We start from the raw sequence: 141,613 nt of genomic DNA, 5'->3' as shown, positions 1-141,613 counted from the left end.
CCTGGTTGGGGGGGCAGGGGAGCCAAGGGGAGGGACCAAGAGGGGCGTGGCAAAGAGTTGGGGGCGTGGCCGGTCAGGGCGGAGCATGCGCAGTGGCCCAGAGGAGGGCGGTGAGGGGTGGGGCAGGGTCGGGTCTGCCCAGGCCCTGCGGGCGGGGAGGGGGCGAGAGGCAGCTGCTGCTGCGGGGCAGCGTCTCCCGGCCCGGGGCCGCCCGGAGCCTTTAGCCGCAGCGCCGGGAGCTGCCGCGCCGGGACCGAGGGCTGCAGGCTGGGCAGAGCGAGTGGCCGTGCGCGCGGGGCAGTCGGAGCGGCCGTGGCCTGGCTGTGTGGCAGCAGCGGCTGGGGAAGGCCCGGCCTGGCCTGGGCCACCTCCGGCCCCCGGCAGCCCCCGGCTCTTGTGTCCTTTCTCCTTGTGGCCCCATGGCTCGGTGCTGGATGCTGTGGTGCCGGTTCCTAAGCACCATCCCAGCTGTGAGGAGAGGGTGCAGGTACAGTGGTGCTTGTCGTGTCTCGAGGCTGGAGGCAGGAGGCAGCCAGCGCCCCGGTGCCCCTGCTGACAGCCCCGCTTTCCCTGGGGCAGGTCCCCAGCTCCTCTCTGAGCCCAGCCCGGCTGTGGGCACCGTGAGGAGCAGGACGTGCGGAGGCTCCTGAGGGCCGTGGCCAGAGCCAGGCTCTCGGGTATTGCGGCAAAGCAACTGTGGAAGAGCTGTGCCCTTCTGGAGGGCGCTCACAGCCCCTCGGGACACCTCCCCAGAGACAGTCGAGGGTCTGAAGGTGACATTTCCTCAGGAGAGCAATGACCCACAGGCCCATCACAGCCCTGTGTGCTCAGCTCTGCCCCACAGACACCTCCTGGCAGCGAGGCAGTGTTGAGGGGCATCTGCATATTGGCAGGTGCTCGGGGTAGTGAGGACAGATCCAGCTGGGGTTGGCAAAGGTGCTGCTGGTGCTGTGCATGCCGGGGAAGGAACTTTGTGAGCTTCCTTCAGACCTGCTGGTCTCTCCATCAGCTTTGGAGTCTCAGGCTCTTGTCCAGGCTTGGCAGCTCCTCTCCCTTCCCCCCACCCCAGCAGCAGGGACCTGAAAGCAGAGATGTGGGGAAGCTCCTTGCCTTTGGTGTCATCCCTGCCTGGAGCTACCTTTTGAGAAGCCCCTGGGAAGTGTCCTGGGGGAGAGCAGGAGCTGTGAGGAACCCTACCCCGTGCAGACCCCTCTCCGTGGGGGAATGACCCTGCCCTGTGTGGGCCACTCCTTCACCCTAGAGCTTCCCCAGCCCGTGTTCAGCCTATTTGTAGTTATCCCTGTGTTGTCCCCAAACTGCGTTCTGTTACCTGGTGTGCAAGCACCCAACAGACACACAGGGTCCAGAGAATTGTTTCTTTATTTCTGCACAGAGATGGGTGCCAGGAGGTATACCCACAAAGCTAGCACAACTTCTCTGCTTCTTACTCTTCCTCCCTTGTATTCCTTGAGTCTTGTTTACTATTTGCAGGGTTTTTTTCACAGCATCGCTCAAACAAGGGTGGCAGCGTTTCTTTGGCAGGAGACTTGCCAAGTGCTGAGCTGATGGTGATTCAGCTGGGCAAGCTGGTGATGGAGCAACCTAGAGGAGACACTGACTGCAAGAAGAGTGAGGATTGCCATCCCATTGCCTGGGATGGCAAGCAAAGGTGCCAGGTGGTGTGGGGTAAAACAAGACCATCACGACAGCAGCAGTAATGCAGGGAGCTGTGGCGTGAGCTGCACAAGGAGCCACTGGAGAGGGCTGAGGATTAGCAGGCAGAGCGAGGGGTAGCCTTGGAGTGGCTGTGTGCTCTGGAGTGCCTGAAGAAGGGCAGCCTGTGCAAGGGGCATGGAGTGCAGGGGTGGAGAGAGGCAACTTGGTGGTGGTGCTGCCCAGCTGTCAGCTGCCAGGCAGGCTCCAAAGCTGAAAGCAGAGGCTTGGAGGCAAGGCCATGGGGATGGGTGTGCCCATGGGGACTGCCAAGGCATTGTGCTGGGGGTGCCCCCAGCGATCCCCGGGGCTTGGTGAGGGGTGTTGCCACAGTGAGCAGCAGGGCTTGGTGATGGTGGTGGCATGGTGCCTCCAAGGCCCTGGTGATGGGGCTGTCTCCATGGGGACTGTGTCCCTGCTGGGAGCAGAGCCCCCGGGGTCCTCCTTCTGAGGAGAGCCGCTCCCTGAGGAGGCAGCAGCTGCCCTTGGGGCCAGAGCAGCAGGACCCCAGGAGAGGATCCTGCAGAGGGATGAGGAGCAGCAGCAAACATCTGCTGCCAGGCTGCACACACACTGCCAGGCACGCCAGAGCGCAGGGGCGAGGTGAGCCATGCGGCCGGAGGCAGGGGCAGGCAGCAGGCATGGGAGCTGCCCGGAGAGCAGGCAGCTGGTTTGGCAAAGGAGCTGGGGTGAAAGAGGCAGGCAGTAGCTGCTGCGGCCAGGGGGGAATTTCTTGCCGGTCCTTGGGACTTTCCCTGGGACAAAGCACAGCAACCTGCGTGCTCCAAGGGCCCCACAGAGCCCGTGAGCTCTGCGTTGAGGGGCAGAGAGCAGGTCTCTGCCCAGCTCAGCCAGGCCACGTGCAGCCAGAGCTTCCCTTGCACACGGCCCTCAGGTTTCCTGCTCTTTACCAGCCACTCGGACCAAGTCAACCGCCTCCACCCTGTGAGTCCTTCTGCCCAGAGGTGGCCAGCAGCAGCTGCACGCAGCAGTGCAGCACAGCCGGAGCCCAGCTTGCTCCCACCAAAGGCACAGGCTGCCTCAGCTGCCCAGCGCACAGGGCTCACGGGCTTCTGCACGTGTCCTCGCAAAGGTGCAGAGATGACCATGATGGTGGCTTTGAAAGCCTCTGCCTGACTCCCCGGAGCTGCCGAGGAGCAGGTGGGAAGTGTTGGCAAGGAGCAGGAGGTCTCTGCCTGCCGGCAGGCTGACTGCATGCTCTGCCTGGCAGCCTGCAAGGACATATCTGGGGGTGCCCAAGGCAGCTGCCATTTCCTGTCTCTTGCCCCACACTGACAAAGCCTCTGCCCAGACAGCCTGGCTAGCAGAAGTAGCAGATCACCCGCAAGACTTCTGCCTTGCTCTCTCCTGCTCCTGCCAGGGCTCAGCTCCAGCCGAGGCTGCCTCCTGCAAGGCTTGGCCCTCTCCTAAGTGCTTCTTACAGCGAGGTGGCCCTGGCATCATGCACAACCAGAGGCACCAAACTCCACAAGCCTTCAGAATTGTTTAGCTTTGTACGTCATTTCCACTTGGCAGATTTTGGAAGGACGTGACTTCTTTGGGGTGTCTGACATGGCATTTTCATACACCACCTGCTTTGCCATCCCACTGCTGTTCATGCTGGCATCTCGTTATTTATTTTATTTCCCTCACATACACACCGCACTTAGGCTTTCTCAATCTTAGCATTCTGCTGGAGCAAAGGACAGGAACTGGGGTGTGTGGTAGCGGTAGGCGGGGAATACAGAGGGTGTTGAAAAAGTGCAGAAAGCAGGTGTGTAAAAGTAGGGAACTCTGCTGAAAGAGTGAGATTTTTCTGCTGCCTTGCTATGGGCAAAAGCAGGAAATGGAGAGCAAGAAGAGTAAAGAAACTTCTGTCTTCCACAGCATCTCTATGGAAAGAAGTGGGGACAGGATGCAATGGGACCACATTGGGGCCCCTCACCAGCAGGCAGTGGGGCAGGGGCTCATTGTAAAGGAGTTTTGGGTGCCAAACCAGGAAGAGCATCCCTCCTCCTCAGCTACAGAGGTGAGGCAAGGACAAGCAGCAAGTGAGAGGGAGGACTGCTGCACCAATACCATCAACCCAGAAAACAGTTCCATGTTCCCAACGCTCCTGCACCTCCCTGGGAGCCTTCAGGGGCTCCTGTTTGAGGAGGCACACAGAAACTTTGAACTGAAAAACTTGCTGTGGATCCCGGGCAAAATCCTGCCTGATAAGCTTGTGTGGCTTGGGAGACCATGTGGCAGCCAGGACTCCTGGGTCCTGGGGCTGGGGCTGCCCTGATGCCCAAGGCCCCTCTGGAGATGAGGGAATTTATCAGAAATGTTTGGGAAATAACTGGGGGAAGGGAGGGGATTGCTTTCCAGGACGTGGGAGGAAATCTCTCTGCTCCCTGGCTGGGCCATCTCCATGGCGACGGCATAGTGAGCCCCCACATGACACGAGCTGAGGTCACAGCGGGATGTGCTGCATCACAGGGTCTCCATGGTGCCGTGGGTGGGGGCCCTCACCGCCCTGCGAGGCCCAGGTGCTGCTGCACACTGCTCACGCAGTCCTCACCACTGTCCTTCGTGGTGGCTCCATGGCAATGATGGGGGACAGGAGGCAACGGGGCTGCACTAGGAGCCCTTGTTGACATGCGGAGGAGCAGCAGCATGTTGGAAAGGAGTATTGGGTGATGAGATGGGAAGAGCGTCCCTCGTCCTGGGCTTGAGAGGTGAGCTGAGGGCAAAGGGGCAAGCGAGATGGAGGACTGCTGCAGGGACACCATCAGCCAGGAATGCACTTCCTTGTTTCCAGTGCTTCTGTAGCTCTCCAGTGAGGATTGACACCATTTGTACCCTTTTATAACTGTAACTTGGCAGAGCAGATTTGGGGCTCTGAGATTTCATCCTGAGATGGCCACAGCCTCTGTCCTCCTGCAAAATGGGCTCCAACCTCTGCACCCAAAAGGCAGCCTGTTTGGGAGAGCACTTTGTGAACAGCTAGAGGCACCACTGTCACCCTGTAAGACCTGGCTACCCCAAGGACTTTTCTCTGGGGGGTGCACTGCTGGGGTGAGCCCAACATGGCCATCTCCCCCGATGCCCTTGGTCACCCCATACCTCCACTCCCTGGCACCAACAGGCCCAGAGCTGGTCTCCCCCTCGCTGCCCTGTGCCCCCATGGGGCTCCTCAGCCCTCTGGAGTGACCCCTCCAGGACCCCCTCCCAGCCCTGCCAGGCACAGCAGGAGGGCTTCCAAGCTCTGGGGCTACCCTGGGGAAGGGACTGGGACAGGAGGGCCGAGAGGACACTGCCCTGCCCTGGCGGCAGCAGCACGTCGCCCGCAGGCTCTGGCACCCCGGCCATTCCCAGGGCTTCATCACTGGCACCAGGGCTGGCACCAGGGCTGCCCTCCAAGCCCAGCACGGCCCCCAGGTCGCAGGGCAGCGAGGAGCCCCGCGGGGACCCTGTGGCAGAGCGGCCGCCCCCAGGGCCCTGCACTGCCCGGGCACCCGGCGCCGGGCTGTCCTGAGGCCCCGCCACGCCCCGTGCTGCCGCCCACAAGATGGCGCCGTCCCGCGGTGGGAGAGGAGGGGGCAGAGCTGGCTGCCAGGGCAGGAGGGCGCAGCGTTGCCATGGCATCGCCTGAGTGCGGCCCTCCTATTGGCTGTCCTGAGGAGGAGGGCGGGGATGGATTTGAATGATGGCTGTGTCAGCCAATCATAGTCCAGAGTGGGAAAAGGCCAAGAGAAGAAAGAGGTGCGAGAAGGGAGGGAGCGAAGCAGGCGAGAAGGGAGCGGGAATGAGAGCGGGTGCGAGTGGGGCTGGTGGGGGCTGCGGGTGCGTTCAAATGCCGGCGGGTGCCCTCTCGCTGCAGCAGGGGCAGCGGTGCTGGCGAGGGGGCTGCTTCCCTGCAGGGGCTCCCGAAGGGGCTGTTGGGGCTGTGAGCAGGGGACCCAGCGCCCTGTCACCGAGGGGAACTGACCTGCGAGCCAGGCGTGCCGGCCTGCGCCCAGCAGCTGGGCCTGGGCAGCTTGGTGGGGTTTGGGTGCAGGAAGCTTTGAACCTTTTGTGGGTCTGAGATGCATTTTCAAGGGTTTCCCTGAGTTGCTGCTGCCCCTGCAGCCCCCAGGTGCTGCTCAGAGCTGTGTTTGGGATCTGCTGGTCAAAGTGTGAGCAGGTTGCTGCTGTCCTCGCGAGGTGTCCTGCCCAAGTTGTTGTGCTTGCTCCATAGTTCTTGGTGTGCTCCAGGACCTGTGACCCTGGGAGCAGCCTGAAGGGTGTTTGCAGAAGAGCTCTGTTAAGTGTGAGGTGTTTTGCTTTTCAGGGGCCTTGGAAGTTGACGAAAGGCCATTTTCACACTCGCCGTTGTTATTCGCATAATCCTAGATGAGGATGAAGAGTTGCTGAATTCTGGCTCTGCTGGTTTCAGCAATTGAAATGTCCTGGATGGAGTCCGTTGCCATGTCTCAAATTGTCAGTGCGTAAAATAGGAGAGTGCTTGTCATGCTTGATGGGAAGAGGATTTGCTGTGCTTGTTCAGTATTTGGGAAGGAAGTAGACTTGTGAGCTGTGGGAAGGCTTCTCCCTCTGACTGGGACATGAGGCCCTGCTCTCTTGCTACATATAGAGACTACCTAGATGAAAGCTAATGTATTTTTGGGGGGTTGCAACTGCTACGTAATGGGTGCTTTGCGGCACTTGTTCAGCATTGGGAAGCCAGGAATTGAATCGAGGAGGCCATTTGGTAGGTGGCTCAGCCGTGGGAAAGGGCAGGGGGAGGTGCAGGCAGCAGCAGGGTGGGCAGTGAGGTCCCTAGTGTTTAAAAGGGCTGTATGAGAAAATGCCCTGTGTCCCATCAAGTATATCAGGTAGCTGGTGGGGCTGGAGGAGGCCCATGGCTCAGCTGTTGATGGTGAGGTCAGTTCTGCGCGAGTCCCTGATAGGCCGGCTGGAGGGAGAAGGCGTGGCTGTTGCTTGTGATGTCACTTCCCATGGAGCAGTGGATAGGGCAGCAGCAGGTCCGCACTGGGATGCGTTTTTGAGATGGTTTCTGCCTGAGCAGCGGATCAGCCAGGATTTGTCTGCTGACTGGGGAAGTTCTAGTGAGGTAATTCTGCCTTAGGGGCTTTTTGGCCAGTGACAGAGACCTGGTTGTGCAGGTGAATGTGAGGTCCCGTCTGTCTGAGTCCCTGATAGACCGGCAGCAGGCAGTTAGTCATGGGCGTTGAGTGTGAGGTCTCTTTTGTCTGAGTACCTGCTCGGGCAGCAGTGGCTCATGGCTGGGGAAGTTATGTTGAGGCAACTGGTGTCTCTGAAGCCTGTAGGCCATCAGCAGGCATGTGTTGGGGAGTTGCAGTTGTGAGCAGCTGACAGGTCAGGAGAAGCCACATAGTTGTGGTGAGGTGACTCCTGGGTTTGTTGCGTGTGCCCATAGGAGAGATTGACCCCTGCAGAGCTCTATAGCAGCAGAGAAAGGCAACAAATTAATCAAGCAGAAGTAGATGTCCCCCATCATCTGAGCAAATTCTGGTCTACTCTGTCATCGCAGTGGTGCTAGTAATCTCTTCTTCCCAGAGTGTGTGTTAGGCATGGGCGTTGAGTGTGAGGTCTCTTTTGTCTGAGTACCTGATCGGGCAGCAGCGGTTCATGGCTGGGGAAGTTATTTTGAGGAAATGTGTGTCTCTGAAGCCCGTAGCAGCTGTAGGCGTGTGTTGGGGGTTTGCGCTTGTGAGGTCACCTCTCTGAGCAGGTGGTAGATCAGGAGAAGACACGCAGCCTGGATGGTGGTGCTGAGGTGACTTCAGGGATTGTTGTGTGTGCCCAGAGGAGGGACTGACCGCTGCAGAGCTCTACAGCAATATGTAAATGTAACTATTCAGTCAAGCAGATGTTCCACATCATCTGACACAAATTCTGTTCCAGTCTGTCATCCTGTGTCAGTACTACTACATGAATAATGTGGGTGTTGTTCTCTGGTGAATATGGACATGGAGTTTGACTTTGCACTTGTTGCTAAGTAGAAGCTTGCAGGCTGCTCCCGGTCAGCTAGGGAGTCCAGACAGAGTTTTGAGGCTACTAAATCAATCTGATGCTGGTGTAAGTAGTGGTGTTAGTAATCTCTTCTCCCCATTGTCTGTGTGTGCTTTAGAAATTCCCCCTGTGGAAACAGCAAGGAGCTTGTGAGATGTTCCTGCAAGGTCTAAATGCTGTGTCTGTCCTTCAGGTGTCTACCTCCTTTTATGACACATTTGGATCTGTAACACCTTAGAGGTTGGTAATTTTCTGTCAGAGTATGCAGCCAGTGGAGAATGGGTGCCAAGTCTGTTGGAGGAGACAGAAGGCATGTCACCGTGAAACAGGGCAGCATTTTAAAAGAGATTTCTTGTTCAGGGAAGTTGAGGCACAAAGGAATGGCAAGAGGTGGCCTGATCAGGGCTTGTGAGAGCACTCCTCTGCTTCCTGGAGATGGGAAGTGACCATGTATAGGACTGTGAGTGGATGCTGAGAGGCAGTGATTGTTGCAAAGCCTTGGAGGACTAGAAGGTAACTGCAGAATTGGAGAGCTGGGCTTTCTGTGTTGTGGGGCACTTGGGGTGCCCTCTGTGTTGCTGATGCAGAGGTGCACGTTTGCTGGCCCCCGTCTGTCAGGCGAGCAGTGGTGTGTGCAGAGTGTCACAGTGCAGGGGTGCCGGGTGGTGGGTCCGGATGGTGGTCCCAGAGTTTTGGTGCTCAGCATGGGCAGTCAGTGCTGTGCACGGCTGCACCGAGGCTGCTCAACCTGCATTGGTGGGACTCTGTCAGTGGGTGCACAGCTGTACCGAGGCCAAGCCACCTGCATTTTTGGGACTCGGTGAGTGGGGTGCACAGCTGTACCGAGGCTGCTCCACCTGCATTGGTGAGATTTGGTCAGTGGGATGGACAAACGCACTGAGGCCGCGCTACCTGCATTGGTGGGACTCAGTCAGTCGGGTGCACAGCTGCACTGAGGCTGCACCACCTGCATTGGTGGGACTCAGTGAGTGGGGTGCACAGCTGTACCGAGGCTACACCACTTGCATTGGTGGTACTCGGTCAGTGGGTGCACAGCTGTACCGAGACTGAGCCACGTGCATTGGTGGGACTCGGTCAGTACGGTGCACAGCTGTACCGAGGCCGAGTCACCTACATTGGTGGGACTTGGTCAGTGGGGTGCACAGCTGTACTGAGGCCGAGCCACCTGCATTAATGGGACTTGGTCAGTGTGGTACACAGCTGTGCTGAGGCCGCAAGACCTGTTGTGGTGTGACTCGGTCAGTGGGGTGCACCGCTGTACCGAGGCTGCTCCACCTGCATTGGTGGGACTTGGTCAGTGGGATGGACAAACGCACTGAGGCCGCGCTACCTGCATTGGTGGGACTCAGTCAGTCGGGAACACAGCTGTACCGAGGCTACACCACTTGCATTGGTGGTACTCGGTCAGTGGGTGCACAGCTGTACCGAGGCTGAGCCATGTGCATTGGTGGGACTCACTCAGTACGGTGCACAGCTGTACCGAGGCCGAGCCACCTGCATTGGTGGGACTCGGTCAGTGGGGTGCACAGCTGTACCGAGGCTTCGCCACCTGTGTTGGTGGGACTCGGTCAGTTGGGTGCACAGCTGTACTGAGGCCGAGCCAAATCCATTAGTGGGACTCAGTCAGTGCGGTACACAGCTGTACTTAAGCCGCAAGACCTTCTTTGGTGTGAGTCGGTCAGTGGGGTGCACAGCTGTACTGAGGCTGCTCCACCTGCTTTGGTGGGACTTGGTCAGTGGGATGGACAAACGCACTGAGGCCATACTACCTGCATTGTTGGGACTCAGTCAGTGGGGTGCACAGCTGTACCGAGGCTACACCACTTGCATTGGTGGGACTCGGTCAGTGGGGTGCAAAGCTGCACCGAGGGCTCGCCACCTGCATTGGTGGGACGTGGTCAGTGGGGTGCAAAGCTGTAAAGTTGCGAGCCACATGCATTGGTGGGTCTTGGTCAGTGGTGTACACAGCTGCATCGAGGCCGAGCCACCTGCATTGGTGTGACTCGGTCAGTGGTGTGCAGAGCTGTACCGAGGCCGACCCACGTCATTAGTGGGACTCGGTCAGTGGGGTGCACCGTTGTACCGAGGCTGCACCACCAGCATTGGTGGGACTCGGTCAGTGGGGTGCACAGCTGTACCGAGTCTGCACCACCTGCATTAGTGGGACTCGGTCAGTGTTGTGCACAGCTGTACTGAGGCTACACCACTTGCATTGGTGGAACTCGGTCAGTGGGGTGCACAGCTGTAGTGAGGCCGAGCTACAAGTATTTTTGGGACTTGGTCAGTGGGTTGCACAGCTGTACTAAGGCCGAGCCACCTGCATTAGTGGGACTCGGTCAGTGCGGAACTCAGCTGTACTGAGGCCGCGCTACCTGCTTTGGTGTGACTTGGTCAGCGGGGTGCAGAGCTGTACCGAGGTCGAGCCACCTGCATTGGTGGGAATCGGTCAGTGGGTTACACAGCTGCACTGAGGCCTTGCCACTTGCATTGGTGGGACTCGGTCAGTGGGGTGCACCGCTGTACCGAGGCTGCTCAACCTGCATTGGTCGTACTCGGTCAGTGGGTGCACAGCTGTACCAAGGCTGACCACGTGCATTGATGGGACTCGGTCAGTACGGTGCACAGCTGTACCGAGGCTGCACCACCTGCATTGGTGGGACTCGGTCAGTGGGGTGCACAGCTGTACCGAGGCGAGCCACATGTATTGGTGGGACTAGGTCAGTGGGGTGCAGAGCTGTACTGAGGCTTACCCACGTGCATTGGTGGGACTCAGTCAGTGGGCTGCACAGCTCTACCGAGTCCTTGCTACCTACATTGGTGTGACTCGGTCAGTGGTGCGCACAGCTGTACCGAGTCCGAGCCACCTGCATTGGTGGGACTCGGTCAGTGGTGCGCACAGTTGTACTGAGGCTGCACCACCAGCATTGGTGGGACTTGGTCAGTGGGGTGCACAGCTGTACCGAGTCTGCACCACCTGCATTGGTGGGACTCGGTCAGTGTTGTGCACAGCTGTACTGAGGCCGTGCTACCTGCTTTGGTGTGACTCGGTCAGTGGGGTGCAGAGCTGAACCGAGGTTGAGCCACCTGCATTGGTGGGACTCAGTCAGTGGGGTGCATAGCTGTACCGGGTCCTCGCTACCTGCATTGGTGGGACTCGGTCAGTGTTGTGCACAGCAGTACCGAGGCCGAGCCACCTGCATTTCTGGGACTCGGGCAGTGCGGTGCACCATTGTACCGAGGCTGCACCACCTGCATTTGTTGGACTCGGTCAGTCGGGTGCACAGCTGTACTTAAGCCGCAAGACCTTCATGGTGTGACTCGGTCAGTGGGTGCACAGGTGTACCGAGTTCGAGCCACCTGCATTGGTGGGACTCGGTCAGTGGGGTGCACAGCTGTACTGAGGCTGCTCCACCTGCATTGGTGGGACTTGGTCAGCGGGATGGACAAACGCACTGAGGCCGTACTACCTGCATTGGTGGGACTCAGTCAGTGGGGTGCACAGCTGTACCGAGGCCTTGCCACCTGCATTGGTGGGACTCGGTCAGTGGGGTGCACAGCTGCACCGAGGCCTCGCTACCTGCATTGGTGGGACTCGGTGAGTGGGGTGCACAGCTGCACTGAGGCCGAGCCACGTGCATTGATGGGACACGGTCAGTGGGTTGCAAAGCTGTACCGTTGCGAGCCACATGCATTGCCGGGACTAGGTCCGTGGGGAGCAGAGCTCTACTGAGGCTGACCCACGTGCATTGGTGGGACTCAGTCAGTGGGTTGCACAGCTCTACCGAGTCCTTGCTACCTACATTGGTGTGACTCGGTCAGTGGTGCGCACAGCTGTACCGAGGCCGAGCCACCTGCATTGGTGGGACTCGGTCAGTGAGGTGCACCGTTGTACCGAGGCTGCACCACCATCATTGGTGGGACTCGGTCAGTGTTGTGCACAGCTGTACTGAGGTCGAGCCACCTGCATTGGTGGGACTCGATCAGTGGGGTGCACAGCTGTACTGAGGCCGAGCTACAAGTATTTTTGGGACTCGGTCAGTGGGTTGCGCAGCTGTACTAAGGCCGAGCCACCTGCATTAGTGGGACTCGGTCAGTGCGGAACTCAGCTGTACTGAGGCTGCGCTACCTGCTTTGGTGTGACTCGGTCAGCGGGGTGCAGAGCTGAACCGAGGCTGCTCCACCTGCATTGGTGGGACTTGGTCAGTGGGATGGACAAACGCACTGAGGCCGTACTACCTGCATTGGTGGGACACAGTTAGTGGGGTGCACAGCTGCACTGAGGCTGCTCCACCTGCATTGGTGGGACTTGGTCAGTGGGATGGACAAACGCACTGAGGCCGTACAACCTGCATTGGTGGGACTCAGTGAGTGCAGTGCACAGCTGTACCGAGGCGAGCCACATGCATTGGTGGGACTCGGTCAGTGGGTTGCATAGCTCTACTGAGTCCTCGCTAACTACATTGGTGGGACTCGGTCAGTATTGTGCACCGTTGTACCGAGACTGCACCACCTGCATTGGTTGGACTCGGTCAGTGGGGTGCACAGCTGTACCGAGTCTGCACCACCTGCATTGGTGGGACTCGGTCAGTGGGGTGCACAGCTGTACCGAGGCTTAACCACCTGCATTGTTGGGAATCGGTCAGTGGGTTACACAGCTGTACTGAGGCGGAGCCACCAGCATTTTTTGGACTTCTTCAGTGGGTTACACAGCTGTACTGAGGCCGCAATACCTGCATTGGTGGGACTTGGTCAGTGGCGTACACAGCTGCATCGAGACCGAGCCATTGGTGGGACTCGGTCATTGGGGTGCACAGCTGTACTTAGGCTGAGCTACCTGCATTGGTGGGACTCGGTCAGTGGGGTGCACAGCTGTACCGAGGCTTCACCACCTGCATTGTTGGGACTCGGTCAGTTGGATGCACAGCTGTACTGAGGCCTCACCACCTGCATTGTTGGGACTCGGTCAGTGGGGTGCACAGCTGTACCGAGGCTTCACCACCTGCATTGGTGTGATACGGTCAGTGGCGTACACAGCTGCATCAAGCCCGAGACACCTGCATTGGTAGGACTCGGTCAGTGGGGTGCACAGCTGTACTGAGACCGAGCCACATGCAATAGTGGGACTCAGTCAGTGCGGTACACAGCTGTACTTAAGCCGCAAGACCTTCTTTGGTATGATTCGGTCAGTGGGGTGCACAGCTGTACTGTGGCTGCTCCACCTGCATTGGTGGGACTTGGTCAGTGGGATGGACAACTGCACTGAGGCCGTGCTACCTGCATTGGTGGGACTCAGTGAGTGGGCTGCACAGCTGTACCGAGGCTACACCACTTGCATTGGTGGTACTCGGTCAGTGGGGTGCACAGCTGTAACAAGCCCGAGCCACCTGCATTGGTGGGTTTGGTCAGTGGGTTGCAAAGCTCTGCCAAGTCCTCGATACCTGTATTGGTGGTACTCGGTAAGTGGGATGCAGAGCTGTACCGAGGCTTCGCCACCTCTGTTGGTGGGACTCGGTCAGTGGGGTGCACAGCTATACTGAGGCTGAGCCACCTGCATTGGTGGGACTTGGTCAGTGGGATGGACAAACGCACTGAGGCCGTACTACCTGCATTGGTGGGACTCAGTCAGTGGGGTGCACAGCTGTACCGAGTCTATAGCACTTGCATTGGTGGGACTCGGTCAGTGGGGTGCACAGCTGTACCGAGGCTGAGCCACCTGCATTGGTGGGACGCGGTCAGTGGCGTACACAGCTGCATCGAGACCGAGTCACCTGCATTGGTGGGACTCGGTCAGTGGGGTGCACAGCTGTACCGAGGCTGAGCCACCTGCATTGGTGGGACGCGGTCAGTGGCGTACACAGCTGCATCGAGACCGAGCCACCTGCATTGGTGGGACTCGGTCAGTGCGGTACACATCTGTACTTAAGCCGAAAGACCTTCTTTGGTGTGACTCGGTCAGTGGGGTGCAGAGGTGTACCGAGGTCGAGCCGCCTGCATTGGTGGGACTCGGTCAGTGGGGTGCACAGCTGTACGGAGGCCTCGCCACCTGCATTGGTGGGACTCAGAAGTGGGGTGCACAGCTGCACCGAGGCCTCGCTACCTGCATTGGTGGGACTCGGTCAGTGGGGTGCACAGCTGTACTTATGCCGAGCCACCTGCATTGGTGGGACTCGGTCAGTGGGGTGCACAGCTGTACTTAGGCTGACCCACGTGCATTGGTTGGACTCGGTCAGTGGTGTGCACTGCTGCACCGAGGGCTTGCCAGCTGCATTGGTGGGACGCGGTCAGTCGGGTGTAAAGCTGTACCGTTGCGAGCCACGTGCATTGGTGGGACTTGGTCAGTGGCGTACACATCTGCATCGAGGCCGAGCCACCAGCATTGGTGCGATTCGTTCAGCGGGATGCAGAGCTGTACCGAGGTCGAGCCACCTTCATTGGTGGGACTAGGTCAGTGGGTTGCACAGCTGTACTGAGGTCGCACCACCTGCATTGGTGGGACTCGGTCAGTGGGCTGCACAGCTGTATCGAGTCTGAGCCACGTGCATTGGTGGGACTCGGTCAGTGGGGTGCACATCTGTACCGAGACCGAGCCACCTGCATTGGTGGGACTCAGTCAGTGGGGTGCACAGCTGTAGTGAGGCTGAGCCACCTGCATTGGTGGGACTCAGTCAGTGGGGTGCACAGCTGTATCGAGGCCTCACCACCTGCATTGATGAGACTCGGTCACTGGGGTGCACCGCTGTACCAAGGCCTCACCACCTGCATGGTGGGAGTCGGTCAGTACGGTGCACAGCTGCACCAAGGCCGAGCCACCTGCATTGGTGGGACTCGGTCAGTGGGGTGCACGGCTGTACTGAGTTCGAGCCACTGGCATTGGTGGGACTCATTCACAGGGGTGCACAGTTGTACTGAGACTGCGCGACGTGCATTGGTGGGACTCGGTCAGTGGGATCCACAGAGAAATACTGTTAGAGAAATACTGTGAGAAAAGCCTTGCAAATAGGTAACAAGACTCTAGGACAAGGGAGGTAGAAAAGCCGTACTGCAAAGTATAAGCAGCTCCAGCCAAATTAGTCTTGATAAAACCGCAGTGCTTCTAAGAATGCGATGGGTAGGTAAGACAAAAACAGCAGAGTAAGCCAGAAGTGACCTGAGGTTCATTAAGGCTTATTAACATATTAAACTTCACACCCCTAAATGAATAATGTGATTGAAATGACATGATAATGATGTTACCGCCTCTTCTTCACTTCCTATGCTAATTAACAATAGTGTGAAAGCGCAAGCACAGAGCAATTACCTGATGTAATGAAACTGTAACCAATAGAAAGATTTGTATAAAATACTCCCTGAAAAGTGTGTATAAATGAAGGATGTGAGCGGGAGAAGGTGTGCTAGCTTTGTGGATTTACCACCTCACCCATCTCTGCGCAGAAATGAAATAAACAAATATCTCGACCCTGTGTGTCTATTGGTTGCTTGCACACTGGGTGACAGAACCCATATTTTGGACAACAGCAGGACAAACACTTTCTTCTGAAATGGCAAAAGGCAGTGAGAGCTACATGGGGCTCCTCACCACCACCACCAAAAGCACAGGCAAAGTCCAGTCCCTTGCCAGGGTCAGCAGGGTCAGCACCTAACCACACCACACTTAGCACACCCATGGCTACACGTGGCTGCTTTCTTATTTCCCCGCTGCAGCACAGAAAGGTCACACTACAGCATGATGGTGGGGTAATTTGCAGAGACTGCACCTGGAAGGAAGAGAGACGTGGGCTGCACATCCCTTGCAGGGCACTTTTGCCTTGCTGCTCCCATTCAAAGGCACTCCTCCAAACAGATCTCCTACAGGAAGGACTCAGCCCCTTGACAGTCAGCTCCCAAGAACTCACCTGCCTTTCTCCAAAGACCACCACACCACAAGGCCTTCACTCCTTCAAAGGGATTCCAACAGGCTAAGGCCCAGACAGAAAAGCTCATCTCCCACAAAGTCTTTCCCTCTCAGCAAACACTGCTGCAGACCAAAGCTCTTATGAGCAAGAGGAAATGAGAGGAAAGGAGGGAAAAAGCAGGCTTGGTTCGCATCCCGGAGCAAGGAGATATACACTCCCTGGCCTTCAGGAAAAATCCATGCTGCAGATCCTGGAAATCGCTTAGCATCCCCAAGGCCTGAACCTCAGTGCATCAAAGGCAGCAGGCTGCCAGCAACTCTGGCCCATGACACCAGGGCAGCCTAGGCCCAGCCAGCATATTCACACCCTCACCTTGCAGTGCTCCCCAGCTCCCCACTCTGGCACCACTGCCCACACAAAGCACTGCCCTCGCCAGCTATCTCCTCCCATGATGAGCACCAAAACACTGGGATCACCACCTGGCTCCCCAACAGGGAACCCCTGCACTGTGACACCCTGCCCACACCACTGCTCGCCTCACAGAGGGTTGCCAGCAAAGTGCACCTCTGCATCAGCAACGCACAGGGCACCCCAAGTGCCCCACAACACAGAAAGCCCAGCTCTCCAGCTCTTCAGTTCCCTTCTAGTCCTCCAAGGCTTTGCAACACGCACTGCCTCTCAGCATCCACTCACAGTCCTACACATGGTTACTTCCCTTCTCCAGGAAGCAGACGAGTGCTCTCACAAGCCCTCATCAGGCCACCTCTTGCCATTCGTTTGTGCCTCAACTTCCCTGAAAAGGAAATCTCTTTCAAAATGTGGCTGGTACCTGTTTGGGGGTGACATTCCTTCTGTCTCCTCCAACAGACTTTGCACCAATTCTCCACTGGCTGCTTACTCGGACAAAAATCATCAATTTCCAAGGTGTTACAGATCCAAATGTGTCATAAAAACACGTGGACACCTGAAAGACAGGCACAGCATTTAGACCTTGCAGGAACATCTCACAAGCTCCCTCCTGTTTCCACAGGGGGAATTTCCAAAGCACAAACACATGCTGGCAATCAGAGATTACTAACGCTGTCTACACCAGCATTAGATTGATTTAGCAGTTTAAAAAGCCCAGCTGGACTCCCTAGCTGTCTGGCAGCAGGCTGCAAGCTTCTACTTAGCAACAAGGGGGAAAAACAAACTCCACGTCCATATTCACTAGAGAACATCACCCGCATTTTAAATGTAGTAGTACTAACTCAGGATCATGGAGTGGAATAGAATTGGTGTCAGACGATGGGGGACATCTGCTTGATTAATTAGTTGACTTTCTGTATTGCTGTAGAGCTCTGCAGCGGCATTTTCTCATACAGCCCTTTTAAACACTAGGGACCTCACTGCCCACCCTGCTGCTGCCTGCACCTCCCCCTGCCCTTTCCCACGGCTGAGCCACCTCCCAAATGGCCTCCCTGATTCACTTCCTGGCTTCACAATGCTCACAGTGCAGCAAAGCACCCATTACGTAGCAGTTGCAACCCTCCTCCCCCCCAAAAAAGATTCTCTTCTGCCTAGGTAGTCTCTATATGTAGCAAGAGAGCAGGGCCTCATGTCCCAGTCAGAGGGAGAAGCCTTCCCACAGCTCACAAGTCTACTTCCTTCCCAAATGCTGAACAAGCACAGCAAATCCTCTACACATCAAGCACTCTCCTATTTTACACGCTGACAATTTGAGACATGGCAACACACTCCATCCAGGACATTTCAATTGCTGAAATCAGCAGAGCCAGAATTCAGCAGCTCTTCCTCCTCATCTAGGATTATGGGAATAAGAACGGTGAGTGTGAAAATGGCCTTTCGTCAACTTCCAAGGCCCCTGAAAAGCAAAACACCTCACACTTAACAGAGCTCTTCTGCAAACACCCTTCAGGCTGCTCCCAGGGTCACAGGTCCTGGAGCACGCCAAGAACTATGGAGCAAGCACAACGACTTGAGCACGACACCTTGCGAGGACACCAGCAACCTGCTCTCAACTCTGACCAGCAGATCCCAAACATAGCTCTGAGCAGCAACTGGGGGCTGCAGGGGCAGCAGCAGCTGAGGGAAAAATTCAAAAATACATCTCAGACCCACAACACGAGCAAAGCTTCCTGCACCCAAACCCCACCAAGCCGCCCAGGCCCAGCTGCTCGGCGCAGGCCGGCACGCCTGGCTCGCAGGTCAGTTCCCCTCGGTGACAGGGCGCTGGGTCCCCTGGCCACAGCCCCAACAGCCCCTTCGGGAGCCCCTGCAGGGAAGCAGCCCCCTCGCCAGCACCGCTGCCCCTGCTGCAGCGAGAGGGCACCCGCCGGCATTTGAACGCACCCGCAGCCCCCACCAGCCCCACTCACACCCGCTCTCACTCCCGCTCCCTTCTTGCCTATTTCGCTTCCTCCCTTCTCGCACCTCTCTCTTCTCTTGGACTTTTCCCACCCTGGACTATGATTGGCTGAGACAGCCATCATTCAAATCCATCCCCGCCCTCCTCCTCAGGACAGCCAATAGGAGGGCCGCACTCAGGCGATGCCATGGCAACGCTGCGCCCTCCTGCCCTGGCAACCATCTCTGCCCCCTCCCCCGCAGGACGGTGCCATCTTGTGGGCGGCAGCGCGTGGCGCGGCGGGGCCTGGGGGCAGCCCGGCGCCGGGTACCCGGGCAGTGCGGGGCCCCGGGGACGGCCGCTCTGCCGCAGGGTCCTCGCGGGGCTCCTCGCTGCCCTGCGCCCTGGGGGCCGTGCTGGGCTTGGAGGGCAGCCCTGGGGCCTGTGCTGGTGCCGGCGCTGGGACCCTGGGAATGGCCGGGGTGCCGGAACCTGCGGGCGACGTGCTGCTGCCGCCAGGGCAGGGCAGTGTCCTCTCGGCCCTCCTGCCCCGGCCCCTTCCCCAGGGTAGCCCCAGGGCTTGGCAGCCCTCCTGCTGCGCCTGGCAGGGCTGGGAGGGGGTCCTGGAGGGGTCACTCCAGAGGGCTGAGGAGCCCCATGGGGGCACAGGCCAGCAAGGGGGAGACCAGCTCTGGGCCTGCTGGTGCCAGGGAGTGGAGGTATGGAGTGACCAAGGGCATCGGGGGAGATGGCCATGTTGGGCTCACCCCAGCAGTGCACCCCCCAGAGAAAAGTCCTTGGGGTAGCCAGGTCTTACAGGGTGACAGTGCTGCCTCTACCTGTTCACAAAGTGCTCTCCCAAACAGGCTGCCTTTTGGGTGCAGAGGTTGGAGCCCGTTTTGCAGGAGGACAGGGGCTGTGGCCATCTCAAGATGGCATCTCAGAGCCCCAAATCTGCTCTGCCAAGTTAGAATCATAAAAGGATACAAACAGAGTCAATCCTCACTGGAGAGCTACAGAAGCACTGGAAACAAGGAAGTGCATTCCTGGCTGATGGTGACCCTGCAGCTGTCCTCCATCTCAGTTCTCCCTTGCCCTCAGCTCACCTCTCAAGCCCAGGATGAGGGATGCTCTTCCCATCTCATCACCCAATACTCCTTTCCAACATGCTGCTGCTCCTCTGCGTGTCGACAAGGGCTCCTAGTGCAGCCCCGTTGCCTCCTGTCACCCATCATTGCCATGGAGCCACCACAAAGGACAGTGGTGGGGACAGTGTGAGCAGTGCCCAGCAGCACCTGGGCCAGGCAGGGCAGTGAGGGCCCCCACCCACGGCACCATGGAGACCTCCCTGTGATGCAGCACATCCTGCTGTGACCTCGGCTCGTGTCATGTGGGCTCTCACTATGCCATTGCCGTGGAGATGGCCCAGCCAGGGAGCAGAGAGATTTCCTCCCACGTCCTGGAAAGCCATCCCCTCCCTCCCCCCAGTTATTTCCCAAACATTTCTGATAAATTCCTTCATCTCCAGAGGGGCCTTGGGCATCAGGGCATCCCCAGCCCCAGGACCCAGGCGTCCTGGCTGCCACATGGTCTCCCAAGCCACACAAGCTTCTTAGGCAGCATTTTTCCCGGGATCTACAGCAATTTTTTTCAGTTAAGGGTTTCTGTGTGCCTCCTCAAACAGGAGCCCCTGAAGGCTCCCAGGGAGCTGCAGGAGCATTGGGAACATGGAACTGTTGTCTGGGCTGATGGTATTGGTGCAGCAGTCCTCCCTCTCACTTGCTGCTTGTCCTTGCCTCACCTCTGTAGCTGAGGAGGAGGGATGCTCTTCCTGTTTTGGCACCCAAAACTCCTTTACAATGAGCCCCTGCCCCACTGCCTGCTGGCGAGGGGCCCCAATGTGGCCCCATTGCATCCTGTCTCCACTTCTTTCCATAGAGCTGCTGTGGAAGACAGAAGTTTCTTTTCTCTTCATTTCCTGCTTTTGCCCATAGCAAGACACCAGAAAAATCTCACTCTTTCAGCAGAGTCCTCTACTTTTACACATCTGCTTTCTGCACTTTTTCAACACCCTCTGTATTCCCCGCCTACTGCTACCACACACCCTAGTTCCTTTCCTTTGCTCCAGCAGCATGCTAAGATTGAGAAAGCCTAAGTGGGGTGTGTATGTGAGGGAAATAAAATAAATAACGAGATGCCAGCACGAACAGCAGTGGGATGGCAAAGCAGGTGGTGTACGAAAATGCCATGTCAGACACCCCAAAGAAGTCATGTCCTTCCAAAATCTGCCAAGTGGAAATGACGTACAAAGCTAAACAATTCTGAAGGCTTGTGGAATTTGGTGCCTCTGGTTGCGCATGATGCCAGGGACACAGGGCTGTAAGAAGCACTTGGGAGAGGGCCAAGCCTTGCAGGAGGCAGCCTCAGCTGGAGCTGAGCCCTGGTAGGAGCAGGAGAGAGCAAGGCAGAGGTCTTGCGGGTGATCTGCTTCTTCTGCTAGCCAGGCTGGCTGGGCAGAGGCTTTGTCAGTGTGGGGCAAGAGATGGGAAATGGCAGCTGCCTTCGGCACCCCCAGATATGTCCTTGCAGGCTGCCAGGCAGAGCATGCAGTCAGCCTGCCGGCAGGCAGAGACCTCCTGCTCCTTGCCAACACTTCCCACCTGCTCCTCGGCAGCTCCGGGGAGTCAGGCAGAGGCTTTCAAGGCCACCATCATGGTCATCTCTGCACCTTTGCGAGGACACGTGCAGAAGCCCGTGAGCCCTGTGCGTTGGGCAGCCGAGGCAGCCTGTGCCTTTGGTGGGAGCAAGCTGGGCTCCGGCTGTGCTGCACTGCTGCGGGCTGCTGCTGCTGACCACCTGTGGGCAGAAGGACTCACAGGGTGGAGGCGGTTGACTTGGTCCGAGTGGCTGGTAAAGAGCAGGAAACCTGAGGGCCGTGTGCAAGGGAAGCTCTGGCTGCACGCGGCCTGGCTGAGCTGGGCCCAGAGCTGCTCCCTGCCCCTCAGCGCAGAGCTCACGGGCTCCATGGGGGCCTTGGAGCATGCAGGTTGCTGTGCTTTGTCCCAGGGAAAGTCCCGAGGACCAGCAAGAAATTCCCACCTGGCCGCAGCAGCTACTGCCTGCCTCTTTCATCCCAGCTCCTTTGCCAAACCAGCTGCCTGCTCTCCGGGCAGCTCCCATGCCTGCTGCCTGCCCCTGCCTCCAGCCCCATGGCTCACCTCGCCCCTACGCTCCGGCATGCCTGGCAGTGCGTGTGCAGCCTGGCAGCAGACGTTTGCTGCCGCTCCTCATCCCTCTGCAGGATCCTCTGCTGGGGTCCTGCTGCTCTGGCCCCAAGGGCAGCTGCTGCCTCCTCAGGGAGCAGCTCTCCTCAGAGGGAGGACCCCGGGGGCTCTGTTCACAGCAGGGACACAGTCCCCATGGAGACAGCCCCATCACCAGGGCCTTGGAGGCACCATGCCACCACCATCACCTGCTGCTCACTGTGGCAACACCCCTCACCAAGCCCCGGGGATCGCTGGGGGCACCCCCAGCACAACGCCGTGGCAGTCCCCATGGGCACACCCATCCCCATGGCCTTGCCTCCAAGCCTCTGCTTTCAGCTTTGGAGCCTGCCTGGCAGCTGACAGCTGGGCAGCACCACCACCAAGTTGCCTCTCTCCACCCCTGCACTCCATGCCCCTTGCACAGGCTGCCATTCTTCAGGCACTCCAGAGCACACAGCCACTCCAAGGACACCCCTTGCTCTTCCTGCTAATCCTCAGCCCTCTCCAGCGGCTCATTGTGCAGCTCATGCCACAGCTCCCTGCATTCCTGCTGCTGTCGTGATGGGCTTGTTTTTCCCCACACGATCTGGCACCTTTGCTTGCCATCCCAGGCCATTGCTTCCTCACTCTTCTTGCAGTCAGTGTCTCCAGGTTGCTCCCCCACCAGCTTGCCCAGCTGAATCACCATCAGCTCAGCACTTGGCAAGTCTCCTGCCAAAGAAACGCTGCCACGCTTGTTTGAGCGATGCTGTGAAAAAAACCCTGCAAATACCAAACAAGACTCAAGGAAAACAAGGGAGGAAGAGTCAGAAGCAGAGATGGTGTGCTAGCTTTGTGGATCTACCTCCTGGCACCCATCTCTGTGCAGAAATAAAGAAACAATTTTCTGGACCCTGTGTGTCTGTTGGGTGCTTGCACACTGGGTAATAGAACGCAGTTTGGGGACAACACAGGGATAACTACAAAGAGGCTGAACACGGGCTGGGGAAGCTCTAGGGTGAAGGAGTGGCCCACGCAGGGCAGCGTCATTCCCCCACGGAGATGGGTCTGCACGGGGTAGGGCTCCTCACAGCTCCTGCTCTCCCCCAGGACACTTCCCAGGGGCTTCTCAAAAGGTAGCTCCAGGCAGGGATGACACCAAAGGCAAGGAGCTTCCCCACATCTCTGTTTTCAGGTCCCAGCTGCTGGGGTGGGGGGAAGGGAGAGGAGCTGCCAAGCCTGGACAAGAGCCTGAGACTCCAAAGCTGATGGAGAGACCAGTAGGTCTGAAGGAAGCTCACAAAGTTCCTTCCCCGACATGCACAGCACCAGCAGCACCTTTGCCAACCCCAGCAGGATCTGTCCTCGCTACCCCGAGCACCTGCCAACATGCAGATGCCCCTCAACACTGCCTCGCTGCCAGGAGGTGTCTGTGGGGCAGAGCTGAGCACACAGGGCTGTGATGGGCCTGTGGGTCATTGCTCTCCTGAGGAAATGTCACCTTCAGACCCTCGACTGTCTCTGGGGAGGTGTCCCGAGGGGCTGTGAGCGCCCTCCAGAAGGGCACAGCTCTTCCACAGTCGCTTTGCCGTGATACTCGAGAGCCTGGCTCTGGACACAGCCATCAGGAGCCTCTGCACGTCCTGCTCCTCACGGTGCCCACAGCCGGGCTGGGCTCAGAGAGGAGCTGGGGACCTGCCCCAGGGAAAGCGGGGCTGTCAGCAGGGGCACCGGGGCGCTGGCTGCCTCCTGCCTCCAGCCTCGAGACACGACAAGCACCACTGTACCTGCACCCTCTCCTCACAGCTGGGATGGTGCTGAGGAACCGGCACCACAGCATCCAGCACCGAGCAATGGGGCCACAAGGAGAAAGGACGCAAGAGCGGGGGACTCCCGGGGGCCGGAGGTGGCCCAGGCTGGGCCGGGCCTTCCCTAGCCGCTGCTGCCACACAGCCGGGCCGCGGCGGCTCCGGCTGCCCCACGCGCACGGCCACTCGCTCTGCCCAGCCTGCAGCCCTCGGTCCCGGCGTGGCAGCTCCCGGCGCTGCGGCTAAAGGCTCCGGGTGGCCCCGGGCCGGGAGACGCTGCCCCACAGCAGCAGCCGCCTCTCTCCCCCTCCCCGCCTGCAGGACCCGGCCAGCCCCGCACCCGCCCCGCCCCTCACCGCCCTCCTCTGGGCCACTGCGCATGCTCCGCCCTGACCGGCCACGCCCCCAACTCTTTGCCACGCCCCTCTTGGTCCCTCCCCTTGGCTCCCCTGCCCCCCCCCAACCTGGCCCCTGAACAGCGCACGCGCACTGCTGCCTCCCTCCTGCCCCTCCCTGGGGTCCCGCCCCGCGAGGTCATGTCCAACGGGAGCCAATTGGAGGAGTGAGGGGTGGGAGGGTCTGTGGTGCAGGGGGCGTCACTTCCGGCTGTGGGGGCGGGGCCTGTGTGTCCCTGGCTGCTGGTGCTGGTACGTGGGGAAACGCTGCTGCCGGGCGCTGCTGCCGCAGGGCCCTGCTCTGCCCCGGGGCCTGGGCGAGTCTGTGGGAGGGGATGGGAGGGGAGGGAGGGGAGAGAAACCTCTGCGCTGTGCTGGGGGCAGCTGCTGCCCGTGAGCACCCTGGGGACACAGTGGGGGTTTTCAGCCTGCACTGCGGCCTGGCAGGTGCCGAGAAGCCCTGAGCTGTTAGAGCTGCAGCACTAGTGACCGCGCAGGCAGCAGGGCAGGAGGGAGAGGAACAGAGCAGCTGCTTCCTGTGCTGCTTCTGCCCCGGGATGTTCTCCCCTCCTGGAAAGCTGAAACACCCTGGCTGTGTGGGGGGGAAACTTGGTGAAAGCAGATAGGCAGGAGCTGCTGTTGTAGTGTGTGGGGGCAGTGCAGTATTCAGTTTTCTCGATCAACCTGTGAAAATGTGACTTCTTTCTTCAGCTTTCAATTAGGAACAGTTACAAGGTGTCATGTCCAGGAGTGGGGAGAAAAGAGGGCTGTCAAAAGAGCAGGGCCTGAGCCCTGAGGTAACTATATGTAGCACTCTAGAGCTTTGTTGAAAGCTTCCTCTCTTCCTGCAGTTGCTAAGGAAGAAAGCAACAGGATGGCCGCAAACGGGCACTGTCCTTGCTAGACCAAGGAGAAGGACTTGAACACACCCTTGCGTGGAGAGCGTGTTCCTTCCAGTACCTTCGAGCTGGGAAGTTTGGTCCATACCATCCCTATTGGTCCTTTTGGTTACTGGGGAAGGATTGACTTAATTCCAAAGAGTTCCAGACTTGGCAGGTATAAACAAAGAGTTACTGAAAAACCGGCAAGGATAGCAGACCTAATTCTTTTTGTCCGCGAGGGTGTGGTGTAGGTGTTTGCTCTCGCTGTAGCCTAATGGTGCTGCCCGCAGCCTACCACAGGCCTCAGCAGGAGCCAGGTGTTAGGCGCAAAGGCTGAGCCAGAGTGAACAGTCCCATCTCTGGTGACAGTGAAAGTACTCCTTTGGGGGGCAGTAGAGGTGTATACAGGGAATGTCTGTGTATGTGCTTGGTGTTCAGAGTCTATGTGGTTTAATGGTACTCCTTTCTAGGTGGAGATAGTCACTCTGCTGACTGGCCTCTAAAATGCAAGTGAGCATTTTGGAGACGTCCAGTTGTAACTCGGTGTGCTGGTCTTTACTTGGAGTGAGCTAACTGTGCTTGGAGGCAAGCATGCTTGGAAATGTTCCTGTTTTCCCTGGCAGGATAACATGCAGCTTGCAGTCTTCCTCCCCAGTAGATCACCAAGGGCTTTACAGAGGAGGTGCTGGTGGCTTCCCCCTTTTCCAATGAGTGAAAGTGACACAGCAAAAGAGAAAGGCTCCTGCCATGCGTTGAGAGAAGACAGTGGGAAAGCATGTGAGCTCTTCTTTCTCTTTTCTCTTTTTTTCTCTTGCTGCTCAGAAAGAATAGTGCTGGAAGCTGATGTGATGTTTTCCCTTGTCCATTTGTGCAATGGAGGATGTAGCCAGACTGAGCACTGCAAAAAGGGCACCTCCTAACCCTGAGGTGGATTCATCAGCACTGGAGGTGATGGCATTGAAACAACTCGTTGCTGTCTTTCTCTGCTTCTCTCAGGCATTACAGACCAGCAGAAAATGCTTGTGACAAGGGCAAAGCAGTGAAGCAAGCCAGTGCAGAGGTAAGCTAGTGTTCCTTATCATTTCATTTTTAGGGAATGATGGTTGAGTGTATTCAGCCATTGCACTCTTTGTATGTTGTAAAGAATGCTCTGCTGCCTTATTTTTTCCCCAGGGGGGAGGAGAGCATCCTTCTGCAAATGACACTTTCCCAGAGGTTGCCTGTTGTCACTTATTTTGTTTCCGTGCCATTCTGAGCACAGAAACAGTAGTACACAGTGGGGTAGTTTGAAAGCAACCATCCCAAAGAAGGACCTTGGGAGTTTGGAAAGGGAGGAATGTGCTGGTTGGTTGGGTGCTTTTGTGTGCTAAAGTATCCTTCTCGCTGTTTTATGCATGAGGAAGACTCTTTGCACTGTCTGCTAGTCAGACAGTCTGTCCTTGCTTGCTAGCACTTGGCTTTCAGAAGGCTAGGAAAACAAGGGCCTGCAGAGTCATGCTACAGCCTGAGGAAAAAGGGATATTGTTTCTTTATTTATTTTTTTTTGTTGTTGTTTTTTGTGAACCCAGCCCTATTGCAGATCCATTTGTTTTATCCTAACAGGCCCAGGGGTTGTTTGCCTTCCTTAAGCACACTTGGATGCCAACAGCCGTGTTGCAGCCAGTCTAATGCACACCGTGGTGTCTTTATTGCCTGACTCCAGTGTTGTTGTCTGTTCCCCTTTGGCTGTCAGCTCAGCTCCCTTTGGAGCTCACCTGCCTCCAGTTCTTCCAGACTCCTGTCTTTGGTGCCTTGGTCTGGAGAACGCCTGCTGTGGTTGTCTGAAACCTCAGTGTTGGGAGGGCTACAGCGTCATGTGGCACAAGAGGCCTTTGCTGTTCTCGTGTTCATTCCTGAGCTGCTTTCTTGTGTAGCCCTCCTGTTTTCAGTGCTAGTGCTAGTCCTCCTATGCTAGTCTTCCTGTGCTAGTCCTCCTGTTTTCTGTCAGCTTCCTCTCTTTCCCCTGTTACTGCTGAAGTGAGAACAGCCTGAAACAACTGTGCCCTTCCAAGCGAGGAGTGTGAAACAAAGAACCCGGCTGCTGTTGCTACCTGAGCAGCAAGCTGAGGAAGCCTGTGATCCTCTGCTCTGAAACACTGTGACAGTTTCCAAGGTCTAACTTGACCGGCTTTTTGGTGGGCCTTTTTTCAGGCGACTGCTCCATCCCGGTTCGTGCGCTCAGTGAGCCCTTTGCGCTTTCACTGTGTTTTTTCAGGCCACTGTGAGAGAGCTCACTGCTGCATCGGAGGAAGGCAAGCCAGAGGAGATCAGGAGTAGTGCTTTTGACCTCACTGCCACCCCTGAGGATATCCATAGACTAAGGAACCTTTGCTAGTTCAAGGATGAGGTAATGTCTGCTGCCGTGTAGTCATGTTCTCATACCTCTTGACTGTGTATGTGAAGTTTCTTTTCAAATTCTTTGCTTTTCTTTCACTGCACTCAGCAGGAGGGAAAATGGAATCTAAGTGCAGCATGTAATTGCAAGTTCTCAAATGCTTGTTCTTAATGATGTCTCCAAAGGGACCATTTCCTTCTTTTTTTCCTCTTTTCTATGGTTTTATGTACCTGTCTCAATTTCTCAGAGTGACACAGTCTCTCACACGCTCTCAGTGTCACAGTCAGAGAGAACTTTTATTATCCCTGTCTCATTATAACTTACAAATTGATAAGTATGGCCATACTAGAGGTATCCTCTAATCAGGGAGGACCTATCTTCTTCCTCAGAAAAACTGAAGGAATAGTGAGAAGTTGGCATATACACTTCATGCTCCTTTTTTTTCCACTCTAAAACTTATCCAAGCGATGGCTGGGGTTGAAAGAGGCAAGAAGACTGCTTGATGCCTTCCATCGCATAGGCACAAGCAGTTTTTAATTTGTTGTGGTTTGCTCCTCAGTTACTAAGTTGTCTTATTCCTTATATACAGAGGAACGCTGTGTGCTTGGGCAGTGGGGTTAGCCTAGAGGCTAAAGGGGCACTGCTTAGCTTCCTGTGCCTGTCGCTGTGACTCAGGTTTGGGTCCCTATTTGCCTGTTTTTCCTTGACATCTCATCCCCTCCCGAAGAATCTCCTGGGTCCTGGAGTTCAGTCACCTGCTCCAGGCAAATCTATCGCAGAATCGATTTTATAGATAGACTTAAGTTCCCTTGTGAGATATTTCCTTGATTGAGAGCCACATGCAGAATTTCCTTTTCAGGAATTTGAAGTCTTTTCAAATCCAAGTGGCATTTCCCGATGGCAACTTTATGGGTATTGCTCCTTGTGGCAGCATTGCTTGTGAGGGTAACTGATTCTCTCTCCATAAAGCAACTTCTCCTGTACAGAACAATCCTGTTTCCTCTGTCTTAGTTTGGCTATGTCAAACTGATTTCTCCGAGTGTGCTTCCGTGTGATTGGCACTTCACTTCTGGGGCATTTGCATAGCCTGCCTTTGTTGCTTTTTGTTGCAATCTCAGTTCCTTTTTTTTTCCAAGGAAACCAGAATTACTCACAGTATGTCATATGCTATCCCTCAAGTGCCATTAGGAATACTTCTGTATCTGCTGGGAAACTATTCCTTTCTTTGTGATTCTACTTGTAGATTATTAATCTGTAACTAGCTGATACGCTCAGCTTTGTGCCTGCATAAGAACTCGCAGCAACCTCCACATTTCCTGAATCCTGCTTTAGAGCAGAAATTCTTGTTGCAGCACGGCAGCCTGAGAGGTGCAGAGAAGCCCTGAGCTGTGAGAGCTCCATCACTAGTGAAACCTAAGGCAGCAGGTGAAGAGTGAAAAGAAGAGAGAAGCCACTTTCTTTGCCTCTTCTACTGCTTGATGTTCCCTCCTAATGGAAAGCTGAAACACTCTGGGTGGGTGGTGAAACGGACGGGGAAAGCAGAGAGGCATGAGCTGCTGCTCTACTGAATGGTGGAGGTGCAGGGGTAAGGAGTCAGTTTGTATTTGCTGCCAGGGATAAGATTTTTTTAAACAAACATTTTTTTTCCCTGATGTAATCTGGACGGTAGCTCAAAAGATGTCTGTCACGACAGAGAAGCAAAACAAATCTCCACAAGATTGTGCCGTCCTGCGGGTGTGTGTGTGTGGGGAGGGATTTGGGGGCTCTTGGAGCAAGCTATCTTTCTGTACAAAAGTCTGGAAAACATTGATGCAAGCCCCCAGAGAAGAGAAATTTTCTGGGCACTCAGAGCAACACAGGCAGGACCCAGCGATGTCGAGGGAAACCCATCCCAGCCATACCAAACCAACCACTCTCTCCAGAGGACATTCCTAACCCTTGGGCTGGGAGTAGGAGAGGAGATGGGGGAACAGTCATCCCAGACTTGCTTCCATCAGGCCCTCAGCTCCACAACGTGTCATAGGTTCAGCTGAGTTCTCTCAGGCAACTCTTCCCATGCCTCTGGTGCATGGAGAAGACTGGGTAGGCACACAGGAGACAAGGCAGAGAAAGGGCAGAGATGCCAGCAGGTAGAGTTGGGCTCCCTGCGTCACAGATGACTAGAGGCTGACTAAGGAAACTAACTCCTGTAGGGACTTGGAAAGGCACATCTCGGACAGTATTTAAGGGGGGTGGAGTCTCCCTCCTGCAAGACCTGCCCCAGCACTCTGCAGAGACTAGGAAGAGCAGGAAGGTTGGCTGTAAGGACGCTTGTAAGCTTTAGCAGCTTCAGAGCTGGGAGGTGCCCTTACAAACTTCTGAATGCAGGCCCTGAGGCATTGCAGTGCCTCGTAGGCTCTGCACCAGAGCCCAGAGAGCAGCACTGCAGTATGAGGGATGTCCTGAGAAGCCTTGAATCCTCAAATGTGGGAGATCCAGGGTGCCAGAGCTGTACAGATCGTGGGAGAGCAAGGGTGCCAGTGTGGATCCAGGGTGCCTGGGCTGCACAGATCCCTGGAGGAGCCAGGGGGCTGGTGTGGGGAAGGGCAGGGGGCTGAGGAGCGTACCCAGGGGAGAAGCAGAGCCCCAAAGTGACACTGAAAAGCCCAAGGACCATCTGAAGCCCAGAGTTGAGACCTGGCTTTCCTCAGGCTCACACAGAAGGAAAGGTGGACTAAGTTCATGGGAAATGGGAAAACTTCCTCCAATTGGCTACGTGGCCTGGCCCATGGCTTTGGAATCTGGCAGGGACGAGTCTCCTAGGCAAAGCCCTCTAGATGTTGTGTGTTTGCTCTTTTCTGGCATATCATCTCTATCTTAAGCACCACAGACCGAGAAACCTTGCTGAAGGCTTCTCAAATCAAAGAGCCTGCTTTGGTGCCTAAAGGAGGAAGGTTACGCCCTGTCCCTTATTCTCCTATACCCTACTTCAAATAAAAGAGAGATCCACAGTTTGGAGGCTCACCTAAGCATCTCAGCCTGTGGCCACCCTTTGTGCTTTTTCATCCCACCGGACTTTGATCCTGTAAAAATGCCAAACCCCAATCCAACCCCCAAACCCCAGATTCCTGCACAGAATCCTGTTGCCTCGTGCAGTAGCCAGGGAGTGCAGGAGCACAGCAGTGACCTCTCCAGGCCCCCACTTCAGATGTTTCCCTGACTTTGACACCACTTGGAGACATTCTTGAAGGATTTATCAGAAAGTTTGGGAAAATAGCTGGGGGAAGGGAGATGCCTGCTTTCCAGGAGGGGAGAGGAAATCTCTCTGCTCTCTCCCTGGCGGTGCCATCTCCATGGCACTGACCTGCTGTGCCCCCAGATGACACAAGCTGAGGTCACAGCAGGATGTGCTGCATCACAGGGAGGTCTCCATAGTGTCCTGGGGGAGGGCCCTCAGTTCCCTCCGAGACCTAGGCACTGCTGGGCACTGCTCGTGCCTTCCCTGCCTCTGCCCTTGTAGTGGCTCCATGGCAAGACTGGAGACAAGAGTTAATGGGGGCTGTGCTGGGATCCATCACTGACACGCAGAGGAACAGGAGAACGATGAAAAGGATTGTTGGGTGAAGGGAAGAACATCCCTCCTCCTGGGCTGCAGAGGTGAGCCGAGGGCAAAGAGATGAGATGGAGGACTGCTGGATGGACACCATCAGCCAAGACCACAGTTCCTTGTTCCCAAGGCTCCTGCAGCTCTCCACTGAGGGTAAGGGCTTTGGGTACTTCTTCCCGAGATGTTGCACAAAGATTGGTAACTGCAAAAACTGCTGTGAATCCAGGGCTGTGGGGGTGGCTGGACAGGACTGGGGGCTGCCACAAGAGTCATCTCTGAGGGTCCCATCTGTCTTAGTGGACAGCCAGGACTCCTGGGTCATGGGTCAGGAGATGCGCTGAGCCTCAAGGCTTCTGTGGTCCAGCTCCATTGCCTTTTGGGGTCTGTGGGGGGCATGGGAATGCATGGCAGGTTTTCCATGGATCGTGTCCCCCTTTGCGACCTGGCTCTGAGAAGAATTGGGGTCCTGCATCCCAGAGGCTGGTGCAGCCTGCTGCTCTCATGGGGCTCTCAAGAACCTGCTGAAATGTCCATGTACAATAAGGAAACCACCTTGTAATGACCCCAGGTCCCCTGCCTGTTTGAGAGGACCTCTGATCCTTTCATGCTTGGTACAAGTTGGTACAGCATGTTTTGGGCTCAGAGAAGCCATCTCGAGATGGTCATAGCCTGTGTCCTTGCGCAGATTGGACTCAAAACATCTGCATGCAAAAGAAAGCCTATTTGGGAGAGCACCTTGGAAATGGGTGGAGGCACGGTGCCCACTGCCAAGTCCTGACTGACCCAAGGATTTTTCTCTGAGCTATGGGGTGAAGTGCTGCAGTAAGCCCAAAAGAGCCATCTCCCCCAGTCCCTTCACGACCCCACACCTCCACTCCCTGGCACCAGCAGGCTCAGAGCTGGTCCCCAGCCTCACTGGCCTTTGCCCCATGGGGCTCCTCAGCCCTCTGGAGCGACCCCTCAGGGTACAGCCCGGCCCCACACAGAGCAGCCCCTGCTTGGCCGTGGCCCAGCCCTGCCAGGTGCAGCGGGAGGGCTGCCAAGCCCTGGGGCTGCCCTGGGGAAGGGGCTGGGGCACGAGGGCCGAGAGGACACTGCCCTGCCCTGGCAGCAGCAGCACGTCGCCCGCAGGCTCCGGCACCCCGGCCATTCCCAGGGCCCCAGCGCCGGCACCAGGGCTGGCACCAGCACAGGCCCCAGGGCTGCCCTCCAAGCCCAGCACGGCCCCCAGGGTGCAGGGCAGCAAGAAGCCCCACGGGGCCCCTGCAGCAGAGCGGCCGGGCCTGGGGCCCCGCACTGCCCGGGCACCCGGTGCCGGGCTGCCCCCAGGCCCCGCCGCGCTCCGCGCTGCCGCCCACAAGATGGCGCCGTCCCGCGGTGGGAGATGAGGGGGCAGAGCTGGCTGCCAGGGCAGGAGGGCGCAGCGTTGCAATGGCATCGCTTGAGTGCGGCCCTCCTATTGGCTGTCCTGAGGAGGAGGGTGGGGATGGATTTGAATGATGGCTGTCTCAGCCAATCATAGTCCAGAGTGGGACAAGGCCAAGAGAAGAGAGAGGTGCGAGAAGGGAGGGAGCGAAGCAGGCGAGAAGGGAGCGGGAGTGAGAGCGGGTGCGAGTGGGGCTGGTGGGGGCTGCGGGTGCGTTCAAATGCCGGCGGGTGCCCTCTCGCTGCAGCAGGGGCAGCGATGATGGTGAGGGGGCTGCTTTCCTGCAGGAGCTCCCGAAGAGGCTGTTGGGGCTGTGACCACGGCCGTCAGCAGGTCTGCGGCGGGGCTGTGTGTTTTTGAGATCATTTCTGCCTGAGCAGCTGATCAGTCAGGATTTGTCTCGTTGCTGAGGAAGTTCTAGTGAGGTAATTTTTGCCTCAGAATCTTCTTGGCCAAAGAAAGACAGAGACCTGGTTGTGCAGGTGACTGTGAGGTCCCGTCTTTCTGAGTCCCTGATAGACCGGCAGCAGGCAGTTAGGCCGGGGTGTTGAGTGTGAGGTCTCTTGTCCAAGTCTCTGCTAGGGCAGCAGTGGTTCGTGGCAGGGGAAGTTACTTTGAGGAAATTTCTGTCCCTGAAGGCCATAGCAGCAGCAGGCATGTGTTGGGGGTTTGCACTTGTGAGGTCCCCTCTCTGTGAGCAGCTGACAGGTCAGGAGAAGCAACATGGCCTGGATGGTGGTGGTGAGGTGACTCCTGGGTTTGTGCCCAGGGTAGGAGTTGACCCCTGCAGAGCTCTACAGCAATATGGAACTGCAGCTTCTCAGTCAAGAAGAAGTACATGCTCCATACCATCTGTCACAAATTCTGTTCCACTCCATCATCCTGCGTTAGTCCTGCTACGTTTAAAATGCAGATGATGTTCTCTGGTGAATGTGGACATGCAGTTTGACTTTGTACTTCTTGCTGAGTAGAGTCTTGCAGCCCATTCCTGGTCGGCTAGAGTCCAAGTAGAGTTTTGAAGCTGCTAAATGAATCTAGTGCTGATGTGCACAATGATATTAGTAATCTGTGATTCCCAGGGGGTGTGTGTGTGTGTGTGCTTTAGAAATTCCCCCTGTTGAAACAGTAGGGAGGCTGTGAGATTTTCCTGCAAGGTCTGAATGCTGTGCCTGTCTTTTAGGGGGAAATGCAACCACCTTTGCTGTGCCTGTCTGTGCCTGTCTGTTTTTTACGTCATCTGCTTTTATGACGCATTTGGAAGTGTAACACGTTAGAGGTCTCTGAGTTTCTGTCCGAGTATGCAGTCACTGGAGAAGGAGTGCAAAGGGTGTTGGAGGGAAATGAAGGCATGTCATCCCCCCAAAGTTATGGGCCCCATTTTCAAAGAGATTTCATTTTCATGGAAGCTGAGACACAAGCAAGAGGCAAGAGCTGGCCTGCTCCTCCCTTGTGAGAGCCCCTAGCTCTGTGCTTTCTGGAGGTGGGAAGTGAGCAGGCCCTGGGCTGTGAGTGGATGCTGAGAGGTAGGTAGTGCCTGTTGCAAGGCCTTGGAGGAGCAGAAGGGAGTTGAAGGCTGTAGAGTTGGGCTTTGTGTGTTGTGGGGCACATAGGGGTGCCCTGCCAGCTGTCATATGTGGTGCAGTGCTGTGTGTGTCGCTGATACAATTGTGGATGTTGGCTGACAACCCTTTTTAGAGGCGAGGGGCGATGAATGCGGTTTGCATCCATGTGCAGGCATGGCCTGTGGTGGGGCTGGGTGGTAGCTGCAATGTCTCGGTGCTCAGCATGGAGGAAGGTAGCTGGAGAGAGCAGTACAGTGCAGGGAAAGTGCTGCCAGGTTGGGGAGCTGAGGAGCCCTGTGAAGTAAGGAGGTGTTTGCTCAAAGGACCCAGGCTGCTGTGGTGTCATGGGCCAGAGATGCTGGCAGACTGCTGCCTTCAGTGCGCTGATGTCCAGGCCTTGAGCTTGCTAAGCTCTTGCCAGGATGTGCAGGTAGGATGCTGCCTAAAGGACCCGGAGTGTTTCTCCTTGTTCTGAGATGCAAACAAAGCCTGCTTTTTCCTTCCTTGCCTCTTGTTTGCTTTTCCTGATGAAATCTTTTATCTGCAGCAGTGTTTGCTGAGAGAGGAGGAGCAGGCGGGGGATGCTTGTTGGGAAGTGGGCAAGGGAATGCCGTAAGCTCTTTGAAGGAGTGAAGGCCTTCTGGCAAGATGGTTGTTGGAGGCAGGTAGGTATGTTCTTGGGAGCTGACTGTCAAGGGGCTGTGTTGTAGCTGTGTGGTGGCCCCAGTGGTTTGGTGCTCAGCCATGGGAGGAGGTGTCTGGACAGAGCAGTGCTGTGCTCCTAGAGCCCAGCCTGCGATCACTGTGTCCTTCTGGGAAACGTGGGTGAAGACTCTTGGTGACCGTGTTCTGACCTTAGAGCATCCTGGTGTGAGCCAGAGATGCTTACAGTTTGGTGATTTCTGTTAGCTGAGGTTCAGGCTTGCAGTTTTTGAAGGTCTTGTGCTTTCCTGAGTCTTTGAGATTTTACCGTTTCCCCTGGAGAAAGCAATCTTCTCACTCCTTCAAGGCTTTCTGTCCTTGGTCAGTGGTGGAGGCAGCATCTGCAAAGCCACTGGTGCCTTTGGAAGGAGTCTGAGAACAGCAGATGCCTTGAGCCTGCAATGGGGAGACATCTGGAGATAGGGATCTAACGGCCTGCTGAAGGCAGGTCCCAGTGGAGCAGGTCTATTTGGGCCTTTCTCAGTAGAGTTTTGATTATCTGCCTGGATGGAGATGTGGGGACGTGCCTGGATCCCTGTGCCACAGTTTGGCCACCCTCCTGGAGAACAAGGGTTCTTAATATGTAAGAAGAATTTGCCATTGTCCAATTTGTCCCTGTGGCCTCTCATGCTCTCAGTGTGCACCTCCAAAAAAATCCATCTCTGTCTTGTCTGTGCCCTCCATAAGCCAGCTGTGCACAGCATGCGTGTCCCTCTTGGCTTTGTCTTGTCTAGGCTTAAGAATCCCAGCTCTCTCAGCCTCTACCTGTATGCCCCATGCTCCAGGCCTTGACTGTCTTGGTGTCCCTGTGCTGGACCCCCTGCTGTGTGTTTGTGCCTTTGCAGAACTGGGGTGTCCAGAGGGGACCCGATATACAGACATGGTCTCACCTGTGCCAAAAAGAGGAGTAGAAGCTTTCTGTGGCCCCACAGGCTGTGCTCTCACAAATACAGCTCAGCGCAGAGGGGAGACATTTGCTACCGACTGTTGCGACTGTGGAAGGCCAGCAGAGCTGACAGTAACACGCTGATTTTCTCTTTCTTTCTAGGTTACTCCAGTCCCGTATGTTGCTGGTGTAGTCCTAGAACTGCTGAGGATGGAGGCAGGATGCCAGGGTGTGTGCCTGTACCTGTCAACATCTTTGCCACCATTGTGATCTGTCTGTGAAAGCAGCTGCAAGAGGTGAGGTGCTGAATGAGGTGAGGCTACTACGAGTGGATGTGAAGGCTTCTGTAAGTGCGCCTGGCTTCCATGGGTGACTTGGGGTGTAGGTTCACGTCCGCTGTGCTGCAACTTCTGCATCGCACAAATGCTGTTAGTGCCAGCTTGCTCTGCAAATGCTACTGTGTTCCCTCCTTTTCCAAGAAGGTTGTGGTGCCACATATTTGTCTGAGTGTCCCAAAGCCACTGTAGCTTGAAATTGAGGATGTCTCACAGTTGTTGGGTTCCTGTCTCTGTGAGGGGTGAAGATGTGCCCAGGGTCAGGTTGTGAATGCAGCTGTGGAGCTCAGAGTGCTGCTGTAAAGCCCATGCAGCCAGACAGGTGGCATTTCAGCAGACCGCCAGGCTGGGGCTGTCTGCTTGCTTGGGCCTCATTTCAAAGCCTCTGCACACTTTTTCCCTTCACAGGGACTTCTTGTCCAAGTAACTAAAGGAAAGGAAGCGAGGTTACTTTGGTCTCAGGAGGCCTCAATCTCAGGAGGCCTTAAGGACTCTCAAATGTTTCTACGTTATATCTGTAGCGTTGTATTATTATAGAAAAACCCCATCCCTGCCCTGAGTAGGTGGAGGTTCCTGAGGGTGTGGGGGTGGAAAGTAGCAGCCTGCTCTGCCTGAAGAAAGCAGAATCCTCCCCTCTGAAAGCAGCAGCATTGCCAGCTTTGTGCTTGATCTTGTGCTGATCATTTGCACATGCCCTGTGAGCCTAGAGTGCCTTGGCCACCTTGTGATGTTAGCACAAGAGCTTCCCTGTGTGCCTGTGTTTTGGAGGGACGGGAAGGCAGTGAGCAGAGCAGTGCCTGGGGAGTGTGAGTGGCCAGTGTCCTGCAGACCCATCTTCTTGCTGGCTCTTGGTTGCATGTAGCAGACGAGGCAGCTGTGTGGGGCAGAGACAGTGTGTTTGTAGACTAGCTGGCACAGCAGAGGTCTGGTATGAGGTTGATGGCTGTTGCAGTGCTGAGTTGCTCTGTCAGTGTCAGACAGCCTTTCCACTGCAGCTGCTCCCTGGGCTTATCTGTCTACGTAGGCCCTGGAAATGGAAGTGGCATCCTGCTGTCATTTTGTAGATGCTTGTGGTGGTTGCATTTCCCCACTTGCAGCAAAGAGTTACGCGGCAGGCACAAACATGGAGCTGGGCTCAGTGAGGCACTTGGCTGGGCTCAGTTTGTAGGAAGGAAAAATCTCAGAGGCTGCCACTTGAAGGTTTCTCTTTGGCATCATTTCTGGTGGAAGAGCAGAAGAGAAAAAGGGCACAAATCTCCCTGGGAAAGCTAACATCACCCCCCAGCGAGTGCTGCATTCATCCTGTGCAGCCTTAGACCCTTGTGATGCAGATGTCTGCCTGTGGATGACTCTCTTTGTGCTCCATTTACCGTCATTGCAGAGAAGCAGCAGCTGCCAAAGTGTCGTTCCCCTACTCCACAAGCCCACAGCTGAAGACACAAGGTGCACTAGGCCTTGTCTGCCTTGAGATCCACAGGGCTCTCTAGAGGCTCCAAAACTTGCTGGGAGACAGACCCCCTGGAGAGTTTACCCCGCTGCCTGTCAGACTGAGGTGAGGCTGCCCATCCTGCAAGCACAAGTGGCGTGCAAAGGAGCTGAGAGTTTTACGCTTCTCAGGTCCCCTTTGGAAATGGAACTTCAATTAAATTCATTCACCAAAGCTAGGGAGCTAAGTTGTTTGATTCTGCTGGCACTTCCACCAGTAAGCTGGCCACTTTCAGAGGTAAATTGGGTCGAGCCAACAGTGGTACATGCATCAAACTGGAAACGGAGGCTGTCATCTGCCCCCCTCTCTTTTCTGCATACCACTTACTCTTTTGAACTCTGATGGCCCTGAAGACCAAGAATCCATTATCCTACTGAGATGCTAAAGGTACATACTGCCACTCCCCTATTCCCTTCTATGGTAAATGGGAACAATATTCCAGCAAGTAGTTCAGCCACAGCGTCTTGGGCCTGGTCTCCTAGTGCCGTCTGTTTCCACCACCCTAAAGGCAAAGAGATGAGCTCCTCTGAGCCAGGCTGTGGGGCACTGCATGACGATGTGGGGAGAGTGCCTGGTCCCCAAAGCTGTGCAACATCACAAATGGATGTACCCCCTCCCAACGTAGTCATGCCCAAATCCTTGTGTGGGAAGGTTAGGGCTCTGCAAAGTACCTGCCCATGAAACTTGTGGTGTGGAATGTGCAGGAATGTCGCTGGCAGTGGGAAATATGGACTCATTCTGCAGGGTCTCTCCAGCCGCATCCTATCAGCCCATGGCCTTTTGTTCACGCACCTCAAGAGCACCTTGGACTTCACCGTGCGCGAGGTGGGTGATGCAATGCAGGCTGGGAGAAGAACCGGACAGGTCAGCGTTCACTCACATGGGACACACTTCATCGTCCCCAGCACAAAGCACGTGTGAGTCATAGAAGGGAGACAGAAGCGCTGAGGAGCCACGCAGATGGCATGGAAAGATGGTGCTGGGCAGGAGACAGGAAAGCAAACAGTTGGAATTGTCCACCCGCGACCTGAAGCCAGGCACGCCATCACGAAGCCCTCATCCCCCAGCAGCTCACTCTGCTTTCCCCAGGCCGCCCTTCCTACAGCCCAGCTGCCAACGCTCCTGTCTGCACCTGATCTGGCACCAGCCTCTCTCCTGCCCAGTGCTCTCAGCAACCTGCCTGCTCTCCATCATAACAGCACAAGGGCTCATGCTGGAAGCTGCCCCCCAGCCTTGTGCTGAGGTGACACCGGGAGCATGGGGGTGGGGAAGTGCCTGTGAGAAAGATGAGCAGGGGTCAGGCAGCGTGATCTGCTCTTGCAGATCTGCAGGGTGGCCCTGGGAGGAGACATCAGAGACGCCATGCATTTCCTCACCTCATTGCAGGGGCCCTGGGGAGAGAGTGCCAGAGCCTGCATTGCTCAGCCCTGCCAACTCTCACAGCCAAAGCCATACTCACCAGGGCTGCAGCCCAGTTCGCAGGAGCCATTGGACGTGCTGAGGTGACGCACCTCCCAGAGGTGATCTTGCTGCTGCTTAAAAGAAGCTTCCAAGTGGGGTTGTCAAGTTGTCATGTCCTGGTGCTGCTAGCTCTGCCTCCAAGCAGAGGAGAGCGAGGCAACTGAAGGCAATCTTCTTGTGTCCTGAGCTCTTGCAGCTCTCCAGCAGCTCCCATGCTACATGGCTTAAGGGAGTTGAAATGAACAAGAGCAAGAGCACTGCTGAAGAGAGCCAGTGCCAGCTTCTTACCTGGAAGGTAGCTCCCGCTCCAACACCGTGGCTTGCACTGCACAGCAACAGCACAAAGGGGAAGAATTAAAACACACAAGGAGATAAAATCCCATGGGCAGGTGGGGTGAGAGTGAAAGGAGCAAAACGTGGAGGCAACCTAAACCCAAACCCCAATCCAAACCATTCCTACCCGAAGCAGCTCAGTGCACATAATTCTCCCACCGCACTTACCTGCCTCTGTCCAGCTTCCAATGGCTGTGCAGAGCTCCTACAAACAAGGCACCAGCAGGAACACCAGACAGAGCAGGGAAGGACAGGAGTCAGGGTGTCGTTCCTTTGCCTGCTGAGGGAGAGCAGAGGGTGACAGGAGGCAAGTGAGTCACGCTGAGGAACCTCTTAGAAGTCAGCTCCGGTATGGAGGAGGGAGATGTTGGGGACATCGCACAGCTGTGGGACTTTGCTTCCAGACAGGACCTGCTCTCTCGGTGCTCAGCTGCTCTCTTGGCACAGCCTTTTACTGCTCTCTGCCATCGATCCTCACATGTCCGTCTGGGGCTCCTGGACAGCACAGCAGTGGTCTGTGTCCATTGAAAACACAAATCCTGCAGTAGGAGAGCCCATGTTGCAGGGCCCAGATGCTGTATCTGGAGTGGTGTTGGCGTTCATCTCTTAGACTAGTGTAAAGGGCACAGACAACGAGAAAACTGTCTCACTGGGACTCCTCAGGGTCTCCCTGAATCCCCAGCATGGGGATGTTCTGACACTTTGCCTCTGCTCAGCATTTGTCATGGCACCCAGCTGCATTGCGCTGGTCTTTCTATAAACCTGGTGCTGCAGTGTCCTGCCAAAGGTACTTTTAGACAGCCAGCTCTTTGACTAACAGCTGTGGGGACAGACAGAGGTGGTCATGTGTGCGGGCTCTGCACCTGCCAGTGCCTAGCCCAGCTCGTGCTCCAAGGTTTCCCCAGGAGCCCTTCATGCCCTTCTTCAGCTCATTGAGAAGGACCTTAACGAGTCTTTGCCCCTAGCATTGCAGTTCCCCCTCCACCAAGGATGACACTACTCACCAACTGACTATCAGAGCTCGTCGTGCTGAAGACAGCCCTCAGAGTGCAGCACTCCAGCCCCCTTTCCACTTACTTTGGTGTTCTTTTGTAGTCCTCATCTCCCCAGGCTTCTTCGACTGCTCTCATCTCTGCTTGCTGACCGTCTGCTGGGCAGTCCCACTCTCCCTCCTACTGCTGAGGCCATGCGTGCCTCTTGCTGGGCTGGACACAGGCCTCAGAGCTGCTTGCCTTCCTCTTGGTGGGCAGCTGGGTCCTCCCGGGTGAGCGCTGCCTGTCCCTGCCATCAGCAAAGGGGACGTGGCTGCAGCCCTGCACAGCGCAAGCAGCCGTGTCCTCCATGTGCCCCTGCTGGAGCTCTCTCTCCTCCCTGGAGGCAGCAGGGCAGCAGCTGGGGTGGCTCCAGCTAGTTTGGTTTGGCATGGCAGAGACTAGCGAGCTGCCCGCCCTGGCTTTGCTGTGGCTGCAGCTGGGTGTGTGGAGTGGCTGCTCTTTCTGCCTCGTGTCACCTTCCTCTGCTGGGGCTGAGTGCTCCGAGTCTGAGGAGAGCACAATGCATTCAGGGCTTCTCTCTGCCGAGGGCTTCCAGTATCCCACAAGGACACAGCTGTCTGACGAGGAGTCACTGTCCTGGGGGTTGGCAGGAGCCGGCAACTGTCTCTGGGCTTCTCCTCCTGCTTGAGCTGCCCTGTTGTCAGAGTTTGTCTGTAGATCTTGGTGAGATTGTGTGGCTGTGGCAATGTCACGGGGGCCTGCATACGAGGTGACAGGAAGCGTTGTATAGCCAGGGCTGCCAGCTGGGGATGGACTCTGGGCTGGCCCTGGAGTCGTGGCTGTACCCGCAGCAGCTGCCAGGCTTAATGATGCTGAGGGGCCTCCTTCGTGTTGGCTGTGAGAGTGGCAATCATATATGGCCTGCTGGTCGTAGGTCTCCATGCTGCATGAGCACTGGGCAAAGCTGATGAGCTCGTGGACGAAATGCCTGGTGCGACTCAGCAGCAGCAGCTCTAAGTCGTCAGCAAAGGCCTGACTGTCCAGGTCATACCTCCTGAGGTTTGTCAGGACGATGAGCTCCGTGATGGTGATCAGTGACTGGTGGACTCCAAAGAGGACTCTCAGTTCGCGCTGGAGCCAGGGCAGCAACCTCTGAATGCTGTCCGGATTGCGGGAGAAGAACTCTGCGGAGATGTCTTGGGGGTGGCCGCCATGGGGAACCCTTTGCACGCGCATCCCTGTGCGGTACAGAGTGCGGCGGAAGTTCAGCATCTCCTCCTCTGTCGCTGGCACATGTCTCTGAGGTCTGCTCTCAGCACTGGCCTGCCTGTGCAGTGACAGCCCCTGGCTTGGCTCCCGCAGCCCTCCGGCGCTCTGCCTCTGCCTGCTGTGGCTTGGAGGCCCCTCCAGGCTGCTGCCGTCCTGGGCAGAGGATGGCATCTGAGGAGCAGGAGACTGCTGCTGCGGGTGAACTGCAGGGCGACGGTGCCTCCTGGTGGCAGGGCGCCGAGGAGCTCTCTGTCGCGGCCGCCTGGCACCAGAGCTATCTTTGGGAGGCCTCACGACATACTCCTGGTAGTCATCTTCTGCCAGCACTGTGTGCAGAATAGACTGGAAAACCTGCTTGCAGAGGGGGCATTCGGCCTTTGTTTTCGACCAGCGGAGCACACAACCAAAGCAGAACTTGTGGAAGCAGGGTTTCACGTAGGCAACGTCGTCTAAGGTGTCCAGACAGATGGGACATGTAGCATCTGGAGCTGCTGGTGTTGGTGTGGTGTGCTGCAGAGGGCTGGGGAGAGCTGAGGATGAGGAACTACCATCCATGGCAGGTGCCTCAGCTGCTGCTGCTGTGCTCTGCTGAAGAAAGAGAGGCCAAGATGATTCCCTTTGTCAGGAAGACTGTGAGGGTGAAGTGGGGGCTGGACTATGGTGCAGGCGGGGGTGCAGAAGAACCATTGGCACACACCGAAACTCAGAGGAGGCACCTTTGGGGCTGAGACAAAAGAATGTGGGCACTGGTGGGCTAATAACCTGGAAGGCCTGGGTGCCCTCAAAAAGGGAGGTGTTGTGGGTCAAGCTCCTGCCAATTAAGGAAGAGAGCAAGGAAAGGCACTGAAAAATGTTCAGGCTCAGGAACTGCCTAGGATGTGCAGAAGCTCTCTGCCTCCTTCCTCAGAAAGAGGAGAGGCCCGTTTGCACCAATACAACTTTCATCAGCCAAACACGGGAGGCTGTGGGCACAGGCATTCAGTCATGCCTCAGAGCAACTCTTCCTTGATGAACTGGGAGCAGCCAGGTACCTGGGGAACCAACATACTGTGCCTGGGGACGACGGGCGGCCTTGCCATTCTTGGGTACCCAGCCTCAGCGCAGCCCTTTCCGCTTCTCCTCTTCAAAAGCATTGCTGTGCTGCTTGGGACTCAGCACTTCCCCAAAGCCCACTCTCCATCACCCCTTCCTTGCCTAGCCTAGCCTGCAGGACATTGCCAGGTGCAGCTCAGAGCTGCCAGTGGACACTGAGGAAGAGGCAGCAAGGTGCCTGAGTGTTTCCAGAGACCCCTGCAGCCTCTTGGTGCCCACAGAGCACTGGCCATAGATGCACAGCCTCGCTGTCAGCTCAGTGAGCCCAGTGGGAGTATGGGAAAGACAGAAGGCACCTTTGGAATTGAGCACCCTGGGCTGCTGCTAGCCCCAAAACATCCCAGCCCCCGTGAGAGTGGCATGCGTGAGCGGAGCTCCTGCTGTGTCTTGCACACAGGCTCATCAGCAGCCTGGGGGTGAGCTAAGCTGGGCAGGACTCTGCCCCTGGGGAGCTGCACGGAGAGCAGAGCAGCCCCAGAAGCTCAGAGGTGCCATCACAAGGGTGCCCTGAGCTGCACAGAGAGGACGCCCTGACCACAGGACCAGTGTTCCTTTGGGAAAGGACATGGTGCCAGGGCTTAGACACCTTTGGCAAGCCTTCCTGGATCTTTGCGCTTTTCCACAGCTTTCAGGGTACTTCCTGAGCTGTCTGGTTGAAGGTTCAGGCCCAGACATGTGAGTTCTCTGTCAGGGAGCAATGTTACTTCTTTGGGCAGAGAGAGGGCCCCTCAGCGCTGCCATCCAGCCAAAGGCAGCAGAATTCAGCAACACCCCGTGTCCCTGGCAGCTCTGGACCCTGCTCTTTTCAAGGCAGAGTGGAGAGGTGATGAGCCGGAGGAGAGGACGGGGGCCTCTCCTGACCCTGCAGCTTCCCCAAGCTGACAGTGTCTTCACAGTGGGCAGGGCGGGGGCTTTGGTGGCAGGCGGCAGTGTGATGGCCTCTCTCAGCACGATAAGAGCAAGCCCCGTCGCTCCGCGTGTCCCGTCAGTTGTGGGCTGCTCAGTGAGAGCGGATGGCACCCACCTCCATGGGCTTCTCTGCTGGGGGCAGTGCGCGTGGGGAACGCAGATGCGTCTCGGCTCCTCCAAGGGTTCAGGTGCGCTCTCCGCGCGGTGCTGTCAGGCTGGAGGGCCCTGTGTGTATGTGCATGTGGCTGTGAAGGGAACAGGCTGCAGTTAGGGGAAAATCCGACCTGTGGCTTGGTACCTCAAACCGTGTAAATAAAGCCGCAACCGATCCGGAATTCAGAGAAGTCGTCAGAGGTAACATGAGGAGAGGCAGAAATACGGGATGAATCTGTGGAATTGCCCAGCATTTCTGAAGGAGGAAGGGAAGCATTCGTCAGACAGAGCTGCCTGTGGAGGGGGCAGGGGTGGGGATGGGGGTGTCAGGTAATGTATAGCTGAGGCGCGAAAGTGGGGCGGGATACGCAGAACTACCGAGAGCAATCTAAGGGCAAGCAGACATGCTTCCTGCAGAGCAGAGGGAGGTGGCGAGGACCTGCCCTTGACCTCAGTGAGTTCTGGGTGATTCTGCTTTTTAAAGGAAGATTTACCTGTTGGCTCTCTCTTAATACACTGCCTGTATACCTCTGAAGACCAGGAAGCTTTCTAGCTTGCTGCGTGGCGTCCTCTCTGCCTGGGAGAACTCAGGCTTGTTCCGAGATTTGAACATCAACAACCTCAGGGTCACGGAACCACGGAACGGCAGAGGGTGGGGGTCAGCTAGAGCAGGTTGCTTGGGGTCGCATTCAGTCAGGTTTTCAGTATCTCCAACAGCAGAGACCCCACAGCCTCTCTGGGTGACCTGGGCAGTTTTTGACCACCCCCTCTGAGTGAAAAACCTGTCCCTTGTGTTTCAAGAGAATTTCCTAGATGCCAGTTTGTGCCCATTGCCTCTTGTCCTGTCACTGGGCCCCAGGGAGAAGAGTCGGCCTCCATCCGCTGTTCTTCCAATGTGTTGAAACACATTGATCAGATTCCCCCCGAGACTTCTTTTCTCCACGCTGACCACTCCCAGCCTCTCTGCATGTGATGCTGCAGTCCTGTAATCATCTTCATGACCCTTTGCTGGACTTGCTGCAGTATGGCCATGTCTCTCCTGTACTGGGGAGGGCAGAACTGCACACAGTAGTCCAGGTGTGGCCTCACTGGGCCTGAAGAGAGGAGAAGAATCACATGGAGGTGACTGCACACCTAATGCAGCCCAGGATGCTGGTGGGCAGGTGCTGGTGCCTGTAGTCGCCATGCAGTCCTGGAGGTTCAAGATGCTGAGGGCAATGGGGAAGGACAGTATCAAATGGACAGATGTGGCCTTTGAGAGAGCAGACTTCACCTCCTTGAGGCAGCTGGTAGTGGCATGTCATGGGAGGCAGCTCTGACGGGGGAAGGAGAGCAGGGAAGCTGGCAAGCCTTTAAAAGCAGCTGCCTCCAAGTGCCAGAAGAGTGCAGCCCCATGCTCAGGAGAACGGGCACAGCAGGAGACCACTGCTGCTAAACAGCGAATTCCTGATGCAGTTAGAAGGCAAAAAGACAGCACGTGGGAGATAGGAGCAGGAAGAAGGGACAAGGCTACAGAGGAAGAGTTTAGAAGCATTGTCCAGGCACGTGGGCATGGCCTTAGGAAAGAGAAAGCTCATCTGGAGCTGAGCCTTGCGAGGTGTATCAAGGGCAATAAGAAAATCTTCTGTCACTGCATGAGTAGTAGGAGAAAGAGAGCAGAGGCAGGTAAAGGTGAGGTCCTCGGTGCCTTCTTTGCCTTGGTCTTCAACAACAACATCGCCCCCCAAGCTCCTATGCTTAGTGGAGGGGGGTTGTGGGGGAGATGAACTACAGGCAGCGTGCAAGTGTCAAGGGAGGGATTCCTTGCCAGAGCTCTGCCCACAGAAGTGCGGGGGGCCCTCACAGATTGTGTCTATGGGAGCTGAACGTTTTAGCCTAGGTCCTTGCAAGGCTGCACTCTCTCACCTTTGAAAGGGTCTCTGTGTGCCCAGGATGTGCAGGCTGCTGCGCAGGGAGCGCTGGGCCCAGGTAGGGTGGACAGACAGCACAGAGACAGCAGCACCGCTGGCCTGGCTGGCAGCACCACTGGGGCTGGTGCTGGAGCCAATATAGGCCCCTGCAGCGCGCAGGTGGTGGGAAGGTAGTGTGGAGGTGCAGGGCAGGAGGGGACATGGGGCCCACAGGGCCTTTTTGGGAGCTGGTGCGGCAGCAGACATCCTGAAGAGGCTGGAAGAGGAAAGCAGGGCTAAGCCCAGCACTGGCTTTGCCTGCAAACCTGCTGCTGCCCCGAGCTATGCCATAGACAGGAGCGGCTGTCGCTGGCTCTGCTGCAGCCCTCCAGCAGCCTCTGGCAGTGCCTCGGGGCTTACAGATGTGCCTGTGGATGCTGCACATGTGGCTGCTCAGCTGGATGAGGTTTCGGAGCCTCTGCAGGACCCCAGGGTTAAGGAATCAGTTTTTGTTTGCTTCCAGGGACAAGATTTTTTTAAACATTTTTTTTCATGCTGTAATCTGGATGGTAGCTCAAAAGATGTCTACCATGACAGAGAAGCAAAACCAATCTCCTCTCTGATTGCAGATGCGCCTGTAGGTGAAGCTTTCCCAGCCTTTCGTCTGGACGAGGTTTTGGCCTCTCTGCAGAACGCTACAGGCAAGTAGTTAATACTTTTTTCCCTGAATGAAGCAGCTTGTGATGTTACGTAATTTCTCTTTGCACTCCAGTGATCACTTTTGTGACTCCAAAGCTATATATCTGAATACATAAGTGAAGGAAATCTCTTCTCCAGTTGCAGATGTGGCTGGAGGGAGGCTTCTGCTGATTCTCAGCTAGCTGAGGTTTTGGAGAGGTCTGAATCGCACAGGTGAGGTGTGGCTATTCAATACTGGCACGAATCGTCTTTTCTCTTGTAATATCTGTCTGCCCTCCAGATGAATCGAGGTTACCCAGCAAACATCTTTGGTATGAAGCCCAGAGGAAGAGTCAGGGGTAGTTAGGACTCAGGCTTTGCCTGCCCGGTGGGCTCTTGTACAAGGCAAGTGTAAAGGGTCTGTTTTGTGTGCTGGGGCAAAATGCTGCCTCTCCAGCTGTGGCTTCTTTGGTGTCCCATTAGAGACCTCCTTGTCAGGGACATTGCACCAAGGGCCAGGCTGTTGGTATAGCTGATCTTTGAGGGATGTAAAATCCTGCATCAATGCAGGATTTGGGGAGGTGCCAGTTCCAGTTGAAAGGGCGCCTGCTCTGCTCTGCAACTTTGAGAATCTAGACCCACATGTACATCCTGTGGAGTGACATGATCCACTCGCCTTCCCTGCAGTTTGTATCATATTGGAAAAATCACACTGGTACCTTCTCATTTGTATTTGGTTGTAGATGTGCCTGTAGACACTTGTGACCCTGCCTCTCAGGTGGCTCCTGACTTCAAAGCCTGGGAGGGATCCTGTGGGTTAATGGTCTCTGTGCATTTCCGTGCACAAAGAATCCTTTCTGTTTTTGTGTTGTATTCTTTGAAATGTAACTTACTACTTTCTCTGAAGATCCTTGGAGAGAAACTTCCCAGATAAAGCATCTGAATATTCTGCGGGATTTTCAGAAGCTGTGAGGAAAATAGTACAGGGGGAATTTCTGATAAGCTCCCTGGCATGATGGGACTTGCTTCTCAGAAGGATTGTGTCCCCAGCTGAAATGCCTGCCCCTTTTTCCTGTCCTCTGTGATGTGAATCCTTCAATGTCCTCTTACAGTTGCCCTCCCCCCAAATGCCAAAAAGTGGCATGTGAGCAGGAAGAGCACAGGCAAGTTTCTCATCATCCAGTCTGTCTGGTTTTGCTGTCTGCACCAGTTTCTTGGAAGATGTTGTGCACATCTTGGAAGATGTTTTGGGGAGGAGGCAGTCACAGAGTGCTTGTCTCCGATAGAGGAGCCAAGCGTATAGAAGGAAGAGGGATGCCAGGTAATTGCTGTCCCTTGTCACCTGGTGTAATACCTCTAACTGCTTGTGTGTCTCTGGGCTCCTTCCTTAGGAGATAGGAAGACCGGCCAGCAGTGGCTTTTTGGAGAGGCCTTTCATCTCTGGTATGTGGCAATTACTGCTGTTTGTGATTTACTGGGGCAGATGTCGTTGCAGTCTGCGTAACTGCAAGGGGACCCTCATGTGCCGTGAGACAGGAGGAGGAGACCCTGTGCAAGACTCTTGGTGTGTTTGGTGCTTTTAATTCTGAAGGCGAGGTGTGTCGCTTTGGTCTCATCCAATCGAACCTCGGAAAGCACCGTGTGAATTCTAGTTCTCTCCTGAGTCTTGTAGAGCAGCCTGCTCTTGTCAGAAAGGTAGTGTGCACATTTTGGAAGATTCTGTGAGTGCAGCAATGGTGCTGCTTGTAGGAGGAATGTGGCAGTGAAAGCTCCCTTGATGCTCACATACATCTTCAGGGGAGCCTCTGAGACCTAAAGGGCGTTTTTCTGTTGGCCAAGGCTAGAGGACCAGCTTGTAGGTGTAACGATTATTTCTGGGCTTCCCACGCTTAGCTGCATGCCTTTGGTGCTGTGAGGGGATGCAAAAGTCCCCAGAGAGCAGTGCTGGAACCCGGATGCATTCAAGTGTTCCCTGGAAGAGCTGTGAGAGGAGGAAGGTGAGGTGATGCCTGTGTGTTAGGGAAGCCAGAGCACACAGTGACTGCTGGGCTGGGAAGTGCAGCTGGTACTGTTCCAGCTGCAACTGTGCCTCTCTGCAGCCAGGGCCCCCAATGTCCCTGAGCAAGAGAACAGGAGCACAAGAGAGCCTGCCTCTGTGAGCTGGGCTTAGGGTGCTGAGCTGGGAGTGCCTTCCTTGGCAGGGAGCTGGGAGTTCCCGCTGTTCCTCGTGGAACCTAGAAAACGTTGCAGCTGCAGGGTTTTCTCTCAGGCAGACATGTTAACTCCTCAGCTTGCCTGGGAAATCTGGAGGCACCATTAGGTGAGGAGTAATGCAGAGTCTACCACTCTAATGCGCAGAATGGTAGTATTTCTCCTCCAGGTGGGGTAAGAAGAAGAAAGCGGAGGCTTCAGCTCATAAAGATCTACACAAACACATTGTAATAACTTCTGAAGTCATCTCCGGTGTGGTAGTGGCGAGGGTAGTCTTGGTGGTAGTAGTCCCTTTGCTGCTGAAGAAGAGAGAAGGGTAAACTGCGTTATTTTCCCCATGTATTGGTGGGATGGCTGCTCTTAAGAATTCAGAGCTCTAGTGCTGTGGAATGCAAAGTGAGCTGTCAACAGTCCTGTTGAGATTTCTGCTCTCAAATTTTCTTAATTGGCCTCGTGATTCATACCAACGTGATTCATACGGTGTGCTGAAGCTTGCTTTTATTCTATCAGGGAACCAGTTAGGCCTGTCACCAACACTGCCCGTAAAAGGGAAGAGGGCAGAGCAAATTCAGGCCGAGGAAGGCAGGAGGCTGACATATTGCTGTGGAAAATATGGACTTGAAGAATAGCTTCAGTCCACTGCTAGTGAATTAGGACCCCCTGTGTTCTAAAGGTGATATCTCATATTTTTTGCCTCAGCCTAGAGGCTGGAGCAGCTCCGATCCTAGTGATGACTCTTTCTCAGGTACATGCATGTCATTGGATTCTGCAGAAAAAGAGTCTCTGTTGACAGCAGCTGAACCAAGTCACTCCAAGCCTGTGTATCTTTGTATAAATGCATACTGTGTTTTTTCAAGGGGCCACAGCTGATGCTGCAATGCCCTTAGCAGCCTGGAGACACCCTGAAGGCACCTAGACCACTGGTTGGGCGGTTCCAGTTATGAGCCCGTGGGGATGTTTTCCAGAGGTCTGTATCACAATGTGGATTTCCACAGGCACCTCTCCTTGTTAGGGATGTCCCTTCAAAGGGCTCAGGTTTCTGCTAGGGTGTTTCTTATAAAGCATGACATTGTTTAAACCAGGAGAGACGCTTGTTCCCAAGCCAGTGGCAGCTGCTGAAGACTTGAGGTGAAGTGCTGGAGGCCACGAAGGGATGGATCTCTTTGTACCCAGCCTCCCTGAGGTGTCCTCTGTAGGGCTGCCATTAAGGTTTCCTTTTTGGAATGGTTAAAACTGCGGAATCCGTGGCTGTGATTAATTTCCCAAAGATTTCTTGGAGCTGGTGCTTGGAATGAGAGGTGTAAAAGGGAAAGAAAAAGCAGGCTGTGTTGTGGAAGAGAAAGAGCACGGAGAGATCTGCCTGGGACCCCTAATGAATGTTGCTCTGCATCAGCTCCTTCCTGCTGAAAGGGCCCAAGGCACAGCAGAATCGCCGTGACTCCCCTGGGATGCAGCAGGTAGGATGAAACCTGACTGTAAAACCTTGGCTTCACAAGAGCCCCAGATCAGAGACTGGTACTCAGTTTTGCTCTACAAATGTACTGGGTTTTTCTACAACTTCTTTTTCCTGAACTTTTTGTTCTCTGTGCCAGCTCACGGCACAAATGTGTGCATCCCCCCCAGGTTCCCCTGGCCGCGGTCAGCCCAACTGCAGCACCTGGCAGCTCCTGTCTCTGCACAGGGGAAGAGCGCTGCTGCTGCAACCCCTCAGCAGCTCTTGCTGCTGCTGAACCCTGCTGTCCCAGCAGGAGCTCAGCTGCATCTGTGACACAGGACATCCTGCTCCGTCTCCAGTCTCAGCTTCTCTCCAGCCAACAAGTCAGGCCAAGGATCGAGCATAGACTGGAGGAAGAGCACTGCCCACTCGGCTGAGGTTGTGCTCCGGGCAGATAAAGGTCTAACGCTGCCACAGGGGTCTCTGGCAGAGCTGTCTGCACAGCAGGCAGAGCTCTGAAGCGCTCCCACGTTCCCACACAGTCACAGGAGCAGGGACTGAACTGGGCTCCTTGGCTGCCCCACAGTACTGCACCCTCCCTTCTCCCCATTCAGGAGGGAGATGTACAGACATGACCACTCAAAATGGATACATGCTGGTCCCTCTTCTGTCCTTTGTATCAGGGAGGGGGATGGCACAGCTCAGCTCAGCTCAGCTCCAGCAAGATGTGCATGCATCCTCCATGCTGCTCTTCAGCTTCTCTGGCCATCCCATATGGTCCAGAAAGGATGTCCCATAGCAACATGCATGTCCCAGGCACCAGCAGATCTGCTGACCCAGAGCCAGCTCCCAAGGGATGTACCCTCCAGAGATGTTTGGCTTTTGTTGTGACTGAGCTCAAGTGAGAGGAGTGGGGAGAAGCAGGTGATTGCTTGGGCAGCTTTGAGAATGAACTTGAAAATGTTTGCCTGTAGGGACAGTGACTGCAGACCACCCACTGCCCCCAGAGACTCCATCTGGGCTGGTCTTGAGTCAGGAACAGGAGCATCTTTGATGAGGATGTTGATTGAGCCCATGTGCACGGTGCAGAACAGATTAGCAGTGCATCACTGTAACTTCTTGGCCACCTAATTGCCATGCTGCTGTTGGCAGTTGGTATTTTTCAACTTTGAATAAAACAAATCCAGCCATTGTAGGTGCTTCTGGACTTGTGAGTTATTTTTTTTTTCTTTTTTTTTTAACATTGGGACTGAGCAGCAGGGAGAAGTCTGAACTACATGTCCTGTGCTCTTGTAGGCAGTGCTTACATGTCCTGTGTTCTTGTAGGCAGTGCTGAATCGAACAACTCCTGTCTGATGTGGGGAGGGGAATTTTCCCTTTTCCCTCTGGGTTTCCCGGGTCAGTTCCTGGTAGCAGAAAAGAGCATTTCCCGTGAGCAGGGGAGGCACAAGAAGGTTCCCAGCACATCAAGAGGCCAGTGAAGACACAGGCAGATGCTTTGGGAAACTCTTGGGGTTCATTTGTGGCTGCTCAGGATGCTCGCTCTTCTCTTTCTTGGAAGATGACATAGGGCAGAAGAGAGAGCCTTCAGTAAACCCTGACTGATTATATTTTAGCGCTAGTAAAGTGTATGCCTTGTGCTGGGTGCTGGTCCTAACACTGTTGATCCCCCAGCCTGCTGGAGGTGTCCTCATCGGGGCTCCCATTAAGGTTTCCCTTTTGGAAAGGAAAATGGTTATCCTTCCAAGTCCTTTGGACTGCTCAAGTGGATCAGGACACAGCTGGGGCAGGGAGGGGCAAGAGACGTTGTGAAGGATCCCTGTACAGCTGTGCGCAAGTACAGAAATTCAGCCCCTAATTCACCCCAGGGTGTTGTAATCAGAATAGAAATGGTGATGTGCTCAGCAATCTGCTGCCTGCTCTAGGAGAAGGCCATAACTTTTAACAGTGTGTGCGTGCCAGGAACAAGGCTCAACTACATAACACCTGCTGATAGACTTTGGAAAGGACGTGCCAGTAAAGAAGCAGAGTAAGGCACACCTTAAGTGCTTTTTGTAACCCAGCCTCCAGGAGGCAGGCAATATTGCTGAGTAAAAAAGAATTTCAATAACCTTTCCTCACATTTCACCCCAATCCTTCTTTTTTCCTACATCGCTTTCAGCCTTCCTTCTCTGCTGTTAGACAATCCCGAAAAGCGTTCCTTGTCAAACCAGACAGCCCCCTATTCACAAGTGCAGGGAGCCTTTTCACCCACAAGTGCATTGCTCGAGTCTGGCGAGCTGGGAGGTTTGTGCAGGGCCTGCTCCTGCACTGAAGTGAACGTGTCAGCAGAAGGCAGGAGAGGCGTCCAGAGGTCGGGAAAACGGTCTTCCACTCACAGATCCCACCAGTGGGAGAGCCAAGAAAAGTCTGAGGGGCCTGGGTGGGAAAGAGAGAAAATGAATGTGATAGGAACACATGAGCCAGAGGTCCTGCTGGGACATGAGGCCGCAAAACTGCTGGGCAGGGGATGAAAACTGTTGAAGGGCAGAGGTACTGTGTGAGCAGGAAGCGGGTTATGGTGTCAAAATTACCTGTTCTCGTTTGTGCATTCACAGGCACCAGTAATGAGCAGCAGGAGTCAGATTTTTAAGTTTTTTTAATTTTTATTGCTAGCAATAAGCTGCCTCTTGTCTGGCAGCACAAGAAGGGGCTGCAAGCAGCTTTTTGTTACAACTTTTAAGCAATAGTTAATTGTTGCATGTTCAATGTTTTAATTTACATAACCTGCCAGATCTAGCCACAATTTTTACTTCTACCCATCCTCTTGCTGTGTTACAGTACAAGAGAGTTCCGTGACAGCCTCACATGGTCCATCTTCTTCATGAGCTGATTTTGCACCTCTTCTGCTGGTACCTTGGAACAACTTTTGTACTGCTGGCTGGGTTAACCTGGCTTCTTTGCAGATCTTCAACTTTGTACAAGAACAGGCCTAAGGCGAAGTCAGATAAGATGTTCTGCTTGCAGGGTACACGAGTACATGTTCTTTTTCTGCAAAAATGTTACAGGGTACATGTTCTTTTTCTGCAAAACTAGAGGACAGTCGAAATTTCCTTAACATTCCCTCCTTTTATTTCATGCATACCACCCTGCAATATTACGCTGGTCTACACTGGTATCTCCTTACACATGGAGAGGCAGATTTGACCCATGCATGAGACAAGAGAAAAGCACCGTTCCTACTGCCAGGATTAATGTTAAAATTATTAAAATACATCTGGTCCACACTTCCAGACCGGGTAGCCATGACCACAACCATGACCAGTTCTGTTGCTAGGAAATTAAGCAGTTACTGCTCCTTGGCTACTTGATGGAAGGTACGCACATGTCGTTGAATGACATTTGCATAATATTTGTTTTTATTTGTTTCCATAAAAAACACAGACAGTGCATGCCAACACACACACACGCCCCGCTGTGTGGCCACTAGGTAATCTAAAGCCCAGCGATTCTAGAGGGCTAATGGGGAGAAAGACTTCGCTTCTACTTTTAGGTTTCTTGAGGCAAATGGACCGGTGTTTTGAATGATTTCAAGGGTGGCAGAGATGACACCCACACTTGGGAACAGTGCACGCATTAACTGATTTAATCTTTTAGGTCTTTTCACTGTGTTAAAATAGTACGGTTCCCAACTAGGATGGTCTTGCTTCTGTGCCCAGGAGGCAGGAAGTAACATCAGTCTCAGTGGTACTTTTACATTTTGATAGTCCCCATTTGCCTGAGTATATAATTTGGAATGGATTTTCACCTATGCACCAGTTGCTATACTTCTAAATGCACACTGTCCAGCTGCTATTACCAGGAGTGACTGCAAGGTGGGCAAGCGTGGGTCAGAATCCAGCAGAGAGAGATGCTCAAAGTCTGCCCTGTGAGGAACGGCTGTGAGAGCTGGGCCTGTTTAGCCTGGGGAAGAGAAGCCTGAGGGGGGATCTTATCAATGTCTTAAGTATCTGAAGGGAGGGTGTCAAGGGGACAGGGACAAACTCTTTTTCAGTTGTCCCATGTGATAAGGGCAGAATCTTTTTCCTTCTCTGGAGATATTCAAAACCTGCCTGGATGCAACCCTCTCTAACGTGCTCTCGGTGACCCTGCTGGAGAAGGGGGGTTGGACTAGATGATCTCCAGAGGTCCCTTCTAACCCTTCCTATTCTGTGGTTCTATGATTTTTATGATTTCTGTGTCCCCCAGGTCAACTTTGAGCAAGACACAAGTTTGTGCCGAGCTCTCTTCAGTCACAACTGGCCAGCATCTGCCTGCCAGCAGAGAGAAAGAACACTACAGCCTGCTCAAGGTGACATTCAGGGATGACGACAGTTTAAATACCTGGCTGTAGTAGCAATACCTACTGTTGAACAGAAGCACATCTTTCTCCAGTTTTAGGAGAGCACTCACCATGTGGGAGACCTTGTTCTGCCCTTATCAAACACTCTGGGGGTCAGAAGTAGTTTGACCATACAGGAAGAGCCATTTTCTCTTCATATTCAGGAATGAATGGAGAGAGCTTGGATTTGCCAAAGCAGCCGCAGCCAGGGAACATGGATGGCCACAACGCAGACGCAAGAAAAAATAATCTATCTCTGCTTAGATATCTTCCTCTACAACAGCAATGCACACCTTATGCTCTGGCTTTAAAATGTAGGTTTAACCAAGGGCCTGGGAAAAAGGAGTAAGGACACCGGGGTCAATAGAAATAAACAGAAACAACGGGCCCTGACCTGTAAGCTCTTTGAAATAGCTCTCCATGCAAGGGTTTGTTCACATCCTTCTCCTTGTTCTAGCAAGGACAGAGCCCATTTGTGGGCATCTTTTTCCTTTCCTCCTTAGCAAAAGGAGGACAAGAGGAAGATAACAAAACAGCACTAGAGCTCTACATGTACATACCTCAGGGCTCAGGCCCTGCTCTTTTCACAACCATCTTCTTTCCTCTTTTTTTTTACTGCAGAGGACAGACTGCTAATGTTTGTACCTTAAAGCTGAAAATAAATCAAATTTTCACAGGTTGATCGAGAAAACTGAATACTGCACTGTCCCAGCACACTACAACAGCAGCTCCTGCCTATCTGCTTTTCCTAACAGTTTCTCCACACACACCCAGGGTGTTTCAGCTTTCCACGAGGGGAGAACATCCCGGGGCAGAAGCAGCATAGGAAGCAGCTGCTCTGTTCCTCTCCCTCCTGCCCTGCTGCCTGTGAGGTCACTAGTGCTGCAGCTCTCACAGCTCAGAGCTTCTCGACACCCGCCAGGCCGCAGAATGGGCTGAAAACCCCCACTGTGTCCCCGGGATGCTCATGGGCAGCAGCTGCCCCCAGCACAGCGCAGAGGTTTCTCTCCCATCCCTCCCCTCCCCTCCCCTCCCCTCCCGCAGACTCGCCCAGGCCCCGGGGCAGAGCAGGGCCCTGCGGCAGCAGCGCCCGGCAGCAGCGTTTCCCCACGCACCAGCACCAGCAGCCAGGGACACACAGGCCCCGCCCCCACAGCCGGAAGTGACGCCCCCTGCACCACAGACCCTCCCACCCCTCCTCCAATAGCTCCCGTGGGGCGTGGCCTCGTGGGGTGGGACACACCAGGGAGGGGCGGGAGGGAGGCAGCAGTGCGCGTGCGCTGTTCAGCGGCCGGGTGGGGAGGGGTGGGCAGGGCAGCTGAAAGGAGGGGCCCTGAGGGGAGTGTAGGGGCGTGGCCGGTCAGGGAGGAGCATGCGCAGTGGCCCAGAGGCAGGTGGTGAGGGGCGGGGCAGGGGCGGGGCTGCCCGGGCCCTGTGGGCAGGCGGGGAGGGGGCAAGAGGCGGCTGCTGCCGTGGGGCAGCATCTCCCGGCCCGGGGCCGCCCGGAGCCTTTGGCCGCAGCGCCGGGAGCTGCCGCGCCGGGGCCAAGGGCCGCGGGCTGGGCAGTGCGAGTGGCCATGCACGCGGGGCAGCCGGAGCCGCCACGGCCCAGCTGTGTGGCAGCAGTGGTGGGGAAGGCCCGGCCCGGCCTGGGCCACCTCCGGCCCCCGGGAGTCCCCGGCTCTTGCACCCTTTCTCCTAACAGCCCCGTGGCTCGGTGCTGGCTGTGGTGGCCATTTCTCAGCGCCATCCCGGCTGTGAGGAGAGGCTGTGGCTGCAGTGGCGCTTGTGGGGGCTCCGGGCAGGAGGCAGGAGGCAGCCAGCGCTCCGGTGCCCATGCTGACAGCCCCGCTTTCCCCAGGGCAGGTCCCCAGCTCCTCTCTGAGCCCAGCCCAGCTGTGGGCTCCACGAGGAGCAGGATGTGCGGAGGCTCCTGAGGGCCGTGGCCAGAGCCAGGCTCTCGGGTATCATGGCAAAGCGACTGTGGAAGAGCTGTGCCCTTCTGGAGGGCGCTCACAGCCCCTCGGGACACCTCCCCAGAGACAGTCGAGGGTCTGAAGGTGACATTTCCTCAGGAGAGCAACGACCCACAGAACCATCACAGCCCTGTGTGCTCAGCTCTGCCCCACAGATTCCTCCCAGCAGCAAGGCAGTGTTGAGGGGCATCTGCATGTTGGCAGGTGCTCGGGGTAGCGGGGACAGATCCTGCTGGGGTTGGCAAAGGTGCTGCTGGTGCTGTGCATGCCGGGGAAGGAACTTTGTGAGCTTCCTTCAGACCTACTGGTCTCTCCATCAGCTTTGGAGTCTCAGGCTCTTGTCCAGGCTTGGCAGCTCCTCTCCCTTCCCCCCACACGAGCAACAGGGACCTGAAAGCAGGGACTTGTGGAAGCTCCTTGCCTTTGGTGTCATTCCTGCCTGGAGCTACCTTTTGAGAAGCCCCTGTGAAGTGTCCTGGGGGTGAGCAGGAGCTGTGAGGAGCCCTACCCCGTGCAGACCCCTCTCCGTGGGGGAATGACCCTGCCCTGCGTGGGCTACTCCTTCACCCTAGAGCTTCCCCAGCCCATGTTCAGACTGTTTGTAGTTATCCCTGTGTTGTCCCCAAATTGTGTTCTGTTACCTGGTGTGCAAGCACCCAATAGACACACAGGGTCCAGAAAATTGTTTCTTTCATTTCTGCACAGAGATGGGTGCCAGGTGCTGGATCCACAAAGCTAGCACACCTTCTCTGCTTCTGACTCTTCCTCCCTTCTTTTCCTTGAGTCTTGTTTACCATTGGCAGTTTCTTTTTTCACAGCATCGCTCAAACAAGGGTGGCAGCGTTTCTTTGGCAGGAGACTTGCCAAGTGCTGAGCTGATGGTGATTCAGCTGGGCAAGCTGGTGTGGGAGCAACCTAGAGGAGACACTGACTGCAAGAAGAGTGAGGAAGCAATGGCCTGGGATGGCAAGCAAAGGTGCCAGGTGGTGTGGGGAAAAACAAGCCCATCACGACAGCAGCAGGAATGCAGGGAGCTGTGGCGTGGGCTGCACAAGGAGCCACTGGAGAGGGCTGAGGATTAGCAGGCAGAGCGAGGGGTAGCCTTGGAGTGGCTGTGTGCTCTGGAGTGTCTGAAGAAGGGCAGCCTGTGCAAGGGGCATGGAGTGCAGGGGTGGAGAGAGGCAACTTGGTGGTGCTGCCCAGCTGTCAGCTGCCAGGCAGGCTCCAAAGCTGAAAGCAGAGGCTTGGAGGCAAGGCCATGGGGATGGGTGTGCCCATGGGGACTGCCAAGGCGTTGTGCTGGGGGTTCCCCCAGGGATCCCCGGGGCTTGGTGAGGGGTGTTTCCACGGTGAGCAGCAGGGCTTGGTGATGGTGGTGGCATGGTGCCTCCAAGGCCATGGTGATGGGGCTGTCTCCATGGGGACTGTGTCCCTGCTGGGAGCAGAGCCCCCGGGGTCCTCCCTCTGAGGAGAGCCGCTCCCTGAGGAGGCAGCAGCTACCCTTGGGGCCAGAGCAGCAGGACCCCAGCAGAGGATCATGCGGAGGGACGAGGAGTGGTAGCAAATGGCTGCTGCCAGGCTGCACACACACTGCCAGGCACGCCAGAGTGCAGGGGCGAGGTGAGCCATGGGGCTGGAGGCAGGGGCAGGCAGCAGGCATGGGAGCTGCCCAGAGAGCAGGCAGCTGGGGTGAAAGAGGCAGGCAGGAGCTACTGCGGCCAGGGGGGGAATTTCTTGCCGGTCCTCGGGACTTTCCCTGGGACAAAGCACAGCAACCTGCATGCTCCAAGGCCCCACGAAGCCTGCGAGCTCTGCGTTGAGGGGCAGGGAGCAGCTCTGGGCCCAGCTCAGCCAGGCCGCGTGCAGCCAGAGCTTCCCTTGCACACGGCCCTCATGTTTCCTGCTCTTCACAAGCCACTCAGACCAAGGCAACCGCATCCACCCTGTGAGTCCTTCTGCCCACAGGTAGCCAGCAGCAGCTGCACGCAGCAGTGCAGCACAGCCAGACCACGATTTGGTCCCACCAAAGGCACAGGCTGCCTCGGCTGCCCAACGCACAGGGCTCACGGGCTTCTGCATGTGTCCTCACAAAGGTGCAGAGATGACCATGATAGTGGCCTTGAAAGCCTCTGCCTGACTCCCCGGAGCTGCCGAGGAGCAAGTGGGAAGTGCTGGCAAGGAGCAGGAGGTGTCTGCCTGCCGGATGCTGACTGCAAGCTCTGCCTGGCAGCCTGCAAGGACATACCTGGGGGTGCCCAAGGCAGCTGCCATTTCCCATCTCTTGCCCCACACTGACAAATCCTCTGCCCAGACAGCCTGGCTAGCAGGAGAAGAGCACCCTCAAGACCCCTGCCTTGCTCTCTCCTGCTCCTACCAGGGCTCAGCTCCAGCCGAGGCTGCCTCCTGCAAGGCTTGGCCCTCTCCCAAGTGCTTCTTACAGCCCTGTGTCCCTGGCATCATGCACAACCAGAGGCACCAAACTCCACAAGCCTTCAGAATTGTTTGGCTTTGTACATCATTTCCACTTGGCAGATTTTGGAAGGACGTGACTTCTTTGGGGTGTCTGACATGGCATTTTCATACACCACCTGCTTTGCCATCCCACTGCTGTTCGTGCTGGCATCTCGTTATTTATTTTATTTCCCTCACATACACACCCCACTTTGACTTTCTCAATCTTAGCATGCTGCTGGAGCAAAGGACAGGAACTGGGGTGTGTGGCGGGGGTGTAGGCGGGGAATACAGAGGGTGTTGAAAAAGTGCAGAAAGCAGATGTGTAAAAGTAGGGGACTCTGCTGAAAGAGTGAGATTTTTCTGCTGTCTTGCTATGGGCAAAAGCAGGAAATGGAGAGCAAGAAGAGAAAAGAAACTTCTGTCTTCCATAGCAGCTCTATGTAAAGAGGTGTGGACAGGATGCAATGGGTCCACATTGGGGCCCCTCGCCAGCAGGCAGTGGGGCAGGGGCTCATTGTAAAGGAGCTTTGGGTGACAAACCAGGAAGAGCATCCCTCCTCCTCAGCTACAGAGGTGAGGCAAGGACAAGCAGCAAGTGAGAGGGAGGACTGCTGCACCAATACCATCAACCCAGAAAACAGTTCCTTGTTCCCAACGCTCCTGCAGCTCCCAGGGAGCCTTCTGGGGCTCCTGTTTGAGGAGGTACTCAGAAACCCTTAACTGAAAAAACTGCTGTGGATCCCGGGCAAAATCCTGCCTGAGAAGCTTGTGTGGCTCGGGAGACCATGTGGCAGCCAGGACTCCTGGCTCCTGGGGGTTAGGGCTGCCCTGATGCCCAAGGCCCCTCTGGGGATGGGGGAAATCCAGGGCCAGGTATCCCTGGGAGTGGGATGCCTGTGGTGTGCAAAAATGACCTCTCTCGGGCCTCTTTCTAGCTATTTCCCTGACTTAGGCATCATCTGGAGACATTCCTGAAAGGATTTATCTGAAATGTTTGGGAAATAACTGGGGGAAGGAAGGGATTGCTTTCCAGGATGTAAGAGGAAATCTCTCTGCTCCCTGGCTGGGCCATCTCCATGGCGACGGCATAGTGAGCCCCCAGATGACACGAGCTGAGGTCACAGCAGGATGTGCTGCATCACAGGGAGGTCTCCCTGGTGCTGTGGGTGGGGGCCCTCACTGCCCTGCGAGGCCCAGGCACTGCTGGGCACTGGTCATGCAGTCCCCACCACTGTCTTTTGTAGTGGCTCCGTGGCAAGGAGTGGGGACAGGAGGCAACGGGGCTGCACTAGGAGGAGCAGCAGCATGTTTGAAAGGAGTATTGGGTGATGAGATGCGAAGAGCATCCCTCGTCCTGGACTTGAGAGGTGAGCTGGAGGCAAAGGGGCAAGCGAGATGGAGGACTGCTGCAGGGACACCATCAGCCAGGAATGCACTTCCTTGTTTCCAGTGCTTCTGTAGCTCTCCAGTGAGGATTGTCTCCGTTTGTATCCTTTTATGATTCTAACTTGGCAGAGCAGATTTGGGGCTCTGAGATGCCATCTTGAGATGGCCACAGCCACTTTCCTCCTGCAAAACGGGCTCCAACCTCTGCACCCAAAAGACAGCCTGTTTGGGAGAGCACTTTGTGAACAGGTGGAGGTGCCACTGTCACCCCGTAAGTCTTGGCTACCCCAAGGACTTTTCTCTGTGGGGTGCACTGATGGGGTAAGCCCAACACGGCCATCTCCCCCAACATCCCTCCTGACCCCACACCTCCACTCCCTGGCACCAACAGGCCCAGAGCTGGTCTCCCCCTCACTGCCCTGTGCCCCCATGGGGCTCCTCAGCCCTCCGGAGTGACCCCTCCAGGATCCCCTCCCAGCCCTGCCAGGCACAGTGGGAGGGCTACTGAGTCCTGGGGCTACCCTGGGGAAGGGACCGGGGCAGAAGGGCCGAGAGGACACTGCCCTGCCCTGGCAGCAGCAGCACGTCACCCACAGGCTCCAGCGCCCCCGCCATTCCCAGGGCCCCAGCGCCGGCACCAGGGCTGGCACCAGCACAGGCCCCAGGGCTGCCCTCAAAGCCCAGTACGGCCCCCAGGGCGCAGGGCAGCAAGGAGCCCCGCGGGGACCCTGCGGCAGAGCAGCCGGTCCTGGGGCCCTGCACTGCCCGGGCACCCGGCGCCGGGCTGCCCCCAGGCCCCGCCGCACCCTGCGCTGCCGCCCACAAGATGGCGCCATCCCGCGGTGGGAGATGAGGGGGCAGAGCTGGCTGCCAGGGCAGGAGGGCGCAGCGTTGCCATGGCATCGCCTGAGTGCGGCCCTCCTATTGGCTGTCGTGAGGAGGAGGGTGGGGATGGATTTGAATGACGGCTGTGTCAGCCAATCGGAGTCCAGAGTGGGAAAAGGCCAAGAGAAGAGAGACCTGCAAGGGACCAGGGAGTGAAGCAGGCGAGAAGGGAGCGGGAGTGAGAGCGGGTGCGAGTGGGGCTGGTGGGGGCTGCGGGTGCGTTCAAATGCCGGCGGGTGCCCTCTCGCTGCAGCAGGGGCAGCGGTGCTGGCGAGGGGGCTGCTTCCCTGCAGGGGCTCCCGAAGGGGCTGTTGGGGCTGTGAGCAGGGGACCCAGCGCCCTGTCACCGAGGGAACTGACCTGCGAGCCAGGCGTGCCGGCCTGCGCCGAGCAGCTGGGCCTGGGCAGCTTGGTGGGGTTTGGGTGCAGGAAGCTTTGTCCGTGTTGTGGGTATGAGATGCATTTTCAAGTGTTTCCCTGATTTGCTGCTGCCCCTGCAACCCCCAGGTGCTGCTCAGAGCTGTATTGGGATCTGCTGGGCAAAGTGTGAGCGGGTTGCTGGTGTCCTCATGAGATGCCCTTCCCAATGATCTCTTTTGTTGTGGAAACTGCATTTCAGAGTGTCTCTGAGAGAGGATGTCCTACATGTCATGTCGTGTCCTAGCTGTTGTTTTGGGGACCTGGTATAAAGACATGGTCTCATCTCTGCCAAAAAGAGGATTAGAATGTCTCAGTTGCCTTGCTGGCTGTTCTCTCACAGATACAGCTCAGCATGGTGGGGAGATATTTGCCCCTAACTGTTGCAACTATGTAAGGCCAGCAGAACTGACAGTAACACTCTGATTCTGTCTGTCTTTCTAGGTTGCTCCAGTTGCGTACGTTCCCAGTGCTTTTCTCAGGCCGCTGAGAATGGAGGAAGAATGCCAGGGTGTGTCCCTGTAGCTGTCAACATCTTTGCCAGCATCTTGAGCCCTCTGTGAAAGCAGCTGCAAGTGAATGAGATGAGGCTATGTACGCATGCAACGGCTTCTGTAAATGTGCCTGGCTGTTTCAGTATTGGAGAGGCCAGTGGTAGGCACACAGCTGCTGTTTCTGCTTGTGAGGTGCCTATTGCCTTGCTCTCTGATAAGCCAGCAGATGCCCAGTGGCTTTGATGAAGCCTGCAAAGTCACTACTTCCTCCAAACCAAAGAGCAAGCAGCAATTAAGTTGTTTGATACCTATTTGAAAGACTTCCACATGGTAAATACCAGAGGACAAGGAGACACATTATTAGTCTTGGTGGCTGTGAGGTCAGTTCAGCCTGACTGCCTGCTAGCGCGGTGGCAGGCCCATGGCTGCGGGCTGCGCTTGTGAGGTCCCCTGTACCTCGGTGCCTGATGGAGCAATGCCAGGCTTACAGGTGTTGTTTATGCTTGTGAGGTCACTTCTGCCTGAGGCCCTGGTGGGCCAGAGCCAGGCCTACGGACGCTATTTGTGGGTGTGAGGTGGCTTCTGCACCAGTGCCTGACGTGACAGTGCTGGTCACGTGGCTGCGGATAGTTGCTGTGAGGTCCCCCGTGCCTCGGTGCCTGACAGGCCAGTGCTGGTTAAAAGGCTGCTGTTAGTTGCTGTGAGGTCCCTTGTGCAGCGATATTTTATAGGACTGTAGTAAGCCCATGGCTGCTGCTCGTGGCTGTGAGGTCACTTCTGCCTGCGTGCCTGATAGGTCAGTGCCAGGTACACAGCTGGTGTTTATGGTTTGTAGGTTACTTCTGCCCCAGTGTCTGATAGGCCAGTGCTGGGCATGTGGCTGTTTTTTGTGGTTGTGAAGACACTCGTGCCTCAGTGCCCAGTCGGCCAGTGCCAGGCCCCCAGCTGCTGGCTGTGCTTGTGAGGTCTCTTGTGCCTCAGTGCCTGAAAGCCAGCACTGGTCACTAGGCTGCTGTTTGCGGTTCTGAGGTCACTTGTGCAGTGGTGCCTGATGGGCGAGTGCCAGGCCCATGGCTGTTGTTTGTGGTTATGAGATCTTCTCTTGTGGTTGTGTGGATCGTCTCTTTCTAATGATCCCTGAAAAACAGTCTATTCTGGATCTCAAGGTCCAGAAAGCGGTCTATTCTGGATCTCCAGCTCCAGAATGCATCCCTGCATCTCCTCGGCATTTCCCCGGGTCATGTCTGCTGTTGTTGTGGGTGTGAAAGACATTGGTGCTGTGTGTGACAAAGATGACTGAAAGGTTGGAGCATCTCCCATAGGAGGAGATGCTGAGAGGGCTGGGACTGTTTTCCTGTTGTAAAACAGACTGCTAGTGTCTTTAGACATCCTTTGAGGGTGTCTAAATATCTGGTGGGAAGGTGTAAGGAAGATGAGAGCGTGGCTCTGAGTGTTTCTCTGTGATAGCCGGGGAGAGGAGGAGAGGCAATGGGCACAAAATGGCAAATGATGAATTTCCACCTGAAGGTAGGAAAATACCTTCAGGTATTGTGAGGGTGGTTAAATGCCGGAAGAGGTTCCCTGAGAGGCTGTGGAGTTTCAACTTTGTGAGATACTCTAAACCTGCCTGACCTAGACCTGGGTAAGCTGTTGTAGGTGCCCCTTCTTGATCAGGGGGGTTGGAGCAGGGGATCTCCAGAGGTCCCTGCCAATATCGCCTTTTTTGTCATTCTGTGAAAACAGCAAAACTCACACTGAAAACAACCATTTCGAGAAAAAAAGAAAGAAGCCAAAGGGTTGCTAGAAACAACTAGATTGGCTCAGTTGTTTTCAGTGTTTATGGATGTGGAAGGGAAAGAAGAGAGTTTTTGATTTCAGGTCTGTTCTTTTCATACCATGTTCATTAAGAAAAACAAATCTCTGGTGGGGATATCAGGATGGAGGCAGCTGTGATGTTGCTGGCGGGGGGTCAAAGGACTACAGCAGAGGGGCCTGGAGGCAGCAGTGCCTCGTCTGCCTGGTGCAGCTGAATTTGTGCATGTGCTTGTTCCTCAGGCTGCCCTTGTGAGACAATTTCACTCTCTCTCCCGAGGCAGAGAGGCTGAGAAGAGCAGTTGCTCAGCTGAGATGCTGAGGCCCAAGTGGTGGGGGTGCTCACTTTCTCTAGAGGTATTGTGGGGTTGTTTTCTTTCTTTCAGGAAAACAATTTCCTGATGTGAAGAAGCAAGGACTCGTCCTAGCTTAGAAGTGGCTAGGATGAGTGTCCATGAGTGTGTTCTGCACCTTTCTTAGTTCTAGCATTTCTAATGCTCGGCATCCAGATGTGAGGCCCCTTGTACTTCCTTTTCATCCTTTGGAAAACTCACCTGCTAGTGGTGCACCTTCTTGTCTCTGTTGCCATGTTGGCCAACTCCTTTGCTCACAGCAATCCATGCACTGCCATCTGCCTCCAGGCTAAGCCGTCCTAGCTCTCTCAGGCTCTCCTCGGATGAGAAATGTGCAAGACCTGTAGTCATCTTGATAGCCCTGTCCTGGACTCTTTCCAGCAGGTGCATGTCTTTCTTGTACAGGAGAGCCTAGATTTGGAAAAAGCATTCCACAGGTGGGGCCTCACCAGTGCTGAGCAGAAGGGAAGGATCACCTCTCTCGAGCTGCTGGCAATGCTCTTCCTAATTCAGCTGAGGATACTGTTGGCCCCTTTTGCTGTGTGAACGCATTGCTGGCTCATGACCAACTTGTGACCAGGATCCCCAGGTCCTTCCCAGGTCCTTCCCTGGAAACCTGCTCCTCAGCATCTCGGCAGTGGGGTGACGCTGCCACTTGCCACCAGTGCCCCCAGAACTAGGGCTGGCTTCATCCCCCTTTCTGCAAATGCCTCCTTCCCCTTTTCAGGCTCACACAGGGGCCTTGAGAAACACATTGAATCACAAGGCGGAGCAGGACGTGGTGAGCAGCATCATCGGTGGCCAGCCAGCTATCAGGAAAGCAGTCAGCTGAGGCCAGAGACCTTGTCACGAAGGGCTTTGGAAGGGCTGTGTGACCAGGCGCAGGTCATGGGCTTGTGTGGGAGCACAGTGTCACGTTGAGCTCCTGCACCAGAACATCTGTATCAGAGGAGGCATGGCTCTGGAGCAGAGATGGAGATCATCTTGCCTTGTCTCATTGCCCCAACAACCAGACCCATCCTTTCGTCCTTTTCGGATTGCCTCGCTGGGAATCCACCTTTGTGTCAGGCTCGGGGCAGGCTTGTGCATTTGCACCTTTCCCTGAAGGACAAGTTGCCTTCAGAGCTGCAGCTCAACTGTGCAGCTGCCCCATTATGCTCCTGAGAAAGGTGTCAGCGAGGCTGTGGTGGTATTCAGCATGGCATGCCATCCAAGAAAAAGGTAAGCACCTATCATAGTCCCTGACATCCTCACTCTTGAGCTGCTCTGCCTGCACACGTAGCTTGGCCAGGCTCTGCAGATGAGTCTGTTGGTGGAGGTTTTGTAGCAGAGCTGAAAAAAAGGGGCCTATTCAAAGCAGTGAGAGAAATGGAGGCTCTGCATGTAGTCTCCCTGTGAGACAGCATGCAAGAGCCAGCACTAGTGCTTGCACTGTCTGAGTGAGGCGTGCCCATGGGGACGGGCTGTCTTTGTGGGTGGTGTGGGCAGCCCGTGCCTGATGAGGGGCCTCAGTCATTTGCAGCGTGCCCGTGTTTGGGTGCAGCTGGCAGTAGGCCCCTGTTGTGCTGGGTGCCCCCGAGGCAGGCAGGAGCAATTGCGGTGCTGGGAGGGGATGCACATCCCGCCTGAGCAGGACCTGCCTGTGCAGAACATGCGTACCCTCTGTGCGGCTTGTTGTGTAGCCCCAGTGCTGCTGGGGACACAGCAGCACGTTGCCCCTGGTGATGCCCCGGGACAATGTGCCCTTGCTGTGTTTGCAGGCAGTGCGCAGGAAGTCTAGCACCATGGACATAGAGACCGCTTGGAGTCTTCCGGCAAAGAAGCAACATATACGGCCTGCTGCAGAGAAGGTGCCAGAGCCGGTGAGGCCTTTTTATAGGGAGCACAGGCCTGACATGGTACTGGGTATTCCCATAGGCACAGAGTGACCTAGGCAGATAGAATTCCTGGAATTGATTAGAGTCCAACTTTTCTCCATACCAGAGCATCTCCAACCTGGTGTGGCACTCCGCCCTGTTACTGGTCCAAGAAGTGGGACCAGGCTCTCTTTCCTTGTGTGCTTCAATGCAAAGTCCGAAAGTTAGGCACAGCAGGTCTCACCACACCACCAGCATCATCAGACTCAAACCTCCTGTCTGGACCAAAATGTAGAAGCCCGTGACTTTGAGGCAGAAAATGCTCTCCGGTGTCCACAGCACCTGGACAGTTGGCCCGGACAGAGATAGGCCAGTGTCTGTTTGAGTCTCCCTTGAAGGATCCTGTGTACTGCTAGGGGATCCTAGATGGGAACAGGGAGATCTTTCAGGATGTGCTGTTGGGCTGCTCTCCACCCCTGGAAAGCTCCAGGGAGAAAACCTTCCAAGCTGGTCTTGAGCCAAAGGAAGAGATGGGTGCTATTGCTGAGCTGCCAGCAGAGTCATGGGATTCATCTCCTCTGTGCTCCTCTTACCCATAGGAAAGGGACTGAGGAGAGATGGGAGGGAGGCATCTCAGCAGTGGGGTGATGCTGCCACTTGCCAGCCATGCCCCCAGGACTAGGGCTGGCTTCATTACCCTTCCTGCAAATGCCTCCTTCCCTTTTTCAGGCTCAGAAGAGGGCTAGGAGCAGCACGTCAGAGCAGCAGACAGAGCAGGACATGGTGACCAGCGTCATCGGTGCGCAGGTATCAGGAAAGCAGTCAGCTGAGGCCAGAGACCTTGTCAGGAAGAGCTTTGGAGGGGCACTGTGAGCAGGCGCAGGTCGTGGGTCATGTGGGAGCACTGTGTCACGTTGAGCTCCTGCACCAGAACATCTGTATCAGAGGAGGCATGGCTCTGGGGCAGAGATGGAGATCATCTTACCTTGTCTCATTGCCCTGACAACCAGACCCTTCCTTTCCCCCTTTCCTCTTTGCCTCATTCTGACTGCATCTTCAGACCAGGCTCGGGGCAGGCGTGTGGTGCACTCACACCTTTCCCTGAAGGGCAAGCTGCCATCACAGCCATGCAGCTCCCCCATAACGCTCCTGAGAAAGGTGCCCTAGAGGCTGTGCTGCCAGAATCGTATTCAGCCTGGCATGCCAGCCAGCTCCCCTCTGAGACAGGGAACCCCACAGCCAAGGCATCTCTTGTCCTCCTAGGTTTTCACCATCTCCCTCCTTGGGGCTCCTGTTGAGTCAATGGACTGGTGTTCTGAAGGAGGGACAACAAGGAGAAAAGTAAGACGCCACTGCCAGACCAAGCCAAGAAGGTGAGAGTCTGTGTACAGCAGGCATCACGCATGCACAGGGCTGTTAAAGCCTCCCAGGTGCTCCTGCCATATCCCTGAGCCCAGCCAACTGCCAACATTACTCACAGGTCAGGAATTGACTGGGGCTGGCAGTGGGGCAGACATGGGGCTCCTGCTCAGTGCCCACAGCCGGGGCAGGGACTCACCTCCATGCAAGCTGTGGTTAGGGGTTGCAAGACAGGCCTTACGCTGGCTTAGGTTGCTCCCTCTCCCAAGAGCCAAGTCACATGGCAGCCTGGGCCATGCTCCACCAGCCCCTGGTGCCAAGGCCATGCTGCCACCCACGTGGTGGCAGTGGGCCTCAGAGGGATGTGGGGGGATCACTCTGGGCTCCTTCCCCAATGCTGAGCCCAGCACATGTGACTGTAGGACACAGCAATACCTGGCCAAGCTGACATCAGGAGCCCAGATCCCTGCGCTGGTGACCTTCATCACACCACAGCAAGGAGGTACGCTAAGGGCCGTGCAGTTTGGGGGACGGCACCCTGTGCCCCCGCTCCCCACCACTGCTGGGGAAAGGGTCTCTGCGGGAGGGAGCAGTGGGGGAGAGGAGTGCTCGAGGGACAGCTCCTGCCAGCAGAGAGCTCAGCTGTGGGCGCCCCCAGTCCATCGGGCTGGCATGCACTAGTAACATGAGAGGAGAGCACACCAGCCACCAGCAGCTTTACCAGTCCCCTCCCCTAGCACAGAGCACTGACCACAGCCATGTTCACAGCCGGGAGAAAACAAAGTATTTGATTAAGGCAGCTACAAATGGACTTCTGCAATGCTGCTCAGAGTTTTAGCAGTCTGGGAAAAGGGGCCTCAATCTACTATCTAAAATACTGGAAAATGCTGGGATGGTGCCCAAAGACAGGGATTGCTGCAAAGGACAGCACTGTCTTGTAGGCTGTAACACCTGGCAAAGCAGACGGGGCAGACGCTGAGCCCCAGCCCTTCCTGTGCAGCACCAACTTCTGCTTCTGCTGCAGTTCAGCACAAACGCGCTCCCCTGAGGCTTGTTTTGAGGAGCGCCCTGGTATGAAATGCTGTCGTGGGAGAATAACCTCCTGGTAAAGACACTTACAGGGACCCAAGCTTTTCACTGCCACCAAAATCACAGGCCTGCAGGCCTCCTTGATCATTCTCTTGGCAAAACCAGGAATTAAAGTCAGAAACAACTGTGGTAATCTCTAATGCATCATTGTCTTTAGCCTCCAGAGATGGGCGGCGTTGGATTGCGAGCCTTCAGGAGCCACCAGGAAGACAGAACATAGCCAGCAGTCACCCCCCGTGGCAGCCCACAATCGCCACTTCAGTCACTAGCGAGAAAAAGAAAATCAAGAGTATAGTGGAGGGGAGAGCCAAGATACAGCGTAGAAGGGTCTTAAGGGAAAAGGCTCATAAGGCAATAGGCTCATAATCTTGTACTATACTACATGCAGACTTCTAATAGATACAGTTCTGTGTAAATTGTACCGTAGTCTGATAGAGTAAACTATACTGTAAATTTTACTATATACTGTTAAGTTGTATTACAAGTATGTAATACTGAATACATAAATAAAAGCGTATGGCATTCTCCATGGGGAGCTGAGTGATGCTGCTGGGGAGGCCCTGGGCGGGGAGCTCTGTGTAACCCAGGAACTCACCAAACGCTGCAGGGTCCCTCTTCCTTCTTGCCTGGGAGCGGGGCGGGGAGGAGGCAGCAGGATCCCATGGCAGGGCCTGATCCCTGCTGCCCCCTCCCTGCCCGGCCCCCACAGCCTCCTGAGCTGCAGTGAGGCACCACAAGGCCTTTGGGGGGATGTGAGGAGACTCCCCAGCCCCAAGCGCAGCTGGCTCTGTGCCCCGAGCAGGCAGGCAAACATGTGGCTGCTGGGACCGGCAGCGGACGGGCAGCTGTCCACACGGGGCCGGGTGCCAGGGACCTTCCTTGCACTGCTGTGACCCACAGCTGGGCGCTGGCAGGTCACTGTCACTGCAGGAGCTGGAACCGGCTGGGCTGTGGGGGCCTTCTATGCCCCCGGCCTCCAGTCAGGGTCTGCTCCTCTCGGGACCCCTCATCTGCCCTCCCAGGCAGCCCATGCCCCCCCCCCCCATCACCATGTGTTGCTGGAGTTTCATCAGGATTTAGCAGAATTTGGGGCACAGTGACATTGTTAAGATTGATCTCAATCTTCCTTTATGAATGTTAAGAAAATGCTATAACCATCAGTTAATAATTACATGATGTCAGTACTCATCAATTTAAATAAATACTTGGAAATACAAATGTTGTAATAGTTATTTTCAAAAACCATTTCAAGTTATTTTTTTGGAAGGGCTCCTTCTACCTTACCACCAAGCTTATACTTTCCAGAGGGTGGTTCCGGGGGCTTCGATGAGTATTTTGCCCCTTTTTGTTCCAGCAGAGGTTGGGTTCAGTGCTGATGGAGAGGGAAGGTCTTGGTAGGGGGCGAGAGCTTCCTTGGTGGCTCCTCGGGTAGGGGTGTCCCCCACAGCCCTCTCCGTGTGTCTTTCGGTGCCCCCCAACACCCTCCTGCTGCCTTTTGGAGAAACCCAGCTCCCTATGAGGGCTACTAAACGATACGGTATCTGGCGAAATAGCTCCCCTCAGATGACTTTTTCCCCTGCCTTGGGACTGGTGGTATCGGAAAAGGTTCAGCCGACGGTTAAAGTCCAGGGTAGGGGTTGGGACAAAGCCTCAAGCTCTCAAAAAGGCACCTGCAGGCCCCTGGGTGGTCGACGACTTCTACCCTGACCAGCACACTCAAACTCTGCGCCATCGCAAGCGTGTCTCTTCCAGTGTTGGCATCCACAGAGGTGTCAGAGCTGTGCTCTGGCAGGAGATCAGAGGAGGGAATGACTTTGGAGGTTAGGGAGTGGGGAGAGGCTTTGGGAGGGCTGGGGCTTGGCTTACAGTTCCCGGTAATCAGCTAAGGTATGTTTTAGAGTTTGGGGTTAGAGGACTGGGTTCAGGCTGGAGTTTGGGGCTTACATATTAAGGCTAGGCATAAGAGCTAGCAGCTAGAGTGACTCTTGGGGGAAGAGCTGGGCATTACCTGTAAGGAATTACGGGTTTGGGTTTGGGCTTTGTGATCAGAGTATCAGATAGGGACTGAAATGGGGCCTTGGGGGAAGGGTTAGGGTAGGGTTTAGGATTAGAGGTAGTGCTTAAGGTCAGTTGTTAGGCTTAGCGGCAAGGGCCTCACACAAGTGATATCACAGTCACCAACCTCATCACCAGTACCTGAATCTCCTGTACCTCCCCCAAATCTGTTACCTGTTATTACCACTCGCTGTGATCTCTCTAATTTACAGGATGCCCTAATGCACCCCAGGGTGCCTTTGGCCTTCTTGGCCACAAGGGCACATTGCTGGCTCATGGTCAACTTATTGACCACCAGGACTCCCAGGTCCTTCTCTGCAGAGCTGCTTTCCAGCAGGTCAGCCCAAACCATTCCGGTGCTCTCTGTCACGCTCCCATCTGTGCCATCTCTCACTCCCTCCAGCCCCACGGCTCGCCTCGCCCCTGCACTCTGGTGTGCCTGGGAGTCCATTACGGACGGGGAGCAGGTGTTTGCCTGCTGCTTCCTCTCCCTCTTCAGGATCCTCTCCTGAGGACCTGCCTCTCTGGCACCAAAGGGAGCAGCTCCCTCCTGACCCAGCTGCTCTCCTCAGAGTGAGGACCCCGGTGGCCCTGCTCACAGCAGGGACACAGTCCCCATGCAGACCGCCCCATCACAGTGGCCTTGCAGGCACCATGCCACCACCATCACAAAGCCCTGCTGCTCACCATGTCAACAGCCCTCAGCAAGGCATTTCTGCATGGGAATGCCCCTCTGCCAGGATTTCAAAAGGTAAAACTCAAGGTGATAAAAAATGACCGTGTCCTCCAGTTCAGCTTTTACCCAGAGACATGTTTCATGTGGATCCTTCATTCACACCTCGCCAGCTTCGGTCTCCCAGCAGACACAAAGCACAACCCAGTCCCCTCCAGGCGACGTCCAGGGATAACTACAGACAGGCTGAACATGGGCTGGGGAAGCTCCTGGCAGGGCAGGCTCATTCCCCCATGGAGAGGGGGGCTGCATGGGGCACGGCACAGTCCCTGTGCCCTCAGCTGTGCTTTACTTCCCCTCCAAAGCAGCCACACTGCAAAGTGCCCATTTCACATCTCCTCCAACAAAGTTCCCCATGACCTGGCCACTTGGTTTAATGCAACAGAGGAAAATCCAGAGCGCAGGAGCCCAGCTGGGGATCAGCGGTACCTCTCCCTCTCTTGAAGGAGGCGAGACGTCTGCCGAGGGCTGCGGAGTTAAACAGGAAGGGGCTGAGCGTGAGGAGAGAAGCCGAGAAATGCTGTTGGCCACGCTCGGGCCATTGCTGACGGTGAGAAGCTCGCAGCTTCTTCTCTCCTTCTCAGGGCCTAACAGCGGGGATGGCCGGGGTGTCCCACTCGCCGCCAGGCTCCCAAGCCTGCTGCACTCCCAGGCTGGGGCTGCCCGAGGAGCAGACCCTCTTTCCGAAGGGGAAGCAGGGGAGCAGCAAACACCCCCGTGTCGGCAGGCACTTATGCAGGGAAGTGCTGCTGCCGTAGGTTTTGCTCCAGGAGTTTTCTCTTGGCCTCCAGCCACTTCTCCCGCAGAAATGCCTGGGCACTGAGCAGAGATGGAGCCTGCGTTCCCCACGGTGAAGTGCTCCTGCAACAGCGGTGACAAATCCTCTCTCACCCGCTGGCTGGCAGCCCTGCTGCCACTGTCGTCCCACAGCCCCAGCACACGCCGTCCCTTTGGTACCCAGAGTCCCTTTTGGCCCTGTAGGGATTTGAGGCTTGAAGTTAGGGCATCAGAGAGGCTCCTGGAGGGAAGGTCTCCCCCAGGTCCTTTGGGACCCCCAGAAGCTGGGGAATGCTACCCCAAGCCCCGCGGATGAGGGAGAGGGAAAGGGGACGTCGTGTGCACAGGGCTATGGCACTGGGCTGTGCCAGGCCTTTGCCGCCGCTGTGCGCGCTTACTCTTGCCAGGCTTTGGCAGCTGGAAAGTCACTCTCTTCGCTCGAGCAGCTGGCTTCCCGCCCTGCATTTTGGGTTTGCTCTGTCTCCTGGGCTCTTCTGAAGGATGAGGAGTCCTTCTCACCGGAGGGCCCAAATGCTGCCAAGGAAGTGAGGCTGGGAGAAGTAAGAGTACAAGCAGTGGGGCTGTTTCCTGAGTGCCTTGGGGCAGAGATGCCCTCCGGCACCCATGCTGCGCCTCCAACATGAGATCTTCACACACCATCTTGTGTGGAGTGCACCAAGCCTGGCTGCTCTGCCTTTGCCTGTCACCTGGGATTCTGGAGAAGAGCTCTCGAGCTTTGACGCAGAAGTGCCCACGGTGGCCTGAAGGACCTCCTTCCCCAAGAAAAGCCTTTTGTAATGGTCCTGCATCTTGGCTGTGCTCTCCAGCCTTTCCCTTTTGGCCAGCAGTGGATCGTGCACATCCAGGGAAGTGTCTTCCACACTGATCCCTCCCATCCAGTGGTGATAATGTCAGGCAAGGGAGGGAAAAGAGAAAGCAGTGGAGATGGAGGTGCGTCGAGAAGAAACTTCACACCACATGAGGCAGGCGTGCAGGGCTGAATGGCTTCAAAGGCTGCCAGTACCTTATTCCTCCAGCCTGGCCATGTAGTTTGGTTGGCATATGCATCCCAGAAGTATCCCATATTCCATATCCCACTTCTTCAGAAGCTTGTGGATTTTCTGCAGGGCCACAGCATGGCAATACCATCAAGCATGAGCTGGGTAGCTCTCCCTCTCTCTCCTGCTCTCTGGCACAAACCTTTCTGCCCATGGGGTTTTGCTCACCACTGCGGGGGCATGGACATATGGTACGCTCCCAAACCCCATCCAGCCACAAGGGTCTCTTCTGCCATGAGCAGTGACCACAGCAGTCAATGCGCTCAGGAGAGCCGGGATGCTTGCCCTCACAGGAAAACCCACCATTGCTGTTGCTGGCATCAACAGTGCCCACAGAAGGGACCCTGCTGTGGTCCACAGAAACACAGGAGGCAACAGTGTCCTGTAAAACTACCAAGCGGCTTCCCTCTCCTGCACCAAGGCCCGAAGGAAGCACTTTTCCAAAAGGGACTGCCAGGCAACTAGGCTTTTCTCTAGGGACAGCTGCCATAAGAAATGTATCCACCCTGAGCACCTGCTGCCGCTATTTCCCGGCAGGCTCTGCACTCCTGCAGCGTCTTCGGGACTTCAGCTGGATAAAGGAGTCTCCTTTTGCCATCCTCCTCTACCCGGGGCAGCTGGCCAGACAGGGCACCTGCACTCTAGGGAGAAGCACCATGGGCAGTGGGTAGGTGCACAGGAGGAATTTGCTCTCCACTCCATGCTCACAAGCTATGCGCTGCCTTTGGACACATCCTTCCCATTGCAACAGGTAATCCTGACAGGCTCAGTCCTCTCTCACTCCTCTCTGGCAAGAGCCCAGTGCTGAGCACAGCACGCAGAAACACTTACCCCCTTGGCAAGCCAGGAGAAAAGCCTCTGCCCCCCTTGCCCCTGCTGCAGTCTCCAGGCACTCTGAGCACAGGTCCCTCAGGCAAACACATCCTGCTCAGCCCCAGACAAAGGAGCCAACGAGGCACCACTTCTCCCTTCCCAATTCCCAGGGCGTTCCCCAAATGCTCTGCCTACTGGGAGCAGAGTCAGCACAGAAATGACTCTGTCCTCGATGGGAAGAAAACTATTCATTCCCCTTCAGGCTTCACAGGGACACTGTGTGCAAGGCAAGAGCTCACTCCCCTGGTGACAGCAGCACCCTCCCCAGCAAGTCTCACCTGGCTGCAGGTGTTTTGATCTGGACTCTCTCCTCTCTGGGTTTACTTTCAGTGGCCTTGGGTATTTGGGGCAGATGGTGCTTCCCTCAGAAGCGGGAGTCCTTGGCCATACATTCCTCTGTGCAAGCTGAAAGAGGAGACCCTTCAGAACAGCACTTCCCCTGTGCTGGCCACCTTGGGCCACGTGGGGCTTGCCGGGAGCTCCTGTGGACCTCACGGAGTCTGCTTTGGGAGAAAGTATGTCTCCCAGGGAAGCACTGTGTCCTGTTCCAGGGACACATGGGTGGGCTCTTGCGGCCTGCTGCCCCCTGCAGCCTGACACAGGTCCTGGAGGCAGGGACCCGAGCAGAGCTGTGCACAGCACAAGGGTGAGCTGCCGCCAGCCCAGCACGGTGGGGAGGGTCTGCAAGTACAGGGCCTGCTCTGCCCCTCCGGACACCTAAGAAGACGCAGCGGGGAGAAAGCCCGGTCAGCGGCCTGGCCCCCGCACAAGCAGCCCAGCGGGGATGAGGAGAAGCCAAAGGGCTCCTGTCCGCCATGGACACCTCAGGCTGTCTCTTGGCATCTCTGCAGCAGTCGGACTCCCTGGGGCCACGCTGTCCCCTTCGCCCCCCAGGCGTGCTCCGCCAGGGCTCTGGGCACTGCCGCCAGCCCTCCCCAGGCATGCCACCCCCCAGCTCCTGACTCCGCGCAGCACCTGTGCTGGGAAGAGTGTCTGGGACAGCCCTCCTGGCAGGGCTCCGCAACGCCATACCCTCCATGCCGTGCCGCTGAGTACAGCAAGCTGCCGGCCCTCCCGAGGGTGCAGTGATCACGGCTTTAGCCACATACTGGGAGCTGCTGCATCAGGGCTGAAGGCTGCAGGCTGGGCAGAGTGAGTGGCCGTGCGCGCGGGGGCAGTCGGAGCCACTGCGGCCCAGCTGTGTGGCTTCAGCGGCCGGGGAAGGCCCAGCCCGGCCTGGGCCACCTCCGGCCCCACGGGAGCTCTCCACTTTTGTGCCCTTTCCCCTGGCAGCCCTGCAGCTTGGTGCCACATGCGGAGGCCATTTCTCTGCACAGTCTCAGCTGTGAGGAGAGGGTGTAGGTACAGCGGTGCTGGTGGTGGCTCCAGGTGCCCCACAGACACCTCCTGGCAGTGGGGCAGTGTTGAGGGGCATCTGCCTGTTGGCAGGTGCTCGGGGCCATGGGGACAGATGCTGCTGGGGCCAGCAAAGGTGCTGGTGCTGTGCATGGGCAGAGTGGGGGAGGGCACTTTCTGAGCTTTCTCACAGACCTGCTGGTCTCTCCGTCAGCCTCAGGGTCTCAGGCCCAAGGGTCCAGGAAGATCTGCAGGGAGAGCAATGGATTTGCTACAGGTGGGATGGATTTCCCTTGGCATCTCCAAGTCTGTATCATGTGCTTTATTTTATTTTATTTTTCCTTGCAATCAAGAAAAATCCTTCTCTATCTATTTTCAGCTAGTTCTCTAAGGAAAGAAGGTGGGAATCAGGGCATACGTGTTGTAGCATTCAGTTGCCGACTTCAGTGGAATAAGGGCAGCTTGTCGTAGGAGTCATATAAGTGCCAGGCAACTGATGAGAGAAATGGCAGGGTTGGGGAGATGAGGAGGAAGATGGTCTATACAGTGTCTGACGTCTAGGACGCTGTTTTTCTTGCAATGTCCAGACTTCATTAGGAGACTGTCTGGATCGATGTCAGTTGGGGATTGTTGACTTCCCTTCTTCTGACAGCTGAAAAATAATGATCATAGAATAAAAACCCTTTCAGAAATACTTGTGTATTGTTGCCATCTCCATCTTTCAGCTACATTACAGAGACCTCTTCAATTAGCCATACAGGACTTGAAGAAATTAAAAGGAAAGATGGCTCTGCCATCTCCACAGCAGTGACCTACTGAGCCTTGTATATGTACTACCTGATACTTGGTGGGAATGGTCTGTGTGGTAACTTTTGTATCTGTACTACCTGATACTTGGTGGGAATAGTCTAGTGCTGTAACTTTTTAGTGCCTAGAACAATACTGCTGTGTTAAGTGTAATACAATAAGTAACTAACAAGGTCTTGGAAATCTGCCAGAAAGAACAGCAGTTAGTTACATATAGATTCTTCCAGCCACAGAATAACCGTGAGAAGCAGTCAACATGAAGGTCAGAAGTTGAAGAGTAATGAAGTAGTGACCCCCAAAGTCAAGTGTGGCCCCCGAAATAAGTCTGCATGCGTGCGCTGTATCATAGCCCAGTTATGCGACTGGGGCGGAGTTGGGCTAGACTCCCTGCACTTGTTGGCCCCATGTGTCGGCACTCCCGCCTACCACAAATAAATACCAGAATTTTTCTGAAGGAGAGGGAGACTGCTACACAACAGAGGACCACGTTGCCTCCTCGGGGACGCCTGAAGGGATTGTGCCTGCCGACTCTCTCTCTCACCATGCAGATGATCAGGACAAGTGTTGAGGTGGTCCTTCTTGAGATTACCGTCAAGTCGGTCTGTTTGTAAGTATCTGCTAATAAACTGCTTGCTTCTGAAGAGCATTTGTGTGTGTGCATGTGTTTATGCTGGCTTGCCAAACTGGATGTTTGGCCCCCGGGAATCTAACTAGAACAAGCCCCCAGATGACACGAGCTGAGGTCACAGTAGAATGTGCTGCCCCACAGGGAGGTCTCCCTGCTGCTGCGGTGATGCCCTCCCTGCCCACAGCTGCCCTGTCGAGGTGCTCCACAGCAAGCAGTGGGGACAGGAGGCAGCAGGGCCATGCTGGGGCCCCTTGCCAACATGCAGAGGAGCAGGAGCATGTCAGAGAAGAGCTTTGGATGATGAGACAGGAAGAGCATGCTTTTTCCACAGCTGGAGAGGCAAGCCAAGAGTAAAAGGGCAAGCGAGATGGAGGACTGCTGGAGCAGTACATCAGCCTGGACTGCAGTTCCTTGTTTCCAGCACTCCTGCTGCTTTCCACCAAGGGTAAGGCTTTGGGGAGCTCCTTCCAGAAGTGTTGCAGAGAGATGCAAAACCTGTTGTGGATCCCAGTCTGTGGGGGTGACTGGACAGGGCTGAGGGCTCCTGCAAGAGCCCTGCTTGAGAGACTTCTCTGGCTTGGAAGACAATGTAGCAACCAGGACTTGTGGGTCCTGGGGCTGCCCGAAGCCCCAGGGCTCCTCAGGGGATGGGGGAAATCCAGGGTCAGGTTTCCCTGGGATTGGGACATGCTTTGGGGACTGGCTCTGGCAGGAGAGGGGTCCTGTATCACAGAGGCTGGGGTCTTGCAGCTCCTGGGGGTTTCTCAAGACTTGCTGGAAATGCCTTTGCTGGAAATGGATCCTTCACTTTGTATTAACTTTGAGTCGTCTGCTTGTTTGGGAGAACCTTTGATCCTTTCCCCTGGATCCTCTTGTGCTTCTAGTTCGGCAGAGCATGTTTTGGGCCCTGAGGTGCCATCTTAAGATGGCCACCGCCCCTGTCCTCCTGGAAATTGGGCTCAAACATCTACACCCAAAAGACAGCAAGTTTGGGAGAGCAGCCTGTAAAGAGAAAGAGTCCCATTCCCACTGCACCAGTCCTGGCTGTCCTCAAGGATTTTTCTCTGAGCTGTGGTGGGTGGTGCTGGGGTGAGTCCAGCAGAGCCATCTATCCCAGCCCCCCTCACAACCCTACATCACCTCCCCCCAGACACCGGCAGGCTGAGAGGGGTCTCCCCATCACTGCTGCATACCCTGTGGGGCTTCTCAACCCTCTGGGGCAACCGCCTAGGGCACAGCCAGTGGTCACACTTTCTGCTTTTCAATCCAATGTGACTTTGATCCTGTAAAAATGCCAAACCCCAAACCAACTCCAACATCTAGATCCTTGCACAGGTCTGCCCAGTGCAATGAGCTGTCCATGCATGATCCCAGAGGTGACTTTTCCAGTGCCCTCTTTGAGGTATTTCACTGGTTTTGGTACTATCAGGAGATGTTTCTGAAGGATTCATCAGAAAATTATGGAAAATAATTGTGGTAAAGGGAGGTGACTGCTTCCAGGATGCGAGAGGAAATCTCTCTGCCTCCTCTCTGGTGGTGCCATCTCCATGGCAATGATGTAGTGAGCCCCAGATGACACAAGCTGAGGTCACAGGGGGATGTGCCCCATCACATGGAGGTCTCCCTGGTGCTGTGGCAGGTGGCCCTCACTGTCCTGTGAGGACCAGGCCTTAATGAACCTAAGGTCACTTTTGGGTTATAATGCTGTTTTTGTCTTACCTAACCCTCGCATTCTTCGAAGCGCTGATGTTTATCAAGGCTATTTAGCCGGCGCTCGTTACACTTTGCAGTACTGCTTTTCTCTCTACCTTGTCCTAGAGTCTTGTTACCTATTTGCAAGGTTTTTTTCACAGTATTTCTCTAACAGTATTTCTCTGTGCACCCCACTGGCTGAGTCCCACCAATGCAGCTGCCGCAGCCTCGGTACAGCTGTGCACCCCACTGACCGGGTAACACCAATGCAGGTGGCGCAGCCTCAGTACAGCTGTGCACCCCACTGACGGACTCCCACCAATGCAGGTAGTACGGCCTCAGTGCAGCTTTGCATCCGACTGACTGAGACCCTTCAATGCAGGTGCGTCGGCCTCAGTACAGCTCTGCACCCCACTGACCGAGTCCCAACAATGCAGGTGGCGCAGCCTCGGTACAGATGTGCACCCCACTGACCGAGTCCCATAATGCAGGTGGGGAAGTCTCGGTAAAGCTGTGTACCCCACTAACCGAGTCCCACCAATACAGTTGGCGCAGCCTCAGTACAGCTGTACGCTCCACTGACCGAGTCACACCAATGATGGTGGCTCAGCCTCAGTACAGCTGTGCACCCCACTGACCAACTCCCACCAATTCTGGTACCATGGCCTCAGTGCAGCTTTGCATCCCACTGACTGAGACCCACCAATGCAGGTAGCACGGCCTCAGTACAGCTTTGCATCCTACTGATCGAGCCCTACCAATGCAAGTGGCTCAGCATCGGTACAGCTGTGCACCCCACTGACTGAGTCCCACCAACGCAGGTGGCGCAGACTCAGTACAGCTGTGCACCCCACTGACTGAGTCCCACCAACGCAGGTGGCGCAGCCTCGGTACAGTGGTGCACCCCACTGACCGAGTCTCACCATTGCAGGTGGTAGAGCCTCTGTGCATCTGTGCACCCCACTGACTGAGTCCCACCAATGCAGGTGGCTCAGCCTTGGTATAACTGTGCACCCCACTGACCAAGTCCCACCAATGCAGGTGACGAGGCCTCGGTACAGCTGTGCACCCCACTCACCGAGTACAACCAGTGCAGGTGGTGTCGCCTCTGTGCAGCTTTGCACCCCACTGACCGAGTCCTACCAATGCAGGTGGCGTAGCCTCTGTACAGCTGTGCGCTTCACCAATCTCACTATGCTGCAAACCCCGGGAATCCCTTTCTCGTCACCAATTTATGCTCTAGTTAGATTCCCGGGGCAAACATCTGGTTTGGCAAGCCAGCACAAATACACACACACACACACAGACGCACACACACACACACACACAAACACTCTTCAGTAGCAAGCAGTTTATTAGGAGATACTTACAAACAGACCGACCCGATGGTAATCTCGACAAGGACCACCTTTGTCCCAATCATCTGCATCGCAAGAGAGAGAGTCGGCAGGCACAATCTTTGCGGGCGTCCCCGTGGAGACAAAGTGGTGCTCTGTTGTGTAGCAGCCTCTCTCTCCTTTGGAAAAAATCAGGTATTCATGATTATTTGCGGTAGGCAGGAGTCCTGGTACATGGGGCCATCAAATGCAGGGAGTCTAGCCCAACTCCACCCCAGTCGCATAACCGGGCTATGGTACTGCGCACGCGTGCGGACTTATTTCGGGGGCCACACTTGACTTTGGGGGTCGCTACTTCATTACTCTTCAACTTCTGACCTTCATGTTGACTGCTTCTCATGGTTATTCTGTGGCTGGAAGCCACACAATCCATATGTAACCAACTGCTGTTCTTTCTCACAGATTTCCAAGAACTTGTTAGTTACGTATTTGTATGCCACTTAACACAGCGGTATTGTTCTAGGCACTAAAAAGTTACAACACAGACCATTCCCATCAAGTCTCACGTAGTACGGATACAAGCACCTACAAATTGGCAGCAGGATGCCACTTCCATTCTAGGGCCAACGTAGAGAGATCAGCCCAGGCAGCAGCTGCACTGGAAAGGCAGTCTGACACTGACAGAGCAACTCAGCACTGCAACAGCCCTCCACAGAACACCAGATCTCTGCTGTGCCAGCTGTGCCACCGTCTCTGCCCCACACAGCTGCCTCGTCTACTACATGCAACCAAGTGCCAGCAAGAAGACAGGCGTGCAGGGCACTCCCCACTTGCACATGCCCCAGGCACTGCTCTCCTCACTGCCTTCCCTTGACTCCAAAACCCAGGCACGCAGGGAACCTCTTGCACTAACACCAAAGGTGGCCAAGGCACTCCAGGCTCACAAGGCATGTGCCAATGATCAGCACAAGATCAGGCACAGAGCTGGCTCCTGGCATGATGCGGTTCTTTACACTGGGAATGATCCTGCTATCTTTGGGCAGGGCAGGCTGCTGCTTCCTACCTCCATGCCCTCAGGAACCTCCAGCTAGGAAGGTGGTGAGGGGAGGGCAAGCAGATTTTATTTAGGAATACAGAAGTTGCAGATACAATGTAGAGTCCTGAAGGCCCCCTGAGCCCAAAGTAGCTTCACTTCCTTTCCTTTCCTTACTTGGACATGGAGCCCTTGTGAAGGGAAAAAGGATGCAGAGGCTTTGAAATGAGGCCCAAGCAAAGAGACAGCCCCAGGCTGGAGGGCTGCTGAAATGCCAGCTCTCCTGGCTGTGCGGCCTCTGCAGCAGGAGTCCCGGCTCCACAGCTGGGTTCACACAGCACTGAGGGCTGGTGCCATGGAAAATGTGACCTTGGCACATCTTCAGCCCTCACAGAGCCAGGAGCCTAAGAACTGTGAAACTTCCTCAGTTCAAGCTACCAAGGCTTTGGGGCACTCACACAAAGGCACTCGAAACATGCTGGCATTTATCTTAAGGGTCTTTCACACATCCTACACAGCACCACCACCTTCTAGGAAAAGGAAGGGGAACACTAGCATCTGCTGAGTGGGTTGGCAGTAAAAACATTTCTGGGATGCAGAATGTGCAGCACAGCAGAGCTACCAGGAGGTGAACCCTCACCCTAGGTCACCCATGGAAGCCAAGCGCATTTATCGAACCCCTCGCATCCATACGTAGCCTCATCTCATTCACTTGCAGGTACTTTCACAGAGGCTCACGATAATGGCAAAGATGCTGACAGGTACAGGGACACACCCTGGCATCCTGCCTCCATCCTCAGTGGCTTGAGGACTGCATTGGGAGCCTCTACTATTGGAGCAACCTAGAAAGAGAAAAAGAATCGGAGCGTTACTCTCAGTCCTGCTGTCCTTCCATAGTCGCAACAGTCAGGGGCAAATGTCTCTCCTCTGTGCCGAGCTGCCTCTGTGAGAGCACAGCCATCAGGGCCACTGACATGTTCTATCCACCTTCTTGTCACTGGTGAGACTGTGTCTGTATACTGGGTCCCGTCTGGGCTCTCCAATTCTGCAAAGGCACAAGCACACAGCAGGGAGTCCAGCACAGGCATACCAAGACGGTCAGGTGTTGGAGCGTGGGGTATATAAGGACAGTTGTCCATTACCCTGAGAGCCCTGACTTCTTGTGAGGTGGCATCTTCCCCATCTGCTGGTGTCTGGGTAGACACAAAGTGGAGAAATGGCTCTGACTGCTCTCCTTAACTACCCATCTCTCGGATGGATCAAAATGGATTAGGGTCTGAGAGGGGAAGATGCAAGGAGGGTCCAGATTCTACAGAAAGCCTTGAAGGAGAGAGCAGACCACTTTCTCCAGCAGAGTCCGTAAAACCCAGAAGACTCAGGAAGCATCAAGACCTTGAGAAACTGCAAGCCTGAACCTCAGCTGACAGAAAACAACTAACTGCAAGCATCCCTCGCTCACACCAGGATGCTCCAAGCAGGGAGCACAGTCAGCACCAGTGCTCACCCAGGGCTCCCACAAGGACACTGGGATGGCAGGCTGGCCTCTGGGAGCAGAGCACTGCTCTCTCCACACACCTCCTCCCATGCTGAGCAGCACAACACTGAGCCAACATGTGCCTGTGCATCAGTGGTGCACAGGGCACAGCACCACACATGGCAGCACACAGGACAACCCCAAGGGCCCCACAACACAGAAAGCCCAACTCTCCAGCCCTTCCAGTCCCTTCTAGGCCTCCAACGCCTTGGAAACAGTACTTCCTCTGAACATCCACTCACAGCCCTGACATGGTCACTTCCCATCTCCAGGAAGCAGAGAGCAAGCGCTCTCACAGCAGCTGATCAGGCCAGCTCTTGCCACTCACTTTTGCTTCACGTGCCCTCAAGGCACTCACCCAAAGGGGCCTCCCTACTGACAGGCCCCTAGAGCCTTCAAAGGGAAGCCCATCCTCATGCCTTCTCTTCCCTACAGCTGGGAAGCAGGACAAACACTTTCTTCTGAAATGGCAAAAGGCAGTGAGAGCTAAGTGGGGCTCCTCACCACCACCCAAAGTGCAGGCAAAATCCAGTCCCTTGCCAGGGTTAGCAGGGTCAGCACCTAACCACACCACACTTAGCACACTGATGGCTACATGTGGCTGCTTTCTTATTTCCCCGCTGCAGCACAGAAAGCTCACACTACAGCACGATGGTGGGGTAACTTGCAGAGACTGCACCTGCAAGGAAGAGAGAACTGGGCTGCGCATCCCTTGCAGGGCACTTTTGCCTTGCTGCTCCCATTCAAATGCACTCCTCTAAACAGGTCTCCTACAGGAAGGATTCTGCCCCTTGACAGTCAGCTCCCAAGAACTCACCTGCCTTTCTCCAAAGACCACCATACCACAAGGCCTTCGCTCCTTCAAAGGGATTCCAGCAGGCTAAGGCCCACCCAGAAAAGCGCATCTCCCACAACGTCCGCACCTCTCAGCACACACTGCTGCAGACCAAAGCTCTTATGAGCAAAAGGAAATGAGAGGAAAGGAGGGAAAACACAGGATTGTTTCGCATCCCGGAGCAAGGAGAAACACTCCCTGGCCTTCAGGAAAAATCCATGCTGCAGATCCTGGAAATCACTTAGCATCCCCAAGGACTGAACCTCAGTGCATCAAAGGCAGCAGGCTGCCAGCAACTCTGGCCCATGACACCAGGGCAGCCTAGGCCCAGCCAGCATAGTCACACCCTCACCTTGCAGTGCTCCCCAGCTCCCCACTCTGGCACCACTGCCCACACACAGCACCGCCCTTGCCAGCTATTTCCTCCAATGATGAGCACCAAAACACTGGGACCACCACCCGGGCCCACCACCCCGCACCCCTGCAGTGTGACACCCTGCCCACACCACTGCTCGCCTGACAGACGGGGGCCAGCAAACGTGCACCTCTGCATCAGCAATGCACAGGGCACCCCAAGTGCCCCACAACACAGAAAGCCCAGCTCTCCAACTCTGCAGTTCCCTTCTAGTCCTCCAAGGCTTTGCAACAATCACTGCCTCTCAGCATCCACTCACAGTCCTATACACGGTTACTTCCCTTCTCCAGGAAGCAGAGGAGTGCTCTCACAAGCCCTGATCAGGCCACCTCTTGCCATTCATTTGTGCCTCAACTTCCCTGAACAAGAAATCTCTTTCAAAATGCTGCCCTGTTTCAGGGGGACATTCCTTCTGTCTCCTCCAACAGACTTGGCACCCATTCTCCACTGGCTGCATACTTGGACAGAAAAGCACCAACCTCTAATGTATTACAGTTCCAAATGTGTCATAAAAGCAGGTGGACACCTGAAAGACAGACACAGCATTTAGACTTTGCAGGAACATCTCACAAGCTCCTTGTTGTTTCCACAGGGGGAATTTCTAAAGCACACACAGACAATGGGGAGAAGAGATTACTAACACCTCTGCTTACACCAGCATCAGATTGATTTAGCAGCCTCAAAACTCTGTCTGGACACCCTAGCTGACCGGGAGCAGCCTGCAAGCTTCTACTTAGCAACAACTGGAAAGTCAGACTCCATGTCCATATTCACCAGAGAACAACACCCACATTTTTCATGTAGTAGTACTGACACAGGATGACAGACTGGAACAGAATTTGTGTCAGACGATGTGGAACATCTACTTCTGCTTGACTGAATAGTTACATTTACATATTGCTGTAGAGCTCTGCAGCGGTCAGTCCCTCCTCTGGGCACACGCAACAAACCCAGAAGTCACCTCAGCACCACCATCCAGGCTGCGTGTCTTCTCCTAATCTACTACCTGCTCAGAGAGGTGACCTGACAAGGGCAAACCCCCAACATACGCCTACAGCTGCTATGGGCTTCACAGACACACGTTTCCTCAAAATAACTTCCCCCGCCATGAACCACTGCTGCCCGAGCAGGTACTCAGACAAAAGAGACCTCACACTCAACGTCCATGCCTAACACACATTCTGGGAAGAAGAGATTATTAGCACCACTGCGTACACCAGCACTAGATTTATTCAGTAGTTTAAAAGATCTAGTTGGACTCCCATGATGACCAGGAGTAGGCTGCAAGCTTCTACTTAGGAACTCAGCAAATGCAAACTCAAGCTCCATATCCATGTTCACCAGAGAACATGATCCACATTTTAAACATAGCAGTACTAACGCAGGATGACAGAGTAGACTAGAATTTGTGTTAGATGATGGGGGACATCTACTTCTGCTTGATTAATTTGTTGCCTTTTCTCTACTGCTATAGAGCTCTGCAGGGCTCAATCCCTCCTCTGGGCACACGCAACAAACCCAGGAGTCACCTCATTACCACTATGTGGCTTCTCCTGACCTGTGAGCTGCTCACAAGTGCAAACCCCCAACACATGCCTGCTGATGGTCTGTGGGCTTCAGAGACACCAGTTCCTCAACATAACTTCCCCAGCCATGAGCCACTGCTGTCCTAGCAGGGACTTGGACAAAAGAGACCTCACACTCAACACCCATGACTAACTGCCTGCTGACGGTCTATCAGGGACTCAGAAAGATGGGACCTCGCAGTCACCTGCGCAACGAGGTCTCTGTCAGTGGCCAAGAAGCCCCCAAGGCAGGAATTACCTCACTAGAACTTCCCCAGCCAGCAGACAAATCCTGGCTGATCCGCTGCTCAGGCAGAAACCATCTCAAAAACACATCCCAGTGTGGACCTGCTGCTGCCCTATCCACTGCCCCGTGGGAAGTGACATCAGAAGCAACAGCCATGCCTTCTCCCTCCAGCCGGCCTATCAGGGACTCGTGCAGAATTGACCTCACCATCAACAGCTGAGCCATGGGCCTCCTCCAGCCCCACCAGCTACCTACAAACACTTGACGGGACACAGGGCATTTTCTCATACAGCCCTTTTAAACACTAGGGACCTCACTGCCCACCCTGCTGCTGCCTGCAGCTCCCCCTGCCCTTTCCCACGGCTGAGCCACCTCCTGATTCACTTCCTGGCTTCACAATGCTCACACTGCAGCAAAGCACCCATTACATAGCAGTTGCAACCCCCCAAAAATACATTAGCTTTCACCTAGGTAGTCTCTATATGTAGCAAGAGAGCAGGGCCTCATGTCCCAGTCAGAGGGAGAAGCCTTCCCACAGCTCACAAGTCTACTTCCTTCCCAAATGCTGAACAAGCACAGCAAATCCTCTACACACTCAAGCACTCTCCTATTTTACGCGCTGACAATTTGAGACATGGCAACAGACTCCGTCCAGGACATTTCAATTGCTGAAACCAGCAGAGCCAGAATTCAGCAATTCTTCCTCCTCAGCTAGGATTATGGGAATAACAACGGCGAGTGTGAAAATGGCCTTTCCTCAACTTCCAAGGCCCCTGAAAAGCAAAACACCTCACACTTAACAGAGCTCTTCTGCAAACACCCTTCAGGCTGCTCCCAGGGTCACAGGTCCTGGAGCACACCAAGAACTATGGAGCAAGCACAACAACTTGGGCACGACACCTCGCGAGGACAGCAGCAACCTGCTCTCACTTTGCCCAGCAGATCCCAAACACAGCTCTGAGCAGCACCTGGGGGCTGCAGGGGCAGCAGCAAATCAGGGAAACCCTTGAAAACGCATCTCAGACCCACAAAAGGTTCAAAGCTTCCTGCACCCAAACCCCACCAAGCCGCCAGGACCCAGCTGCTCGGCGCAGGCCGGCACGCCTGGCTCGCAGGTCAGTTCCCCTCGGTGACAGGGCGCTGGGTCCCCTGCTCAAAGCCCCAACAGCCCCTTCGGGAGCTCCTGCAGGGAAGTAGCCCCCTCGCCAGCACCGCTGCCCATACTGCAGCGAGAGGGCACCCGCCGGCATTTGAACGCACCCGCAGCCACCACCAGCCCCACTCGCACCCGCTCTCACTCCCGCTCCCTTCTCGCCTGCTTCGCTCCCTCCCTTTTCACACCTCGCTCTTCTCTTGGCCTTTTCCCACTCTGGACTCTGATTGGATCAAACAGCCGTCATTCCAATCCATCCCCGCCCTCCTCCTCAGGACAGCCAATAGGAGGGCCGCACTCAGGCGATGCCATGGCAACGCTGCGCCCTCCTGCCCTGGCAGACAGCTCTGCCCCCTCCCCCGCGGAACGGCGCCATCTTGTGGGCGGCAGCGCAGGGCGAGGCGGGGCCTGGGGGCAGCTGGCGCCAGGTGCCCGGGCAGTGCAGGGCCCCAGGACCGGCCGCTCTGCTGCATGGTGCCTGAGGGGCTCCTCGCTGCCCTGCGCCTTGGGGGCCGTGCTGGGCTTGGAGGGCAGCCCTGGGGCCTGTGCTGGTGCCAGCCCTGGTGCCAACGCTGGGGCCCTGGGAATGGCCGGGGCGCCGGAGCCTGCGGGCGACGTGCTGCTGCTTAAAGGGCAGGGCAGTGTCCTCTCGGCCCTTCTGCCCCGGTCCCTTCCCCAAGGTAGCCTCAGGGCTTGGCAGCCCTCTGCTGCGCCTGGCAGGGCTGGGAGGGGTTCCTGGAGGGGTCGCTCCAGAGGGCTGAGGAGCCCCATGGGGGCACAGGGCAGCAAGGGGGAGACCAGCTCTGGGACTGTTGGTGCCAGGGAGTGGAGGTATGGGGTCAGGAAGGGGCTGGAGGAGATGGCTCACCCCAGCACTGCACCGCACAGAGAAATGTCCTTGGGGTAGCCAAGACTTACGCGGTGACAGTGATGCCTCCACCTGTTCACAAAGTGTTCTCCCAAACAGACTGTCTTTTGGGTGCAGAGGTTGGAGCCCGTTTTGCAGGAGGACAGAGGCTGTGGCCATCTTAAGATGGCATCTCAGAGCCCCAAATCTGCTCTGCCAAGTTACAGTTATAAAAGGATACAAACGGAGACAATCCTCACTGGAGAGCTACAGAAGCACTGGAAACAAGGAAGTGCATTCCTGGCTGATGGTGTCCCTGCAGCTGTCCTCCATCTCGCTTGCTCCTTTGCCCTCAGCTCACCTCTCAAGCCCAGGACGGGGGACGCTCTTCCCATCTCATCACCCAATACTCCTTTCAAACATGCTGCTGCTCCTCCGCATGTCAACAAGGGCTCCTAGTGCACCCCCGTTGCCTCCTGTCCCCACTCCTTGCCACGGAGCCACTACAAAAGACAGTGCTGGGGACTGCGTGAACAGTGCCCAACAGTGCCTGGGCCTCGCAGGGAAGTGAGGGCCCCCACCCACGACACCATGGAGACCTCCCTGTGATGCAGCACATCCCACTGTGATCTCAGCTTGTGTCATCTGGGGGCTCACTATGCCATTGCCATGGAGATGGCCCAGCCAGAGAGCAGAGAGATTTCCTCTCACATCCTGGAAAGCCATCCCCTCCCTTCCCCCAGTTATTTCCCAAACATTTCAGATAAATCCTTTAAGGAATGCCTCCAGATGATGCAAAGTCAGGGAAATAGCTAGAAAGAGGCCCTAGAGAGGTCATTTTTGCACACCACAGGCATCCCACTCCCAGGGATACCTGGTCCTGGATTTCCCCCATTCCCAGAGGGCCCTTGGGCATCAGGGCAGCCCCAAAATCAGGACCAAGGAGTCCTGGCTGCCACATGGTCTCCCAAGCCACACAAGCTTCTCAGGCAGGATTTTGCCCGGGATCCACAGCAGTTTTTTCAGTTAAGGGTTTCTGTGTACCTCCTCAAACAGGAGCCCCAGAAGGCTCCCTGGGAGCTGCAGGAGCGTTGGGAACAAGGAACTGTTTTCTGGGCTGATGGTATTGGTGCAGCAGTCCTCCCTCTCACTTGCTGCTTGTCCTTGCCTCACCTCTGTAGCTGAGGAGGAGGGATGCTATTCCTGGTTTGTCACCCAAAGCTCCTTTACAATGAGCCCCTGCCCCACTGCCTGCTGGTGAGGGGCCCCAATGTGGACCCACTGCATCCTGTCTCCACTTCTTTCCATAGAGCTGCTGTGGAAGACAGAAGTTTCTTTTCTCTTCATTTCCAGCTCTTGCCCATAGCAAGACAGCAGAAAAATCTCACTCTTTCAGCAGAGTCCCCTACTTTTACACATCTGCTTTCTGCACTTTTTCAACACCCTCTGTATTCCCCACCTACTGCTACCACACACCCCAGTTCCTTTCCTTTGCTCCAGCAGCATAATAAGATTGAGAAAGTCAAAGTGGGGTGTGTATGTGAGGGAAATAAAATAAATAACGAGATGCCAGCACAAACAGCAGTGGGATGGCAAAGCAGGTGGTGTATGAAAATGCCATGTCAGACACCCCAAAGAAGTCATGTCCTTCCAAAATCTGCCAAGTGGAAATGACGTACAATGCCAAACAATTCTGAATGCTTGTGGAGTTTGGTGCCTCTGGTTGTACATGATGCCAGGGACACAGGGCTGTAAGAAGCACTTGGGAGAGGGCCAAGCCTTGCAGGAGGCAGCCTCGGCTGGAGCTGAGCCCTGGCAGGAGCAGGAGAGAGCAAGGCAGGGGTCTTGAGGGTGCTCTGCTTCTTCTGCTAGCCAGGCTGGCTGGGCAGAGGCTTTGTCAGTGTGGGGCAAGAGACGGGAAATGGCAGCTGCCTTGGGCACCCCCAGGTATGTCCTTGCAGGCTGCCAGGCAGAGCATGCAGTCAGCCTGCCGGCAGGCAGAGACCTCCTGCTCCTTGCCAGCACTTCCCACCTGCTCCTCGGCAGCTCCAGGGAGTCAGGCAGAGGCTTTCAAAGCCACCATCATGGTCATCTCTGCACCTTTGTGAGGACACGTGCAGAAGCCCATGAGCCCTGTGCGTTGGGCAGCCGAGGCAGCCTGTGCTTTTGGTGGGACCAAACTAGGCTCCGGCTGTGCTGCACTGCTGCGTGCAGCTGCCGCTGACCACCTGTGGGCAGAAGGACTCACAGGGTGGAGGTGGTTGACTTGGTCCGAGTGGCTGGTGAAGAGCAGGAAACCTGAGGACCGTGGGCAAGGGAAGCTCTGGCTGCAAGCGGCCTGGCTGAGCTGGGCCCAGACCTGCTCTCTGCCCCTCAGCGCAGAGCTCACAGGCTTCATGGGGGCCTTGGAGCATGCAGGTTGCTGTGCTTTGTCCCAGGGAAAATCCCCAGGGCCAGGAAGAAATTCCCCACTGGCCGCAGCAGCTCCTGCCTGCCTCTTTCACCCCAGCTCCTTTGCCAAACCAGCCTCTCTGGGCAGCTCCCATGCCTGCTGCCTGCCCCTGCCTCTAGCCCCATGGCTCACCTCACCCCTGCACTCTGGCGTGCCTGACAGTGCGTGTGCAGCCCGGCAGCACATGTTTGCTGCCGCTCCTCGTCCCTCTGCAGGATCCTCTGCCGGGGTCCTGCTGCTCTGGCCCCAAGGGCAGCTGCTGCCTCCTCAGGGAGCGGCTCTCCTCAGTGGGAGGACCCCAGGGGTCCCAGCAGGGACACAGTCCCCATGCAGACCATCCCACCACCAGGGCCTTGAAGGCACCATGCCACCACCATCACAAAGCCCTACTGCTCACCGTGGCATCACCAAGCCCCGGGGATCGCTGGGGGCACCCCCAGCACAACTCCTTGGCAGTCCCCATGGGCACACCCATCCCCATGGCCTTGCCTCCAAGCCTCTGCTTTCAGCTTTGTAGCCTGCCTGGCAGCTGAGAGCCGGGCAGCACCACCAAGGTTCCTCTCTCCAGCCCTGCACTCCATGCCCCTTGCACAGGCTGCCCTGTGAAGGGGAAAAGTGTGCAGAGGCTTTGAAATGAGGCCCAAGCAAGCAGACAGCCCCAGCCTGGCGGTCTGCTGAAATGCCACCTGTCTGGCTGCATGGGCTTTGCAGCAGCACTCTGAGCTCCACAGCTGCATTCACAACCTGACCCTGGGCACATCTTCACCCCTCACAGAGACAGGAACCCATCAACTGTGAGACATCCTCAATTTCAAGCTACAGAGGCTTTGGGACACTCAGACAAATATGTGGCACCACAGCCTTCTTGGAAAAGGAGGGAACACAGTAGCATTTGCAGAGCAAGCTGGCACTAACAGCATTTGTGCGATGCAGAAGTTGCAGCACAGCGGACGTGAACCTACACCCCAAGTCACCCATGGAAGCCAGGCGCACTTACAGAAGCCTTCACATCCACTCATAGCAGCCTCACCTCATTCAGCACCTCACCTCTTGCAGCTGCTTTCACAGACAGATCACAGTGGTGGCAAAGATGTTGACAGGTACAGGCACACACCCTGGCATCCTGCCTCCATCCTCAGCAATTCTAGGACTACACCAGCAACATATGGGACTGGAGTAACCTAGAAAGAAAGAGAAAATCAGCGTGTTACTGTCAGCTCTGCTGGCCTTCCACAGTCGCAACAGTCGGTGGCAAATGTCTCCCCTCTAAGCTGAGCTGTATTTGTGAGAGCACAGCCTGTGGGGTCACTGAGAGCTTCTACTCCTCTTTTTGGCACAGCTGAGACCATGTCTGTATATCGGGTCCCCTCTGGACACTCCAGTTCTGCAAAGGCACAAACACACAGTAGGGAGTCCAGCACAGGGACACCAAGACAGTCAAGGCCTGGAGCATGGGGCATACAGGTAGGGGCTGAGAGAGCTGCACCTGGCAGGGCTGGGCCACAGCCCAGCAGGGGCTGCTCTGTGTGGGGCCGGGCTGTGCCCCAAGGGGTCGCTCCAGAGCGCTGAGGAGCCCCATGGGGGCACAGGGCAGTGAGGGGGGGGACCAGCTCTGAGCCTGCTGGTGCTAGGAAGTGGGGGTGTGGGGTCGTGAAGGGACTGGAGGAGATGACTCTTTTGGGCTTACTGCAGCACTGCACCCCATAGCTCAGAGAAAATCCTTGGGTCAGTCAGGACTTGGCAGTGGGCACCGTGCCTCCACCTGTTTCCAAGGTGCTCTCCCAAATAGGCTTTCTTTTGTATGCAGATGTTTTGAGGCCAATCTGTGGAAGGACACAGGCTATGACCATCTCGAGATGGCTTCTCTGAGCCCCAAACATGCTGTACCAACTTGTACCAAGCATGAAAGGAACAGAGGTCCTCTCAAACAGGCAGAGGATCTGGGGTCATTACAAGGTGGTTTCCTTATTGTACATGGACATTTCAGCAGGTTCTTGAGAGCCCCATGAGAGCAGCAGGTTGCCCCAGCCTCTGGGATGCAGGACCCCAATTCTTCCCAGAGCCAGATCGCAAAGGGGGACACAATCCCAGGGAAACCTGCCATGCATTCCCATGCCCCCCACAGACCCCAAAAGGCAATGGAGCTGGCCCCACAGAAGCCTTGAGGCTCAGCGCATCTCCTGACCCATGACCCAGGAGTCCTGGCTGTGCACTAAGACAGATGGGACCCTCAGAGATGACTCTTGCGGCAGCCCCCAGTCCTGTCCAGCCACCCCCACAGCCCTGGATTCACAGCAGTTTTTGCAGTTACCAATCTTTGTGCAACATCTCGGGAAGAAGTACCCAAAGCCCTTACCCTCAGTGGAGAGCTGCAGGAGCCTTGGGAACAAGGAACTGTGGTCTCGGCTGATGGTGTCCATCCAGCAGTCCTCCATCTCGCCTCTTTGCCCTCGGCTCACCTCTGCAGCCCAGCAGGAGGGATGTTCTTCCCTTCACCCAACACTCCTTTTCATCATGCTCCTGTTCCTCTGCATGTCAGCGACGGATCCCAGCACAGCCCCCATTAACTCTTGTCTCCAGTCTTGCCATGGAGCCACTACAAGGGCAGCGGCAGGGAGAGCACGAGCAGTGCCCAGTAGCACCTAGGTCTCAGAGCGAAGTGAGGGCCCTCCCCCAGGACACCATGGAGACCTCCCTGTGATGCAGCACATCCTGCTGTGACCTCAGCTTGTGTCATCTGGGGGCACAGCAGGTCAGTGCCATGGAGATGGCACCGCCAGGGAGAGAGCAGAGAGATTTCCTCTCCCGTCTTGGAAAGCAGGCATCTCCCTTCCCCCAGTTATTTTCCCAAACTTTCTGATAAATTCCTTCAAGAATGTCTCCAGGTGGTGCCAAAGTCAGGGAAACATCTGAAGTGGGGACCTGGAGAGGTCACTGCTGTGCTCCTGTACTCCCTGGCTGCTGCACGAGGCAACAGGATTCTGTGCAGGAATCTGGGGTTTGGGGGTTGGATTGGGGTTTGACATTTTTACAGGATCAAAGTCCAGTGGGATGAAAAAGCCCAAAGGGTGGCCACAGGCTGAGATGCTTAGGTGAGCCTCCAAACTGTGGATCACTCTTTTATTTGAAGTAGGGTATAGGAGAATAAGGGACAGGACGTAACCTTCCTCCTTTAGGCACCAAAGCAGGCTCTTTGATTTGAGAAGCCTTCAGCAAGGTTTCTCGGTCTGTGGTGCTTAAGATAGAGATGATATGCCAGAAAAGAGCAAACACACATCATCCAGAGAGCTCTACCCAGGACCCTCGTCCCTGACAGACTCCAAAGCCATTGGTCAGGCCATGTAGCCAATTCGAGGAAGTTTTCCCATTTCCCATGAACTTAGTCCATCTTTCCTTCTGTGTGAGCCTGAGGAAAGCCAGGTCTCAACTCTGGGCTTCAGATGGTCCTTGGGCTTTTCAGTGTCACTTTGGGGCTCTGCTTCTCCCCTGGGTACGCTCCTCAGCCCCCTGCCCTTCCCCACACCAGCACCCTGGCTCCTCCAGGGATCTGTGCAGCCCAGGCACCCTGGATCCACACTGGCACCCTTGCCCTCCCATGATCTGTACAGCTCTGGCACCCTGGATCTCCCACATTTGAGGATTCAAAGCTTCTCAGGACATCCCTCATAGTGCAGTGCTGCTCTCTGGGCTCTGGTGCAGAGCCTACGAGGCACTGCAATGCCTCAGGGCCTGCATTCAGAAGTTTGTAAGGGCACCTCCCAGCTCTGCAGCTGCTAAAGCTTGCGAGCGTCCCTACAGCCAACCTTCCTGCTCTTCCTAGTCTCTGCAGAGTGCTGGGGCAGGTCTTGCAGGAGGGAGACTCCACCCCCCTTAAATAGTGTCCGAGATGTGCCTTTCCAAGTCCCTACAGGAGTTAGATTCCTTAGTCAGCCTCCAGTCATCTGTGACGCAGGGAGCCCAACTCTACCTGCTGGCATCTCTGCCCTTTCTCTCCCTTGTCTCCTGTGTGCCTAGCCAGCCTTCTCCATGCACCAGAGGCATGGGAAGTGTTGCCTGAGAGAACTCACCTGAAGCTATGACATGTTGTGGAGCTGAGGGCCTGATGGAGGCAAGTCTGGGATGACTGTTCCCCCGTCTCCTCTCCTACTCCAAGCCCAAGGGTTAGGAATGTCCTCTGGAGAGAGTTGTTGGTTTGGTATGGCTGGGATGGGTTTCCCTCGACATCGCTGGGTCCTGCCTGTGTTGCTCTGAGTGCCCAGAAAATTTCTCTTCTCTAGGGGCTTGCATCAATGTTTTACAGACTTTTGTACAGAAAGATAGCTTGCTCCAAGAGCCCCAAATCCCTCGCCACACACACACACACCCGCAGGACGGCACAATCTTGTGGAGATTTGTTTTGCTTCTCTGTCATGACAGACATCTTTTGAGCTACCGTCCAGATTACAGCAGGGAAAAAAAATGTTTGTTTAAAAAAATCTTATCCCTGGCAGCAAATACAAACTGACTCCTTACCCCTGCACCTCCACCATTCAGTAGAGCAGCAGCTCATGCCTCTCTGCTTTCCCCATCAGTTTCACCACCCACCCAGAGTGTTTCAGCTTTCCATTAGGAGGGAACATCAAGCAGTAGAATTGGCAAAGAAAGCGGCTTCTCTCTTCTTTTCACTCTTCACCTGCTGCCTTAGGTTTCACTAGTGATGGAGCTCTCACAGCTCAGGCCTTCTCTGCACCTCTCAGGCTGCCGTGCTGCAACAAGAATTTCTGCTCTAAAGCAGGATTCAGGAAATGTGGAGGTTGCTGCGAGTTCTTATGCAGGCACAAAGCTGAGTGTATCAGCTAGTTACAGATTAATAATCTACAAGTAGAATCACGAAGAAAGGAATAGTTTCCCAGCAGATACACAAGTATTCCTAATGGCATTTGAGGGATAGCATATGACATACTGTGAGTAATTCTGGTTTCCTTGGAAAAAAAAGGAACTGAGATTGCAACAAAAAGCAACAAAGGCAGGCTATGCAAATGCCCCAGAAGTGAAGTGCCAATCACACGGAAGCACACTCGGAGAATTCAGTTTGACATAGCCAAACTAAGACAGAGGAAACAGGATTGTTCCGTACAGGAGAAGTTGCTCTATGGAGAGAGAATCAGTTACCCTCACAAGCAATGCTGCCACAAGGAGCAATACCCATAAAGTTGCCATCAGGAAAGTTGCCACTTAGATTTGAAAAGACTTCAAATTCCTGAAAAGGAAATTCTGCATGTGGCTCTCAATCAAGGAAATATCTCACAAGGGAACTTAAGTCTATCTATAAAATCGATTCTGTGATAGATTTGCCTGGAGCAGGTGACTGAACTCCAGGACCCAGGAGATTCTTTGCGAGGGGATGAGATGTCAAGGAAAAATAGGCAAATAGGGACCCAAACCTGAGTCACAGCGACAGGCACAGGAAGCTAAGCAGTGCCCCTTTAGCCTCTAGGCTAACCCCACTGCCCAAGCACACAGCGTTCCTCTGTGCATAAGGAATAAGACAACTTAGTAACTGAGGAGCAAACCACAACAAACTAAAAGCTGCTTGTGCCTATGCGATGGAAGGCATCAGGCAGTCTTCTTGCCTCTTTCAACCCCAGCCATCACTTGGGTAAGTTTTAGAGTGGAAAAAAAAGGAGCATGAAGTGTATATGCCAACTTCTCACTGTACCTTCAGTTTTTCTGAGGAAGAAGATAGGTCCTCCCTGATTAGAGGATACCTCTAGTATGGCCATACTTATCAATTTGTAAATTATAATGAGACAGGGATAATAAAAGTTCTCTTGGACTGTGACACTCTGAGAGCGTGTGAGAGACTGTGTCACTCTGAGAAATTGAGACAGGTACATAAAACCATAGAAAAGAGGAAAAAAAAGAAGGAAATGGTCCCTTTGGAGAGATCATTAAGAACAAGCATTTGAGAACTTGCAATTACATGCTGCACTTAGATTCCATTTTCCCTCCTGCTGAGTGCAGTGAAAGAAAAGCAAAGAATTTGAAAAGAAACTTCACATACACAGTCAAGAGGTATGAGAACATGACTACACGGCAGCAGACATTACCTCATCCTTGAACTAGCAAAGGTTCCTTAGTCTATGGATATTCTCAGGGGTGGCAGTGAGGTCGAAAGCACTACTCCTGATCTCCTCTGGCTTGCCTTCCTCCGATGCAGCAGTGAGCTCTCTCACAGTGGCCTGAAAAAACACAGTGAAAGCGCAAAGCGCTCACTGAGCGCACGAACCCGGATGGAGCAGTCGCCTGAAAAAAGGCCCACCAAAAAGCCGGTCAAGTTAGACCTTGGAAACTGTCACAGTGTTTCAGAGCGGAGGATCACAGGCTTCCTCAGCTTGCTGCTCAGGTAGCAACAGCAGCCGTGTTCTTTGTTTCACACTCCTCGCTTGGAAGGGCACAGTTGTTTCAGGCTGTTCTCACTTCAGCAGTAACAGGGGAAAGAGAGGAAGCTGACAGAAAACAGGAGGACTAGCACAGGAGGACTAGCACTAGCACTGAAAACAGGAGGGCTACACAAGAAAGCAGCTCAGGAATGAACACGAGAACAGCAAAGGCCTCTTGTGCCACATGACGCTGTAGCCCTCCCAACACTGAGGTTTCAGACAACCACAGCAGGCGTTCTCCAGACCAAGGCACCAAAGACAGGAGTCTGGAAGAACTGGAGGCGGGTGAGCTCCAAAGGGAGCTGAGCTGACAACCAAAGGGGAACAGACAACAACACTGGAGTCAGGCAATAAAGACACCACAGGGTGCATTAGACTGGCTGCAACACGGCTGTTGGCATCCAAGTGTGCTTAAGGAAGGCAAACAACCCCTGGGCCTGTTAGGATAAAACAAATGGATCTGCAGTAGGGATGGGTTCACAAAAAACAGAAAAGGGAAAGAAAAAAATATCCGTTTTTCCTCAGGCTGTAGCATGACTCTGCAGGCCCTTGTTTTCCTAGCCCTCTGAAAGCCAAGTGCTAGCAAACAAGGACAGACCGTCTGACTAGCAGACAGTGCAGAGTCTTCCTCATGCATAAAACAGCGAGAAGGATACTTTTGCACACAAAAGCACCCAACCAACCAGCACATACCTCCCTTTCCAAACTCCCAAGGTCCTTCTTTGGGATGGCTGCTTTCAAACTATCCCACTGTGTACTACTGTTTCTGTGCTCAGAATGGCACAGAAACAAAATAAGTGACAGCAGGCAACCTCTGGGAAAGTGTCATTTGCAGAAGGATGCTCTCCTCTCCCCTGGGGAAAAAATAAGGCAGCAGAGCATTCTTTACAACATACAAAGAGTGCAATGGCTGAATACACTCAATCATCATTCCCTAAAAATGAAATGATAAGGAACACTAGCTTACCTCTGCACTGGCTTGTTTCACTGGTTTGCCCTTGTCACAAGCATTTTCTGCTGGTCTGTAATGCCTGAGAGAAGCAGAGAAAGACAGCAACGAGTTGTTTCAATGCCATCACCTCCAGTGCTGATGAATCCACCTCAGGGTTAGGAGGTGCCCTTTTTGCAGTGCTCAGTCTGGCTACAACCTCCATTGCACAAATGGAAAAGGGAAAACATCACATCAGCTTCCAGCACTATTCTTTCTGAGCAGCAAGAGAAAAAAAGAGAAAAGAGAAAGAAGAGCTCACATGCTTTCCCACTGTCTTCTCTCAATGCATGGCAGGAGCCTTTCTCTTTTGCTGTGTCACTTTCACTCATTGGAAAAGGGGGAAGCCACCAGCACCTCCTCTGTAAAGCCCTTGGTGATCTACTGGGGAGGAAGACTGCAAGACGCATGTTATCCTGCCAGGGAAAACAGGAACATTTCCAAGCATACTTGCCTCCAAGCACAGTTAGCTCACTCCAAGTAAAGACCAGCACACCGAGCTACAACTGGACGTCTCCAAAATGCTCACTTGCATTTTAGAGGCCAGTCAGCAGAGTGACTATCTCCACCTGGAAAGGAGTACCATTAAACCACATAGACTCTGAACACCAAGCACATACACAGACATTCCCTGTATACACCTCTACTGCCCCCCAAAGGAGTACTTTCACTGTCACCAGAGATGGGACTGTTCACTCCGGCTCAGCCTTTGCGCCTAACACCTGGCTCCTGCTGAGGCCTGTGGAAGGCTGCAGGCAGCACCATTAGGCTACAGCGAGAGCAAACACCTACACCACACCCTCACAGACAAAAAGAATGAGGTCGGCTATCCTTGCAGGCTTTTCAGTAACTCTTTGTTTATACCTGCCAAGTCTGGAACTCTTTGGAATTAAGTCAATCCTTCCCCAGTAACCAAAAGGACCAATAGGGATGGTATGGACCAAACTTCCCAGCTCGAAGGTACTGGAAGGAAAATGCTCTCCACACAAGGGTGTGTTCAAGTCCTTCTCCTTGGTCTAGCAAGGACAGTGCCCATTTGCGGCCATCCTGTTGCTTTCTTCCTTAGCAACTGCAGGAAGAGAGGAAGCTTTCAACAAAGCTCTAGAGTGCTACATATAGTTACCTCAGGGCTCAGGCCCTGCTTTTTTCACAGCCCTCTTTTCTCCCCACTCCTGGACATGACACCTTGCAACTGTTCCTAATTGAAAGCTGAAGAAAGAAGTCACATTTTCACAGGTTGATCGAGAAAACTGAATACTGCACTGCCCCAGCACACTACAACAGCAGCTCCTGCCTATCTGCTTTCACCAAGTTTCCCCCCCACACAGCCAGGGTGTTTCAGCTTTCCAGGAGGGGAGAACATCCCGGGGCAGAAGCAGCACAGGAAGCAGCTGCTCTGTTCCTCTCCCTCCTGCCCTGCTGCCTGCGCGGTCACTAGTGCTGCAGCTCTCACAGCTCAGGGTTTCTCGACACCCGCCAGGCCGCAGTGCAGGCTGAAAACCCCCACTGTGTCCCCAGGGTGCTCACGGGCAGCAGCTGCCCCCAGCACAGCGCAGAGGTTTCTCTCCCCTCCCTCCACTCCCATCCCCTCCCGCAGACTCGCCCAGGCCCCGGGGCAGAGCAGGGCCCTGCGGCAGCAGCGCCCGGCAGCAGCGTTTCCCCACGCACCAGCACCAGCAGCCAGGGACACACAGGCCCCGCCCCCACAGCAAGAAGTGACGCCCCCTGCACCACAGACCCTCCCACCCCTCACTCCTCCAATTGGCTCCCATTGGACGTGACCTCGCGGGGCGGGACCCCAGGGAGGGGCGGGAGGGAGGCAGCAGTGCGCGTGCGCTGTTCAGGGGCCGGGTGGGAGGGGGGCAGGGGAGCCGAGGGGAGGGACCAAGAGGGGCGTGGCAAAGAGTTGGGGGCGTGGCCGGTCAGGGAGGAGCATGCGCAGTGGCCCAGAGGAGGGCGGTGAGGGGCGGGGCAGGGGCGGGGCTGCCCGGGCCCTGCAGGCGGGGAGGGGGCGAGAGGCGGCTGCTGCCGCGGGGCAGCGTCTCCCGGCCTGGGGCCGCCCGAAGCCTTTAGCCACAGCACCGGGAGCTGCCGTGCGGGGGCCGAGGGCCGTGGGCTGGGCAGTGCGAGTGGCCGTGCGCGCGGGGCAGCCGGAGCCGCCGCAGCCCGGCTGTGTGGCAGCAGCGGCTGGGGAAGGCCCGGCCCGGCCTGGGCCACCTCCGGCCCCCGGCAGCCCCCGGCTCTTGCGTCCTTTCTCCTTGTGGCCCCATGGCTTGGTGCTGGATGCTGTGGTGCCAGTTCCTAAGCACCATCCCAGCTGTGAGGAGAGCGTGCAGGTACAGTGGTGCTTGTCGTGTCTCTAGGCTGGAGGAAGGAGGCAGCCAGCGCCCCGGTGCTCCTGCTGACAGCCCCGCTTTCCCTGGGGCAGATCCCCAACTCCTCTCTGAGCCCAGACCGGCTGTGGGCACCGTGAGGAGCAGGATGTGCGGAGGCTCCTGATGGCCGTGGCCAGAGCCAGGCTCTCGGGTATCGCGGCAAAGCGGCTGTGGAAGAGCTGTGCCCTTCTGGAGGGCGCTCACAGCCCCTCGGGACACCTCCCCAGAGACATTCGGGGTCTGAAGGTGACATTTCCTCAGGAGAGCAATGACCCACAGGCCCATCACAGCCCTGTGTGCTCAGCTCTGCCCCACAGACACCTCCTGGCAGCGAGGCAGTGTTGAGGGGTGTCTTCGTGTTGGCAGGTGCTCGGGGTAGCGAGGACAGATCCAGCTGGGGCCAGCAAAGGTGCTGCTGGTGCTGTGCATGTCGGGGAAGGAACTTTGTGAGCTTCCTTCAGACCTGCTGGTCTCTCCATCAGCTTTGGAGTCTCGGGCTCTTGTCCAGGCTTGGCAGCTCCTCTCCCTTCCCCCCACACCAGCAGCTGGGACCTGAAAGCAGGGATGTGGGGAAGCTCCTTGCCTTTGGTGTCATCCCTGCCTGGAGCTACCTGCTGAGAAGCCCCTGTGAAGTGTCCTGGGGGTGAGCAGGAGCTGTGAGGAGCCCTACCCCGTGCAGCCCCATCTCCGTGGGGGAATGACGCTGCCCTGCGTGGGCCACTCCATCACCCTCGAGCTTCCCCAGCCCGTGTTCAGCCTCTTTGTAGTTATCCCTGTGTTGTCCCCAAACTGCGTTCTATTACCCAGTGTGCAAGCACCCAATAGACACACAGGGTCCAGAAAATTGTTTCTTTCATTTCTGCACAGAGATGGGTGCCAGGAGGTAGATCCACAAAGCTAGCACACCTTCTCTGCTTCTTACTCTTCTTCCCTTCTTTTCCTTGAGTCTTGTTTGGTATTTGTAGGTTTTTTTTCACAGCATCGCTCAAACAAGGGTGGCAGCGTTTCTTTGGCAGGAGACTTGCCAAGTGCTGAGCTGATGGTGAAGCAGCTGGGCAAGCTGGTGGGGGAGCAACCTAGAGGAGACACTGACTGCAAGAAGAGTGAGGAAGCAATGGCCTGGGATGGCAAGCAAAGGTGCCAGATCGTGTGGGGAAAAACAAGCCCATCATGACAGCAGCAGGAATGCAGGGAGCTGTGGCGTGGGTTGCACAACAAGCCACTGGAGAGGACTGAGGATTAGCAGGAAGAGCAAGGGGTGTCCTTGGAGTGGCTGTGTGCTCTGGAGTGCCTGAAGAAGGGCAGCCTGTGCAAGGGGCATGGAGTGCAAGGGTGGAGAGAGGCAACTTGGTGGTGCTGCCCAGCTCTCAGCTGCCAGGCAGGCTCCAAAGCTGAAAGCAGAGGCTTGGAGGCAAGGCCATGGGGATGGGTGTGCCCATGGGGACTGCCAAGGCGTTGTGCTGGGGGTGCCCCCAGCGATCCCCGGGGCTTGGTGAGGGGTGTTGCCACGGTGAGCAGCAGGGCTTGGTGATGGTGGTGGCATGGTGCCTCCAAGGCCCTGGTGATGGGGCTGTCTCCATGGAGACTGTGTCCCTGCTGGGAGCAGAGCCCCCAGGGTCCTCACTCTGAGGAGAGCCGCTCCCTGAGGAGGCAGCAGCGGCCCTTGGGGCCAGAGCAGCAGAACCCCAGCAGAGGATCATGCAGAGGGATGAGGAGCGGCAGCAAACGTCTGCTGCCAGGCTGCACACACACTGCCAGGCACGCCTGAGCGCAGGGGCAAGGTGAGCCGTGGGGCTGGAGGCAGGGGCAGGCAGCAGGCATGGGAGCTGCCCGGAGACCAGGCAGCTGGTTTGGCAAAGGAGCTGGGGTGGAAGAGGCAGACAGGAGCTGCTGCGGCCAGGGGGGAATTTCTTGCCAGTCCTCGGGACTTTCCCTGGGACAAAGCACAGCAACCTGCATGCTCCAAGGCCCCCACAGAGCCCGTGAGCTCTGTGCTGAGGGGCAGAGAGCAGCTCTGGGCCCAGCTCAGCCAGGCCACGTGCAGCCAGAGCTTCCCTTGCACACGGCCCTCAGGTTTCCTGCTCTTCACCAGCCACTCGGATCAAGTCAACAGCATCCACCCTGTGAGTCCTTCTGCCCACAGGTGGCCAGCGGCAGCTGCACGCAGCAGTGCAGCACAGCCGGAGCCTGGTTTGGTCCCACCAAAAGCACAGGCTGCCTCGGCTGCCTGATGCACAGGGCTCACAGGCTTCTGCACGTGTCCTCGCAAAGGTGCAGAGATGACCATGATGGTGGCTTTGAAAGCCTCTGCCTGACTCCCCGGCGCTGCCAAGGAGTAGGTGGGAAGTGCTGGCAAGGAGCAGGAGGTCTCTGCCTGCCAGCAGGCTGACTGCATGCTCTGCCTGGCAGCCTGCAAGGACATACCTGGGGGTGCCCAAGGCAGCTGCCATTTCCCGTCTCTTGCCCCACACTGACAAAGCCTCTGCCCAGCCAGCCTGGCTAGCAGAAGAAGCAGAGCACCCTCAAGACCCCTGCCTTGCTTTCTCCTGCTCCTGCCAGGGCTCAGCTCCAGCCGAGGCTGCCTCCTGCAAGGCTTGGCCCTCTCCCAAGTGCTTCTTACAGCCCTGTGTCCCTGGCATCATGTACAACCAGAGGCACCAAACTCCACAAGCCTTCAGAATTGTTTAGCTTTGTACGTCATTTCCACTTGGCAGATTTTGGAAGGACATGACTTCTTTGGGGTGTCTGACATGGCATTTTCATACACCACCTGCTTTGCCATCCCACTGCTGTTCGTGCTGGCATCTCGTTATTTATTTTATTTCCCTCACATACACACCCCACTTAGGCTTTCTCAATCTTAGCATGCTGCTGGAGCAAAGGAAAGGAACTGGGGTGTGTGGTAGCAGTAGGCGGGGAATACAGAGGGTGTTGAAAAAGTGCAGAAAGCAGATGTGTAAAACTAGGGGACTGCTGAAGGAGTGAGATTTTTTGTGCTGTCTTGCTATGGGCAAAAGCAGGAAATGAAGAGAAAAGAAACTTCTGTCTTCCACAGCAGCTCTATGGAAAGAAGTGGGGACAGGATGCAATGGGGCCACATTCGGGCGCCTCGCCAGCAGGCAGTGGGGCAGTGGCTCATTGTAAAGGAGTTTTGGGTGCCAAACCAGGAAGAGCATCCCTCCTCCTCAGCTACAGAGGTGAGGCAAGGACAAGCAGCAAGTGAGAGGGAGAACTGCTGGACCGATAGCATCAACCCAGGCAACAGTTCCTTGTTCCCAACGCTCCTGCAGCTCCCTGGGAGCCTTCTGGGGCTCCTGTTTGAGGAGGCACACAGAAACTCTGAACTGAAAAACTTGATGTGGATCCTGGGCAAAATCCTGCCTGAGAGGCTTGTGTGGCTCGGGAGACCATGTGGCAGCCAGGACGCCTGGGTCCTAGGGCTGGGGCTGCCCTGATGCCCAAGGCCCCTCTGGAGATGAAGGAATTTATCAGAAATGTTTGGGAAATAACTGGGGGAAGGGATTGGATGGCTTTCCAGGACATGAGAGGAAATCTCTCTGCTCCCTGGCTGGGCCATCTCCACGGCAATGGCATCATGAGCCCCCAGATGACTCGAGCCGAGGTCACAGCAGGATGTGCTGCATCACAGGGAGGTCTCCCTGGTGTCGTGGGTGGGGGCCCTCACTGCCCTGAGAGGCCCAGGCGCTGCTGGGCACTGCTCACACAGTGCTCACCACTGTCCTTCGTAGTGGCTCTGTGGCAATGATGGGGGACAGGAGGCAACGGGGCTGCACTAGGAGCCCTTGTCGACACGCAGAGGAGCAGCAGCATGTTGGAAAGGAGTATTGGGTGATGAGATGGGAAGAGCGTGAGCTGAGGCAAGGGGCAAGCGAGATGGAGGACAGCTGCAGGGACACCATCAGCCAGGAATGCACTTCCTTGTTTCTAGTGCTTCTGTAGCTCTCCAGTGAGGATTGACACCGTTTGTATCCTTTTATGATTCTAACTTGGCAGAGCAGATTTGGGGCTCTGAGATTTCATCCTGAGATGGCCACAGCCTCTGTCCTCCTGCAAAACGGGCTCCAACCTCTGCACCCAAGACAGCCTGTTTGGGAGAGCACTTTGTGAACAGGTGGAGGCACCACTGTCACCCTGTAAGACCTGGCTACCCCAAGGACTTTTCTCTGGGCGGTGCACTGATGGGGTGAGCCCAACATGAGCAACTCCCCCAGCCCCCTCCTGACCCCACACCTCCACTCCCTGGCACCAGCAGGCCCAGAGCTGGTCTCCCCCTTGCTGTCCTGTGCCCCCATGGGGCTCCTCAGCCCTCTGGAGTGACCCCTCCAGGAACCCCTCCCAGCCCTGCCAGGCGCAGCAGGAGGGCTGCCAAGCCCTGGGGCTGCCCTGGAGAAGGGGCCGGGGCAGAAGGGCCGAGAGGACACTGCCCTGCCCTTTAAGCAGCAGCACGTCGCCGACAGGCTCCGGCGCCCCGGCCATTCCCAGGGCCCCAGCGCCGGCACCAGGGCTGGCACCAGCACAGGCCCCAGGGCTGCCCTCCAAGCCCAGCATGGCCCCCAGGTCACAGGGCAGTGAGGAGCCCCGCAGGGACCCTGCGGCAGAGCGGCCAGGCCCGAGGCCCCGCACTGCCTGGGCACCCGGCGCCGGGCTGCCCCGAGGCCCCGCCGCACTCCGCGCTGCTGCCCACAAGATGGCGCCGTCCTGCGGTGGGAGGGGCAGAGCTGTCTGTCAGGCAGGAGGGCGCAGCGTTGCCATGGCATCGCCTGAGTGCGGCCCTCCTATTGGATGTCCTGAGGAGGAGGGCGGGGATGGATTGGAATGACGGCTGTGTCAGCCAATCGTAGGCCAGAGTGGGAAAAGGCCAAGAGAAGAGAGAGGTGGGAGAATGGAGGGAGCGAAGCAGGCGAGAAGGGAGCGGGAGTGAGAGCGGGTGCGAGTGGGGCTGGTGGGGGCTGCGGGTGCGTTCAAATGCCGGCGGGTGCCCTCTCGCTGCAGCAGGGGCAGCGGTGCTGGCGAGGGGGCTACTTCCCTGCAGGGGCTCCCGAAGGGGCTGTTGGGGCTGTGAGCAGGGGACCCAGCGCCCTGTAACCAAGGGGAACTGACCTGCGAGCCAGGCGTGCCGGCCTGCGCCGAGCAGCTGGGCCCTGGTGGCTTGGTGGGGTTTGGGTGCAGGAAGCTTTGAACCTTTTGTGGGTCTGAGATGCGTTTTCAAGGGTTTCCCTGATTTGCTGCTGCCCCCGCAGCCCCCAGGTGCTGCTCAGAGCTGTGTCTGGGATCTGCTGGTCAGAGTTGAGAGCAGGTTGCTGGTGTCCTCGCAAGGTGTCGTGCCCAAGTCGTTGTGCTTGCTGCATAGTTCTTGGTGTGCTCCAGGACCTGTGACCCTGGGAGCAGCCTGAAGGGTGTTTGCAGAAGAGCTCTGTTAAGCGTGAGGTGTTTTGCTTTTCAGGGGCCTTGGAAGTTGAGGAAAGGCCATTTTCACAGTCGCCGTTGTTATTCCCATAATCCTAGATGAGGAGAAGAGTTGCTGAATTCTGGCATGCTGATTTCAGCAATTGAAATGTCCTGGACGGAGTCCGTTGCCATGTCTCAAATTGTCAGTGCGTAAAATAGGAGAATGCTTGTCGTGCTCGATGTGTAGAGGATTGGCTGTGCTTGTTCAGTATTTGGGAAGGAAGTAGACTTGTGAGCTGTGGGAAGGCTTCTCCCTCTGACTGGGACATGAGGCCCTGCTCTCTTGCTACATATAGAGACTACGTAGGTGAAAGCTAATGTATTTTTGGGGGGTTGCAACTGCTACGTAATGGGTGCTTTGCTGCACTGTGAGCATTGTGAAGCCAGGAAGTGAATCGGGGAGGCCATTTGGGAGGTGGCTCAGCCGTGGGAAAGGGCAGGGGGAGCTGCAGGCAGCAACAGAGTGGGCAGTGAGGTCCCTAGTGTTTAAAAGGGCTGTATGAGAAAATGCCCTGTGTCCCATCAAGTGTTTGTAGGTAGCTGGTGGGGCTGGAGGAGGCCCATGGCTCAGCTGTTGATGGTGAGGTCAGTTCTGCACGAGTCCCTGATAGGCCGGCTGGAGGGAGAAGGCGTGGCTGTTGCTTGTGATGTCACTTCCCATGGAGCAGTGGATAGGGCAGCAGCAGGTCCGCACTGGGATGTGTTTTTGAGATGGTTTCTGCCTGAGCAGCAGATCAGCCAAAATTTGTCTGCTGGCTGGGGAAGTTCTAGTGAGGTAATTCCTGCCTTGGGGGCTTCCTGGCCAGTGACAGAGACCTGGTTGTTCAGGTGACTGCGAGGTCCCGTCTTTCTCAGTCCCTTGTAGACCGTCAGCAGGCAGTTAGTCGTGGGCGTTGAGAGTGAGGTCTCTTTTGTCCGAGTACCTGCTCGGGCAGCAGTGGCTCATGGCTGGGGAAGTTATATTGAGACAACTAGTGTCTCTGAAGCCCGTAGGCCCTCAGCAGGCATGTTGGGGGCTTGCACTTGTGAGCAGCTGACAGGTCAGGAGAAGCCTCATGGCCTGGATGGTGGTGGTGAGGTGACTCCTGGGTTTGTTGCGTGTGCCCAGAGGAGAGATTGATTGCTGCAGAGCTCTACAGCAATACAGAAGATCAACTAATTAATCAAGCTGATGTCCCCCATCGTCTGACACAAATTCTATTCCACTCCATGATCCGAGTTAGTACTACTGCATTTAAAATGCGGGTGATGTTCTCTAGTGAATATGGACATGGAGTTTGTTTTTCCCCCTTGTTGCTAAGTAGAAGCTTGCAGCCTGCTGCCAGACAGCTAGGGAGTCCAGCTGGGCTTTTTAAACTGCTAAATCAATCTAATGCTGGTGTAAGCAGCGTTAGTTATCTCTGATTGCCAGCATGTGTGTGTGCTTTGGAAATTCCCCCTGTGGAAACAGGAGGGAGCTTTTTAGATGTTCCTGCAAGGTCTAAATGCTGTGCCTGTCTTTCAGGTGTCCACATGCTTTTATGACACATTTGGATCTGTAACACATTGGAAATTGATGATTTTTGTCCGAGTAAGCAGCCAGTGGAGAATTGGTGCAAAGTCTGTTGGAGGAGACAGAAGGAATGTCACCCCCAAACAGGTACCGGCCACATTTTGAAAGAGATTTCCTTTTCAGGGAAGTTGAGGCACAAAAGAATGGCAAGAGGTGGCCTGATCAGGGCTTGTGAGAGCACTCGTCTGCTTCCTGGAGAAGGGAAGTAACCATGTGTAGGACTGTGAGTGGATGCTGAGAGGCAGTGCGTGTTGCAAAGCCTTGGAGGACTAGAAGGGAACTGAAGAGCTGGAGAGCTGGGCTTTCTGTGTTGTGGGGCACTTGGGGTGCCCTGTGCATTGCTGATGCAGAGGTGCACTTTGCTGGCAACCCTCTGTGAGGCGAGCAGTGGTGTGGGCAGGGTGTCACACTGCAGGGGTTCCCTGTTGGGGAGCCAGGTGGTGGTCCCAGTGTTTTGGTGCTCATCATGGGAGGAGATAGCTGGAGAGGGCGGTGCTGTGTGTGGGCAGTGGTGCCAGAGTGGGGAGCACTGCAAGGTGAGGGTGTGACTATGCTGGCTGGGCCTAGGCTGCCCTGGTGTCATGGGCCAGAGCTGCTGGCAGCCTGCTGCCTTTGATGCACTGAGGTTCAGTCCTTGGGGATGCTAAGTGATTTCCAGGATCTACAGCATGAATTTTTCCTGAAGGCCAGGGAGTGTATATCTCCTTGCTCCGGGATGTGAACCAAGCCTGTGTTTTCCCTCCTTTCCTCTCCTTTCCTCTTGCTCATAAGAGCTTTGGTCTGCAGCAGTGTGTGCTGAGAGGAGCGGACGTTGTGGGAGATGCGCTTTTCTGGCTGGGCCTTAGCCTGCTGGAATCCCTTTGAAGGAGTGAAGGCCTTGTGGTGTGGTGGTCTTTGGAGAAAGGCAGGTGAGTTCTTGGGAGCTGACTGTCAAGGGGTTGAGTCCTTCCTGTAGGAGATCTGTTTGGAGGAGTGCCTTTGAATGGGAGCAGCAAGGCAAAAGTGCCCTGCAAGGGATGCACAGCCCAGGTCTCTCTTCCTTCCAGGTGCAGTCTCTGCAAGTTACCCCACCATCGTGCTGTAGTGTGAGCTTTCTGTGCTGCAGCGGGGAAATAAGAAAGCAGCCACGTGTAGCCATCAGTGGTGTGGTTAGGTGCTGACCCTGCTGACCCTGGCAAGGGACTGGATTTTGCCTGTGCTTTTGGTGGTAGTGGTGAGGAGCCCCATGTAGCTCTCACTGCCTTTTGCCATTTCAGAAGAAAGTGTTTGTCCTGCTGTTGTCCAAAATCTGGGTTCTGTTACCCAGTGTGCAAGCAAACAATAGACACACAGGGTCAAGATATTTGTTTACTTCATTTCTGCACAGAGATGGGTGCGAGGTGGTAAATCCACAAAGCTAGCACACCTTCTCCCCCTCTCCTTCTTGATTTATACACACTTTTCAGGGAGTATTTTATACAAATCTTTCTATTCGTTACAGTTTCATTACATCAGGTAATTGCTCTGCACTTGCGTTTTAACACTCTTGTTAATTAGCATAGGAAGTGAAGAAGAGGCAGTAACATCACTATCATGTCATTTCCATCTCATTATTAATTTAGGGGTGTGATGCTTAAAATATTAATATGCCTTAATGAACGTAAGGTCTCTTCTGGGTTATTCTGCTGTTTTTCTCTTACCTACCCCTCGCATTCTTCAAAGCGCTGCAGTTTCATCAAGGTTATTTAGCCGGAGCTCGTTATACTTTGCAGTACTGCTTTTCTCTCTACCTTGTACTTGAGGCTTGTTACCAATTTGCAACGTTCTTCTCACAGTATTTCTCTAACAGTATATCTCTGTGCACCCCACTGACCGAGTCCCAACAAGGCAGATGGTGCAGCCTCAGTACAGCTGTTCACTGCACCGAACGTATCCTGCCAATGCATGTAACGCAGCCTGGTTACAGCTGTGCACCCCACTGACCGAGTCCCACCAATGCAGGCGGCGCGGCGTCAGTACAGCTGTGCACCCCACTGACCAACTCCCACCAATGCAGGTGGCACGGCCTCGGAACAGCTCTGCACCCCACTGAACGAGTCCCACCAATGTAGGTGGCTCGGACTAGGTACAGTTGTGCACCCTACTGACCGACTCCCACCAAAGCAGGTGGCAAGGTCCCGGTGCAGCTGTGCACCCCACTCACCGATTCCCACCAATGCAGGTGGTGCAGCGTCGGTACACCTGTGCACCCCACTGACCAAGTCCCACCAATGCAGATGGCCATGCCTCGATGCAGCTGTGCTCCCCACTGACCGTGTCCCACCAATGCAGGTCGTGCGGCCTCAGTACAGCTATGCAAGCCACTGACCGAGTCTGACCAATGTACGTGGCTCGGTCTCGGTACAGCTGTGCACCCCAGAGACCGAGTCCCACCAATGCAGATGGTGCGGGTCTCGGTACAGCTGTGCAACCCACTGACCGAGTCACACCAATGCAGGTGGCAAGTACTCAGTACAGCTGTGCACCCCACTGACCGAGTCTGACCAGTGCACGTGGCTCGGCCTCAGTACAGCTCTGCACCCAACTGACCAAGTCCCACCAATGCAGGTGGTACGGCATCAGTACAGCTGTGCAACCCACTGACCGAGTTTGACTAATGCACGTGGCTTGGCCTCGGTGCACCTGTGCACCCCACTGACGGACTCCCACCAATGCAGGTGGCTCGGCCTCGGTACAGCTGTGCATCCCACTGAACGAGTCCCAACAATGCAGGTGGCAAGGCCTTGGTGTAGCTGTGCACCCCACAGACCGAGTCCCACCAATGCACGTGGCTCCGTCTCGGTGCAGCTGTGCAACCCATTCACCGAGTCCCACCAATGCAGGTGGCTCAGCCTCGGTGTACCTGTGTACCCAACTGACCGAGTCCCACCAATGCACGTGGCTCGGTCTTGGTGCAGCTGTGCACTGCACTGACCAAGTCCAACCAATGCAGATTGCGAAGCCCCCGTACAGCTATGCAACGCACTGACCGAGTCTGACCAATGCACGTGGCTACGCCTCGGTACAGCTGTGTACTCCAGTGACCAAGTCACACCAATGCAGTTGGCTAAGCCTCGTTATAGCTGTGCTTTCCACTGACCGTGTCCCACCAATGCAGGTGGTGCAGGTCTCGGTACAGCTGTGCACCCGACTCACTGAGTCCATCAATGCAGGTGGCGAGGTCTTGGTGTAGCTGTGCAACCCACTGACCAAGTCCCACCAATGCAGGTGGCTCAGCGTCCATACAGTTGTTCGCTTCACCAATCTGACAATGCTGCAAACCCCAGGAATCCCATTTTCGTCACCAATTTATGTTCTAGTTAGATTCCCGGGGCAAACATCTCGTTTGGCAAGCCAGTTCAAACACACAAACACACATACACAGACACACACAAACACTCTTCAGGAGCTAGCAGTTTATCAGGAGATACAAACAGACTGACACGATGGTAATCTCGAGAAGAACCACTCCAATGCTTCTCCCGATCGTCTGCATGGCGAGAGAGAGAGTCGGCAGGAACAATCTTTGCGGGATTCCACGAGGAGGCAAAGTGGTCCTCTGTTGTGTAGCAGCCTCTCTCTCCTTTGGAAAAAATCAGGTATTTATGATTATTTGCGGTAGGCAGGAGTCCTGGCACATGGGGCCATCAAATGCAGGGAGTCTAGCCCAACTCCGCCCCAGTCGCACAACCGGGCTATGATACTGCGCACGCGTGCAGACTTATTTCGGGGACCACACTTGACTTTGGGGGTCGCTACTTCATTACTCTTCAACTTCTGACCTTCATGTTAACTGCTTCTCATGGTTATTCTGTGGCTGGAAGCCACACAATCCATACGTAACCAACTGCTGTTCTTTCTCACAGATTTCCAAGAACTTGTTAGTTACGTATTTGTATGCCACTTAACACAGCGGTATTGATCTAGGCACTAAAACGTTACAACACAGACCATTCTCATCAAGTCTCACGTAGTACGGTTACAAGCACCTACAAATTGGCAGCAGGATGCCACTTCCATTCTAGGGCCAACGTTGAGAGATCAGCCCAGGCAGCAGCTGCACTGGAAAGGCAGTCTGACACTGACAGAGCAACTCAGCACTGCAACAGCCCTCCACAGAACACCAGACCTCTGCTGTGCCAGCTGTGCCACCGTCTCTGCCCCACACAGCTGCCTCGTCTACTACATGCAACCAAGTGCCAGCAAGAAGACAGGCGTGCAGGGCACTCCCCACTTGCACACGCCCCAGGCACTGCTCTCCTCATTGCCTTCCCTTGACTCCAAAACCCAGGCACGGAGGGAACCTCTTGCACTAACACCAAAGGTGGCCAAGGCACTCCAGGCTCACAAGGCATGTGCAAATGATCAGGCACAGAGCTGGCTCCTTGCATGATATGGTTCTTTACACTGGGCAGGATCCTGCTCTCTTTGGGCAGAGCAGGCTGCTGCTTTCCATCCCCAATCTGCTCAAGAATCTCTACCTAAGTATGGAGCGAACTCTGCAAAGATGCAGAGGTTTTGAAATGAGGCCCTAGCAAGGAGACAGCCCCAGGCTGGAGGGCTGCTGAAATGCCAGCTCTCCTGGCTGCGCGGCCTCTGCAGCAGGAGTCCCGGCTCCACAGCTGGGTTCACACAGCACTGAGGGTTGAGTGCCACGAGCAGCCTGGCCCTGGGCACATCTTCAGCCCTCGCAGAGCCAGGAGCCCAACAGCTCTGAGACCTCCGTTCAAGCTACCAAGGATTTCGGGCAATCACACAAAGGCACTCGACAGATGCTGGCTTTCATTATAAGGGTCTTTCACTCATCCTACAGGGCACCACAACCTTCTAGGAAAAGCAAGGGGCACAATCTCATTTCCTGAGTGTGCTGGCAGTAACAGCATCTGTATGATGTGGGACGTGCAGCTCAGCAGAGGTACCAGGAGGTGAACCCACACGCCCCAGCTCACCCATGGAAGATGGGCGCATTCATGGAAGCGCCTTCACATCCACGCATAGCCTCATCTCATTCACTTGCAGCTGCTTTCACAGAGGGCTCACAATGGTGGCAAAGATGCTGACAGCTACAGGGACACACCCTGGCATCCTGCCTCCATCCTCAGTGGCTCGAGGATTGCATGGGGAACCTACACAACTGGAGCAACCTAGAAAGAAAGAAAGACAGAATCGATTAGGATGCAGTATGGTCTGAGATGGGAAGATGCAAGGAGGGTCCAGATGCCACAGAAAGCCTTGAAGGAATGAGCAGACCACTTTCTCCAGCAGAGTCCGTAAAACTCAGAAGACTCAGGAAGCATCAAGACCTTCAGAAACTGCAAGCCTGAACCTCAGCTGACAGACAACAACTAACTGCAAGCATCCCTCGCTCACACCAGGATGCTCCAAGCAGGGAGCACAGTCAGCACCAGTGCTCACCCAGGGCTCCCACAAGGACACTGGGGTGGCAGGCTGGCCTCTGGGAGCAGAGCACTGCTCTCTCCACACACCTCCTCCCATGCTGAGCAGCACAACACTGAGCCAACATGTGCCTGTGCATCAGTGGTGCACAGGGCACAGCACCACACATGGCAGCACACAGGACACCCCCAAGGGCCCCACAACACAGAAAGCCCAACTCTCCAGCCCTTCCAGTCCCTTCTAGGCCTCCAATGCCTTGGAAACAGTGCTTCCTCTGAACATCCACTCACAGCCCTGACATGGTCACTTCCCATCTCCAGGAAGCAGAGAGCAAGCGCTCTCACAGCAGCTGATCAGGCCAGCTCTTGCCGCTCACTTTTGCCTCACATGCCCTCAAGGCACTCACCCAAAGGGGCCTCCCTACTGACAGGCCCCTAGAGCCTTCAAAGGGAGGCCCATCCTCATGCCTTCTCTTCCCTACAGCTCGGAGGCAGGACAAACACTTTCTTCTGAAATGGCAAAAGGCAGCTTCACTTGAACAAAAAGGAAGGACAGATCCACAGGCTCATTCTCCACATGCAGATGACAGCTGCCCCTGACAGCCCACAAGGTACCCAGAGATGACTGGCTGGGGGCAGGCTTCAGCACCACAGGAAATGCAGTCGCCTCAGACTGCTGGAGCTCATGGCAGCTTTGCGAATCTCTGAAATAAATGCAAGGCTTCTTGGGCATCGCCTGCTGCCAGAGGGATGCTTTGGGCAAGAAAGGGTCAAAGATGGTGTTCCATGTCTTAAGTACACCAGGAAGCATGACCCACCATGCCTGACAGGAGCAGAAGGACTTGACTGTCCAATTCACAAGCCACTCGACAGCTGAGGTTGGCACTGAAACTCAGTGAGGGAGCACACAGACCAGGGCCCTGGCCTTGATGACCTGCCATTTGCCATCGATCATCTTCAGAGAATCCAGGGAGTGATGCCAGAGGACAAAGCGTGGTGCTGAGCCATCTCCAGAGCAGTACCTGACATGACACAGCTCCTGAACTTAGGCCTTCCCACAACGTAGCCAGCGATAAAAGGCTTCAAGAACAGAGGGGACATAATGCATGCCAAACAGCTGGGAGGCTAGCGGTGGGATGTATGTGCTCACCACCACTGCCTTGACTCCAGCTACTCCGAGCAATGCAGCTAGAGCTAAGTGGGGCTCCTCACCACCACCACCCAAAGCACAGGCAAAATCCAGTCCCTTGCCAGGGTTAGCAGGGTCAGCACCTAACCACACCATACTTAGCACACTGATGTCTGCACGTGGCTGCTTCCTTATCTCCCCGCTGCAGCACAGAAAGGTCACACTACAGCATGATGGTGGGGTGAATTGCAGAGACAGCACCTCGAAGGAAGAGAGACGTGGGCTGCACATCCCTTGCAGGGCACTTTTGCCTTGCTGCTCCCATTTAAAGGCACTCCTCCAAAGAAATGTGGTACAGGAAAGACTCAGCCCCTTGACAGTCAGCTCCCAAGAACTCACCTGCCTTTATCCAAAGACCACCACACCACAAGGCCTTCACTCCTTCAAAGGGATTCCAGCAGGCTAAGGCCCAGACAGAAAAGCGCATCTCCCACAAAGTCTTTCCCTCTCAGCAAACACTGCTGCAGACCAAAGCTCTTATGAGCAAGAGGAAATGAAAGGAAAGGAGGGAAAATGCAGGCTTGGTTCACATTCCGGAGCAAGGAGAAACACTCCCTGGCCTTCAGGAAAAATCCATGCTGCAGATCCTGGAAATCACTTAGCATCCCCAAGGACTGAACCTCAGTGCATCAAAGGCAGCAGGCTGCCAGCAGCTCTGGCCCATGACACCAGGGCAGCCTAGGCCCAGCCAGCATAGTCACACCCTCACCTTGCAGTGCTCCCCAGCTCCCCACTCTGGCACCACTGCCCACACACCGCACCGCCCTTGCCAGCTATCTCCTCCAATGATGAGCACCAAAACACTGGGACCACCACCCGGGCCCACCACCCCGCACCCCTGCAGTGTGACACCCTGCCCACACCACTGCTCGCCTGACAGACGGGGGCCAGCAAACGTGCACCTCTGCATCAGCAACGCACAGGGCCCCACAAGTGCCCCACAACACAGAAAGCCCAGCTCTCCAACTCTGCAGTTCCCTTCTAGTCCTCCAAGGCTTTGCAACAATCACAGCCTCTCAGCATCCACTCACAGTCCTATACACGGTTACTTCCCTTCTCCAGGAAGCAGAGGAGTGCTCTCACAAGCCCTGATCAGGCCACCTCTTGCCATTCATTTGTGCCTCAACTTCCCTGAACAAGAAATCTCTTTCAAAATGCTGCCCTGTTTCAGGGGGACATTCCTTCTGTCTCCTCCAACAGACTTTGCACCCATTCTCCACTGGCTGCATACTCCAACAGAAAATCACCAACCTCTAAGGTGTTACAGATCCAAATGTGTCATAAAAGGAGGTAGACACCTGAAGGACAGACACAGCATTTAGACCTTGCAGGAACATCTCACAAGCTCCTTGCTGTTTCCACAGGGGGAATTTCTAAAGCACACACAGACAATGGGGAGAAGAGATTACTAACACCACCGCTTACACCAGCATCAGATTGATTTAGCAGCCTCAAAACTCTGTCTGGACTCCCTAGCTGACCGGGAGCAGCCTGGAAGCTTCTACTTAGCAACAACTGGAAAGTCAAACTCCATGTCCATATTCACCAGAGAACAACACCCACATTTTTCATGTAGTAGTACTGACACAGGATGACAGACTGAAACAGAATTTGTGTCAGACGATGTGGAACGTCTACTTCTGCTTGACAGAATAGTTACATTTACATATTGCTGTAGAGCTCTGCAGCGGTCAGTCTCTCCTCTGGGCACACGCAACAATCCCTGAAGTCACCTCAGCACCACCATCCAGGCTGCGTGTCTTCTCCTGATCTACCACCTGCTCAGAGAGGTGACCTCACGAGTGCAAACCCCCAACACACGCCTACAGCTGCTACGGGCTTCAGAGACACACGTTTCCTCAAAATAACTTCCCCCGCCATGAACCGCTGCTGCCCGATCAGGTACTCAGACAAAAGAGACCTCACACTCAACGCCCATGCCTAACACACACTCTGGGAAGAAGAGATTACTAGCATCACTGCGATGACAGAGTAGACTAGAATTTGCTCAGATGATGGGGGACATCTACTTCTGCTTGATTAATTTGTTGCCTTTCTCTGCTGCTATAGAGCTCTGCAGGGGTCAATCTCTCCTCTGGGCACACACAACAAACCCAGGAGTCACCTCACCACAACTATGTGGCTTCTCCTGACCTGTCAGCTGCTCACAACTGCAACTCCCCAACACATGCCTGCTGATGGCCTACAGGCTTCAGAGACACCAGTTCCTCAACATAACTTCCCCAGCCATGAGCCACTGCTGCCCGAGCAGGGACTCGGACAAAAGAGACCTCACACTCAACGCCCATGTCTAACTGCCTGCTGCCGGTCTATCACAGACTCAGAAAGACGGGACCTCACAGCCACCTGCACAACCAGGTCTCTGTCACTGGCCAAAAAGCCCCCAAGGCAGGAATTACCTCACTAGAACTTCCCCAGCCAGCAGACAAATCCTGGCTGATCCGCTGCTCAGGCAGAAACCATCTCAAAAACACATCCCAGTGTGGACCTGCTGCTGCCCTATCCACTGCCCCGTGGGAAGTGACATCAGAAGCAACAGCCACGCCTTCTCCCTCCAGCCAGCCTATCAGGGGCTCATGCAGAACTGACCTCACCATCAACAGCTGAGCCATGGGCCTCCTCCAGCCCCACCAGCTACCTACAAACACTTGATGGGACACAGGGCATTTTCTCATACAGCCCTTTTAAACACTAGGGACCTCACTGCCCACTCTGTTGCTGCCTGCAGCTCCCCCTGCCCTTTCCCACGGCTGAGCCACCTCCCAAATGGCCTCCTCGATTCACTTCCTGGCTTCACAATGCTCACAGTGCAGCAAAGCACCCATTACGTAGCAGTTGCAATCCCCTAAAAATACATTAGCTTTCACCTAGGTAGTCTCTATATGTAGCAAGAGAGCAGGGCCTCATGTCCCAGTCAGAGGGAGAAGCCTTCCCACAGCTCACAAGTCTACTTCCTTCCCAAATACTGAACAAGCAGAGCAAATCCTCTGCACATCAAGCACGACAAGCACTCTCCTATTTTACGCACTGACAATTTGAGACATGGCAACGGACTCCATCCAGGACATTTCAATTGCTGAAACCAGCAGAGCCACAATTCAGCAATTCTTCATCCTCATCTAGGATTATGCGAATAACAACGGCGAGTGTGAAAATGGCCTTTCCTCAACTTCCAAGGCCCCTGAAAAGCAAAACACCTCACACTTAACAGAGCTCTTCTGCAAACACCCTTCAGGCTGCTCCCAGGGTCACAGGTCCTGGAGCACACCAAGAACTATGGAGCAAGCACAACAACTTGGGCAGGACACCACGAACGACACCAGCAACCTGCTCACACTTTGACCAGCAGATCCCAAACACAGCTCTGAGCAGCACCTGGGGGCTGCAGGGGCAGCAGCAACTCAGGGAAACCCTTGAAAATGCATCTCAGACTCACAAAAGGTTCAAAGCTTCCTGCACCCAAACCCCACCAAGCCACCAGGGCCCAGCTGCTCGGCGCAGGCCGGCACGCCTGGCTCGCAGGTCAGTTCCCCTCGGTGACAGGGCGCTGGGTCCCCTGCTCACAGCCCCAACAGCCCCTTTGGGAGCCCCTGCAGGGAAGCAGCCCCCTCGCCAGCACCGCTGCCCCTGCTGCAGTGAGAGGGCACCCGCCGGCATTTGAACGCACCCGCAGCCCCCACCAGCCCCACTCGCACCCGCTCTCACTCCCGCTCTCTTCTCGCCTGCTTTGCTCCCTCCCTTCTCGCACCTCTCTTCTCTTGGCCTTTTCCCACTCTGGACTCCGATTGGCTGACACAGCCGTCATTCCAATCCATCCCCGCCCTCCTCCTCAGGACAGCCAATAGGAGGGCCGCACTCAGGCGATGCCATGGCAACACTGCGCCCTCCTGCCCTGGCAGCCAGCTCTGCCCCCTTCCACAGCGGGACGGCGCCATCTTGTGGGCAGCAGCACGGGGCACAGCAGGGCCTGGAGGCAGCCCGGCGCCGGGTGCCCGGGCAGTGCAGGGCCCTGGGGGCGGCTGCTCTGCCGCAGGGTCCTTGCGGGGCTCCTCGCTGCCCTGCACCCTGGGGGCCGTGCTGGGCTTGGAGGGCAGCCCTGGGGCCTGTGCTGGTGCCAGCGATGAAGCCCTGGGAACGGCCGGGGCGCCGGAGCCTGCGGGCGACGTTCTGCTGCCGCCAGGGCAGGGCAGTGTCCTCTCGGCCCTCCTGTCCCAATCCCTTCCCCAGGGTAGCCCCAGGGCTTGGCAGCCCTCCTGCTGTGCCTGGCAGGGCTGGGAGGGGGTCCTGGAGGGGTTACTCCAGAGGGCTGAGGAGCCCCATGGGGGCACAGGGCAGCGAGGGGGAGACCAGCTCTGGGCCTGCTGGTGCCAGGGAGTGGAGGTATGGGGTGACCAAGGGCATCGGGGGAGATGGCCGTGTTGGGCTCACCCCAGCAGTGCACCCCCCAGAGAAAAGTCCTTGGGGTAGCCAGGTCTTACAGGGTGATAGTGGTGCCTCTACCTGTTCACAAAGTGCTCTGCCAAACAGGCTGCCTTTTGGGTGCAGAGGTTGGAGCCCGTTTTGCAGGAGGACAGAGGCTGTGGCCATCTCAAGATGGCATCTCAGAGCCCCAAATCTGCTCTGCCAAGTTACAGTCATAAAAGGATACAAATGGTGTCAATCCTCACTGGAGAGATACAGAAGCACTGGAAACAGGGAAGTGCATTCCTGGCTGATGGTGTCCCTGCAGCAGTCCTCCATCTTGCTTCTCCCTTTGCCCTCAGCTCACCTCTCAAGCCCAGGACGAGGGACGCTCTTCCCATCTCATCACCCAATACTCCTTTCCAACATGCTGCTGCTCCTCCACATTTCGACAAGGGCTCCTAGTGCACCCCCGTTGTCTCCTGTCCCCTGTCATTGCCATGGAGCCACCACGAAGGACAGTGGTGGGGACAGTGTGAGCAGTGCCCAGCAGCGCCTGGGCCTCGCAGGGCAGTGAGGGCCCCCACCCACGACTCCAGGGAGACCTCCCTGTGATGCAGCACATCCTGCTTTGACCTCAGCTCGTGTCATGTGGGGGCTCACTATGCTGTCGCCATGGAGATGGCCCAGCCAGGGAGCAGAGAGATTTCCTCCCACATCCTGGAAAGCAATCCACTCCCTTCCCCCAGTTATTTCCCAAACATTTCTGATAAATTCCCTCATCTCCAGAGGCGCCTTGGGCATCAGGGCAGCCCCAGCCCCAGCACCCAGGAGTCCTGGCTGCCACATGGTCTCCCGAGCCACACAAGCTTCTCAGGCAGGATTTTGCCCGGGATCCACAGCAGGTTTTTCAGATCAAAGTTTCTGTGTGCCTCCTCAAACAGGAGCCCCAGAAGGCTCACAGGCAGCTGCAGGCGCATTGGGAACAAGGAACTGTTGCCTGGGCTGATGGTATTGGTCCAGCAGTCCTCCCTCTCACTTGCTGCTTGTCCTTTCCTCACCTCTGTAGCTGAGGAGGAGGGATGCTCTTCCTGTTTTGGCACCCAAAACTCCTTTACAATGAGCCCCTGCCCCACTGCCTGCTGGTGAGGGGCCCCAATGTGGCCCCATTGCATCCTGTCCCCACTTCTTTCCATAGAACTGCTATGCAAATCAAAAGTTTATTTTCTCTTCATTTCCTGCTTTTGCAGAGTTCCCTACTTTTACACACCTGCTTTCTGCACTTTTTCAACACCCTCTGTATTCCCTACCTACCGCTACCACACACCCCAGTTCCTGTCCATTGCTCCAGCAGCATGCTAAGATTGAGAAAGCCTAAGTGGGGTGTGTATGTGAGGGAAATAAAATAAATAACAAGATGCCAGCATGAACAGCAGTGGGATGGCAAAGCAGGTAGTGTATGAAAATGCCATGTCAGACACCCCTAAGAAGTCACGTCCTTCCAAAATCTGCCAAGTGGAAATGACGTACAAAGCTAAACAATTCTGAAGGTTTGTGGAATTTGGTGCCTCTGGTTGTGCATGATGCCAGGGACACAGGGCTGTAAGAAGCACTTGGGAGAGGGCGAAGGCTTGCAGGAGGCAGCCTCGGGTGAAGCTGAGCCCTGGCAGGAGCAGGAGAGAGCAAGGCAGGGGTCTTGAGGGTGCTCTGCTTCTGCTAGCCAGGCTGGCTGGGCAGAGGCTTTGTCAGTGTGGGGCAAGAGACGGGAAATGGCAGCTGCATTGGGCACCCCCAGGTATGTCCTTGCAGGCTGCCAGGCAGAGCATGCAGTCAGCCTGCCGGCAGACAGAGACCTCCTGCTCCTTGTCAGCACTTCCCACCTGCTCCTCGGCAGCTCCAGGGAGTCAGGCAGAGGCTTTCAAAGCCACCATCATGGTCATCTCTGCACCTTTGCGAGGACACGTGCAGAAGCCCGTGAGCCCCGTGCGTTGGGCAGCCGAGGCAGCCTGTGCCTTTGGTGGGAGCAAGCTGGGCTCTGGCTGTGCTGCACTGCTGCGGGCTGCTGCTGCTGACCACCTCTGGGCAGAAGGACTCACAGGGTGGATGTGGCTGACTTGGTCCGAGTGACTGGTAAAGAGCAGGAAACCTGAGGGCCGTATGCAAGGAAAGCTCTGGCTGCACGCGGCCTGGCTGAGCTGGGTCCAAAGCTGCTCTATGCCCCTAAGCACAGAGCTCACGGGCTCTGTGGGGGCCTTGGAGCATGCAGGTTGCTGTGCTTTGTCCCAGGGAAAGTCCCGAGGACTGGCAAGAAATTCCCCCCTGGCCGCAGCAGCTCCTGCCTGCCTCTTTCACCCCAGCTCCTTTGCCAAACCAGCTGCCTGGTCTCCGGGCAGCTCCCATGCCTGCTGCCTGCCCCTGCCTCCAGCACCATGGCTCACCTCACCCCTGCGCTCCGGCATGCCTGGCAGTGTGTGTGCAGCCTGGCAGCAGACGTTTGCTGCTGCTCCTCATCCCTCTGCATGATCCTCTGCTGGGGTCCTGCTGCTCTGGCCCCAAGGGCAGCTGCTGCCTCCTCAGGGAGCGGCTCTCCTCAGAGGGAGGACCCCAGGGGCTCTGTTCACAGCAGGGACACAGTCCCCATGGAGACAGCCCCATCAGCAGGGCCTTGGAGGCACCATGCCACCACCATCACCAAGCCCTGCTGCTCACCATGGAAACACCCCTCACCAAGCCCCGGGGATCACTGGGGGCACCCCCAGCACAACGCCTTGGCAGTCCCCATGGGCACACCCATCCCCATGGCCTTGCCTCCAAGCCTCTGCTTTCAGCTTTGGAGCCTGCCTGGCAGCTGACAGCTGGGCAGCACCACCAAGTTGCCTCTCTCCACCTCTGCACTCCATGCCCCTTGCACAGGCTGCCCTTCTTCAGGCACTCCAGAGCACACAGACACTGCAAGGCTACCCCTCGCTCTGCCTGCTAATCCTCAGCCCTCTCCAGTGGCTCGTTGTGCAGCCCACGCCACAGCTCCCTGCATTCCTGCTGCTGTCGTGATGGGCTTGTTTTTCCCCACACCACCTGGCACCTTTGCTTGCCATCCCAGGCCATTGCTTCCTCACTCTTCTTGCAGTCTACCTCCTGGCACCCATCTCTGTGCAGAAATGAAAGAAACAATTTTCTGGACCCTGTGTGTCTATTGGGTGCTTGCACACTGGGTAATAGAATGCAGTTTGGGGACAACACAGGGATAACTACAAATAGGCTGAACACGGGCTGGGGAAGCTCTAGGGTGAAGGAGTGGCCCATGCAGGGCAGGGCCTTTCCCCCACGGAGAGGGGTCTGCATGGGGTAGGGTTCCTCACAGCTCCTGCTCACCCCCAGGACACTTCACAGGGGCTTCTCAGCAGGTAGCTCCAGGCAGGGATGACACCAAAGGCAAGGAGCTTCCCCACATCTCTGCTTTCAGGTCCCAGGTGCTGGGGTGGGGGGAAGGGAGAGGAGCTGCCAAGCCTGGACAAGAGCCCGAGACTCCAAAGCTGATGGAGAGACCAGCAGGTCTGAAGGAAGCTCACAAAGTTCCTTCCCCGACATGCACAGCACCAGCAGCACCTTTGCTGGCCCCAGCTGGATCTGTCCTCGCTACCCCGAGCACCTGCCAAGATGCAGATGCCCCTCAACACTGCCTCGCTGCCAGGAGGTGTCTGTGGGGCAGAGCTGAGCACACAGGGCTGTGATGGGCCTGTGGGTCATTGCTCTCCTGAGGAAATGTCACCTTCAGACCCCGAATGTCTCTGGGGAGGTGTCCCGAGGGGCTGTGAGCGCCCTCCAGAAGGGCACAGCTCTTCCACAGCCGCTTTGCCGCGATACCCGAGAGCCTGGCTCTGGCCACGGCCATCAGGAGCCTCCGCACATCCTGCTCCTCACGGTGCCCACAGCCGGGCTGGGCTCAGAGAGGAGCTGGGGACCTGCCCCGGGGAAAAGTGGGGCTGTCAGCAGGGGCACCGGGGCGCTGGCTGCCTCCTGCCTCCAGCCTGGAGACACGACAAGCACCGCTGTACCTGCACCCTCTCCTCACAGCTGGGATGGCGCTGAGGAACTGGCACCACAGCATCCGGCACCGAGCCATGGGGCCACAAGGAGAAAGGACGCAAGAGCCGGGGACTCCCGGGGGCCGGAGGTGGCCCAGGCCAGGCCGGGCCTTCCCCATTCGCTGCTGCCACATAGCTGGGCCGCGGTGGCTCCGACAACCGCCACGCACGGCCGCTTGCTCTGCCCAGCCTGCGGGCCTCGGCCCCGGCGCGGCAGTTCCCAGCACTGCGGCTAAAGCCTCCGGGCGGCCCCGGGCCGGGAGACGCTGCCCCGCGGCAGCAGCCGCCTCTCGCCCCCCCCCCCCCGCCTGCAGGGCCCGGGCAGCCCCGCCCCTGCCCTGCCCCTCACCGCCCTCCTCTGGGCCACTGCGCATGCTCCACCCTGACCGGCCACACCCCCAACTCTTTGCCACGCCCCTCTTGGTCCCTCCCCTTGGCTCCCCTGCCCCCCTCCCACCCGGCCCCTGAACAGCGCATGCGCACTGCTGCCTCCCTCCTGCCCCTCCCTGGGGTCCCGCCCCGCGAGGTCACGTCCAACGGGAGCCAATTGGAGGAGTGAGGGGTGGGAGGGTCTGTGGTGCAGGGGGCGTCACTTCCGGTTGTGGGGGCGGGGCCTGTGTGTCCCTGGCTGCTGGTGCTGGTGCGTGGGGAAACGCTGCTGCAGGGCGCTGCTTCCACAGGGCCCCGCTCTGCCCCGGGGCCTGGGCGAGTCTGCGGGAGGGGAGGGGAGGGGAGGGATGGGAGAGAAACCTCTGCGCTGTGGTGGGGACAGCAGCTTGCCCGTGAGCATCCCGGGGACACAGTGGGGGTTTTCAGCCCACGCTGCGGCCTGGCGGGTGCCGAGAAGCCCTGAGCTGTGAGAGCTGCAGCACTAGTGACCGCGCAGGCAGCAGGGCAGGAGGGAGAGGAACAGAGCAGCTGCTTCCTGTGCTGCTTCTGCCCCGGGATGTTCTCCCCTCCTGGAAAGCTGAAACACCCTGGGTGTGTGTGGGGGGAAACTTGGTGAAAGCAGATAGGCAGGAGCTGCTGTTGTAGTGTGCTGGGGCAGTGCAGTATTCAGTTTTCTCGATCAGCCTGTGAAAATGTGACTTCTTTCTTCAGCTTTCAATTAGGAACAGTTGCAAGGTGTCATGTCCAGGAGTGGGGAGGAAAGAGGGCTGTGAAAAGAGAAGAGCCTGAGCCCTGAGGTAACTATATGTAGCACTCTAGAGCTTTGTTGAAAGCTTCCTCTCTTCCTGCAGTTGCTAAGGAAGAAAGCAACAGGATGGCCGCAAACGGGCACTGTCCTTGCTAGACCAAGGAGAAGGACTTGAACACACCCTTGTGTGGAGAGCATTTTCCTTCCAGTACCTTCGAGCTGGGAAGTTTGGTCTATACCATCCCTATTGGTCCTTTTGGTTACTGGGGAAGGATTGACTTAATTCCAAAGAGTTCCAGACTTGGCAGGTATAAACAAAGAGTTACTGAAAAGCCTGCAAGGATAGCAGACCTCATTCTTTTTGTCCGTGAGGGTGTGGTGTAGGTGTTTGCTCTCGCTGTAGCCTAATGGTGCTGCCCGCAGCCTACCACAGGCCTCAGCAGGAGCCAGGTGTTAGGCGCAAAGGCTGAGCCAGAGTGAACAGTCCCATCTCTGGTGACAGTGAAAGTACTCCTTTGGGGGGCAGTAGAGGTGTATACAGGGAATGTCTGTGTATGTGCTTGGTGTTCAGAGTCTATGTGGTTTAATGGTACTCCTTTCCAGGTGGAGATAGTCACTCTGCTGACTGGCCTCTAAAATGCAAGTGAGCATTTTGGAGACGTCCAGTTGTAGCTCGGTGTGCTGGTCTTTACTTGGAGTGAGCTAACTGTGCTTGGAGGCAAGTATGCTTGGAAATGTTCCTGTTTTCCCTGGCAGGATAACATGCGTCTTGCAGTCTTCCTCCCCAGTAGATCAGCAAGGGCTTTACAGAGGAGGTGCTGGTGGCTTCCCCCTTTTCCAATGAGTGAAAGTGACACAGCAAAAGAGAAAGGCTCCTGCCATGCATTGAGAGAAGACAGTGGGAAAGCATGTGAGCTCTTCTTTCTCTTTTCTCTTTTTTTCTCTTGCTGCTCAGAAAGAATAGTGCTGGAAGCTGATGTGATGTTTTCCCTTTTCCATTTGTGCAATGGAGGATGTAGCCAGACTGAGCACTGCAAAAAGGGCACCTCCTAACCCTGAGGTGGATTCATCAGCACTGGAGGTGATGGCATTGAAACAACTCGTTGCTGTCTTTCTCTGCTTCTCTCAGGCATTACAGACCAGCAGAAAATGCTCGTGACCAGGGCAAACCAGTGAAGCAAGCCAGTGCAGAGGTAAGCTAGTGTTCCTTATCATTTCATTTTTAGGGAATGATGGTTGAGTGTATTCAGCCATTGCACTCTTTGTATGTTGTAAAGAATGCTCTGCTGCCTTATTTTTTCCCCAGGGGAGAGGAGAGCATCCTTCTGCAAATGACACTTTCCCAGAGGTTGCCTGCTGTCACTTATTTTGTTTCTGTGCCATTCTGAGCACAGAAACAGTAGTACACAGTGGGGTAGTTTGAAAGCAACCATCCCAAAGAAGGACCTTGGGAGTTTGGAAAGGGAGGTATGTGCTGGTTGGTTGGGTGCTTTTGTGTGCAAAAGTATCCTTCTCTCTGTTTTATGCATGAGGAAGACTCTTTGCACTGTCTGCTAGTCAGACGGTCTGTCCTTGTTTGCTAGCACTTGGCTTTCAGAGGGCTAGGAAAACAAGGGCCTGCAGAGGCATGCTACAGCCTGAGGAAAAACAGATATTTTTTCTTTATTTATTTTTGTTGTTGTTGTTTTTTGTGAACCCAGCCCTATTGCAGATCCAGGTATTTTATCCTAACAGGCCCAGGGGTTGTTTGCCTTCCTTAAGCACACTTGGATGCTAACAGCCGTGTTGCAGCCAGTATAATGCACACCGTGGTGTCTTTATTGCCTGACTCCAGTGTTGTTGTCTGTTCCCCTTTGGCTGTCAGCTCAGCTCCCTTTGGAGCTCACCTGCCTCCAGTTCTTCCAGACTCCTGTCTTTGGTGCCTTGGTCTGGAGAACGCCTGCTGTAGTTGTCTGAAACCTCAGTGTTGGGAGGGCTACAGCGTCATGTGGCACAAGAGGCCTTTGCTGTTCTCGTGTTCATTCCTGAGCTGCTTTCTTGTGTAGCCCTCCTGTTTTCAGTGCTAGTGCTAGTCCTCCTGTGCTAGTCCTCCTGTGCTAGTCCTCCTGTTTTCTGTCAGCTTCCTCTCTTTCCCCTGTTACTGCTGAAGTGAGAACAGCCTGAAACAACTGTGCCCTTCCAAGCGAGGAGTGTGAAACAAAGAACACGGCTGCTGTTGCTACCTGAGCAGCAAGCTGAGGAAGTCTGTGATCCTCTGCTCTGAAACACTGTGACAGTTTCCAAGGTCTAACTTGACCGGCTTTTTGGTGGGCCTTTTTTCAGGCAACTGCTCCATCCCGGTTCGTGCGCTCAGTGAGCCCTTTGCGCTTTCACTGTGTTTTTTCAGGCCACTGTGAGAGAGCTCACTGCTGCATCGGAGGAAGGCAAGCCAGAGGAGATCAGGAGTAGTGCTTTCGACCTCACTGCCACCCCTGAGGATATCCATAGACTAAGGAACCTTTGCTAGTTCAAGGATGAGGTAATGTCTGCTGCTGTGTAGTCATGTTCTCATAACTCTTGACTGTGTATGTGAGTTTTCTTTTCAAATTCTTTGCTTTTCTTTCACTGCACTCAGCAGGAGGGAAAATGGAATCTAAGTGCAGCATGTAATTGCAAGTTCTCAAATGCTTGTTCTTAATGATCTCTCCAAAGGGACCATTTCCTTCTTTTTTTTTCCTCTTTTCTATGGTTTTATGTACCTGTCTCAATTTCTCAGAGTGACACAGTCTCTCACACGCTCTCAGAGTGTCACAGTCCGAGAGAACTTTTATTATCCCTGTCTCATTATAACTTACAAATTGATAAGTATGGCCATACTAGAGGTATCCTCTAATCAGGGAGGACCTATCTTCTTCCTTAGAAAAACTGAAGGAACAGTGAGAAGTTGGCATATACTCTTCATGCTCCTTTTTTTTCCACCCTAAAACTTACCCAAGTGATGGCCGCTTTCTTTGCCACTTCTACTGCTTGATGTTCCCTCCTAATGGAAAGCTGAAACACTCTGGGTGGGTGGTGAAACTGGTGTGGAAAGCAGAGAGGCATGAGCTGCTGCTCTACTGAATGGTGGAGGTGCAGGGGTAAGGAGTCAGTTTGTATTTGCTGCCAGGGAAAAGATTTTTTTAAACAAACATTTTTTTTCCCTGCTTTAATCTGGATGGTAGCTCAAAAGATGTCTGTCACGACAGAGAAGCAAAACAAATCTCCACAAGATTGTGCCGTCCTGCGGGTGAGTGTGTGTGGTGGGGGGGAGGGATTTGGGGGCTCTTGGAGCAAGCTATCTTTCTGTACAAAAGTCTGGAAAACATTGATGCAAGCCCCCAGAGAAGAGAAATTTTCTGGGCACTCAGAGCAACACAGGCAGGACCCAGCGATGTCGAGGGAAACCCATCCCAGCCATACCAAACCAACCGCTCTCTCCAGAGGACTTTCTTAACCCTCGGGCTTGGAGTAGGAGAGGAGATGGGGGAACAATTATCCCAGACTTGCTTCCATCAGGCCCTCAGCTCCACAACGTGTCATAGCTTCAGGTGAGTTCTCTCAGGCAACTCTTCCCATGCCTCTGGTGCATGGAGAAGGCTGGCTAGGCACACAGGAGACAAGGGAGAGAAAGGGCAGAGATGCCAGCAGGTAGAGTTGGGCTCCCTGCGTCACAGATGACTAGAGGCTGACTAAGGAAACTAACTCCTGTAGGGACTTGGAAAGGCACATCTTGGACAGTATTTAAGGGGGGTGGGGTCTCCCTCCTGCAAGACTTGCCCCAGCACTCTGCAGAGACTAGGAAGAGCAGGAAGGTTGGCTGTAGGGACGCTCGCAAGCTCTAGCAGCTGCAGAGCTGGGAGGTGCCCTTACAAACTTCTGAATGCAGGCCCTGAGGCATTGCAGTGCCTCGTAGGCTCTGCACCAGAGCCCAGAGAGCAGCACTGCAGTATGAGGGATGTCCTGAGAAGCCTTGAATCCTCAAATGTGGGAGATCCAGGGTGCCAGAGCTGTATAGATCATGGGAGAGCAAGGGTGCCAGTGTGGATCCAGGGTGCCTGGGCTGCACAGATCCCTGGAGGAGCCAGGGGGGTGGTGTGGGGAAGGGCAGGGGGCTGAGGAACGTACCCAGGGGAGAAGCAGAGCCCCAAAGTGACACTGAAAAGCCCAAGGACCATCTGAAGCCCAGAGTTGAGACCTGGCTTTTCTCAGGCTCACACAGAAGGAAAGATGGACTAAGTTCATGGGAAATGGGAAAACTTCCTCGAATTGGCTACATGGCCTGACCAATGGCTTTGGAGTCTGTCAGGGACGAGGGTCCTGGGTAGAGCTCTCTGGATGATGTGTGTTTGCTCTTTTCTGGCATATCATCTCTATCTTAAGCACCGCAGACCGAGAAACCTTGCTGAAAGCTTCTCAAATCAAAGAGCCTGCTTTGGTGCCTAAAGGAGGAAGGTTACGTCCTGTCCCTTATTCTCCTATACCCTACTTCAAATAAAAGAGAGATCCACAGCAGCCACCAGTTTTGAGGCTCATCTAAGCATCTCAGCCTGTGGCCACCCTTTGTGCTTTTTCATCCCACTGGACTTTGATCCTGTAAAAATGTCAAACCCCAATCCAAACCCCAAACCCCAGATTCCTGCACAGAATCCTGTTGCCTCGTGCAGCAGCCAAGGAGTGCAGGAGCACAGCAGTGACCTCTCCAGGTCCCCACTTCAGATGTTTCCCTGACTTTGACACCACTTGGAGACATTCTTGAAGGATTTATCAGAAAGTTTGGGAAAATAACTGGGGGAAGGGAGATGCCTGCTTTCCAGGACAGGAGAGGAAATCTCTCTGCTCTCTCCCTGGCGGTGCCATCTCCATGGCACTGACCTGCTGTGCCCCCAGATGACACAAGCTGAGGTCACAGCGGGATGTGCTGCATCACAGGGAGGTCTCCATGGTGTCCTGGGGGAGGGCCCTCACTTCCCTCCGAGACCTAGGCACTGCTGGGCACTACTCACGCCCTCCCTGCCGCTGCCCTTGTAGTGGCTCCATGGCAAGACTGGAGACAGGAGTTAATGGGGGCTGTGCTGGGATCCGTCACTGACATGCAGAGGAACAGGAGCACGATGAAAAGGAGTGTTGGGTGAAGGGAAGAACATCCCTCCTGCTGGGCTGCAGAGGTGAGCCGAGGGCAAAGAGGCGAGATGGAGGACTGCTGGATGGACACCATCAGCCGAGACCACAGTTCCTTGTTCCCAAGGCTCCTGCAGCTCTCCACTGAGGGTAAGGGCTTCGGGTACTTCTTCCCGAGATGTTGCACAAAGATTGGTAACTGCAAAAACTGCTGTGAATCCAGGGCTGTGGGGGTGGCTGGACAGGACTGGGGGCTGCCACAAGAGTCATCTCTGAGGGTCCCATCTGTCTTAGTGGACAGCCAGGACTCCTGGGTCATGGGGCAGGAGATGCGCTGAGCCTCAAGGCTTCTGTGGGGCCAGCTCCATTGCCTTTTGGGGTCTGTGGGGGGCATGGGAATGCATGGCAGGTTTTCCACGGATCGTGTTCCCCTTTGCAATCTGGCTCTGGGAAGAATTGGGGTCCTGCATCCCAGAGGCTGGGGCAGCCTGCTGCTCTCATGGGGCTCTCAAGAAACTGCTGAGATGTCCATGTACAATAAGGAAACCACCTTGTAATGACCCCAGGTCTCCTGCCTGTTTGAGAGGACCTCTGTTCCTTTCATGCTTGGTACAAGTTGGTACAGCATGGTTTGGGCTCAGAGAAGCCATCTCGAGATGGTCATAGCCTGTGTCCTTGCGGAGATTGGACTCAAAACATCTGCATGCAAAAGAAAGCCTATTTGGGAGAGCACCTTGGAAACAGGTGGAGGCACAGTGCCCACTGCCAAGTCCTGACTGAACCAAGGATTTTTCTCTGAGCTATGGGGTGCAGTGCTGCAGTAAGCCCAAAAGAGCCATCTCGCTCAGTCCCTTCATGACCCCACACCTCCACTCCCTGGCACCATCAGGCTCAGATCTGGTCTCCCCCTCACCGCCCTGTGCCCCCATGGGGCTCCTCAGCGCTCTGGAGTGACCCCTTGGGGCACAGCCCGGCCCCACACAGAGCAGCCCCTGCTTGGCCGTGGCCCAGTCCTGCCAGGCGCAGCAGGAGGGCTGCCAAGCCCTAGGGCTACCCTGGGGAAGGGGCCGGGGCAGGAGGGCCGAGAGGACACTGCCCTGCCCTGGCGGCAGCAGCACGTCGCCCGCAGGCTCCGGCACCCCGGCCATTCCCAGGGCCCCACTGCCGGCACCAGGGCTGGCACCACCACAGGCCCCAGGGCTGCCCTCCAATCCCAGCATGGCCCCCAGGGTGCAGGGCAGCGAGGAGCCCCACAGGGCCCCTGCGGCAGAGCGGCCACGCCCGGGGCCCCGCACTGCCCGGGCACCCGGTGCCGGGCTGCCCCGAGGCCCCGCCGTGCCCTGCGCTGCCGCCCACAAGATGGCGCCGTCCCGCGGTGAGAGGGGAGGGGGCAGAGCTGGCTGCCAGGGCAGGAGGGCGCAGCGTTGCCATGGCATTGCCTGAGTGCGGCCCTCCTATTGGCTGTCCTGAGGAGGAGGGCGGGGATGGATTGGAATGACGGCTGTGTCAGCCAATCATAGTCCAGAGTGGGACAAGGCCAAGAGAAGAGAAAGGTGCAAGAAGGGAGGGAGCAAAGCAGGCGAGAAGGGAGCGGGAGTGAGAGCGGGTGCGAGTGGGGCTGGTGGGGGCTGCGGGTGCGTTCAAATGCCGGCGGGTGCCCTCTCGCTGCAGCAGGGGCAGCGGTGCTGGCGAGGGGGCTGCTTCCCTGCAGGGGCTCCCGAAGGGGCTGTTGGGGCTGTGAGCAGGGGACCCAGCGCCCTGTCACCGAGTGGAACTGACCTGCGAGCCAGGCGTGCCGGCCTGCGCCGAGCAGCTGGGCCCTGGTGGCTTGGTGGGGTTTGGGTGCAGGAAGCTTTGCACGTGTTGTGGGTCTGAGATGCATTTTTGAATTTTTCCCTTTGCTGCTGCTGCCCCTGCAGCCCCCAGGTGCTGCTCAGAGCTGTATTTGGGATCTGCTGGTCATAGTTGAGAGCAGGTTGCTGGTGTCCTCGCAAGGTGTCGTGCTCAAGTCGTTGTGCTTGCTCCATAGTTCTTGGTGTGCTCCAGGACCTGTGACCCTGGGAGCAGCCTGAAGGGTGTTTGCAGAAGAGCTCTGTTAAGTGTGAGGTGTTTTGCTTTTCAGGGGCCTTGGAAACTGACGAAAGGCCATTTTCACACTCACCGTTGTTATTCCCATAATCCTAGATGAGGAGGAAGAGCTGCTGAATTCTGGCTCTGCTGGTTTCAGCAATTGAAATGTCCTGGATGGAGTCTGTTGCCATGTCTCAAATTGTCAGTGCGTAAAATAGGAGAGTGCTTGATGTGTAGAGGATTTGCTGTGCTTGTTCAGCATTTGGGAAGGAAGTAGACCGTGAGCTGTGGGAAGGCTTCTCCCTCTGACTGGGACATGAGGCCCTGCTCTCTTGCTACATATAGAGACTACGTAGGTGAAAGCTAATGTATTTTTGGGGGGTTGCAACTGCTACGTAATGGGTGCTTTGCTGCATGTGAGCATTGTGAAGCCAGGAAGTGAATCAGGGAGGCCATTTGGGAGGTGGCTCAGCCGTGGGAAAGGGCAGGGGGAGCTGCAGGCAGCAGCAGGGTGGGCAGTGAGGTCCCTAGTGTTTAAAAGGGCTGTATGAGAAAATGCCCTGTGTCCCATCAAGTGTTTGTAGGTAGCTGGTGGGGCTGGAGGAGGCCCATGGCTCAGCTGTTGATGGTGAGGTCAGTTCTGCGCGAGTCCCTGATAGGCCGGCTGGAGGGAGAAGGCGTGGCTGTTGCTTGTGATGTCACTTCCCACGGAGCAGTGGATAGGGCAGCAGCAGGTCCGCACTGGGATGTGTTTTTGAGATGGTTTCTGCCTGAGCAGCGGATCAGCCAGGATTTGTCTGCTGGCTGGGGAAGTTCTAGTGAGGTAATTCCTGCCTTGGGGGCTTTTTGGCCAGTGACAGAGACCTGGTTGTGCAGGTGACTGTGAGGTCCCATCTGTCTGAGTCCCTGATAGACCGTCAGCAGGCAGTTAGGCCTGGGTGTTGAGTGTGAGGTGTCTTTTGTCCGAGTCCCTGCTAGGGCAGCAGTGGCTCATGGCTGGGGAAGTTATATTGAGACAACTAGTGTCTCTGAAGCCCGTAGGCCATCAGCAGGCATGTGTTGGGGGTTTGCCCTTGTGAGCAGCTGACAGGTCAGGAGAAGCCACATGGCCTGGATGGTGGTGGTGAGGTGACTCCTGGGTTTGTTGTGTGTGCCCAGAGGAGGGATTGATTGCTGCAGAACTCTACAGCAGTAGAGGAAGTCTACTAATTAATCAAGCAGATGTTCCCCATCATCTGACACAAATTCTATTTCACTCCATGATCCTGTGTTAGTACTACTACATTTAAAATGTGGATGATGTTCTCTAGTGAATATGGACATGGAGTTTGTTTTTCCCCCTTGTTGCTAAGTAGTAGCTTGCAGCCTGCTGCCAGACAGCTAGGGAGTCCAGCTGGGCTTTTTAAACTGCTAAATCAATCTAATGCTGGTGTAAGCAGCGTTAGTTATCTCTGATTGCCAGCATGTGTGTGTGCTTTGGAAATTCCCCTTGTGGAAACAGGAGGGAGCTTGTGAGATGTTCCTGCAAGGTCTAAATGCTGTGCCTGTCTTTCAGGTGTCCACGTGCTTTTATGACACATTTGGATCTGTAACACCTTGGAAATTGATGATTTTTGTCCGAGTATGCAGCCAGTGGAGAATGGAGGAGACGGAAGGAATGTCACCCCGAAACAGGTACCGGCCACATTTTGAAAGAGATTTCTTGTTCAGGGAAGTTGAGGCACAAACGAATGGCAAGAGGTGGCCTGATCAGGGCTTGTGAGAGCACTCGTCTGCTTCCTGGAGAAGGGTAGTAACCATGTGTAGGACTGTGAGTGGATGCTGAGAGGCAGTGCGTGTTGCAAAGCCTTGGAGGACTAGAAGGGAACTGCAGAGTTGGAGAGCTGGGCTGTGTTGTGGGGCACTTGGGGTGCCCTGTGCGTTGCTGATGCAGAGGTGCATGTTTGCTGGCCCCCATCTGTCAGGAGAGCAGTGGTGTGGGCAGGGTGTCACACTGCAGGGGTTCCCTGTTGGGGAGCCGGGTGGTGGTCCCAGTGTTTTGGTGCTCATCATGGGAGGAGATAGCTGGAGAGGGCGGTGCTGTGTGTGGGCAGTGCTGCCAGAGTGGGGAGCTGCGGAGCACTGCAAGGTGAGGGTGTGACTATGCTGGCTGGGCCTAGGCTGCCCTGGTGTCATGGGCCAGAGTTGCTGGCAGCCTGCTGCCTTTGATGCACTGAGGTTCAGGCCTTGGGGTTGCCAAGCACTTGCCAGCACCTGCAGCATGGATTTTTCCTGAAGGCCAGGGAGTGTTTCTCCTTGCTCCAGGATGCGAACCAAGCCTGCATTTTCCCTCCTTTCCTCTCATTTCCTCTTGCTCATAAGAGCTTTGGTCTGCAGCAGTGTTTGCTGAGAGGGAAAGACTTTGTGGGAGATGCGCTTTTCTGGCTGGGCCTTAGCCTGCTGGAATCCCTTTGAAGGAGCGAAGGCCTTGTGGTGTGGTGGTCTTTGGAGAAAGGCAGGTGAGTTCTTGGGAGCTGACTGTCAAGGGGCTGAGTCCTTCCTGTAGGAGATCTGTTTGGAGGAGTGCCTTTGAATGGGATCAGCAAGGCAAAAGTGCCCTGCAAGGGATGCGCAGCCCAGTTCTCTCTTCCTTCCAGGTGCAGTCTCTGCAAGTTACCCCACCATCGTGCTGTAGTGTGAGCTTTCTGTGCTGCAGCGGGGAAATAAGAAAGCAGCCACGTGTAGCCATCAGTGTGGTGTGGTTAGGTGCTGACCCTGGCAAGGGACTGGATTTTTCCTTTGCTTTGGGTGGTGGTGCGGAGCCCCATGTAGCTCTCACTGCCTTTTGCCATTTCAGAAGAAAGTGTTTGTCCTGCTGTTGTCCAAAATCTGGGTTCTGTTACCCAGCGTGCAAGCAACCAATAGACACACAGGGTCAAGATATTTGTTTATTTCATTTCTGCGCAGAGATGGGTGCGAGGTGGTAAATCCACAAAGCTAGCACACCTTCTCCCCCTCTCATCCTTCATTTTTACACACTTTTCAGGGAGTATTTTATACAAATCTTTCTATTGGTTACAGTTTCATTACATCAGGTAACTGCTCTGCGCTGGCGCTTTCACACTCTTGTTAATTAGCATAGGAAGTGAAGAAGAGGCGGTAACATCATTATCATGTCATTTCCATCTCATTCATTTAGGGGTGTGAAGTTTAATATGTTAATAAGCCTTAATGAACCTCAGGTCACTTCTGCATTATAATGCTGTTTTTGTCTTCCCTAACCATGCATTCTTCGAAGTACTGCGGTTTTATCAAGGCTAATTAGGCCAAAGCTGCTTATACTTCGTAGTACTGCTTTTCGACCTCCCTTGTCCTAAATTCTTGTTACCTATTTGCAAAGCTTTTCTCACGGAATTTCTCTAACAGTATTTCTCTGTGCACCCCACGGACTGAGTCGCACCGATACAGGTGGCGAGCCCTCGGTACAGCTGTCACCCCGCTGAGAGAGTCCCACCAATGCAGGTGGTGAGGCCTCGGTACAGCTCTGCACCCCCCTCAATGAGTAACACGATTGCAGGTGGCTAAGCCTGAGTACAGCTGTGCAACCCACTGACTGTGTCCCACCAATGCACGTGGCACAGGCTCAGTACAGCTGTGCACGCCACTGACCGAGTCACACCGAAGAAGGTGATGGAGCCTCATTACAGCTGTACACCCCATTGACCGAATCCGACCAATGCAGGTGCCTAGGCCTCCGTACAGCTGTACACCCCACTGACCGAGTCCCACCAATGCAGGCGGCGAAGCCTGAGTACAGCTGTGCAACCAATGACCGAATCTTAGCAATGCAGGTAGACCGGCCTCGGTGCAGCTGTGCATCCCACTGACCGAGTCCCACAAATGCAGGTGGTGCAGCCTCATTACAGCTGTACACCCCACTGACCGAGTCCCACCAATGCAGGTGCCTAGGCCTCCGTACAGCTGTACACCCGACTGACCGAGTCCGACCAATGCAGGTGGCGAGTCCTCATTACAGGTGTGCACTCCACTGACCGAGTCCCACCAATGCACATCGCGCATGCTCACTACAGCTGTGTACTCCACTGACCGAGTCCAACCAATGCACGTGGCAGAGCCTCATTACACCTGTGCACTCCACTCACCGAGTCCCACCAATGGAGGTGGCAAGGCCTCGGTGCAGCTGTGCACCCCACTGACTGAGTCCCACCAATGCAGGTGGGAAGGCCTGGGTGCAGCTGTGCACCCGACTGACCGAATCCCACCAATGTAGGTGGCGAGGCATCAGTGCAGCTGTGCACCCCACTGACCGAGTCCAACCAATGCAGGTGGTGTAGCTTACATACAGCTGTGCACCCCACTGACCAAGTCTCACCAATGCACGTGGCACAGGTTGAGTATGGCTGTGCACCCCACTGACCAAGTCCCACCAATACACATCACGCACGCTCAGTACAGCTGTGCACCCCACTGAACGAGTCCCACCAATGCAGGTGGCTCAGCCTCGGTACAGCTGTGCATCCACTGACCGAGTCCAACCAATGCAGGTGGCTCGGCCTTAGTACAGCTGTGTACCCCACGAACCGAATCCTACCAATAGAGGTAGTGTAGACTCGGTACAGCTGTGTTACCCAGTGACTGAGTCCCACCAATGCAGGTGGCGCAGCCTCAGTACAGCTGTGCACCCTACTGACCAAGTCCCACGAATGCACATCACGCACGGTCAGTACAGCTGTGCACCCCACTGATCGAGTCCCACTAATGGAGGTGGCGAGGCCTCCGTACAGCTGTGCACCCCACTGACCAAGTCTAACCAATGCAGGTGGCGAGGCCTCATTACAGCTGTGCACCCCACTGACCGAGTCCCACCAATGCAGGTGGTGAAGCCTCGGTGCAGCTATGCACCCCACTGACAAAGTCTAACCAATGGAGGTGGCGAGGCCTCGGTGCAGCTGTGCATCCCAGTAACCAAGTCCCACCAATGCAGGTGGCAAGGCCTCGGTACAGCTGTGCACCCCAATGACCGAGTCCAACCAATGCAGGTTGCAAGGCCTCCATACAGCAGTGCACCCAACTGACCGAGTACCACCAATGCACGTGGTCCAGGCTTGGTACAGCTGTGCACCGCACTGACCGAGTCCCACCAATGCAGGTGGTGAGGCCTCGGTACAGCTGTGCACCCCACTGACCAAGTCCCACCAATGCAGGTAGCTCAGACTCAGTACAGCTGTGCACCCCACTGACTGAGTCCTACCTATGCAGGGTGCTCGGCCTCAGTACAGCTGTGAACCCCACTGACTGAGTCTCAGCAATGCAGGTAGCTTGGCCTCAGTGCAGTTCTACATCCCACTGATAGAGTCTCAGCAATGCAGGTGGCGCAGCCTCGGTACAGCTGTGCACCCCACTGACCGAGTCCCACCAATTCCGGTGGCGTACCCTCAGTACACCTGTGCACCCCACTGACAAAGTCCCACCAATGCAAGTGGCTTGGCATCGATACTGCTGTGCACCTCACTGACCGAGTCCCACCGATGCAGGTGGCGAGGCAGCAGTAGAGGTATGCACCCCAGTGACTGAGTACCACCAATGCAGGTGGCGCAGCATCATTACAGCTCTGCACCCCACTGACCGAGTCCCACCAATGCAGGTGGCGAGGCCTCCGTACAGCTGTGCACCCCACTGACCGAGTCACACCAAAACAGGTCTTGCGGCCTCAGTACAGCTGTGTACACCACTGACCGAGTCCCACCAATGCATGTGGCTCGCAACGGTACAGCTTTGCACCCCACTGACCGTGTCCCATCAATGCAGGTGGCTCGGCCTCAGTACAGCTGTGCACCCCACTGACTGAGTCCCACCAACACAGGTGGCGAAGCCTCGGTACATCTCTGCATCCCACTGACCGAGTACTACCAATGGAGGTATCGAGGACTCGGCAGAGCATTGCAACCCACTGACCGAGTCCCACCAATGCAAGTGGCTCGGGCTTGTTACAGCTGTGCACCCCGCTGACTGAGTCCCAACAATGCAAGTGGTGTAGCCTCGGTACAGCTGTGCACCCCACTGACTGAGTCCCACCCAATGCAGGTAGTACGGCCTCAGTGCGTTTCTCCATCCCACTGATCAAGTCCCACCAATGCATGTGGAGCAGCCTCAGTACAGCTGTGCACCCCACTGACCGAGTCCCACCAATGCAAGTGGCTCGGGCTTGTTACAGCTGTGCACCCCGCTGACTGAGTCCCAACAATGCAAGTGGTGTAGCCTCGGTACAGCTGTGCACCCCACTGACTGAGTCCCACCCAATGCAGGTAGTACGGCCTCAGTGCGTTTCTCCATCCCACTGATCAAGTCCCACCAATGCATGTGGAGCAGCCTCAGTACAGCTGTGCACCCCACTGACCGAGTCCCACCAATGCAGGTGGCTCGACCTCGGTACACCTGCGCACCCCACTGACCGAGTCACACCAAAGAAGGTCTTGCGGCTTAAGTACAGCTGTGAACCGCACTGACTGAGTCCCACTAATGCATGTGGCTCGGCCTCAGTACAGCTGTGCACCCCACTGACCGAGTCCCACTAATGCAGGTGGCTCGGCCTCGATGCAGCTGTGTACGCCACTGACCTAGTCCCACCAATGCATGTGGCTTGCAACGGTACAGCTTTGCACCCCACTGACTGTTTCCCACCAATGCAGGTAGCGAGGCCTCGGTGCAGCTGTGCACACCACTGACCGTATCCCAGCAATGCAGGTGGTGAAGCCTCGGTATAGCTGTGCACCCCACTGACCGAGTCCCACCAATGCAGGTGGCTCAGCCTAAGTACAACTGTGCACCCCATTGACTGAGTCCCACCAATGCAGGTAGTGCAGCCTCGGTACAACGGTGCACACCACTGACCGAGTCCCACCAATGCAGGTCTTGCGGCCTCAGTACAGCTGTGCACCCCACTGACTGAGTTCAACAAATGCAGGTGGTGCAGCCTAAAGTACAACAGTGCACCCCACTGACCGAGTCCCAGAAATGCAGGTGGCTTGGCCTCGGTACAGCTGTGCACCGTACTGACCGAGTCCCACCAATGCACGTGGCTCAGCCTCGGTACAGCTGTGCACCCACTGACTGAGTACCACCAATGCAAGTGGTGTAGCCTCGGTACAGCTGTGCACCCCACTGACTGAGTCCCACCAATGCAGGTAGCGCGGCCTCAGTACGTTTGTCCATCCCACTGACCAAGTCTCACCAATGCAGGTGGAGCAGCCTCGGTACAGCGGTGAACCCCACTGACCGAGTCCCACCAATGCAGGTGGCAAGGCCTAAGTGCAGCTGTGTAACCCACTGACCGATTCCCACCAATGCAGGTGCTCGACCTCGGTACAGCTCTGCACCCCCCTGACCAAGTCACACGAAAGCAGGTAGCGCGGCCTCAGTACAGCTGTGCAACCCACTGACCGAGTCCCAAAAATGCTGGTAGCTCGGCCTCAGTACAGCTGTGCACCCCACTGACTGAGTCCCACCAATGCAAGTGGTGTAGCCTCGGTACAACGGTGCACCCCACGGACCGAGTCCAACCAATACATGTGGCTCGCAACTTTACAGATTTGCACCCCACTGACCGCGTCCCACCAATGGAGGTGGTGAGGCCTCGGTGCAGCTTTGCACCCCACTGTCCGAGTCCCAACAATGCAGGTAGCGAAGCCTAAGTACAGCTGTGCACCCCACTGACCGAGTCCCACCAATGCAAGTGGTGTAGCCTCGGTACAGCTGTGCACCCCACTTACCGAGTCCCACCAATGCAAGTGCTATAGCCTCGGTACAGCTGTGCAGCCCACTGACTGAGTCCCACCAATGCAGATAGTACGGCCTCAGTGCGTTTGTCCATCCCACTGACCAAGTCCCACCAATGCAGGTGGAGCAGCCTCAGTACAGCTGTGCACCCCACTGACCGAGTCCCACCAATGCAGGCGGCTCGACCTCGGTACACCTCTGCACCCCACTGACCGAGTCACACCAAAGAAGGTCTTGCGGCTTCAGTACAGCTGTGTACCGCACTGACTGAGTCCCACTAATGCATGTGGCTCGGCCTCAGTACAGCTGTGCACCCCACTGACCAAGTCCCAGAAATGCAGGTGGCTCGGCCTCGGTACTGCTGTGCACAACACTGACCGAGTCCCACCAATGCAGGTGGCTCGGCCTCGGTACAGCTGTGCACCCCACTGACCGAGTCCCACCAATTCAGGTGGCTCGACCTCGGTACAGCTCTGCATACCACTGACCAAGTCCCACCAATGCATGTGGCTCGCAACTTTACAGCTTTGCACCCCACTGATCGCGTCCCACCAATGCAGGTCTCGAAGCCTCGGTACAGCTGTGCACCCCACTTACCAAGTCCCACCAATGCAAGTGCTATAGCCTCGGTACACCTGTGCACCTCACTGACTGAGTCCCACCAATGCAGGTAGTACGGCCTCAGTGCGTTTGTCCATCCCACTGACCAAGTCCCACCAATGCAGGTGTCTCGACCTCGGTACACCTGTGCACCCCACTGACCGAGTCACAGCAAAGAAGGTCTTGCGGCTTAAGTACAGCTGTGCACCCCACTGACTGAGTCCCACTAATGCATGTGGCTCGGCCTTAGTACAGCTGTGCACCCCAATGACCGAGTCCCAGAAATGCAGTGGCTCGGCCTTGGTACTGCTGTGCACAACACTGACCGAGTCCCACAAATGTAGTTAGCGAGGACTTGGTAGAGCTATGCAACCCACTGACCAAGTCCCACCAATGCATGTGGCTCGCCTCGGTACAACTGTGCAACCCACAGACCGAGTCCCACCAATGCAGGTGGCTCAGCCTCGGTACAGCTGTGCACCGTACTGACCGAGACCATCAATGCACATGGTCAGCCTTGGCACAGCTGTGCACCCACTGACCGAGTCCCACCAATGCAAGTGGTGTAGCCTCGGTACAACGGTGCACCCCACGGACCGAGTCCCACCAATACATGTGGCTCGCAACTTTACAGCTTTGCACCCCACTGACCGAGTCCCAACAATGCAGGTAGCGAAGCCTAAGTACAGCTGTGCACCCACTGACCGAGTCCCACCAATGCAAGTGGTGTAGCCTCGGTACAGCTGTGCACCCCACTTACCGAGTCCCACCAATGCAAGTGCTATAGCCTCAGTACAGCTGTGCAGCCCACTGACTGAGTCCCACCAATGCAGGTGGCTCGACCTCAGTACAGCTCTGCACGCCGCTGACCGAGTCACACCAAATCAGGTAGCGCGTCCTCAGTACAGCTGAGTTCCGCACTGACCGACTCCCACTAATGCAGGTGCCTCGGCCTCAGTACAGCTGTGCACCCACTGACCGAGTCCCACCAATGCAGGTAGCGAGGCCTCGGTGCAGCTGTGCACCCCACTGACCGAGTCCCACCAATGCAGGTGGCGAGGCCTCCGTACAGCTGTGCACCCCACTGACCGAGTCACACCAAAACAGGTCTTGTGGCCTCAGTACAGCTGTGCACCCCACTGACCGAGTCCCACCAAGACAGGTGGCGAAGCCTCGGGACAGCTCTGCATCCCACTGACCGAGAACCACCAATGCAGGTATCGAGGACTCGGCAGAGCTCTGCAACCCACTGACCATACCCACCAATGCAGGTGGAACGCCTCGGTACAGCTGTGCACAACACTGATCGAGTCCCACCAATGCAGGTGGCGAGGCCTCGGTGCAGCTGTGCACCCCACTCACCGAGTCCCACCAATGCAAGTGGCTCGGGCTTGTTACAGCTGTGCACCCCGCTGACTGAGTCCCAACAATGCAAGTGGTGTAGCCTTGGTACAGCTGTGCACCCCACTGACTGAGTCCCACCAATGCAGGTAGTACGGCCTCAGTGCGTTTGTCCATTCCACTGATCAAGTCCCACCAATGCAGGTGGATCAGCCTCAGTACAGCTGTGCACCCTACTGACCGAGTCCCACCAATGCAGGTAGTGCAGCCTCGCTACAACGGTGCACGCCACTGACCGAGTCCCACCAATGCAGGTCTTGCGGCCTTAGTACAGCTGTGTAACCCACTGACCGAGTCCAAAAAATGCTGGTGGCTCCGCCTCAGTACAGCTGTGTAACCCACTGACCGAGTCCCAGCAATGCAGGTGGTTAAGCCTCAGTACAGCTGTGCACCGCACTGACCGAATTCCACCAATGCAGGTGGTGCAGACTCGGTACAGCTGTGCACCCCACTGACCGAGTCCAACAAATGCAGGTGGTGCAGCCTCAGTACAACGGTGCACCCCACTGACCGAGTCCCAGAAATGCAGGTGGCTCAGCCTCGGTACACCTGTGCACACCACTGACCGAGTTCCACCAATGCAGGTGGCTTGGCCTCTGTACAGCTTTGCACCCCACTGACCGTGTCCCACCAATGCAGGTAGCGAGGCCTCGGTGCAGCGGTGCACCCCACTGACCGAGTCCCACCAATGCAGGTGGCGAGGCCTCCGTACAGCTGTGCACCCCACTGACCAAGTCACACCAAAACAGGTCTTGCGGCCTCAGTACAGCTGTGTACCACACTGACCAAGTCCCATTAATGCAGGTAGCTCGGCCTCAGTACAGCTGTGCACCCCACTGACCGAGTCCCACCAACACAGGTGGCAAAGCCTCGGGACAGCTCTGCATCCCACTGACCGAGTACCACCAATGCAGGTAACGAGGACTCGGCAGAGCTTTGCAACCCACTGACCATACCCACCAATGCAGGTGGATCGCCTCGGTACAGCTGTGCACAACACTGACCGAGTCCCACCAATGCAGGTGGCGAGGCCTCGGTGCAGCTGTGCACCCCACTCACCGAGTCCCACCAATGCAAGTGGCTCGGGCTTGTTACAGCTGTGCACCCCGCTGACAGAGTCCCAACAATGCAAGTGGTGTAGCCTCGGTACAGCTGTGCACCCCACTGACCGAGTACCACCAATGCAAGTGGTGTAGCCTCAGTATAGCTGTGCACCCCACTGACCGAGTCCCACCAATGCAAGTGGCTCGACCTCGGTACACCTGTGCATCCCACTGACCGAGTCACACCAAAGATGGTCTTGCGGCTTAAGTACAGCTGTGTACCGCACTGACTGCGTCCCGCTAATGCATGTCGCTCGGCCTCAGTACAGCTGTGCACCCCACTGACCGAGTCCCACCAATGCAGGTGGCTCGGCCTCGATGCAGCTGTGTACGCCACTGACCAAGTCCCACCAATGCATGTGGCTTGGCCTCAGTACAGCTGTGCACCCCACTGACTGAGTCCCAACAATACAGGTGTCGAGGCCTCAGTACAGCTGTGCATCACACTGACCGAGTCCCACCAATGCAGGTGGCTCAGCCTAAGTACAGCTGTGCACCCCACTGACCGAGTCCCACCAATGCAGGTCTTGCGGCCTCAGTACAGCTGTGTAACCCACTGACCGAGTCCCACCAATGCAGGTGGTTAAGCCTCAGTACAGCTGTGCACCGCACTGACCGAGTCCCACCAATGCAGGTGGTGCAGACTCGGTACAGCTGTGCACCCCACTGACCGAGTCCCAGAAATGCAGGTGGCTTGGCCTCGGTACTGCTGTGCACAACACTGACTGAGTCCCACCAATGTAGTTAGCGAGGACTCGGTACAGCTCTGCACCCCACTGACCGAGTCCCACCAATGCAGGTGGCTCGGCCTCGGTACAGCTGTGCACCGTACTGACCGAGTCCCACCAATGCACGTGGCTCAGCCTCGGTACAGCTGTGCACCCACTGACCGAGTACCACCAATGCAAGTGGTGTAGCCTCGGTACAGCTGTGTACCGCACTCACTGAGTCCCACCAATGCAGGTGGTGCAGCCTCAGTGCAGCTGTGCACCCGACTGACTGAGTCCCACCAATGCAGGTAGCGTGGCCTCAGTGCGTTTGTCCATCCCACTGACCAAGTCTCACCAAAGCAGGTGGAGCAGCCTCAGTACAGCGATGTACCCCACTGACCGAGTCCCACCAATGCAGGTGGCAAGGCCTCAGTGCAGCTGTGTAACCCACTGACCGATTCCCACCAATGCAGGTGGCTCGACCTCGGTACAGCTCTGCACCCCGCTGACCAAGTCACACCAAAGCAGGTAGCGCGGCCTCAGTACAGCTGAGTTCCGCACTGACCGAGTCCCACTAATGCAGGTGGCTCGGCCTCAGTACAGCTGTGCAACCGACTGACCAAGTCCCAAAAATGCTTGTAGCTCGGCCTCAGTACAGCTGTGCTCCCCACTGACCGAGTCCCAGCAATGCAGGTAGCTCAGCCTCGGTACACCTGTGCACACCACTGACCGAGTCACACCAATGTAGGTAGCAAGGACTTGGTAGAGCTGTGCAACCCACTGACTGAGTCCCACCAATGCACGTGGGTCAGCCTCAGTA

Source organism: Rhea pennata, unplaced genomic scaffold, assembly GCF_028389875.1.
Source record: "Rhea pennata isolate bPtePen1 unplaced genomic scaffold, bPtePen1.pri scaffold_23_2, whole genome shotgun sequence".
Taxonomy (NCBI): Eukaryota; Metazoa; Chordata; class Aves; order Rheiformes; family Rheidae; genus Rhea; species Rhea pennata.
The sequence above is the reverse complement of the archived record's forward strand: the minus strand, read 5'-3'. Positions refer to the sequence as shown.